The 139,198-nt window shown below is 52.2% G+C and overlaps 42 non-coding genes across 42 annotated transcripts; 22 read left to right on the plus strand and 20 right to left on the minus strand.

Moving 5' to 3' along the window:
- Positions 1–4,302: 4,302 nt before the first annotated feature.
- TRNAG-GCC (transfer RNA glycine (anticodon GCC)) lies at positions 4,303–4,373 on the minus strand. Its single transcript has one exon. It is a non-coding gene; the product is annotated as a tRNA-Gly (tRNA).
- A 1,706-nt stretch (positions 4,374–6,079) lies between these two features.
- On the plus strand, positions 6,080–6,153 carry TRNAN-GUU (transfer RNA asparagine (anticodon GUU)). Its single transcript has one exon. It is a non-coding gene; the product is annotated as a tRNA-Asn (tRNA).
- Positions 6,154–8,472: 2,319 nt separating this feature from the next.
- On the plus strand, positions 8,473–8,546 carry TRNAN-GUU (transfer RNA asparagine (anticodon GUU)). The gene has a single exon. It is a non-coding gene; the product is annotated as a tRNA-Asn (tRNA).
- A 6,957-nt stretch (positions 8,547–15,503) lies between these two features.
- Positions 15,504–15,577, plus strand: TRNAN-GUU (transfer RNA asparagine (anticodon GUU)). Its single transcript has one exon. It is a non-coding gene; the product is annotated as a tRNA-Asn (tRNA).
- A 5,309-nt stretch (positions 15,578–20,886) lies between these two features.
- On the minus strand, positions 20,887–20,957 carry TRNAG-GCC (transfer RNA glycine (anticodon GCC)). The gene has a single exon. It is a non-coding gene; the product is annotated as a tRNA-Gly (tRNA).
- Positions 20,958–22,662: 1,705 nt separating this feature from the next.
- Positions 22,663–22,736, plus strand: TRNAN-GUU (transfer RNA asparagine (anticodon GUU)). Its single transcript has one exon. It is a non-coding gene; the product is annotated as a tRNA-Asn (tRNA).
- Positions 22,737–23,276: 540 nt separating this feature from the next.
- On the minus strand, positions 23,277–23,347 carry TRNAG-GCC (transfer RNA glycine (anticodon GCC)). Its single transcript has one exon. It is a non-coding gene; the product is annotated as a tRNA-Gly (tRNA).
- A 1,706-nt stretch (positions 23,348–25,053) lies between these two features.
- TRNAN-GUU (transfer RNA asparagine (anticodon GUU)) lies at positions 25,054–25,127 on the plus strand. Its single transcript has one exon. It is a non-coding gene; the product is annotated as a tRNA-Asn (tRNA).
- Positions 25,128–27,446: 2,319 nt separating this feature from the next.
- TRNAN-GUU (transfer RNA asparagine (anticodon GUU)) lies at positions 27,447–27,520 on the plus strand. The gene has a single exon. It is a non-coding gene; the product is annotated as a tRNA-Asn (tRNA).
- A 396-nt stretch (positions 27,521–27,916) lies between these two features.
- On the minus strand, positions 27,917–27,987 carry TRNAG-GCC (transfer RNA glycine (anticodon GCC)). The gene has a single exon. It is a non-coding gene; the product is annotated as a tRNA-Gly (tRNA).
- Positions 27,988–34,477: 6,490 nt separating this feature from the next.
- On the plus strand, positions 34,478–34,551 carry TRNAN-GUU (transfer RNA asparagine (anticodon GUU)). The gene has a single exon. It is a non-coding gene; the product is annotated as a tRNA-Asn (tRNA).
- A 2,302-nt stretch (positions 34,552–36,853) lies between these two features.
- On the plus strand, positions 36,854–36,927 carry TRNAN-GUU (transfer RNA asparagine (anticodon GUU)). Its single transcript has one exon. It is a non-coding gene; the product is annotated as a tRNA-Asn (tRNA).
- Positions 36,928–37,323: 396 nt separating this feature from the next.
- Positions 37,324–37,394, minus strand: TRNAG-GCC (transfer RNA glycine (anticodon GCC)). The gene has a single exon. It is a non-coding gene; the product is annotated as a tRNA-Gly (tRNA).
- Positions 37,395–43,884: 6,490 nt separating this feature from the next.
- TRNAN-GUU (transfer RNA asparagine (anticodon GUU)) lies at positions 43,885–43,958 on the plus strand. The gene has a single exon. It is a non-coding gene; the product is annotated as a tRNA-Asn (tRNA).
- A 2,917-nt stretch (positions 43,959–46,875) lies between these two features.
- On the minus strand, positions 46,876–46,946 carry TRNAG-GCC (transfer RNA glycine (anticodon GCC)). The gene has a single exon. It is a non-coding gene; the product is annotated as a tRNA-Gly (tRNA).
- Positions 46,947–49,267: 2,321 nt separating this feature from the next.
- On the minus strand, positions 49,268–49,338 carry TRNAG-GCC (transfer RNA glycine (anticodon GCC)). Its single transcript has one exon. It is a non-coding gene; the product is annotated as a tRNA-Gly (tRNA).
- Positions 49,339–51,043: 1,705 nt separating this feature from the next.
- On the plus strand, positions 51,044–51,117 carry TRNAN-GUU (transfer RNA asparagine (anticodon GUU)). The gene has a single exon. It is a non-coding gene; the product is annotated as a tRNA-Asn (tRNA).
- Positions 51,118–51,657: 540 nt separating this feature from the next.
- TRNAG-GCC (transfer RNA glycine (anticodon GCC)) lies at positions 51,658–51,728 on the minus strand. The gene has a single exon. It is a non-coding gene; the product is annotated as a tRNA-Gly (tRNA).
- A 6,342-nt stretch (positions 51,729–58,070) lies between these two features.
- Positions 58,071–58,144, plus strand: TRNAN-GUU (transfer RNA asparagine (anticodon GUU)). The gene has a single exon. It is a non-coding gene; the product is annotated as a tRNA-Asn (tRNA).
- Positions 58,145–58,542: 398 nt separating this feature from the next.
- On the plus strand, positions 58,543–58,614 carry TRNAW-CCA (transfer RNA tryptophan (anticodon CCA)). Its single transcript has one exon. It is a non-coding gene; the product is annotated as a tRNA-Trp (tRNA).
- Positions 58,615–58,685: 71 nt separating this feature from the next.
- TRNAG-GCC (transfer RNA glycine (anticodon GCC)) lies at positions 58,686–58,756 on the minus strand. The gene has a single exon. It is a non-coding gene; the product is annotated as a tRNA-Gly (tRNA).
- Positions 58,757–60,459: 1,703 nt separating this feature from the next.
- On the plus strand, positions 60,460–60,533 carry TRNAN-GUU (transfer RNA asparagine (anticodon GUU)). The gene has a single exon. It is a non-coding gene; the product is annotated as a tRNA-Asn (tRNA).
- Positions 60,534–60,931: 398 nt separating this feature from the next.
- On the plus strand, positions 60,932–61,003 carry TRNAW-CCA (transfer RNA tryptophan (anticodon CCA)). The gene has a single exon. It is a non-coding gene; the product is annotated as a tRNA-Trp (tRNA).
- Positions 61,004–61,074: 71 nt separating this feature from the next.
- On the minus strand, positions 61,075–61,145 carry TRNAG-GCC (transfer RNA glycine (anticodon GCC)). The gene has a single exon. It is a non-coding gene; the product is annotated as a tRNA-Gly (tRNA).
- Positions 61,146–65,715: 4,570 nt separating this feature from the next.
- TRNAW-CCA (transfer RNA tryptophan (anticodon CCA)) lies at positions 65,716–65,787 on the plus strand. Its single transcript has one exon. It is a non-coding gene; the product is annotated as a tRNA-Trp (tRNA).
- Positions 65,788–67,635: 1,848 nt separating this feature from the next.
- TRNAN-GUU (transfer RNA asparagine (anticodon GUU)) lies at positions 67,636–67,709 on the plus strand. The gene has a single exon. It is a non-coding gene; the product is annotated as a tRNA-Asn (tRNA).
- Positions 67,710–70,352: 2,643 nt separating this feature from the next.
- TRNAG-GCC (transfer RNA glycine (anticodon GCC)) lies at positions 70,353–70,423 on the minus strand. The gene has a single exon. It is a non-coding gene; the product is annotated as a tRNA-Gly (tRNA).
- Positions 70,424–81,988: 11,565 nt separating this feature from the next.
- Positions 81,989–82,059, minus strand: TRNAG-GCC (transfer RNA glycine (anticodon GCC)). Its single transcript has one exon. It is a non-coding gene; the product is annotated as a tRNA-Gly (tRNA).
- Positions 82,060–86,469: 4,410 nt separating this feature from the next.
- Positions 86,470–86,541, plus strand: TRNAR-UCU (transfer RNA arginine (anticodon UCU)). The gene has a single exon. It is a non-coding gene; the product is annotated as a tRNA-Arg (tRNA).
- A 2,447-nt stretch (positions 86,542–88,988) lies between these two features.
- TRNAG-GCC (transfer RNA glycine (anticodon GCC)) lies at positions 88,989–89,059 on the minus strand. Its single transcript has one exon. It is a non-coding gene; the product is annotated as a tRNA-Gly (tRNA).
- A 4,554-nt stretch (positions 89,060–93,613) lies between these two features.
- Positions 93,614–93,685, plus strand: TRNAW-CCA (transfer RNA tryptophan (anticodon CCA)). The gene has a single exon. It is a non-coding gene; the product is annotated as a tRNA-Trp (tRNA).
- Positions 93,686–96,003: 2,318 nt separating this feature from the next.
- TRNAG-GCC (transfer RNA glycine (anticodon GCC)) lies at positions 96,004–96,074 on the minus strand. The gene has a single exon. It is a non-coding gene; the product is annotated as a tRNA-Gly (tRNA).
- A 9,450-nt stretch (positions 96,075–105,524) lies between these two features.
- Positions 105,525–105,595, minus strand: TRNAG-GCC (transfer RNA glycine (anticodon GCC)). Its single transcript has one exon. It is a non-coding gene; the product is annotated as a tRNA-Gly (tRNA).
- Positions 105,596–109,545: 3,950 nt separating this feature from the next.
- TRNAN-GUU (transfer RNA asparagine (anticodon GUU)) lies at positions 109,546–109,619 on the plus strand. Its single transcript has one exon. It is a non-coding gene; the product is annotated as a tRNA-Asn (tRNA).
- Positions 109,620–110,160: 541 nt separating this feature from the next.
- TRNAG-GCC (transfer RNA glycine (anticodon GCC)) lies at positions 110,161–110,231 on the minus strand. Its single transcript has one exon. It is a non-coding gene; the product is annotated as a tRNA-Gly (tRNA).
- Positions 110,232–114,783: 4,552 nt separating this feature from the next.
- TRNAG-GCC (transfer RNA glycine (anticodon GCC)) lies at positions 114,784–114,854 on the minus strand. The gene has a single exon. It is a non-coding gene; the product is annotated as a tRNA-Gly (tRNA).
- Positions 114,855–116,560: 1,706 nt separating this feature from the next.
- Positions 116,561–116,634, plus strand: TRNAN-GUU (transfer RNA asparagine (anticodon GUU)). The gene has a single exon. It is a non-coding gene; the product is annotated as a tRNA-Asn (tRNA).
- A 5,164-nt stretch (positions 116,635–121,798) lies between these two features.
- Positions 121,799–121,869, minus strand: TRNAG-GCC (transfer RNA glycine (anticodon GCC)). The gene has a single exon. It is a non-coding gene; the product is annotated as a tRNA-Gly (tRNA).
- An 8,867-nt stretch (positions 121,870–130,736) lies between these two features.
- Positions 130,737–130,810, plus strand: TRNAN-GUU (transfer RNA asparagine (anticodon GUU)). Its single transcript has one exon. It is a non-coding gene; the product is annotated as a tRNA-Asn (tRNA).
- Positions 130,811–131,206: 396 nt separating this feature from the next.
- TRNAG-GCC (transfer RNA glycine (anticodon GCC)) lies at positions 131,207–131,277 on the minus strand. The gene has a single exon. It is a non-coding gene; the product is annotated as a tRNA-Gly (tRNA).
- A 6,491-nt stretch (positions 131,278–137,768) lies between these two features.
- On the plus strand, positions 137,769–137,842 carry TRNAN-GUU (transfer RNA asparagine (anticodon GUU)). The gene has a single exon. It is a non-coding gene; the product is annotated as a tRNA-Asn (tRNA).
- A 396-nt stretch (positions 137,843–138,238) lies between these two features.
- On the minus strand, positions 138,239–138,309 carry TRNAG-GCC (transfer RNA glycine (anticodon GCC)). Its single transcript has one exon. It is a non-coding gene; the product is annotated as a tRNA-Gly (tRNA).
- Positions 138,310–139,198: the final 889 nt, after the last annotated feature.

A 139,198-nucleotide genomic window follows, 5' to 3' on the forward strand; every position in this document is an offset into this window, starting at 1 on the left:
GGGAGAAGTGGCTGACAGAAAGCACCCTCCAGACCACCAGCAATCTTGTGTTTCACAACATGCCACTGTCACTGGACTTTCCTTCTGGGAAAGCCTAGTCACTGACCTGGCCAGATTCCCTGTCCTCCCCAAAATCCTGGGGAGAAACGGGCAGAGTTCTGCGCCCTGCGCCCTCTTTCGCGTCCCTAACGCGCTCCCAACGCACCCTACAGCCCTGGTCGGGCACAGCCCTGGTCGGGCTCATACCACTGGGGCCTCTACCGAGGAAGAGCCCCGGAAGCCTAGGGCCAGGCCTATTGCACAGGCATCTTAGACTAGGCCATTCCGGGATTGCTGTGTTTCACGTCCTGCCCTTCAACACTCCTGGGAGGGCTTTCCCTGAGAACCCTCATGTCTCTGCCCTCCCAGGAGGCTATGGTTCTATGCAAAATAGGGGGTGCACCACGGGCCGTCCCCTTTCCTCTCTCTCGCCAATATCTTTCACCAAAGCTGAGCCCTGCAGGTAAATGTATCTATCTGGCTGAGGGGCCAGGGAGGGCCTTTGCCTGCAGTCTTACAAGCCAGAGTGCAGAGAAGGCAGCAACTCTTGGACCGGGACTCTGCTCAAAGACATATCTAACATGCCACAGTGGAGCTGAGATGGGCAAGACACGTGTCTCACAGGCTGGCAGCACACCAAAACAGTGGCAGGAAACTATGCTAACAAGGAAAGAGAAAAGTCATGTGTCTCGTGGCCTTCCCACCATTAGACAGTAGTCTGCGCAAGAAAACATCCAACAGTGACAGGACAACCAAGCAAATAACAAACGCCGTGCTGAATAAAGTCATCTTACATGACATTTCGTACAAAGGCCCAGATCATGGGGATGATCGCGCAGCAGAAGCAGCAAGTATCAGAGCCACCGAACCTGGGGTGAGTTACACGAGGAGAAAGGGCGACATGGGGACAGGGGCTATGGGCTCAGGGAACAGCTAACACAATGCAACCTCGGGTGTGGGGATGCCACTCATTGCGGGTACTGCCCTGGGATTTCCTTTTAGAAAGAATCGCTGGTTAAAGTGTAGAGCACAAAAAACCCAACTCCTCGATTACACTATTAGATAACATCCTTTAACTGCCCCACCCACCCTGTGTGAGTCTCACCCACTTCCCGCCTGCTCCCTCTAGTCTGAGAGTTGTATCTCCACAAAAAACACACAGTGGGGCTCAATGAGCTGCTCATGTCTGACATGGACACCTAAGCAGTGCTGGATTCACAACCTGAAAGCCTGCAAAGGAAAGTGTGCCCGGCAGAAGATAAGCTGCCTGGCAACTCAGAACCTTCTTCTAAGAGAAGTAAGACATGTCACAATGGAGTCTAAGCCTACCTGTCTTATGCCAGGACCTTAGAGCTGTAGGCAGGAGCACAAAGGTAAAAACATATATTGAGTCCCAACACGCTCACTGCGGTGGTTGGTCTCTGTGGCGCAATCGGTTAGCGCGTTCGGCTGTTAACCGAAAGGTTGGTGGTTTAAGCCCACCCAGGGACGTATGCTTTTGCATACATCAAGTCCTGAATTAAAACACAGCTGTCTGGCTTTGCTCTTAGAGCTCTCGCTTTGCCTGCGTGACATGCTCTATCTCAACATTTCTATCTTCTCTCATCTCTTCACCTCTAGTCATTTCCACCAATAGGACTGGAAACGGGACACCAAGCCTTCTACTTTAACCACAGGCGTACTGAGGGCCAATAAAAGGCACAGAAGCATTTCTTGATCCGGGGCTGAGAACTGCATGCACAGGGACCTCGTGGCGCAATGGTAGCGCGTCTGACTTCAGATCAGAAGGTTGTGTGTTCAAATCACGTCGGGGTCACACTTTGACATTTTTTTCCCCACCAAGTCTATATCTCTGACTTCTAAAGCAAAGCCAAAAGAAGGGCGCTTTGCATTGGCCAGGAATCGAACCCGGGCATCCCGCGTGGCAAGCGAGAATTATACCACTGAACCACCAATGCTTCACTTACATAGGCTGAGCAGAGAGCCCTGCCGTAGACAGTAGTGACGAGGCCCATGCATTCGCATGGGACACCTATGAACAAAGTTTGCATGGCAAGCCTTGGACTGCCAAACGTTCACATGCTGATGGCAGGAATCAGATACAGGAGACTGAAACTATGAATGTTTCTGCTTTTGCTAAGGACAGTGGTTTGGGGCCAGTGTTGTGCTTGACAGAGCACGACATCAGCCTGCTCTCTGGCTGCTCCCGGGAGAAGTGGCTGACAGAAAGCACCCTCCAGACCACCAGCAATCTTGTGTTTCACAACATGCCACTGTCACTGGACTTTCCTTCTGGGAAAGCCTAGTCACTGACCTGGCCTGATTCCCTGTCCTCCCCAAAATCCTGGGGAGAAACGGGCAGAGTTCTGCGCCCTGCGCCCTCTTTCGCGTCCCTAACGCGCTCCCAACGCACCCTACAGCCCTGGTCGGGCTCATACCACTGGGGCCTCTGCCGAGGAAGAGCCCCGGAAGCCTAGGGCCAGGCCTATTGCACAGGCATCTTAGACCAGGCCATTCCGGGATTGCTGTGTTTCACGTCCTGCCCTTCAACACTCCTGGGAGGGCTTTCCCTGAGAACCCTCATGTCTCTGCCCTCCCAGGAGGCTGTGGTTCTATGCAAAATATGGGGTGCACCACGGGCCGTCCCCTTTCGTCTCTCTCGCCAATATCTTTCACCAAAGCTGAGCCCTGCAGGTAAATGTATCTATCTGGCTGAGGGGCCAGGGAGGGCCTTTGCCTGCAGTCTTACAAGCCAGAGTGCAGAGAAGGCAGCAGCTCTGGGACCGGGACTCTGCTCAAAGACATATCTAACATGCCACAGTGGAGCTGAGATGGGCAAGACACGTGTCTCACAGGCTGGCAGCACACCAAGACAGTGGCAGGAAACTATGCTAACAAGGAAAGAGAAAAGTCACGTGTCTCGTGGCCTTCCCACCATTAGACAGTAGTCTGCGCAAGAAAACATCCAACAGTGACAGGACAACCAATCAAATGACAAACGCCGTGCTGAATAAAGTCATCTTACATGACATTTCGTACAAAGGCCCAGATCATGGGGATGATCGCGCAGCAGAAGCAGCAAGTATCAGAGCCACCGAACCTGGGGTGAGTTACACGAGGAGAAAGGGCGACATGGGGACAGGGGCTATGGGCTCAGGGAACAGCTACCACAATGCAACCTCGGGTGTGGGGATGCCACTCATTGCGGGTACTGCCCTGGGATTTCCTTTTAGAAAGAATCGCTGGTTAAAGTGTAGTGCACAAAAAAACCAACTCCTCGATTACACTATTAGATAACATCCTTTAACTGCCCCACCCACCCTGTGTGAGTCTCACCCACTTCCCGCCTGCTCCCTCTAGTCTGAGAGTTGTATCTCCACAAAAAACACACAGTGGGGCTCAATGAGCTGCTCATGTCTGACATGGACACCTAAGCAGTGCTGGATTCACAACCTGAAAGCCTGCAAAGGAAAGTGTGCCCGGCAGAAGATAAGCTGCCTGGCAACTCAGAACCTTCTTCTAAGAGAAGTAAGACATGTCACAATGGAATCTAAGCCTACCTGTCTTATGCCAGGACCTTAGAGCTGCAGGCAGGAGCACAAAGGTAAAAACATATATTGAGTCCCAACACGCTCACTGTGGTGGTTGGTCTCTGTGGCGCAATCGGTTAGCGTGTTTGGCTGTTAACCGAAAAGTTGGTGGTTCAAGCCCACCCAGGGACGTATGCTTTTGCCTACATCAAGTCCTGAATTAAAACACAGCTGTCTGGCTTTGCTCTTAGAGCTCTCACTTTGCCTGCGTGACATGCTCTATCTCAACATTTCTATCTTCTCTCATCTCTTCACCTCTAGTCATTTCCACCAATAGGACTGGAAACGGGACATCAAGTCCTGAATTAAAACACAGCTGTCTGGCTTTGCTCTTAGAGCTCTCGCTTTGCCTGCGTGACATGCTCTATCTCAACATTTCTATCTTCTCTCATCTCTTCACCTCTAGTCATTTCCACCAATAGGACTGGAAACGGGACACCAAGCCTTCTACTTTAACCACAGGCGTACTGAGGGCCAATAAAAGGCACAGAAGCATTTCTTGATCCGGGGCTGAAAACTGCATGCACAGTGACCTCGTGGCGCAACGGTAGCGCGTCTGACTCCAGATCAGAAGGTTGCGTGTTCAACTCACGTCGGGGTCACTCTTTGACATTTTTTTCCCCACCAAGTCTATATCTCTGCCTTCTAAAGCAAAGCCAAAAGAAGGGCGCTTTGCATTGGCCGGGAATCGAACCCGGGCCTCCCGCGTGGCAGGCGAGAATTCTACCACTGAACCACCAATGCTTCACTTACATAAGCTGAGCAGAGAGCCCTGCCGTAGACAGTAGTGATGAGGCCCATGCATTCGCATGGGACACCTATGAACAAAGTTTGCATGGCAAGCCTTGGACTGCCAAACGTTCACATGCTGATGGCAGGAATCAGATGCAGGAGACTGAAACTATGAATGTTTCTGCTTTTGCTAAGGACAGTGGTTTGGGGCCAGTGTTGTGCTTGACAGAGCACGACATCAGCCTGCTCTCTGGCTGCTCCCGGGAGAAGTGGCTGACAGAAAGCACCCTCCAGACCACCAGCAATCTTGTGTTTCACAACATGCCACTGTCACTGGACTTTCCTTCTGGGAAAGCCTAGTCACTGACCTGGCCAGATTCCCTGTCCTCCCCAAAATCCTGGGGAGAAATGGGCAGAGTTCTGCGCCCTGCGCCCTCTTTCGCATCCCTAACGCGCTCCCAACGCGCCCTACAGCCCTGGTCGGGCACAGCCCTGGTCGGGCTCATACCACTGGGGCCTCTGCCGAGGAAGAGCCCCGGAAGCCTAGGGCCAGGCCTATTGCACAGGCATCTTAGACCAGGCCATTCCGGGATTGCTGTGTTTCACGTCCTGCCCTTCAACACTCCTGGGAGGGCTTTCCCTGAGAACCCTCATGTCTCTGCCCTCCCAGGAGGCTGTGGTTCTATGCAAAATAGGGGGTGCACCACGGGCCGTCCCCTTTCCTCTCTCTCGCCAATATCTTTCACCAAAGCTGAGCCCTGCAGGTAAATGTATCTATCTGGCTGAGGGGCCAGGGAGGGCCTTTGCCTGCAGTCTTACAAGCCAGAGTGCAGAGAAGGCAGCAACTCTGGGACCGGGACTCTGCTCAAAGGCATATCTAACATGCCACAGTGGAGCTGAGATGGGCAAGACACGTGTCTCACAGGCTGGCAGCACACCAAGACAGTGGCAGGAAACTATGCTAACAAGGAAAGAGAAAAGTCACGTGTCTCGTGGCCTTCCCACCATTAGACAGTAGTCTGCGCAAGAAAACATCCAACAGTGACAGGACAACCAAGCAAATGACAAACGCCGTGCTGAATAAAGTCATCTTACATGACATTTCGTACAAAGGCCCAGATCATGGGGATGATCGCGCAGCAGAAGCAGCAAGTATCAGAGCCACCGAACCTGGGGTGAGTTACACGAGGAGAAAGGGCGACATGGGGACAGGGGCTATGGGCTTAGGGAACAGCTACCACAATGCAACCTCGGGTGTGGGGATGCCACTCATTGCGGGTACTGCCCTGGGATTTCCTTTTAGAAAGAATCGCTGGTTAAAGTGTAGTGCACAAAAAACCCAACTCCTCGATTACACTATTAGATAACATCCTTTAACTGCCCCACCCACCCTGTGTGAGTCTCACCCACTTCCCGCCTGCTCCCTCTAGTCTGAGAGTTGTATCTCCACAAAAAACACACAGTGGGGCTCAATGAGCTGCTCATGTCTGGCATGGACACCTAAGCAGTGCTGGATTCACAACCTGAAAGCCTGCAAAGGAAAGTGTGCCCGGCAGAAGATAAGCTGCCTGGCAACTCAGAACCTTCTTCTAAGAGAAGTAAGACATGTCACAATGGAGTCTAAGCCTACCTGTCTTATGCCAGGACCTTAGAGCTGCAGGCAGGAGCACAAAGGTAAAAACATATATTGAGTCCCAACACGCTCACTGCGGTGGTTGGTCTCTGTGGCGCAATCGGTTAGCGCGTTCGGCTGTTAACCGAAAGGTTGGTGGTTCAAGCCCACCCAGGGACGTATGCTTTTGCCTACATCAAGTCCTGAATTAAAACACAGCTGTCTGGCTTTGCTCTTAGAGCTCTCGCTTTGCCTGCGTGACATGCTCTATCTCAACATTTCTATCTTCTCTCATCTCTTCACCTCTAGTCATTTCCACCAATAGGACTGGAAACGGGACATCAAGTCCTGAATTAAAACACAGCTGTCTGGCTTTGCTCTTAGAGCTCTCGCTTTGCCTGCGTGACATGCTCTATCTCAACATTTCTATCTTCTCTCATCTCTTCACCTCTAGTCATTTCCACCAATAGGACTGGAAACGGGACACCAAGCCTTCTACTTTAACCACAGGCGTACTGAGGGCCAATAACAGGCACAGAAGCATTTCTTGATCCGGGGCTGAGAACTGCATGCACAGGGACCTCGTGGCGCAACGGTAGCGCGTCTGACTCCAGATCAGAAGGTTGTGTGTTCAAATCACGTCGGGGTCACTCTTTGATATTTTTTTCCCCACCAAGTCTATATCTCTGACTTCTAAAGCAAAGCCAAAAGAAGGGCGCTTTGCATTGGCCGGGAATCGAACCCGGGCCTCGCGCGTGGCAGGCGAGAATTCTACCACTGAACCACCAATGCTTCACTTACATATCCTGAGCAGAGAGCCCTGCCGTAGACAGTAGTGACGAGGCCCATGCATTCGCATGGGACACCTATGAACAAAGTTTGCATGGCAAGCCTTGGACTGCCAAACGTTCACATGCTGATGGCAGGAATCAGATGCAGGAGACTGAAACTATGAATGTTTCTGCTTTTGCTAAGGACAGTGGTTTGGGGCCAGTATTGTGCTTGACAGAGCATGACATCAGCCTGCTCTCTGGCTGCTCCCGGGAGAAGTGGCTGACAGAAAGCACCCTCCAGACCACCAGCAATCTTGTGTTTCACAACATGCCACTGTCACTGGACTTTCCTTCTGGGAAAGCCTAGTCACTGACCTGGCCAGATTCCCTGTCCTCCCCAAAATCCTGGGGAGAAACGGTCAGAGTTCTGCGTCCTGCGCCCTCTTTCGCGTCCCTAACGCGCTCCCAACGCGCCCTACAGCCCTGGTCGGGCACAGCCCTGGTCGGGCTCATACCACTGGGGCCTCTGCCGAGGAAGAGCCCCGGAAGCCTAGGGCCAGGCCTATTGCACAGGCATCTTAGACCAGGCCATTCCGGGATTGCTGTGTTATACGTCCTGCCCTTCAACACTCCTGGGAGGGCTTTCCCTGAGAACCCTCATGTCTCTGCCTATTCCAGGAGGCTGTGGTTCTATGCAAAATAGGGGGTGCACCACGGGCCGTCCCCTTTCCTCTCTCTCGCCAATATCTTTCACCAAAGCTGAGCCCTGCAGGTAAATGTATCTATCTGGCTGAGGGGCCAGGGAGGGCCTTTGCCTGCAGTCTTATAAGCCAGAGTGCAGAGAAGGCAGCAGCTCTGGGACCGGGACTCTGCTCAAAGACATATCTAACATGCCACAGTGGAGCTGAGATGGGCAAGACACGTGTCTCACAGGCTGGCAGCACACCAAGACAGTGGCAGGAAACTATGCTAACAAGGAAAGAGAAAAGTCACGTGTCTCGTGGCCTTCCCACCATTAGACAGTAGTCTGCGCAAGAAAACATCCAACAGTGACAGGACAACCAAGCAAATGACAAACGGCGTGCTGAATAAAGTCATCTTACATGACATTTCGTACAAAGGCCCAGATCATGGGGATGATCGCGCAGCAGAAGCAGCAAGTATCAGAGCCACCGAACCTGGGGTGAGTTACACGAGGAGAAAGGGCGACATGGGGACAGGGGCTATGGGCTCAGGGAACAGCTACCACAATGCAACCTCGGGTGTGGGGATGCCACTCATTGCGGGTACTGCCCTGGGATTTCCTTTTAGAAAGAATCGCTGGTTAAAGTGTAGTGCACAAAAAAAACAACTCCTCGATTACACTATTAGATAACATCCTTTAACTGCCCCACCCACGCTGTGTGAGTCTCACCCACTTCCCGCCTGCTCCCTCTAGTCTGAGAGTTGTATCTCCACAAAAAACACACAGTGGGGCTCAATGAGCTGCTCATGTCTGACATGGACACCTAAGCAGTGCTGGATTCACAACCTGAAAGCCTGCAAAGGAAAGTGTGCCCGGCAGAAGATAAGCTGCCTGGCAACTCAGAACCTTCTTCTAAGAGAAGTAAGACATGTCACAATGGAGTCTAAGCCTACCTGTCTTATGCCAGGACCTTAGAGCTGCAGGCAGGAGCACAAAGGTAAAAACATATATTGAGTCCCAACACGCTCACTGCGGTGGTTGGTCTCTGTGGCGCAATCGGTTAGCGTGTTCGGCTGTTAACCGAAAGGTTGGTGGTTCAAGCCCACCCAGGGACGTATGCTTTTGCCTACATCAAGTCCTGAATTAAAACACAGCTGTCTGGCTTTGCTCTTAGAGCTCTCGCTTTGCCTGCGTGACATGCTCTATCTCAACATTTCTATCTTCTCTCATCTCTTCACCTCTAGTCATTTCCACCAATAGGACTGGAAACGGGACACCAAGCCTTCTACTTTAACCACAGGCGTACTGAGGGCCAATAAAAGGCACAGAAGCATTTCTTGATCCGGGGCTGAGAACTGCATGCACAGGGACCTCGTGGCGCAACGGTAGCGCGTCTGACTCCAGATCAGAAGTTTGCGTGTTCAAATCACGTCGGGGTCACTCTTTGACATTTTTTTCCCCACCAAGTCTATATCTCTGACTTCTAAAGCAAAGCCAAAAGAAGGGCGCTTTGCATTGGCCGGGAATCGAACCCGGGCCTCCCGCGTGGCAGGCGAGAATTCTACCACTGAACAACCAATGCTTCACTTACATAGGCTGAGCAGAGAGCCCTGCCGTAGACAGTAGTGATGAGGCCCATGCATTCGCATGGGACACCTATGAACAAAGTTTGCATGGCAAGCCTTGGACTGCCAAACGTTCACATGCTGATGGCAGGAATCAGATGCAGGAGACTGAAACTATGAATGTTTCTGCTTTTGCTAAGGACAGTGGTTTGGGGCCAGTGTTGTGCTTGACAGAGCACGACATCAGCCTGCTCTCTGGCTGCTCCCGGGAGAAGTGGCTGACAGAAAGCACCCTCCAGACCACCAGCAATCTTGTGTTTCACAACATGCCACTGTCACTGGACTTTCCTTCTGGGAAAGCCTAGTCACTGACCTGGCCAGATTCCCTGTCCTCCCCAAAATCCTGGGGAGAAACGGGCAGAGTTCTGCGCCCTGCGCCCTCTTTCGCGTCCCTAACGCGCTCCCAATGCGCCCTACAGCCCTGGTCGGGCACAGCCCTGGTCGGGCTCATACCACTGGGGCCTCTGCCGAGGAAGAGCCCCGGAAGCCTAGGGCCAGGCCTATTGCACAGGCATCTTAGACCAGGCCATTCCGGGATTGCTGTGTTTCACGTCCTGCCCTTCAACACTCCTGGGAGGGCTTTCCCTGAGAACCCTCATGTCTCTGCCCTCCCAGGAGGCTGTGGTTCTATGCAAAATAGGGGGTGCACCACGGGCCGTCCCCTTTCCTCTCTCTCACCAATATCTTTCACCAAAGCTGAGCCCTGCAGGTAAATGTATCTATCTGGCTGAGGGGCCAGGGAGGGCCTTTGCCTGCAGTCTTACAAGCCAGAGTGCAGAGAAGGCAGCAACTCTGGGACCGGGACTCTGCTCAAAGGCATATCTAACATGCCACAGTGGAGCTGAGATGGGCAAGACACGTGTCTCACAGGCTGGCAGCACACCAAGACAGTGGCAGGAAACTATGCAAACAAGGAAAGAGAAAAGTCACGTGTCTCGTGGCCTTCCCACCATTAGACAGTAGTCTGCGCAAGAAAACATCCAACAGTGACAGGACAACCAAGCAAATGACAAACGCCGTGCTGAATAAAGTCATCTTACATGACATTTCGTACAAAGGCCCAGATCATGGGGATGATCGCGCAGCAGAAGCAGCAAGTATCAGAGCCACCGAACCTGGGGTGAGTTATACGAGGAGAAAGGGCGACATGGGGACAGGGGCTATGGGCTCAGGGAACAGCTACCACAATGCAACCTCGGGTGTGGGGATGCCACTCATTGCGGGTACTGCCCTGGGATTTCCTTTTAGAAAGAATCGCTGGTTAAAGTGTAGAGCACAAAAAAACCTACTCCTCGATTACACTATTAGATAACATCCTTTAACTGCCCCACCCACCCTGTGTGAGTCTCACCCACTTCCCGCCTGCTCCCTCTAGTCTGAGAGTTGTATCTCCACAAAAAACACACAATGGGGCTCAATGAGCTGCTCATGTCTGACATGGACACCTAAGCAGTGCTGGATTCACAACCTGAAAGCCTGCAAAGGAAAGTGTGCCCGGCAGAAGATAAGCTGCCTGGCAACTCAGAACCTTCTTCTAAGAGAAGTAAGACATGTCACAATGGAGTCTAAGCCTACCTGTCTTATGCCAGGACCTTAGAGCTGCAGGCAGGAGCACAAAGGTAAAAACATATATTGAGTCCCAACACACTCACTCCGGTGGTTGGTCTCTGTGGCGCAATCGGTTAGCACGTTCGGCTGTTAACTGAAAAGCTGGTGGTTCAAGCCCACCCAGGGACGTATGCTTGTGCCTACATCAAGTCCTGAATTAAAACACAGCTGTCTGGCTTTGCTCTTAGAGCTCTCGCTTTGCCTGCGTGACATGCTCTATCTCAACATTTCTATCTTCTCTCATCTCTTCACCTCTAGTCATTTCCACCAATAGGACTAGAAACGGGACATCAAGTCCTGAATTAAAACACAGCTGTCTGGCTTTGCTCTTAGAGCTCTCGCTTTGCCTGCGTGACATGCTCTATCTCAACATTTCTATCTTCTCTCATCTCTTCACCTCTAGTCATTTCCACCAATAGGACTGGAAACGGGCCACCAAGCCTTCTACTTTAACCACAGGCGTACTGAGGGCCAATAAAAGGCACAGAAGCATTTCTTGATCCGGGGCTGAGAACTGCATGCACAGGGACCTCGTGGCGCAACGGTAGCGCGTCTGACTCCAGATCAGAAGTTTGCGTGTTCAAATCACGTCGGGGTCACTCTTTGACATTTTTTTCCCCACCAAGTCTATATCTCTGACTTCTAAAGCAAAGCCAAAAGAAGGGCGCTTTGCATTGGCCGGGAACCGAACCCGGGCCTCCCGCGTGGCCGGCGAGAATTCTACCACTGAACCACCAATGCTTCACTTACATAGCCTGAGCAGAGAGCCCTGCCGTAGACAGTAGTGATGAGGCCCATGCATTCGCATGGGACACCTATGAACAAAGTTTGCATGGCAAGCCTTGGACTGCCAAACGTTCACATGCTGATGGCAGGAATCAGATGCAGGAGACTGAAACTATGAATGTTTCTGCTTTTGCTAAGGACAGTGGTTTGGGGCCAGTGTTGTGCTTGACAGAGCACGACATCAGCCTGCTCTCTGGCTGCTCCCGGGAGAAGTGGCTGACAGAAAGCACCCTCCAGACCACCAGCAATCTTGTGTTTCACCACATGCCACTGTCACTGGACTTTCCTTCTGGGAAAGCGTAGTCACTGACCTGGCCAGATTCCCTGTCCTCCCCAACATCCTGGGGAGAAACGGGCAGAGTTTGGCGCCCTGCGCCCTCTTTCGCGTCCCTAACGCGCTCCCAACGCGCCCTACAGCCCTGGTCGGGCACAGCCCTGGTCGGGCTCATACCACTGGGGCCTCTGCCGAGGAAGAGCCCCGGAAGCCTAGGGCCAGGCCTATTGCACAGGCATCTTAGACCAGGCCATTCCGGGATTGCTGTGTTTCACGTCCTGCCCTTCAACACTCCTGGGAGGGCTTTCCCTGAGAACCCTCATGTCTCTGCCCTCCCAGGAGGCTGTGGTTCTATGCAAAATAGGGGGTGCACCACGGGCCGTCCCCTTTCCTCTCTCTCGCCAATATCTTTCACCAAAGCTGAGCCCTGCAGGTAAATGTATCTATCTGGCTGAGGGGCCAGGGAGGGCCTTTGCCTGCAGTCTTACAAGCCAGAGTGCAGAGAAGGCAGCAACTCTGGGACCGGGACTCTGCTCAAAGACATATCTAACATGCCACAGTGGAGCTGAGATGGGCAAGACACGTGTCCCACAGGCTGGCAGCACACCAAGACAGTGGCAGGAAACTATGCTAACAAGGAAAGAGAAAAGTCACGTGTCTCGTGGCCTTCCCACCATTAGACAGTAGTCTGCACAAGAAAACATCCAACAGTGACAGGACAACCAAGCAAATGACAAACGCCGTGCTGAATAAAGTCATCTTACATGACATTTCGTACAAAGGCCCAGATCATGGGGATGATCGCGCAGCAGAAGCAGCAAGTATCAGAGCCACCGAACCTGGGGTGAGTTACACGAGGAGAAAGGGCGACATGGGGACAGGGGCTATGGGCTCAGGGAACAGCTACCACAATGCAACCTCGGGTTTGGGGATGCCACTCAATGCGGGTACTGCCCTGGGATTTCCTTTTAGAAAGAATCGCTGGTTAAAGTGTAGAGCACAAAAAACCCTACTCCTCGATTACACTATTAGATAACATCCTTTAACTGCCCCACCACCCCTGTGTGAGTCTCACCCACTTCCCGCCTGCTCCCTCTAGTCTGAGAGTTGTATCTCCACAAAAAACACACAATGGGGCTCAATGAGCTGCTCATGTCTGACATGGACACCTAAGCAGTGCTGGATTCACAACCTGAAAGCCTGCAAAGGAAAGTGTGCCCGGCAGAAGATAAGCTGCCTGGCAACTCAGATCCTTCTTCTAAGAGAAGTAAGACATGTCACAATGGAGTCTAAGCCTACCTGTCTTATGCCAGGACCTTAGAGCTGCAGGCAGGAGCACAAAGGTAAAAACATATATTGAGTCCCAACACGCTCACTGCGGTGGTTGGTCTCTGTGGCGCAATCGGTTAGCGCGTTCGGCTGTTAACTGAAAGGTTGGTGGTTCAAGCCCACCCAGGGACGTATGCTTTTGCCTACATCAAGTCCTGAATTAAAACACAGCTGTCTGGCTTTGCTCTTAGAGCTCTCGCTTTGCCTGCGTGACATGCTCTATCTCAACATTTCTATCTTCTCTCATCTCTTCACCTCTAGTCATTTCCACCAATAGGACTGGAAACGGGACATCAAGTCCTGAATTAAAACACAGCTGTCTGGCTTTGCTCTTAGAGCTCTCGCTTTGCCTGCGTGACATGCTCTATCTCAACATTTCTATCTTCTCTCATCTCTTCACCTCTAGTCATTTCCACCAATAGGACTGGAAACGGGACACCAAGCCTTCTACTTTAACCACAGGCGTACTGAGGGCCAATAAAAGGCACAGAAGCATTTCTTGATCCGGGGCTGAGAACTGCATGCACAGGGACCTCGTGGCTCAACGGTAGCGCGGCTGACTCCAGATCAGAAGGTTGCGTGTTCAAATCACGTCGGGGTCACTCTTTGACATTTTTTTCCCCACCAAGTCTATATCTCTGACTTCTAAAGCAAAGCCAAGAGAAGGGTGCTTTGCATTGGCCGGGAATCGAACCCGGGCCTCCCGCGTGGCAGGCGAGAATTCTACCACTGAACTACCAATGCTTCACTTACATAGGCTGAGCAGAGAGCCCTGCCGTAGACAGTAGTGATGAGGCCCATGCATTCGCATGGGACACCTATGAACAAAGTTTGCATGGCAAGCCTTGGACTGCCAAACGTTCACATGCTGATGGCAGGAATCAGATGCAGGAGACTGAAACTATGAATGTTTCTGCTTTTGCTAAGGACAGTGGTTTGGGGCCAGTGTTGTGCTTGACAGAGCACGACATCAGCCTGCTCTCTGGCTGCTCCCGGGAGAAGTGGCTGACAGAAAGCACCCTCCAGACCACCAGCAATCTTGTGTTTCACAACATGCCACTGTCACTGGACTTTCCTTCTGGGAAAGCCTAGTCACTGACCTGGCCAGATTCCCTGTCCTCCCCAAAATCCTGGGGAGAAACGGGCAGAGTTCTGCGCCCTGCGCCCTCTTTCGCGTCCCTAACGCGCTCCCAATGCGCCCTACAGCCCTGGTCGGGCACAGCCCTGGTCGGGCTCATACCACTGGGGCCTCTGCCGAGGAAGAGCCCCGGAAGCCTAGGGCCAGGCCTATTGCACAGGCATCTTAGACCAGGCCATTCCGGGATTGCTGTGTTTCACGTCCTGCCCTTCAACACTCCTGGGAGGGCTTTCCCTGAGAACCCTCATGTCTCTGCCCTCCCAGGAGGCTATGGTTCTATGCAAAATAGGGGGTGCACCACGGGCCGTCCCCTTTCCTCTCTCTCGCCAATATCTTTCACCAAAGCTGAGCCCTGCAGGTAAATGTATCTATCTGGCTGAGGGGCCAGGGAGGGCCTTTGCCTGCAGTCTTACAAGCCAGAGTGCAGAGAAGGCAGCAACTCTGGGACCGGGACTCTGCTCAAAGACATATCTAACATGCCACAGTGGAGCTGAGATGGGCAAGACACGTGTCTCAACGGCTGGCAGCACACCAAGACAGTGGCAGGAAACTATGCTAACAAGGAAAGAGAAAAGTCACGTGTCTCATGGCCTTCCCACCATTAGACAGTAGTCTGCGCAAGAAAACATCCAACAGTGACAGGACAACCAAGCAAATGACAAACGCCGTGCTGAATAAAGTCATCTTACATGACATTTCGTACAAAGTCCCAGATCATGGGGATGATCGCGCAGCAGAAGCAGCAAGTATCAGAGCCACCGAACCTGGGGTGAGTTACACGAGGAGAAAGGGCGACATGGGGACAGGGGCTATGGGCTCAGGGAACAGCTACCACAATGCAACCTCGGGTGTGGGGATGCCACTCATTGCGGGTACTGCCCTGGGATTTCCTTTTATAAAGAATCGCTGGTTAAAGTGTAGAGCACAAAAAACCCAACTCCTCGATTACACTATTAGATAACATCCTTTAACTGCCCCACCCACCCTGTGTGAGTCTCACCCACGTCCCGCCTGCTCCCTCTAGTCTGAGAGTTGTATCTCCACAAAAAACACACAGTGGGGCTCAATGAGCTGCTCATGTCTGACATGGACACCTAAGCAGTGCTGGATTCACAACCTGAAAGCCTGCAAAGGAAAGTGTGCCCGGCAGAAGATAAGCTGCCTGGCAACTCAGAACCTTCTTCTAAGAGAAGTAAGACATGTCACAATGGAGTCTAAGCCTACCTGTCTTATGCCAGGACCTTAGAGCTGTAGGCAGGAGCACAAAGGTAAAAACATATATTGAGTCCCAACACGCTCACTGCGGTGGTTGGTCTCTGTGGCGCAATCGGTTAGCGCGTTCGGCTGTTAACCGAAAGGTTGGTGGTTCAAGCCCACCCAGGGACGTATGCTTTTGCCTACATCAAGTCCTGAATTAAAACACAGCTGTCTGGCTTTGCTCTTAGAGCTCTCGCTTTGCCTGCGTGACATGCTCTATCTCAACATTTCTATCTTCTCTCATCTCTTCACCTCTAGTCATTTCCACCAATAGGACTGGAAACGGGACATCAAGTCCTGAATTAAAACACAGCTGTCTGGCTTTGCTCTTAGAGCTCTCGCTTTGCCTGCGTGACATGCTCTATCTCAACATTTCTATCTTCTCTCATCTCTTCACCTCTAGTCATTTCCACCAATAGGACTGGAAACGGGACACCAAGCCTTCTACTTTAACCACAGGCGTACTGAGGGCCAATAAAAGGCACAGAAGCATTTCTTGATCCGGGGCTGAGAACTGCATGCACAGGGACCTCGTGGCGCAATGGTAGCGCGTCTGACTCCAGATCAGAAGGTTGTGTGTTCAAATCACGTCGGGGTCACTCTTTGACATTTTTTTCCCCACCAAGTCTATATCTCTGACTTCTAAAGCAAAGCCAAAAGAAGGGCGCTTTGCATTGGCCAGGAATCGAACCCGCGCCTCCCGCGTGGCAGGCGAGAATTCTACCACTGAACCACCAATGCTTCACTTACATAGGCTGAGCAGAGAGCCCTGCAGTAGACAGTAGTGACGAGGCCCATGCATTCGCATGGGACACCTATGAACAAAGTTTGCATGGCAAGCCTTGGACTGCCAAACGTTCACATGCTGATGGCAGGAATCAGATGCAGGAGACTGAAACTATGAATGTTTCTGCTTTTGCTAAGGACAGTGGTTTGGGGCCAGTGTTGTGCTTGACAGAGCACGACATCAGCCTGCTCTCTGGCTGCTCCCGGGAGAAGTGGCTGACAGAAAGCACCCTCCAGACCACCAGCAATCTTGTGTTTCACAACATGCCACGGTCACTGGACTTTCCTTCTGGGAAAGCCTAGTCACTGACCTGGCCAGATTCCCTGTCCTCCCCAAAATCCTGGGGAGAAACGGGCAGAGTTCTGCGCCCTGCGCCCTCTTTCGCGTCCCTAACGCGCTCCCAACGCGCCCTACAGCCCTGGTCGGGCTCATACCACTGGGGCCTCTGCCGAGGAAGAGCCCCGGAAGCCTAGGGCCAGGCCTATTGCACAGGCATCTTAGACCAGGCCATTCCGGGATTGCTGTGTTTCACGTCCTGCCTTTCAACACTCCTGGGAGGGCTTTCCCTGAGAACCCTCATGTCTCTGCCCTCCCAGGAGGCTGTGGTTCTATGCAAAATAGGGGGTGCACCACGGGCCGTCCCCTTTCCTCTCTCTCGCCAATATCTTTCACCAAAGCTGAGCCCTGCAGGTAAATGTATCTATCTGGCTGAGGGGCCAGGGAGGGCCTTTGCCTGCAGTCTTACAAGCCAGAGTGCAGAGAAGGCAGCAGCTCTGGGACCGGGACTCTGCTCAAAGACATATCTAACATGCCACAGTGGAGCTGAGATGGGCAAGACACGTGTCTCACAGGCTGGCAGCACACCAAGACAGTGGCAGGAAACTATGCTAACAAGGAAAGAGAAAAGTCACGTGTCTCGTGGCCTTCCCACCATTAGACAGTAGTCTGCGCAAGAAAACATCCAACAGTGACAGGACAACCAAGCAAATGACAAACGCCGTGCTGAATAAAGTCATCTTACATGACATTTCGTACAAAGCCCCAGATCATGGGGATGATCGCGCAGCAGAAGCAGCAAGTATCAGAGCCACCGAACTTGGGGTGAGTTACACGAGGAGAAAGGGCGACATGGGGACAGGGGCTATGGGCTCAGGGAACAGCTACCACACTGCAACCTCGGGTGTGGGGATGCCACTCATTGCGGGTACTGCCCTGGGATTTCCTTTTAGAAAGAATCGCTGGTTAAAGTGTAGTGCACAAAAAAACCAACTCCTCGATTACACTATTAGATAACATCCTTTAACTGCCCCACCCACCCTGTGTGAGTCTCACCCACTTCCCGCCTGCTCCCTCTAGTCTGAGAGTTGTATCTCCACAAAAAACACACAGTGGGGCTCAATGAGCTGCTCATGTCTGACATGGACACCTAAGCAGTGCTGGATTCACAACCTGAAAGCCTGCAAAGGAAAGTGTGCCCGGCAGAAGATAAGCTGCCTGGCAACTCAGAACCTTCTTCTAAGAGAAGTAAGACATGTCACAATGGAGTCTAAGCCTACCTGTCTTATGCCAGGACCTTAGAGCTGCAGGCAGGAGCACAAAGGTAAAAACATATATTGAGTCCCAACACGCTCACTGTGGTGGTTGGTCTCTGTGGCGCAATCGGTTAGCGTGTTTGGCTGTTAACCGAAAAGTTGGTGGTTCAAGCCCACCCAGGGACGTATGCTTTTGCCTACATCAAGTCTTGAATTAAAACACAGCTGTCTGGCTTTGCTCTTAGAGCTCTCGCTTTGCCTGCGTGACATGCTCTATCTCAACATTTCTATCTTCTCTCATCTCTTCACCTCTTGTCATTTCCACCAATAGGACTGGAAACGGGACATCAAGTCCTGAATTAAAACACAGCTGTCTGGCTTTGCTCTTAGAGCTCTCGCTTTGCCTGCGTGACATGCTCTATCTCAACATTTCTATCTTCTCTCATCTCTTCACCTCTAGTCATTTCCACCAATAGGACTGGAAACGGGACACCAAGCCTTCTACTTTAACCACAGGCGTACTGAGGGCCAATAAAAGGCACAGAAGCATTTCTTGATCCGGGGCTGAGAACTGCATTCACAGGGACCTCGTGGCGCAACGGTAGCGCGGCTGACTCCAGATCAGAAGGTTGCGTGTTAAAATCACGTCGGGGTCACTCTTTGACATTTTTTTCCCCACCAAGTCTATATCTCTGACTTCTAAAGCAAAGCCAAAAGAAGGGCGCTTTGCATTGGCCGGGAATCGAACCCGGGCCTCCCGCGTGGCAGGCGAGAATTCTACCACTGAACCACCAATGTTTCACTTACATAGGCTGAGCAGAGAGCCCTGCCGTAGACAGTAGTGATGAGGCCCATGCATTCGCATGGGACACCTATGAACAAAGTTTGCATGGCAAGCCTTGGACTGCCAAACGTTCACATGCTGATGGCAGGAATCAGATGCAGGAGACTGAAACTATGAATGTTTCTGCTTTTGCTAAGGACAGTGGTTTGGGGCCAGTGTTGTGCTTGACAGAGCACGACATCAGCCTGCTCTCTGGCTGCTCCCGGGAGAAGTGGCTGACAGAAAGCACCCTCCAGACCACCAGCAATCTTGTGTTTCACAACATGCCACTGTCACTGGACTTTCCTTCTGGGAAAGCCTAGTCACTGACCTGGCCAGATTCCCTGTCCTCCCCAAAATCCTGGGGAGAAACGGGCAGAGTTCTGCGCCCTGCGCCCTCTTTCGCGTCCCTAACGCGCTCCCAATGCGCCCTACAGCCCTGGTCGGGCACAGCCCTGGTCGGGATCATACCACTGGGGCCTCTGCCGAGGAAGAGCCCCGGAAGCCTAGGGCCAGGCCTATTGCACAGGCATCTTAGACCAGGCCATTCCGGGATTGCTGTGTTTCACGTCCTGCCCTTCAACACTCCTGGCAGGGATTTCCCTGAGAACCCTCATGTCTCTGCCCTCCCAGGAGGCTGTGGTTCTATGCAAAATAGGGGGTGCACCACGGGCCGTCCCCTTTCCTCTCTCTCGCCAATATCTTTCACCAAAGCTGAGCCCTGCAGGTAAATGTATCTATCTGGCTGAGGGGCCAGGGAGGGCCTTTGCCTGCAGTCTTACAAGCCAGAGTGCAGAGAAGGCAGCAACTCTGGGACCGGGACTCTGCTCAAAGACATATCTAACATGCCACAGTGGAGCTGAGATGGGCAAGACACGTGTCTCACAGGCTGGCAGCACACCAAGACAGTGGCAGGAAACTATGCTAACAAGGAAAGAGAAAAGTCACGTGTCTCGTGGCCTTCCCACCATTAGACAGTAGTCTGCACAAGAAAACATCCAACAGTGACAGGACAACCAAGCAAATGACAAACGCCGTGCTGAATAAAGTCATCTTACATGACATTTCGTACAAAGGCCCAGATCATGGGGATGATCGCGCAGCAGAAGCAGCAAGTATCAGAGCCACCGAACCTGGGGTGAGTTACACGAGGAGAAAGGGCGACATGGGGACAGGGGCTATGGGCTCAGGGAACAGCTACCACAATGCAACCTCGGGTGTGGGGATGCCACTCATTGCGGGTACTGCCCTGGGATTTCCTTTTAGAAAGAATCGCTGGTTAAAGTGTAGAGCACAAAAAACCCTACTCCTCGATTACACTATTAGATAACATCCTTTAACTGCCCCACCCACCCTGTGTGAGTCTCACCCACTTCCCGCCTGCTCCCTCTAGTCTGAGAGTTGTATCTCCACAAAAAACACACAATGGGGCTCAATGAGCTGCTCATGTCTGACATGGACACCTAAGCAGTGCTGGATTCACAACCTGAAAGCCTGCAAAGGAAAGTGTGCCCGGCAGAAGATAAGTTGCCTGGCAACTCAGAACCTTCTTCTAAGAGAAGTAAGACATGTCACAATGGAGTCTAAGCCTACCTGTCTTATGCCAGGACCTTAGAGCTGCAGGCAGGAGCACAAAGGTAAAAACATATATTGAGTCCCAACACGCTCACTGCGGTGGTTGGTCTCTGTGGCGCAATCGGTTAGCGCGTTCGGCTCTTAACTGAAAGGTTGGTGGTTCAAGCCCACCCAAGGGCGTAGGCTTTTGCCTACATCATGTCCTGAATTAAAACACAGCTGTCTGGCTTTGCTCTTAGAGCTCTCGCTTTGCCTGCGTGACATGCTCTATCTCAACATTTCTATCTTCTCTCATCTCTTCACCTCTAGTCATTTCCACCAATAGGACTGGAAACGGGACATCAAGTCCTGAATTAAAACACAGCTGTCTGGCTTTGCTCTTAGAGCTCTCGCTTTGCCTGCGTGACATGCTCTATCTCAACATTTCTATCTTCTCTCATCTCTTCACCGCTAGTCATTTCCACCAATAGGACTGGAAACGGGCCACCAAGCCTTCTACTTTAACCACAGGCGTACTGAGGGCCAATAAAAGGCACAGAAGCATTTCTTGATCCGGGGCTGAGAACTGCATGCACAGGGACCTCGTGGCTCAACGGTAGCGCGGCTGACTCCAGATCAGAAGGTTGCGTGTTCAAATCACGTCGGGGTCACTCTTTGACATTTTTTTCCCCACCAAGTCTATATGTCTGACTTCTAAAGCAAAGCCAAGAGAAGGGCACTTTGCATTGGCCGGGAATCGAACCCGGGCCTCCCGCGTGGCAGGCGAGAATTCTACCACTGAACCACCAATGCTTCACTTACATAGGCTGAGCAGAGAGCCCTGCTGTAGACAGTAGTGATGAGGCCCATGCATTCGCATGGGACACCTATGAACAAAGTTTGCATGGCAAGCCTTGGACTGCCAAACGTTCACATGCTGATGGCAGGAATCAGATGCAGGAGACTGAAACTATGAATGTTTCTGCTTTTGCTAAGGACAGTGGTTTGGGGCCAGTGTTGTGCTTGACAGAGCACGACATCAGCCTGCTCTCTGGCTGCTCCCGGGAGAAGTGGCTGACAGAAAGCACCCTCCAGACCACCAGCAATCTTGTGTTTCACAACATGCCACTGTCACTGGACTTTCCTTCTGGGAAAGCCTAGTCACTGACCTGGCCAGATTCCCTGTCCTCCCCAAAATCCTGGGGAGAAACGGGCAGAGTTCTGCGCCCTGCGCCCTCTTTCGCGTCCCTAACGCGCTCCCAACGCGCCCTACAGCCTGGTCGGGCACAGCCCTGGTCGGGCTCATACCACTGGGGCCTCTGCCGAGGAAGAGCCCCGGAAGCCTAGGGCCAGGCCTATTGCACAGGCATCTTAGACCAGGCCATTCCGGGATTGCTGTGTTTCACGTCCTGCCCTTCAACACTCCTGGGAGGGCTTTCCCTGAGAACCCTCATGTCTCTGCCCTCCCAGGAGGCTATGGTTCTATGCAAAATAGGGGGTGCACCACGGGCCGTCCCCTTTCCTCTCTCTCGCCAATATCTTTCACCAAAGCTGAGCCCTGCAGGTAAATGTATCTATCTGGCTGAGGGGCCAGGGAGGGCCTTTGCCTGCAGTCTTACAAGCCAGAGTGCAGAGAAGGCAGCAACTCTGGGACCGGGACTCTGCTCAAAGACATATCTAACATGCCACAGTGGAGCTGAGATGGGCAAGACACGTGTCTCACAGGCTGGCAGCACACCAAGACAGTGGCAGGAAACTATGCTAACAAAGAAAGAGAAAAGTCACGTGTCTCGTGGCCTTCCCACCATTAGACAGTAGTCTGCGCAAGAAAACATCCAACAGTGACAGGACAACCAAGCAAATGACAAACGCCGTGCTGAATAAAGTCATCTTACATGACATTTCGTACAAAGGCCCAGATCATGGGGATGATCGCGCAGCAGAAGCAGCAAGTATCAGAGCCACCGAACCTGGGGTGAGTTACACGAGGAGAAAGGGCGACATGGGGACAGGGGCTATGGGCTCAGGGAACAGCTACCACAATGCAACCTCGGGTGTGGGGATGCCACTCATTGCGGGTACTGCCCTGGGATTTCCTTTTAGAAAGAATCGCTGGTTAAAGTGTAGAGCACAAAAAACCCAACTCCTCGATTACACTATTAGATAACATCCTTTAACTGCCCCACCCACCCTGTGTGAGTCTCACCCACTTCCCGCCTGCTCCCTCTAGTCTGAGATTTGTATCTCCACAAAAAACACACAGTGGGGCTCAATGAGCTGCTCATGTCTGACATGGACACCTAAGCAGTGCTGGATTCACAACCTGAAAGCCTGCAAAGGAAAGTGTGCCCGGCAGAAGATAAGCTGCCTGGCAACTCAGAACCTTCTTCTAAGAGAAGTAAGACATGTCACAATGGAGTCTAAGCCTACCTGTCTTATGCCAGGATCTTAGAGCTGTAGGCAGCAGCACAAAGGTAAAAACATATATTGAGTCCCAACACGCTCACTGTGGTGGTTGGTCTCTGTGGCGCAATCGGTTAGCGTGTTCGGCTGTTAACCGAAAGGTTGGTGGTTCAAGCCCACCCAGGGACGTATGCTTTTGCCTACATCAAGTCCTGAATTAAAACACAGCTGTCTGGCTTTGCTCTTAGAGCTCTCGCTTTGCCTGCGTGACATGCTCTATCTCAACATTTCTATCTTCTCTCATCTCTTCACCTCTAGTCATTTCCACCAATAGGACTGGAAACGGGACATCAAGTCCTGAATTAAAACACAGCTGTCTGGCTTTGCTCTTAGAGCTCTCGCTTTGCCTGCGTGACATGCTCTATCTCAACATTTCTATCTTCTCTCATCTCTTCACCTCTAGTCATTTCCACCAATTGGACTGGAAACGGGACACCAAGCCTTCTACTTTAACCACAGGCGTACTGAGGGCCAATAAAAGGCACAGAAGCATTTCTTGTCCGGGGCTGAGACCTGCATGCACAGGGACCTCGTGGCGCAATGGTAGCGCGTCTGACTCCAGATCAGAAGGTTGTGTGTTCAAATCACGTCGGCGTCACTCTTTGACATTTTTTTCCCCACCAAGTCTATATCTCTGACTTCAAAAGCAAAGCCAAAAGAAGGGTGCTTTGCATTGGCCGGGAATCGAACCCGGGCCTCCCGCGTGGCAGGCGAGAATTCTACCACTGAACCACCAATGCTTCACTTACATAACCTGAGCAGAGAGCCCTGCCGTAGACAGTAGTGATGAGGCCCATGCATTCGCATGGGACACCTATGAACAAAGTTTGCATGGCAAGCCTTGGACTGCCAAACGTTCACATGCTGATGGCAGGAATCAGATGCAGGAGACTGAAACTATGAATGTTTCTGCTTTTGCTAAGGACAGTGGTTTGGGGCCAGTGTTGTGCTTGACAGAGCACGACATCAGCCTGCTCTCTGGCTGCTCCCGGGAGAAGTGGCTGACAGAAAGCACCCTCCAGACCACCAGCAATCTTGTGTTTCACAACATGCCACTGTCACTGGACTTTCCTTCTGGGAAAGCCTAGTCACTGACCTGGCCAGATTCCCTGTCCTCCCCAAAATCCTGGGGAGAAACGGGCAGAGTTCTGCGCCCTGCGCCCTCTTTCGCGTCCCTAACGCGCTCCCAACGCGCCCTACAGCCCTGGTCGGGCACAGCCCTGGTCGGGCTCATACCACTGGGGCCTCTGCCGAGGAAGAGCCCCGGAAGCCTAGGGCCAGGCCTATTGCACAGGCATCTTAGACCAGGCCATTCCGGGATTGCTGTGTTTCACGTCCTGCCCTTCAACACTCCTGGGAGGGCTTTCCCTGAGAACCCTCATGTCTCTGCCCTCCCAGGAGGCTATGGTTCTATGCAAAATAGGGGGTGCACCACGGGCCGTCCCCTTTCCTCTCTCTCGCCAATATCTTTCACCAAAGCTGAGCCCTGCAGGTAAATGTATCTATCTGGCTGAGGGGCCAGGGAGGGCCTTTGCCTGCAGTCTTACAAGCCAGAGTGCAGAGAAGGCAGCAACTCTGGGACCGGGACTCTGCTCAAAGACATATCTAACATGCCACAGTGGAGCTGAGATGGGCAAGACACGTGTCTCAACGGCTGGCAGCACACCAAGACAGTGGCAGGAAACTATGCTAACAAGGAAAGAGAAAAGTCACGTGTCTCATGGCCTTCCCACCATTAGACAGTAGTCTGCGCAAGAAAACATCCAACAGTGACAGGACAACCAAGCAAATGACAAACGCCGTGCTGAATAAAGTCATCTTACATGACATTTCGTACAAAGTCCCAGATCATGGGGATGATCGCGCAGCAGAAGCAGCAAGTATCAGAGCCACCGAACCTGGGGTGAGTTACACGAGGAGAAAGGGCGACATGGGGACAGGGGCTATGGGCTCAGGGAACAGCTACCACAATGCAACCTCGGGTGTGGGGATGCCACTCATTGCGGGTACTGCCCTGGGATTTCCTTTTATAAAGAATCGCTGGTTAAAGTGTAGAGCACAAAAAACCCAACTCCTCGATTACACTATTAGATAACATCCTTTAACTGCCCCACCCACCCTGTGTGAGTCTCACCCACGTCCCGCCTGCTCCCTCTAGTCTGAGAGTTGTATCTCCACAAAAAACACACAGTGGGGCTCAATGAGCTGCTCATGTCTGACATGGACACCTAAGCAGTGCTGGATTCACAACCTGAAAGCCTGCAAAGGAAAGTGTGCCCGGCAGAAGATAAGCTGCCTGGCAACTCAGAACCTTCTTCTAAGAGAAGTAAGACATGTCACAATGGAGTCTAAGCCTACCTGTCTTATGCCAGGACCTTAGAGCTGTAGGCAGGAGCACAAAGGTAAAAACATATATTGAGTCCCAACACGCTCACTGCGGTGGTTGGTCTCTGTGGCGCAATCGGTTAGCGCGTTCGGCTGTTAACCGAAAGGTTGGTGGTTCAAGCCCACCCAGGGACGTATGCTTTTGCCTACATCAAGTCCTGAATTAAAACACAGCTGTCTGGCTTTGCTCTTAGAGCTCTCGCTTTGCCTGCGTGACATGCTCTATCTCAACATTTCTATCTTCTCTCATCTCTTCACCTCTAGTCATTTCCACCAATAGGACTGGAAACGGGACATCAAGTCCTGAATTAAAACACAGCTGTCTGGCTTTGCTCTTAGAGCTCTCGCTTTGCCTGCGTGACATGCTCTATCTCAACATTTCTATCTTCTCTCATCTCTTCACCTCTAGTCATTTCCACCAATAGGACTGGAAACGGGACACCAAGCCTTCTACTTTAACCACAGGCGTACTGAGGGCCAATAAAAGGCACAGAAGCATTTCTTTATCCGGGGCTGAGAACTGCATGCACAGGGACCTCGTGGCGCAATGGTAGCGCGTCTGACTCCAGATCAGAAGGTTGTGTGTTCAAATCACGTCGGGGTCACTCTTTGACATTTTTTTCCCCACCAAGTCTATATCTCTGACTTCTAAAGCAAAGCCAAAAGAAGGGCGCTTTGCATTGGCCGGGAATCGAACCCGGGCCTCGCGCGTGGCAGGCGAGAATTCTACCACTGAACCACCAATGCTTCACTTACATATCCTGAGCAGAGAGCCCTGCCGTAGACAGTAGTGACGAGGCCCATGCATTCGCATGGGACACCTATGAACAAAGTTTGCATGGCAAGCCTTGGACTGCCAAACGTTCACATGCTGATGGCAGGAATCAGATGCAGGAGACTGAAACTATGAATGTTTCTGCTTTTGCTAAGGACAGTGGTTTGGGGCCAGTATTGTGCTTGACAGAGCATGACATCAGCCTGCTCTCTGGCTGCTCCCGGGAGAAGTGGCTGACAGAAAGCACCCTCCAGACCACCAGCAATCTTGTGTTTCACAACATGCCACTGTCACTGGACTTTCCTTCTGGGAAAGCCTAGTCACTGACCTGGCCAGATTCCCTGTCCTCCCCAAAATCCTGGGGAGAAACGGTCAGAGTTCTGCGTCCTGCGCCCTCTTTCGCGTCCCTAACGCGCTCCCAACGCGCCCTACAGCCCTGGTCGGGCACAGCCCTGGTCGGGCTCATACCACTGGGGCCTCTGCCGAGGAAGAGCCCCGGAAGCCTAGGGCCAGGCCTATTGCACAGGCATCTTAGACCAGGCCATTCCGGGATTGCTGTGTTATACGTCCTGCCCTTCAACACTCCTGGGAGGGCTTTCCCTGAGAACCCTCATGTCTCTGCCTATTCCAGGAGGCTGTGGTTCTATGCAAAATAGGGGGTGCACCACGGGCCGTCCCCTTTCCTCTCTCTCGCCAATATCTTTCACCAAAGCTGAGCCCTGCAGGTAAATGTATCTATCTGGCTGAGGGGCCAGGGAGGGCCTTTGCCTGCAGTCTTATAAGCCAGAGTGCAGAGAAGGCAGCAGCTCTGGGACCGGGACTCTGCTCAAAGACATATCTAACATGCCACAGTGGAGCTGAGATGGGCAAGACACGTGTCTCACAGGCTGGCAGCACACCAAGACAGTGGCAGGAAACTATGCTAACAAGGAAAGAGAAAAGTCACGTGTCTCGTGGCCTTCCCACCATTAGACAGTAGTCTGCGCAAGAAAACATCCAACAGTGACAGGACAACCAAGCAAATGACAAACGGCGTGCTGAATAAAGTCATCTTACATGACATTTCGTACAAAGGCCCAGATCATGGGGATGATCGCGCAGCAGAAGCAGCAAGTATCAGAGCCACCGAACCTGGGGTGAGTTACACGAGGAGAAAGGGCGACATGGGGACAGGGGCTATGGGCTCAGGGAACAGCTACCACAATGCAACCTCGGGTGTGGGGATGCCACTCATTGCGGGTACTGCCCTGGGATTTCCTTTTAGAAAGAATCGCTGGTTAAAGTGTAGTGCACAAAAAAAACAACTCCTCGATTACACTATTAGATAACATCCTTTAACTGCCCCACCCACGCTGTGTGAGTCTCACCCACTTCCCGCCTGCTCCCTCTAGTCTGAGAGTTGTATCTCCACAAAAAACACACAGTGGGGCTCAATGAGCTGCTCATGTCTGACATGGACACCTAAGCAGTGCTGGATTCACAACCTGAAAGCCTGCAAAGGAAAGTGTGCCCGGCAGAAGATAAGCTGCCTGGCAACTCAGAACCTTCTTCTAAGAGAAGTAAGACATGTCACAATGGAGTCTAAGCCTACCTGTCTTATGCCAGGACCTTAGAGCTGCAGGCAGGAGCACAAAGGTAAAAACATATATTGAGTCCCAACACGCTCACTGCGGTGGTTGGTCTCTGTGGCGCAATCGGTTAGCGTGTTCGGCTGTTAACCGAAAGGTTGGTGGTTCAAGCCCACCCAGGGACGTATGCTTTTGCCTACATCAAGTCCTGAATTAAAACACAGCTGTCTGGCTTTGCTCTTAGAGCTCTCGCTTTGCCTGCGTGACATGCTCTATCTCAACATTTCTATCTTCTCTCATCTCTTCACCTCTAGTCATTTCCACCAATAGGACTGGAAACGGGACACCAAGCCTTCTACTTTAACCACAGGCGTACTGAGGGCCAATAAAAGGCACAGAAGCATTTCTTGATGCGGGGCTGAGAACTGCATGCACAGGGACCTCGTGGCGCAACGGTAGCGCGTCTGACTCCAGATCAGAAGTTTGCGTGTTCAAATCACGTCGGGGTCACTCTTTGACATTTTTTTCCCCACCAAGTCTATATCTCTGACTTCTAAAGCAAAGCCAAAAGAAGGGCGCTTTGCATTGGCCGGGAATCGAACCCGGGCCTCCCGCGTGGCAGGCGAGAATTCTACCACTGAACCACCAATGCTTCACTTACATAGGCTGAGCAGAGAGCCCTGCCGTAGACAGTAGTGATGAGGCCCATGCATTCGCATGGGACACCTATGAACAAAGTTTGCATGGCAAGCCTTGGACTGCCAAACGTTCACATGCTGATGGCAGGAATCAGATGCAGGAGACTGAAACTATGAATGTTTCTGCTTTTGCTAAGGACAGTGGTTTGGGGCCAGTGTTGTGCTTGACAGAGCACGACATCAGCCTGCTCTCTGGCTGCTCCCGGGAGAAGTGGCTGACAGAAAGCACCCTCCAGACCACCAGCAATCTTGTGTTTCACAACATGCCACTGTCACTGGACTTTCCTTCTGGGAAAGCCTAGTCACTGACCTGGCCAGATTCCCTGTCCTCCCCAAAATCCTGGGGAGAAACGGGCAGAGTTCTGCGCCCTGCGCCCTCTTTCGCGTCCCTAACGCGCTCCCAATGCGCCCTACAGCCCTGGTCGGGCACAGCCCTGGTCGGGCTCATACCACTGGGGCCTCTGCCGAGGAAGAGCCCCGGAAGCCTAGGGCCAGGCCTATTGCACAGGCATCTTAGACCAGGCCATTCCGGGATTGCTGTGTTTCACGTCCTGCCCTTCAACACTCCTGGGAGGGCTTTCCCTGAGAACCCTCATGTCTCTGCCCTCCCAGGAGGCTGTGGTTCTATGCAAAATAGGGGGTGCACCACGGGCCGTCCCCTTTCCTCTCTCTCACCAATATCTTTCACCAAAGCTGAGCCCTGCAGGTAAATGTATCTATCTGGCTGAGGGGCCAGGGAGGGCCTTTGCCTGCAGTCTTACAAGCCAGAGTGCAGAGAAGGCAGCAACTCTGGGACCGGGACTCTGCTCAAAGGCATATCTAACATGCCACAGTGGAGCTGAGATGGGCAAGACACGTGTCTCACAGGCTGGCAGCACACCAAGACAGTGGCAGGAAACTATGCTAACAAGGAAAGAGAAAAGTCACGTGTCTCGTGGCCTTCCCACCATTAGACAGTAGTCTGCGCAAGAAAACATCCAACAGTGACAGGACAACCAAGCAAATGACAAACGCCGTGCTGAATAAAGTCATCTTACATGACATTTCGTACAAAGGCCCAGATCATGGGGATGATCGCGCAGCAGAAGCAGCAAGTATCAGAGCCACCGAACCTGGGGTGAGTTATACGAGGAGAAAGGGCGACATGGGGACAGGGGCTATGGGCTCAGGGAACAGCTACCACAATGCAACCTCGGGTGTGGGGATGCCACTCATTGCGGGTACTGCCCTGGGATTTCCTTTTAGAAAGAATCGCTGGTTAAAGTGTAGAGCACAAAAAAACCTACTCCTCGATTACACTATTAGATAACATCCTTTAACTGCCCCACCCACCCTGTGTGAGTCTCACCCACTTCCCGCCTGCTCCCTCTAGTCTGAGAGTTGTATCTCCACAAAAAACACACAATGGGGCTCAATGAGCTGCTCATGTCTGACATGGACACCTAAGCAGTGCTGGATTCACAACCTGAAAGCCTGCAAAGGAAAGTGTGCCCGGCAGAAGATAAGCTGCCTGGCAACTCAGAACCTTCTTCTAAGAGAAGTAAGACATGTCACAATGGAGTCTAAGCCTACCTGTCTTATGCCAGGACCTTAGAGCTGCAGGCAGGAGCACAAAGGTAAAAACATATATTGAGTCCCAACACACTCACTCCGGTGGTTGGTCTCTGTGGCGCAATCGGTTAGCACGTTCGGCTGTTAACTGAAAAGCTGGAGGTTCAAGCCCACCCAGGGACGTATGCTTTTGCCTACATCAAGTCCTGAATTAAAACACAGCTGTCTGGCTTTGCTCTTAGAGCTCTCGCTTTGCCTGCGTGACATGCTCTATCTCAACATTTCTATCTTCTCTCATCTCTTCACCTCTAGTCATTTCCACCAATAGGACTGGAAACGGGACATCAAGTCCTGAATTAAAACACAGCTGTCTGGCTTTGCTCTTAGAGCTCTCGCTTTGCCTGCGTGACATGCTCTATCTCAACATTTCTATCTTCTCTCATCTCTTCACCTCTAGTCATTTCCACCAATAGGACTGGAAACGGGCCACCAAGCCTTCTACTTTAACCACAGGCGTACTGAGGGCCAATAAAAGGCACAGAAGCATTTCTTGATCCGGGGCTGAGAACTGCATGCACAGGGACCTCGTGGCGCAACGGTAGCGCGTCTGACTCCAGATCAGAAGTTTGCGTGTTCAAATCACGTCGGGGTCACTCTTTGACATTTTTTTCCCCACCAAGTCTATATCTCTGACTTCTAAAGCAAAGCCAAAAGAAGGGCGCTTTGCATTGGCCGGGAACCGAACCCGGGCCTCCCGCGTGGCCGGCGAGAATTCTACCACTGAACCACCAATGCTTCACTTACATAGCCTGAGCAGAGAGCCCTGCCGTAGACAGTAGTGATGAGGCCCATGCATTCGCATGGGACACCTATGAACAAAGTTTGCATGGCAAGCCTTGGACTGCCAAACGTTCACATGCTGATGGCAGGAATCAGATGCAGGAGACTGAAACTATGAATGTTTCTGCTTTTGCTAAGGACAGTGGTTTGGGGCCAGTGTTGTGCTTGACAGAGCACGACATCAGCCTGCTCTCTGGCTGCTCCCGGGAGAAGTGGCTGACAGAAAGCACCCTCCAGACCACCAGCAATCTTGTGTTTCACCACATGCCACTGTCACTGGACTTTCCTTCTGGGAAAGCGTAGTCACTGACCTGGCCAGATTCCCTGTCCTCCCCAACATCCTGGGGAGAAACGGGCAGAGTTTGGCGCCCTGCGCCCTCTTTCGCGTCCCTAACGCGCTCCCAACGCGCCCTACAGCCCTGGTCGGGCACAGCCCTGGTCGGGCTCATACCACTGGGGCCTCTGCCGAGGAAGAGCCCCGGAAGCCTAGGGCCAGGCCTATTGCACAGGCATCTTAGACCAGGCCATTCCGGGATTGCTGTGTTTCACGTCCTGCCCTTCAACACTCCTGGGAGGGCTTTCCCTGAGAACCCTCATGTCTCTGCCCTCCCAGGAGGCTGTGGTTCTATGCAAAATAGGGGGTGCACCACGGGCCGTCCCCTTTCCTCTCTCTCGCCAATATCTTTCACCAAAGCTGAGCCCTGCAGGTAAATGTATCTATCTGGCTGAGGGGCCAGGGAGGGCCTTTGCCTGCAGTCTTACAAGCCAGAGTGCAGAGAAGGCAGCAACTCTGGGACCGGGACTCTGCTCAAAGACATATCTAACATGCCACAGTGGAGCTGAGATGGGCAAGACACGTGTCCCACAGGCTGGCAGCACACCAAGACAGTGGCAGGAAACTATGCTAACAAGGAAAGAGAAAAGTCACGTGTCTCGTGGCCTTCCCACCATTAGACAGTAGTCTGCACAAGAAAACATCCAACAGTGACAGGACAACCAAGCAAATGACAAACGCCGTGCTGAATAAAGTCATCTTACATGACATTTCGTACAAAGGCCCAGATCATGGGGATGATCGCGCAGCAGAAGCAGCAAGTATCAGAGCCACCGAACCTGGGGTGAGTTACACGAGGAGAAAGGGCGACATGGGGACAGGGGCTATGGGCTCAGGGAACAGCTACCACAATGCAACCTCGGGTGTGGGGATGCCACTCAATGCGGGTACTGCCCTGGGATTTCCTTTTAGAAAGAATCGCTGGTTAAAGTGTAGAGCACAAAAAACCCTACTCCTCGATTACACTATTAGATAACATCCTTTAACTGCCCCACCACCCCTGTGTGAGTCTCACCCACTTCCCGCCTGCTCCCTCTAGTCTGAGAGTTGTATCTCCACAAAAAACACACAATGGGGCTCAATGAGCTGCTCATGTCTGACATGGACACCTAAGCAGTGCTGGATTCACAACCTGAAAGCCTGCAAAGGAAAGTGTGCCCGGCAGAAGATAAGCTGCCTGGCAACTCAGATCCTTCTTCTAAGAGAAGTAAGACATGTCACAATGGAGTCTAAGCCTACCTGTCTTATGCCAGGACCTTAGAGCTGCAGGCAGGAGCACAAAGGTAAAAACATATATTGAGTCCCAACACGCTCACTGCGGTGGTTGGTCTCTGTGGCGCAATCGGTTAGCGCGTTCGGCTGTTAACTGAAAGGTTGGTGGTTCAAGCCCACCCAGGGACGTATGCTTTTGCCTACATCAAGTCCTGAATTAAAACACAGCTGTCTGGCTTTGCTCTTAGAGCTCTCGCTTTGCCTGCGTGACATGCTCTATCTCAACATTTCTATCTTCTCTCATCTCTTCACCTCTAGTCATTTCCACCAATAGGACTGGAAACGGGACATCAAGTCCTGAATTAAAACACAGCTGTCTGGCTTTGCTCTTAGAGCTCTCGCTTTGCCTGCGTGACATGCTCTATCTCAACATTTCTATCTTCTCTCATCTCTTCACCTCTAGTCATTTCCACCAATAGGACTGGAAACGGGACACCAAGCCTTCTACTTTAACCACAGGCGTACTGAGGGCCAATAAAAGGCACAGAAGCATTTCTTGATCCGGGGCTGAGAACTGCATGCACAGGGACCTCGTGGCTCAACGGTAGCGCGGCTGACTCCAGATCAGAAGGTTGCGTGTTCAAATCACGTCGGGGTCACTCTTTGACATTTTTTTCCCCACCAAGTCTATATCTCTGACTTCTAAAGCAAAGCCAAGAGAAGGGTGCTTTGCATTGGCCGGGAATCGAACCCGGGCCTCCCGCGTGGCAGGCGAGAATTCTACCACTGAACTACCAATGCTTCACTTACATAGGCTGAGCAGAGAGCCCTGCCGTAGACAGTAGTGATGAGGCCCATGCATTCGCATGGGACACCTATGAACAAAGTTTGCATGGCAAGCCTTGGACTGCCAAACGTTCACATGCTGATGGCAGGAATCAGATGCAGGAGACTGAAACTATGAATGTTTCTGCTTTTGCTAAGGACAGTGGTTTGGGGCCAGTGTTGTGCTTGACAGAGCACGACATCAGCCTACTCTCTGGCTGCTCCCGGGAGAAGTGGCTGACAGAAAGCACCCTCCAGACCACCAGCAATCTTGTGTTTCACAACATGCCACTGTCACTGGACTTTCCTTCTGGGAAAGCCTAGTCACTGACCTGGCCAGATTCCCTGTCCTCCCCAAAATCCTGGGGAGAAACGGGCAGAGTTCTGCGCCCTGCGCCCTCTTTCGCGTCCCTAACGCGCTCCCAACGCGCCCTACAGCCCTGGTCGGGCACAGCCCTGGTCGGGCTCATACCACTGGGGCCTCTGCCGAGGAAGAGCCCCGGAAGCCTAGGGCCAGGCCTATTGCACAGGCATCTTAGACCAGGCCATTCCGGGATTGCTGTGTTTCACGTCCTGCCCTTCAACACTCCTGGGAGGGCTTTCCCTGAGAACCCTCATGTCTCTGCCCTCCCAGGAGGCTATGGTTCTATGCAAAATAGGGGGTGCACCACGGGCCGTCCCCTTTCCTCTCTCTCGCCAATATCTTTCACCAAAGCTGAGCCCTGCAGGTAAATGTATCTATCTGGCTGAGGGGCCAGGGAGGGCCTTTGCCTGCAGTCTTACAAGCCAGAGTGCAGAGAAGGCAGCAACTCTGGGACCGGGACTCTGCTCAAAGACATATCTAACATGCCACAGTGGAGCTGAGATGGGCAAGACACGTGTCTCAACGGCTGGCAGCACACCAAGACAGTGGCAGGAAACTATGCTAACAAGGAAAGAGAAAAGTCACGTGTCTCATGGCCTTCCCACCATTAGACAGTAGTCTGCGCAAGAAAACATCCAACAGTGACAGGACAACCAAGCAAATGACAAACGCCGTGCTGAATAAAGTCATCTTACATGACATTTCGTACAAAGTCCCAGATCATGGGGATGATCGCGCAGCAGAAGCAGCAAGTATCAGAGCCACCGAACCTGGGGTGAGTTACACGAGGAGAAAGGGCGACATGGGGACAGGGGCTATGGGCTCAGGGAACAGCTACCACAATGCAACCTCGGGTGTGGGGATGCCACTCATTGCGGGTACTGCCCTGGGATTTCCTTTTATAAAGAATCGCTGGTTAAAGTGTAGAGCACAAAAAACCCAACTCCTCGATTACACTATTAGATAACATCCTTTAACTGCCCCACCCACCCTGTGTGAGTCTCACCCACGTCCCGCCTGCTCCCTCTAGTCTGAGAGTTGTATCTCCACAAAAAACACACAGTGGGGCTCAATGAGCTGCTCATGTCTGACATGGACACCTAAGCAGTGCTGGATTCACAACCTGAAAGCCTGCAAAGGAAAGTGTGCCCGGCAGAAGATAAGCTGCCTGGCAACTCAGAACCTTCTTCTAAGAGAAGTAAGACATGTCACAATGGAGTCTAAGCCTACCTGTCTTATGCCAGGACCTTAGAGCTGTAGGCAGGAGCACAAAGGTAAAAACATATATTGAGTCCCAACACGCTCACTGCGGTGGTTGGTCTCTGTGGCGCAATCGGTTAGCGCGTTCGGCTGTTAACCGAAAGGTTGGTGGTTCAAGCCCACCCAGGGACGTATGCTTTTGCCTACATCAAGTCCTGAATTAAAACACAGCTGTCTGGCTTTGCTCTTAGAGCTCTCGCTTTGCCTGCGTGACATGCTCTATCTCAACATTTCTATCTTCTCTCATCTCTTCACCTCTAGTCATTTCCACCAATAGGACTGGAAACGGGACATCAAGTCCTGAATTAAAACACAGCTGTCTGGCTTTGCTCTTAGAGCTCTCGCTTTGCCTGCGTGACATGCTCTATCTCAACATTTCTATCTTCTCTCATCTCTTCACCTCTAGTCATTTCCACCAATAGGACTGGAAACGGGACACCAAGCCTTCTACTTTAACCACAGGCGTACTGAGGGCCAATAAAAGGCACAGAAGCATTTCTTGATCCGGGGCTGAGAACTGCATGCACAGGGACCTCGTGGCGCAATGGTAGCGCGTCTGACTCCAGATCAGAAGGTTGTGTGTTCAAATCACGTCGGGGTCACTCTTTGACATTTTTTTCCCCACCAAGTCTATATCTCTGACTTCTAAAGCAAAGCCAAAAGAAGGGCGCTTTGCATTGGCCAGGAATCGAACCCGCGCCTCCCGCGTGGCAGGCGAGAATTCTACCACTGAACCACCAATGCTTCACTTACATAGGCTGAGCAGAGAGCCCTGCAGTAGACAGTAGTGACGAGGCCCATGCATTCGCATGGGACACCTATGAACAAAGTTTGCATGGCAAGCCTTGGACTGCCAAACGTTCACATGCTGATGGCAGGAATCAGATGCAGGAGACTGAAACTATGAATGTTTCTGCTTTTGCTAAGGACAGTGGTTTGGGGCCAGTGTTGTGCTTGACAGAGCACGACATCAGCCTGCTCTCTGGCTGCTCCCGGGAGAAGTGGCTGACAGAAAGCACCCTCCAGACCACCAGCAATCTTGTGTTTCACAACATGCCACGGTCACTGGACTTTCCTTCTGGGAAAGCCTAGTCACTGACCTGGCCAGATTCCCTGTCCTCCCCAAAATCCTGGGGAGAAACGGGCAGAGTTCTGCGCCCTGCGCCCTCTTTCGCGTCCCTAACGCGCTCCCAACGCGCCCTACAGCCCTGGTCGGGCTCATACCACTGGGGCCTCTGCCGAGGAAGAGCCCCGGAAGCCTAGGGCCAGGCCTATTGCACAGGCATCTTAGACCAGGCCATTCCGGGATTGCTGTGTTTCACGTCCTGCCCTTCAACACTCCTGGGAGGGCTTTCCCTGAGAACCCTCATGTCTCTGCCCTCCCAGGAGGCTGTGGTTCTATGCAAAATAGGGGGTGCACCACGGGCCGTCCCCTTTCCTCTCTCTCGCCAATATCTTTCACCAAAGCTGAGCCCTGCAGGTAAATGTATCTATCTGGCTGAGGGGCCAGGGAGGGCCTTTGCCTGCAGTCTTATAAGCCAGAGTGCAGAGAAGGCAGCAGCTCTGGGACCGGGACTCTGCTCAAAGACATATCTAACATGCCACAGTGGAGCTGAGATGGGCAAGACACGTGTCTCACAGGCTGGCAGCACACCAAGACAGTGGCAGGAAACTATGCTAACAAGGAAAGAGAAAAGTCACGTGTCTCGTGGCCTTCCCACCATTAGACAGTAGTCTGCGCAAGAAAACATCCAACAGTGACAGGACAACCAAGCAAATGACAAACGGCGTGCTGAATAAAGTCATCTTACATGACATTTCGTACAAAGGCCCAGATCATGGGGATGATCGCGCAGCAGAAGCAGCAAGTATCAGAGCCACCGAACCTGGGGTGAGTTACACGAGGAGAAAGGGCGACATGGGGACAGGGGCTATGGGCTCAGGGAACAGCTACCACAATGCAACCTCGGGTGTGGGGATGCCACTCATTGCGGGTACTGCCCTGGGATTTCCTTTTAGAAAGAATCGCTGGTTAAAGTGTAGTGCACAAAAAAAACAACTCCTCGATTACACTATTAGATAACATCCTTTAACTGCCCCACCCACGCTGTGTGAGTCTCACCCACTTCCCGCCTGCTCCCTCTAGTCTGAGAGTTGTATCTCCACAAAAAACACACAGTGGGGCTCAATGAGCTGCTCATGTCTGACATGGACACCTAAGCAGTGCTGGATTCACAACCTGAAAGCCTGCAAAGGAAAGTGTGCCCGGCAGAAGATAAGCTGCCTGGCAACTCAGAACCTTCTTCTAAGAGAAGTAAGACATGTCACAATGGAGTCTAAGCCTACCTGTCTTATGCCAGGACCTTAGAGCTGCAGGCAGGAGCACAAAGGTAAAAACATATATTGAGTCCCAACACGCTCACTGCGGTGGTTGGTCTCTGTGGCGCAATCGGTTAGCGTGTTCGGCTGTTAACCGAAAGGTTGGTGGTTCAAGCCCACCCAGGGACGTATGCTTTTGCCTACATCAAGTCCTGAATTAAAACACAGCTGTCTGGCTTTGCTCTTAGAGCTCTCGCTTTGCCTGCGTGACATGCTCTATCTCAACATTTCTATCTTCTCTCATCTCTTCACCTCTAGTCATTTCCACCAATAGGACTGGAAACGGGACACCAAGCCTTCTACTTTAACCACAGGCGTACTGAGGGCCAATAAAAGGCACAGAAGCATTTCTTGATGCGGGGCTGAGAACTGCATGCACAGGGACCTCGTGGCGCAACGGTAGCGCGTCTGACTCCAGATCAGAAGTTTGCGTGTTCAAATCACGTCGGGGTCACTCTTTGACATTTTTTTCCCCACCAAGTCTATATCTCTGACTTCTAAAGCAAAGCCAAAAGAAGGGCGCTTTGCATTGGCCGGGAATCGAACCCGGGCCTCCCGCGTGGCAGGCGAGAATTCTACCACTGAACCACCAATGCTTCACTTACATAGGCTGAGCAGAGAGCCCTGCCGTAGACAGTAGTGATGAGGCCCATGCATTCGCATGGGACACCTATGAACAAAGTTTGCATGGCAAGCCTTGGACTGCCAAACGTTCACATGCTGATGGCAGGAATCAGATGCAGGAGACTGAAACTATGAATGTTTCTGCTTTTGCTAAGGACAGTGGTTTGGGGCCAGTGTTGTGCTTGACAGAGCACGACATCAGCCTGCTCTCTGGCTGCTCCCGGGAGAAGTGGCTGACAGAAAGCACCCTCCAGACCACCAGCAATCTTGTGTTTCACAACATGCCACTGTCACTGGACTTTCCTTCTGGGAAAGCCTAGTCACTGACCTGGCCAGATTCCCTGTCCTCCCCAAAATCCTGGGGAGAAACGGGCAGAGTTCTGCGCCCTGCGCCCTCTTTCGCGTCCCTAACGCGCTCCCAATGCGCCCTACAGCCCTGGTCGGGCACAGCCCTGGTCGGGCTCATACCACTGGGGCCTCTGCCGAGGAAGAGCCCCGGAAGCCTAGGGCCAGGCCTATTGCACAGGCATCTTAGACCAGGCCATTCCGGGATTGCTGTGTTTCACGTCCTGCCCTTCAACACTCCTGGGAGGGCTTTCCCTGAGAACCCTCATGTCTCTGCCCTCCCAGGAGGCTGTGGTTCTATGCAAAATAGGGGGTGCACCACGGGCCGTCCCCTTTCCTCTCTCTCACCAATATCTTTCACCAAAGCTGAGCCCTGCAGGTAAATGTATCTATCTGGCTGAGGGGCCAGGGAGGGCCTTTGCCTGCAGTCTTACAAGCCAGAGTGCAGAGAAGGCAGCAACTCTGGGACCGGGACTCTGCTCAAAGGCATATCTAACATGCCACAGTGGAGCTGAGATGGGCAAGACACGTGTCTCACAGGCTGGCAGCACACCAAGACAGTGGCAGGAAACTATGCTAACAAGGAAAGAGAAAAGTCACGTGTCTCGTGGCCTTCCCACCATTAGACAGTAGTCTGCGCAAGAAAACATCCAACAGTGACAGGACAACCAAGCAAATGACAAACGCCGTGCTGAATAAAGTCATCTTACATGACATTTCGTACAAAGGCCCAGATCATGGGGATGATCGCGCAGCAGAAGCAGCAAGTATCAGAGCCACCGAACCTGGGGTGAGTTATACGAGGAGAAAGGGCGACATGGGGACAGGGGCTATGGGCTCAGGGAACAGCTACCACAATGCAACCTCGGGTGTGGGGATGCCACTCATTGCGGGTACTGCCCTGGGATTTCCTTTTAGAAAGAATCGCTGGTTAAAGTGTAGAGCACAAAAAAACCTACTCCTCGATTACACTATTAGATAACATCCTTTAACTGCCCCACCCACCCTGTGTGAGTCTCACCCACTTCCCGCCTGCTCCCTCTAGTCTGAGAGTTGTATCTCCACAAAAAACACACAATGGGGCTCAATGAGCTGCTCATGTCTGACATGGACACCTAAGCAGTGCTGGATTCACAACCTGAAAGCCTGCAAAGGAAAGTGTGCCCGGCAGAAGATAAGCTGCCTGGCAACTCAGAACCTTCTTCTAAGAGAAGTAAGACATGTCACAATGGAGTCTAAGCCTACCTGTCTTATGCCAGGACCTTAGAGCTGCAGGCAGGAGCACAAAGGTAAAAACATATATTGAGTCCCAACACACTCACTCCGGTGGTTGGTCTCTGTGGCGCAATCGGTTAGCACGTTCGGCTGTTAACTGAAAAGCTGGAGGTTCAAGCCCACCCAGGGACGTATGCTTTTGCCTACATCAAGTCCTGAATTAAAACACAGCTGTCTGGCTTTGCTCTTAGAGCTCTCGCTTTGCCTGCGTGACATGCTCTATCTCAACATTTCTATCTTCTCTCATCTCTTCACCTCTAGTCATTTCCACCAATAGGACTGGAAACGGGACATCAAGTCCTGAATTAAAACACAGCTGTCTGGCTTTGCTCTTAGAGCTCTCGCTTTGCCTGCGTGACATGCTCTATCTCAACATTTCTATCTTCTCTCATCTCTTCACCTCTAGTCATTTCCACCAATAGGACTGGAAACGGGCCACCAAGCCTTCTACTTTAACCACAGGCGTACTGAGGGCCAATAAAAGGCACAGAAGCATTTCTTGATCCGGGGCTGAGAACTGCATGCACAGGGACCTCGTGGCGCAACGGTAGCGCGTCTGACTCCAGATCAGAAGTTTGCGTGTTCAAATCACGTCGGGGTCACTCTTTGACATTTTTTTCCCCACCAAGTCTATATCTCTGACTTCTAAAGCAAAGCCAAAAGAAGGGCGCTTTGCATTGGCCGGGAACCGAACCCGGGCCTCCCGCGTGGCCGGCGAGAATTCTACCACTGAACCACCAATGCTTCACTTACATAGCCTGAGCAGAGAGCCCTGCCGTAGACAGTAGTGATGAGGCCCATGCATTCGCATGGGACACCTATGAACAAAGTTTGCATGGCAAGCCTTGGACTGCCAAACGTTCACATGCTGATGGCAGGAATCAGATGCAGGAGACTGAAACTATGAATGTTTCTGCTTTTGCTAAGGACAGTGGTTTGGGGCCAGTGTTGTGCTTGACAGAGCACGACATCAGCCTGCTCTCTGGCTGCTCCCGGGAGAAGTGGCTGACAGAAAGCACCCTCCAGACCACCAGCAATCTTGTGTTTCACCACATGCCACTGTCACTGGACTTTCCTTCTGGGAAAGCGTAGTCACTGACCTGGCCAGATTCCCTGTCCTCCCCAACATCCTGGGGAGAAACGGGCAGAGTTTGGCGCCCTGCGCCCTCTTTCGCGTCCCTAACGCGCTCCCAACGCGCCCTACAGCCCTGGTCGGGCACAGCCCTGGTCGGGCTCATACCACTGGGGCCTCTGCCGAGGAAGAGCCCCGGAAGCCTAGGGCCAGGCCTATTGCACAGGCATCTTAGACCAGGCCATTCCGGGATTGCTGTGTTTCACGTCCTGCCCTTCAACACTCCTGGGAGGGCTTTCCCTGAGAACCCTCATGTCTCTGCCCTCCCAGGAGGCTGTGGTTCTATGCAAAATAGGGGGTGCACCACGGGCCGTCCCCTTTCCTCTCTCTCGCCAATATCTTTCACCAAAGCTGAGCCCTGCAGGTAAATGTATCTATCTGGCTGAGGGGCCAGGGAGGGCCTTTGCCTGCAGTCTTACAAGCCAGAGTGCAGAGAAGGCAGCAACTCTGGGACCGGGACTCTGCTCAAAGACATATCTAACATGCCACAGTGGAGCTGAGATGGGCAAGACACGTGTCCCACAGGCTGGCAGCACACCAAGACAGTGGCAGGAAACTATGCTAACAAGGAAAGAGAAAAGTCACGTGTCTCGTGGCCTTCCCACCATTAGACAGTAGTCTGCACAAGAAAACATCCAACAGTGACAGGACAACCAAGCAAATGACAAACGCCGTGCTGAATAAAGTCATCTTACATGACATTTCGTACAAAGGCCCAGATCATGGGGATGATCGCGCAGCAGAAGCAGCAAGTATCAGAGCCACCGAACCTGGGGTGAGTTACACGAGGAGAAAGGGCGACATGGGGACAGGGGCTATGGGCTCAGGGAACAGCTACCACAATGCAACCTCGGGTGTGGGGATGCCACTCAATGCGGGTACTGCCCTGGGATTTCCTTTTAGAAAGAATCGCTGGTTAAAGTGTAGAGCACAAAAAACCCTACTCCTCGATTACACTATTAGATAACATCCTTTAACTGCCCCACCACCCCTGTGTGAGTCTCACCCACTTCCCGCCTGCTCCCTCTAGTCTGAGAGTTGTATCTCCACAAAAAACACACAATGGGGCTCAATGAGCTGCTCATGTCTGACATGGACACCTAAGCAGTGCTGGATTCACAACCTGAAAGCCTGCAAAGGAAAGTGTGCCCGGCAGAAGATAAGCTGCCTGGCAACTCAGATCCTTCTTCTAAGAGAAGTAAGACATGTCACAATGGAGTCTAAGCCTACCTGTCTTATGCCAGGACCTTAGAGCTGCAGGCAGGAGCACAAAGGTAAAAACATATATTGAGTCCCAACACGCTCACTGCGGTGGTTGGTCTCTGTGGCGCAATCGGTTAGCGCGTTCGGCTGTTAACTGAAAGGTTGGTGGTTCAAGCCCACCCAGGGACGTATGCTTTTGCCTACATCAAGTCCTGAATTAAAACACAGCTGTCTGGCTTTGCTCTTAGAGCTCTCGCTTTGCCTGCGTGACATGCTCTATCTCAACATTTCTATCTTCTCTCATCTCTTCACCTCTAGTCATTTCCACCAATAGGACTGGAAACGGGACATCAAGTCCTGAATTAAAACACAGCTGTCTGGCTTTGCTCTTAGAGCTCTCGCTTTGCCTGCGTGACATGCTCTATCTCAACATTTCTATCTTCTCTCATCTCTTCACCTCTAGTCATTTCCACCAATAGGACTGGAAACGGGACACCAAGCCTTCTACTTTAACCACAGGCGTACTGAGGGCCAATAAAAGGCACAGAAGCATTTCTTGATCCGGGGCTGAGAACTGCATGCACAGGGACCTCGTGGCTCAACGGTAGCGCGGCTGACTCCAGATCAGAAGGTTGCGTGTTCAAATCACGTCGGGGTCACTCTTTGACATTTTTTTCCCCACCAAGTCTATATCTCTGACTTCTAAAGCAAAGCCAAGAGAAGGGTGCTTTGCATTGGCCGGGAATCGAACCCGGGCCTCCCGCGTGGCAGGCGAGAATTCTACCACTGAACTACCAATGCTTCACTTACATAGGCTGAGCAGAGAGCCCTGCCGTAGACAGTAGTGATGAGGCCCATGCATTCGCATGGGACACCTATGAACAAAGTTTGCATGGCAAGCCTTGGACTGCCAAACGTTCACATGCTGATGGCAGGAATCAGATGCAGGAGACTGAAACTATGAATGTTTCTGCTTTTGCTAAGGACAGTGGTTTGGGGCCAGTGTTGTGCTTGACAGAGCACGACATCAGCCTACTCTCTGGCTGCTCCCGGGAGAAGTGGCTGACAGAAAGCACCCTCCAGACCACCAGCAATCTTGTGTTTCACAACATGCCACTGTCACTGGACTTTCCTTCTGGGAAAGCCTAGTCACTGACCTGGCCAGATTCCCTGTCCTCCCCAAAATCCTGGGGAGAAACGGGCAGAGTTCTGCGCCCTGCGCCCTCTTTCGCGTCCCTAACGCGCTCCCAACGCGCCCTACAGCCCTGGTCGGGCACAGCCCTGGTCGGGCTCATACCACTGGGGCCTCTGCCGAGGAAGAGCCCCGGAAGCCTAGGGCCAGGCCTATTGCACAGGCATCTTAGACCAGGCCATTCCGGGATTGCTGTGTTTCACGTCCTGCCCTTCAACACTCCTGGGAGGGCTTTCCCTGAGAACCCTCATGTCTCTGCCCTCCCAGGAGGCTATGGTTCTATGCAAAATAGGGGGTGCACCACGGGCCGTCCCCTTTCCTCTCTCTCGCCAATATCTTTCACCAAAGCTGAGCCCTGCAGGTAAATGTATCTATCTGGCTGAGGGGCCAGGGAGGGCCTTTGCCTGCAGTCTTACAAGCCAGAGTGCAGAGAAGGCAGCAACTCTGGGACCGGGACTCTGCTCAAAGACATATCTAACATGCCACAGTGGAGCTGAGATGGGCAAGACACGTGTCTCAACGGCTGGCAGCACACCAAGACAGTGGCAGGAAACTATGCTAACAAGGAAAGAGAAAAGTCACGTGTCTCATGGCCTTCCCACCATTAGACAGTAGTCTGCGCAAGAAAACATCCAACAGTGACAGGACAACCAAGCAAATGACAAACGCCGTGCTGAATAAAGTCATCTTACATGACATTTCGTACAAAGTCCCAGATCATGGGGATGATCGCGCAGCAGAAGCAGCAAGTATCAGAGCCACCGAACCTGGGGTGAGTTACACGAGGAGAAAGGGCGACATGGGGACAGGGGCTATGGGCTCAGGGAACAGCTACCACAATGCAACCTCGGGTGTGGGGATGCCACTCATTGCGGGTACTGCCCTGGGATTTCCTTTTATAAAGAATCGCTGGTTAAAGTGTAGAGCACAAAAAACCCAACTCCTCGATTACACTATTAGATAACATCCTTTAACTGCCCCACCCACCCTGTGTGAGTCTCACCCACGTCCCGCCTGCTCCCTCTAGTCTGAGAGTTGTATCTCCACAAAAAACACACAGTGGGGCTCAATGAGCTGCTCATGTCTGACATGGACACCTAAGCAGTGCTGGATTCACAACCTGAAAGCCTGCAAAGGAAAGTGTGCCCGGCAGAAGATAAGCTGCCTGGCAACTCAGAACCTTCTTCTAAGAGAAGTAAGACATGTCACAATGGAGTCTAAGCCTACCTGTCTTATGCCAGGACCTTAGAGCTGTAGGCAGGAGCACAAAGGTAAAAACATATATTGAGTCCCAACACGCTCACTGCGGTGGTTGGTCTCTGTGGCGCAATCGGTTAGCGCGTTCGGCTGTTAACCGAAAGGTTGGTGGTTCAAGCCCACCCAGGGACGTATGCTTTTGCCTACATCAAGTCCTGAATTAAAACACAGCTGTCTGGCTTTGCTCTTAGAGCTCTCGCTTTGCCTGCGTGACATGCTCTATCTCAACATTTCTATCTTCTCTCATCTCTTCACCTCTAGTCATTTCCACCAATAGGACTGGAAACGGGACATCAAGTCCTGAATTAAAACACAGCTGTCTGGCTTTGCTCTTAGAGCTCTCGCTTTGCCTGCGTGACATGCTCTATCTCAACATTTCTATCTTCTCTCATCTCTTCACCTCTAGTCATTTCCACCAATAGGACTGGAAACGGGACACCAAGCCTTCTACTTTAACCACAGGCGTACTGAGGGCCAATAAAAGGCACAGAAGCATTTCTTGATCCGGGGCTGAGAACTGCATGCACAGGGACCTCGTGGCGCAATGGTAGCGCGTCTGACTCCAGATCAGAAGGTTGTGTGTTCAAATCACGTCGGGGTCACTCTTTGACATTTTTTTCCCCACCAAGTCTATATCTCTGACTTCTAAAGCAAAGCCAAAAGAAGGGCGCTTTGCATTGGCCAGGAATCGAACCCGCGCCTCCCGCGTGGCAGGCGAGAATTCTACCACTGAACCACCAATGCTTCACTTACATAGGCTGAGCAGAGAGCCCTGCAGTAGACAGTAGTGACGAGGCCCATGCATTCGCATGGGACACCTATGAACAAAGTTTGCATGGCAAGCCTTGGACTGCCAAACGTTCACATGCTGATGGCAGGAATCAGATGCAGGAGACTGAAACTATGAATGTTTCTGCTTTTGCTAAGGACAGTGGTTTGGGGCCAGTGTTGTGCTTGACAGAGCACGACATCAGCCTGCTCTCTGGCTGCTCCCGGGAGAAGTGGCTGACAGAAAGCACCCTCCAGACCACCAGCAATCTTGTGTTTCACAACATGCCACGGTCACTGGACTTTCCTTCTGGGAAAGCCTAGTCACTGACCTGGCCAGATTCCCTGTCCTCCCCAAAATCCTGGGGAGAAACGGGCAGAGTTCTGCGCCCTGCGCCCTCTTTCGCGTCCCTAACGCGCTCCCAACGCGCCCTACAGCCCTGGTCGGGCACATACCACTGGGGCCTCTGCCGAGGAAGAGCCCCGGAAGCCTAGGGCCAGGCCTATTGCACAGGCATCTTAGACCAGGCCATTCCGGGATTGCTGTGTTTCACGTCCTGCCCTTCAACACTCCTGGGAGGGCTTTCCCTGAGAACCCTCATGTCTCTGCCCTCCCAGGAGGCTGTGGTTCTATGCAAAATAGGGGGTGCACCACGGGCCGTCCCCTTTCCTCTCTCTCGCCAATATCTTTCACCAAAGCTGAGCCCTGCAGGTAAATGTATCTATCTGGCTGAGGGGCCAGGGAGGGCCTTTGCCTGCAGTCTTACAAGCCAGAGTGCAGAGAAGGCAGCAGCTCTGGGACCGGGACTCTGCTCAAAGACATATCTAACATGCCACAGTGGAGCTGAGATGGGCAAGACACGTGTCTCACAGGCTGGCAGCACACCAAGACAGTGGCAGGAAACTATGCTAACAAGGAAAGAGAAAAGTCACGTGTCTCGTGGCCTTCCCACCATTAGACAGTAGTCTGCGCAAGAAAACATCCAACAGTGACAGGACAACCAAGCAAATGACAAACGCCGTGCTGAATAAAGTCATCTTACATGACATTTCGTACAAAGCCCCAGATCATGGGGATGATCGCGCAGCAGAAGCAGCAAGTATCAGAGCCACCGAACTTGGGGTGAGTTACACGAGGAGAAAGGGCGACATGGGGACAGGGGCTATGGGCTCAGGGAACAGCTACCACACTGCAACCTCGGGTGTGGGGATGCCACTCATTGCGGGTACTGCCCTGGGATTTCCTTTTAGAAAGAATCGCTGGTTAAAGTGTAGTGCACAAAAAAACCAACTCCTCGATTACACTATTAGATAACATCCTTTAACTGCCCCACCCACCCTGTGTGAGTCTCACCCACTTCCCGCCTGCTCCCTCTAGTCTGAGAGTTGTATCTCCACAAAAAACACACAGTGGGGCTCAATGAGCTGCTCATGTCTGACATGGACACCTAAGCAGTGCTGGATTCACAACCTGAAAGCCTGCAAAGGAAAGTGTGCCCGGCAGAAGATAAGCTGCCTGGCAACTCAGAACCTTCTTCTAAGAGAAGTAAGACATGTCACAATGGAGTCTAAGCCTACCTGTCTTATGCCAGGACCTTAGAGCTGCAGGCAGGAGCACAAAGGTAAAAACATATATTGAGTCCCAACACGCTCACTGTGGTGGTTGGTCTCTGTGGCGCAATCGGTTAGCGTGTTTGGCTGTTAACCGAAAAGTTGGTGGTTCAAGCCCACCCAGGGACGTATGCTTTTGCCTACATCAAGTCTTGAATTAAAACACAGCTGTCTGGCTTTGCTCTTAGAGCTCTCGCTTTGCCTGCGTGACATGCTCTATCTCAACATTTCTATCTTCTCTCATCTCTTCACCTCTTGTCATTTCCACCAATAGGACTGGAAACGGGACATCAAGTCCTGAATTAAAACACAGCTGTCTGGCTTTGCTCTTAGAGCTCTCGCTTTGCCTGCGTGACATGCTCTATCTCAACATTTCTATCTTCTCTCATCTCTTCACCTCTAGTCATTTCCACCAATAGGACTGGAAACGGGACACCAAGCCTTCTACTTTAACCACAGGCGTACTGAGGGCCAATAAAAGGCACAGAAGCATTTCTTGATCCGGGGCTGAGAACTGCATTCACAGGGACCTCGTGGCGCAACGGTAGCGCGGCTGACTCCAGATCAGAAGGTTGCGTGTTAAAATCACGTCGGGGTCACTCTTTGACATTTTTTTCCCCACCAAGTCTATATCTCTGACTTCTAAAGCAAAGCCAAAAGAAGGGCGCTTTGCATTGGCCGGGAATCGAACCCGGGCCTCCCGCGTGGCAGGCGAGAATTCTACCACTGAACCACCAATGCTTCACTTACATAGGCTGAGCAGAGAGCCCTGCCGTAGACAGTAGTGATGAGGCCCATGCATTTGCATGGGACACCTATGAACAAAGTTTGCATGGCAAGCCTTGGACTGCCAAACGTTCACATGCTGATGGCAGGAATCAGATGCAGGAGACTGAAACTATGAATGTTTCTGCTTTTGCTAAGGACAGTGGTTTGGGGCCAGTGTTGTGCTTGACAGAGCACGACATCAGCCTGCTCTCTGGCTGCTCCCGGGAGAAGTGGCTGACAGAAAGCACCCTCCAGACCACCAGCAATCTTGTGTTTCACAACATGCCACTGTCACTGGACTTTCCTTCTGGGAAAGCCTAGTCACTGACCTGGCCAGATTCCCTGTCCTCCCCAAAATCCTGGGGAGAAACGGGCAGAGTTCTGCGCCCTGCGCCCTCTTTCGCGTCCCTAACGCGCTCCCAATGCGCCCTACAGCCCTGGTCGGGCACAGCCCTGGTCGGGCTCATACCACTGGGGCCTCTGCCGAGGAAGAGCCCCGGAAGCCTAGGGCCAGGCCTATTGCACAGGCATCTTAGACCAGGCCATTCCGGGATTGCTGTGTTTCACGTCCTGCCCTTCAACACTCCTGGCAGGGATTTCCCTGAGAACCCTCATGTCTCTGCCCTCCCAGGAGGCTGTGGTTCTATGCAAAATAGGGGGTGCACCACGGGCCGTCCCCTTTCCTCTCTCTCGCCAATATCTTTCACCAAAGCTGAGCCCTGCAGGTAAATGTATCTATCTGGCTGAGGGGCCAGGGAGGGCCTTTGCCTGCAGTCTTACAAGCCAGAGTGCAGAGAAGGCAGCAACTCTGGGACCGGGACTCTGCTCAAAGACATATCTAACATGCCACAGTGGAGCTGAGATGGGCAAGACACGTGTCTCACAGGCTGGCAGCACACCAAGACAGTGGCAGGAAACTATGCTAACAAGGAAAGAGAAAAGTCACGTGTCTCGTGGCCTTCCCACCATTAGACAGTAGTCTGCACAAGAAAACATCCAACAGTGACAGGACAACCAAGCAAATGACAAACGCCGTGCTGAATAAAGTCATCTTACATGACATTTCGTACAAAGGCCCAGATCATGGGGATGATCGCGCAGCAGAAGCAGCAAGTATCAGAGCCACCGAACCTGGGGTGAGTTACACGAGGAGAAAGGGCGACATGGGGACAGGGGCTATGGGCTCAGGGAACAGCTACCACAATGCAACCTCGGGTGTGGGGATGCCACTCATTGCGGGTACTGCCCTGGGATTTCCTTTTAGAAAGAATCGCTGGTTAAAGTGTAGAGCACAAAAAACCCTACTCCTCGATTACACTATTAGATAACATCCTTTAACTGCCCCACCCACCCTGTGTGAGTCTCACCCACTTCCCGCCTGCTCCCTCTAGTCTGAGAGTTGTATCTCCACAAAAAACACACAATGGGGCTCAATGAGCTGCTCATGTCTGACATGGACACCTAAGCAGTGCTGGATTCACAACCTGAAAGCCTGCAAAGGAAAGTGTGCCCGGCAGAAGATAAGTTGCCTGGCAACTCAGAACCTTCTTCTAAGAGAAGTAAGACATGTCACAATGGAGTCTAAGCCTACCTGTCTTATGCCAGGACCTTAGAGCTGCAGGCAGGAGCACAAAGGTAAAAACATATATTGAGTCCCAACACGCTCACTGCGGTGGTTGGTCTCTGTGGCGCAATCGGTTAGCGCGTTCGGCTCTTAACTGAAAGGTTGGTGGTTCAAGCCCACCCAAGGGCGTAGGCTTTTGCCTACATCATGTCCTGAATTAAAACACAGCTGTCTGGCTTTGCTCTTAGAGCTCTCGCTTTGCCTGCGTGACATGCTCTATCTCAACATTTCTATCTTCTCTCATCTCTTCACCTCTAGTCATTTCCACCAATAGGACTGGAAACGGGACATCAAGTCCTGAATTAAAACACAGCTGTCTGGCTTTGCTCTTAGAGCTCTCGCTTTGCCTGCGTGACATGCTCTATCTCAACATTTCTATCTTCTCTCATCTCTTCACCGCTAGTCATTTCCACCAATAGGACTGGAAACGGGCCACCAAGCCTTCTACTTTAACCACAGGCGTACTGAGGGCCAATAAAAGGCACAGAAGCATTTCTTGATCCGGGGCTGAGAACTGCATGCACAGGGACCTCGTGGCTCAACGGTAGCGCGGCTGACTCCAGATCAGAAGGTTGCGTGTTCAAATCACGTCGGGGTCACTCTTTGACATTTTTTTCCCCACCAAGTCTATATGTCTGACTTCTAAAGCAAAGCCAAGAGAAGGGCACTTTGCATTGGCCGGGAATCGAACCCGGGCCTCCCGCGTGGCAGGCGAGAATTCTACCACTGAACCACCAATGCTTCACTTACATAGGCTGAGCAGAGAGCCCTGCCGTAGACAGTAGTGATGAGGCCCATGCATTCGCATGGGACACCTATGAACAAAGTTTGCATGGCAAGCCTTGGACTGCCAAACGTTCACATGCTGATGGCAGGAATCAGATGCAGGAGACTGAAACTATGAATGTTTCTGCTTTTGCTAAGGACAGTGGTTTGGGGCCAGTGTTGTGCTTGACAGAGCACGACATCAGCCTGCTCTCTGGCTGCTCCCGGGAGAAGTGGCTGACAGAAAGCACCCTCCAGACCACCAGCAATCTTGTGTTTCACAACATGCCACTGTCACTGGACTTTCCTTCTGGGAAAGCCTAGTCACTGACCTGGCCAGATTCCCTGTCCTCCCCAAAATCCTGGGGAGAAACGGGCAGAGTTCTGCGCCCTGCGCCCTCTTTCGCGTCCCTAACGCGCTCCCAACGCGCCCTACAGCCTGGTCGGGCACAGCCCTGGTCGGGCTCATACCACTGGGGCCTCTGCCGAGGAAGAGCCCCGGAAGCCTAGGGCCAGGCCTATTGCACAGGCATCTTAGACCAGGCCATTCCAGGATTGCTGTGTTTCACGTCCTGCCCTTCAACACTCCTGGGAGGGCTTTCCCTGAGAACCCTCATGTCTCTGCCCTCCCAGGAGGCTATGGTTCTATGCAAAATAGGGGGTGCACCACGGGCCGTCCCCTTTCCTCTCTCTCGCCAATATCTTTCACCAAAGCTGAGCCCTGCAGGTAAATGTATCTATCTGGCTGAGGGGCCAGGGAGGGCCTTTGCCTGCAGTCTTACAAGCCAGAGTGCAGAGAAGGCAGCAACTCTGGGACCGGGACTCTGCTCAAAGACATATCTAACATGCCACAGTGGAGCTGAGATGGGCAAGACACGTGTCTCACAGGCTGGCAGCACACCAAGACAGTGGCAGGAAACTATGCTAACAAAGAAAGAGAAAAGTCACGTGTCTCGTGGCCTTCCCACCATTAGACAGTAGTCTGCGCAAGAAAACATCCAACAGTGACAGGACAACCAAGCAAATGACAAACGCCGTGCTGAATAAAGTCATCTTACATGACATTTCGTACAAAGGCCCAGATCATGGGGATGATCGCGCAGCAGAAGCAGCAAGTATCAGAGCCACCGAACCTGGGGTGAGTTACACGAGGAGAAAGGGCGACATGGGGACAGGGGCTATGGGCTCAGGGAACAGCTACCACAATGCAACCTCGGGTGTGGGGATGCCACTCATTGCGGGTACTGCCCTGGGATTTCCTTTTAGAAAGAATCGCTGGTTAAAGTGTAGAGCACAAAAAACCCAACTCCTCGATTACACTATTAGATAACATCCTTTAACTGCCCCACCCACCCTGTGTGAGTCTCACCCACTTCCCGCCTGCTCCCTCTAGTCTGAGATTTGTATCTCCACAAAAAACACACAGTGGGGCTCAATGAGCTGCTCATGTCTGACATGGACACCTAAGCAGTGCTGGATTCACAACCTGAAAGCCTGCAAAGGAAAGTGTGCCCGGCAGAAGATAAGCTGCCTGGCAACTCAGAACCTTCTTCTAAGAGAAGTAAGACATGTCACAATGGAGTCTAAGCCTACCTGTCTTATGCCAGGACCTTAGAGCTGTAGGCAGCAGCACAAAGGTAAAAACATATATTGAGTCCCAACACGCTCACTGTGGTGGTTGGTCTCTGTGGCGCAATCGGTTAGCGTGTTCGGCTGTTAACCGAAAGGTTGGTGGTTCAAGCCCACCCAGGGACGTATGCTTTTGCCTACATCAAGTCCTGAATTAAAACACAGCTGTCTGGCTTTGCTCTTAGAGCTCTCGCTTTGCCTGCGTGACATGCTCTATCTCAACATTTCTATCTTCTCTCATCTCTTCACCTCTAGTCATTTCCACCAATAGGACTGGAAACGGGACATCAAGTCCTGAATTAAAACACAGCTGTCTGGCTTTGCTCTTAGAGCTCTCGCTTTGCCTGCGTGACATGCTCTATCTCAACATTTCTATCTTCTCTCATCTCTTCACCTCTAGTCATTTCCACCAATTGGACTGGAAACGGGACACCAAGCCTTCTACTTTAACCACAGGCGTACTGAGGGCCAATAAAAGGCACAGAAGCATTTCTTGTCCGGGGCTGTGACCTGCATGCACAGGGACCTCGTGGCGCAATGGTAGCGCGTCTGACTCCAGATCAGAAGGTTGTGTGTTCAAATCACGTCGGGGTCACTCTTTGACATTTTTTTCCCCACCAAGTCTATATCTCTGACTTCAAAAGCAAAGCCAAAAGAAGGGTGCTTTGCATTGGCCGGGAATCGAACCCGGGCCTCCCGCGTGGCAGGCGAGAATTCTACCACTGAACCACCAATGCTTCACTTACATAGGCTGAGCAGAGAGCCCTGCCGTAGACAGTAGTGACGAGGCCCATGCATTCGCATGGGACACCTATGAACAAAGTTTGCATGGCAAGCCTTGGACTGCCAAACGTTCACATGCTGATGGCAGGAATCAGATGCAGGAGACTGAAACTATGAATGTTTCTGCTTTTGCTAAGGACAGTGGTTTGGGGCCAGTGTTGTGCTTGACAGAGCACGACATCAGCCTGCTCTCTGGCTGCTCCCGGGAGAAGTGGCTGACAGAAAGCACCCTCCAGACCACCAGCAATCTTGTGTTTCACAACATGCCACTGTCACTGGACTTTCCTTCTGGGAAAGCCTAGTCACTGACCTGGCCAGATTCCCTGTCCTCCCCAAAATCCTGGGGAGAAACGGGCAGAGTTCTGCGCCCTGCGCCCTCTTTCGTGTCCATAACGCGCTCCCAACGCGCCCTACAGCCCTGGTCGGGCACAGCCCTGGTCGGGCTCATACCACTGGGGCCTCTGCCGAGGAAGAGCCCCGGAAGCCTAGGGCCAGGCCTATTGCACAGGCATCTTAGACCAGGCCATTCCGGGATTGCTGTGTTTCACGTCCTGCCCTTCAACACTCCTGGGAGGGCTTTCCCTGAGAACCCTCATGTCTCTGCCCTCCCAGGAGGCTATGGTTCTATGCAAAATAGGGGGTGCACCACGGGCCGTCCCCTTTCCTCTCTCTCGCCAATATCTTTCACCAAAGCTGAGCCCTGCAGGTAAATGTATCTATCTGGCTGAGGGGCCAGGGAGGGCCTTTGCCTGCAGTCTTATAAGCCAGAGTGCAGAGAAGGCAGCAGCTCTGGGACCGGGACTCTGCTCAAAGACATATCTAACATGCCACAGTGGAGCTGAGATGGGCAAGACACGTGTCTCACAGGCTGGCAGCACACCAAGACAGTGGCAGGAAACTATGCTAACAAGGAAAGAGAAAAGTCACGTGTCTCGTGGCCTTCCCACCATTAGACAGTAGTCTGCGCAAGAAAACATCCAACAGTGACAGGACAACCAAGCAAATGACAAACGCCGTGCTGAATAAAGTCATCTTACATGACATTTCGTACAAAGGCCCAGATCATGGGGATGATCGCGCAGCAGAAGCAGCAAGTATCAGAGCCACCGAACCTGGGGTGAGTTACACGAGGAGAAAGGGCGACATGGGGACAGGGGCTATGGGCTCAGGGAACAGCTACCACAATGCAACCTCGGGTGTGGGGATGCCACTCATTGCGGGTACTGCCCTTGGATTTCCTTTTAGAAAGAATCGCTGGTTAAAGTGTAGTGCACAAAAAACCCAACTCCTCGATTACACTATTAGATAACATCCTTTAACTGCCCCACCCACCCTGTGTGAGTCTCACCCACTTCCCGCCTGCTCCCTCTAGTCTGAGAGTTGTATCTCCACAAAAAACACACAGTGGGGCTCAATGAGCTGCTCATGTCTGGCATGGACACCTAAGCAGTGCTGGATTCACAACCTGAAAGCCTGCAAAGGAAAGTGTGCCCGGCAGAAGATAAGCTGCCTGGCAACTCAGAACCTTCTTCTAAGAGAAGTAAGACATGTCACAATGGAGTCTAAGCCTACCTGTCTTATGCCAGGACCTTAGAGCTGCAGGCAGGAGCACAAAGGTAAAAACATATATTGAGTCCCAACACGCTCACTGCGGTGGTTGGTCTCTGTGGCGCAATCGGTTAGCGCGTTCAGCTGTTAATCGAAAGGTTGGTGGTTCAAGCCCACCCAGGGACGTATGCTTTTGCCTACATCAAGTCCTGAATTAAAACACAGCTGTCTGGCTTTGCTCTTAGAGCTCTCGCTTTGCCTGCGTGACATTCTCTATCTCAACATTTCTATCTTCTCTCATCTCTTCACCTCTAGTCATTTCCACCAATAGGACTGGAAACGGGACATCAAGTCCTGAATTAAAACACAGCTGTCTGGCTTTGCTCTTAGAGCTCTCGCTTTGCCTGCGTGACATGCTCTATCTCAACATTTCTATCTTCTCTCATCTCTTCACCTCTAGTCATTTCCACCAATAGGACTGGAAACGGGCCACCAAGCCTTCTACTTTAACCACAGGCGTACTGAGGGCCAATAAAAGGCACAGAAGCATTTCTTGATCCAGGGCTGAGAACTGCATGCACAGGGACCTCGTGGCGCAACGGTAGCGCGTCTGACTCCAGATCAGAAGGTTGTGTGTTCAAATCACGTCGGGGTCACTCTTTGACATTTTTTTCCCCACCAAGTCTATATCTCTGACTTCTAAAGCAAAGCCAAAAGAAGGGCGCTTTGCATTGGCCGGGAATCGAACCCGGGCCTCCCGCGTGGCAGGCAAGAATTCTACCACTGAACCACCAATGCTTCACTTACATAGCCTGAGCAGAGAGCCCTGCCGTAGACAGTAGTGACGAGGCCCATGCATTCGCATGGGACACCTATGAACAAAGTTTGCATGGCAAGCCTTGGACTGCCAAACGTTCACATGCTGATGGCAGGAATCAGATGCAGGAGACTGAAACTATGAATGTTTCTGCTTTTGCTAAGGACAGTGGTTTGGGGCCAGTATTGTGCTTGACAGAGCATGACATCAGCCTGCTCTCTGGCTGCTCCCGGGAGAAGTGGCTGACAGAAAGCACCCTCCAGACCACCAGCAATCTTGTGTTTCACAACATGCCACTGTCACTGGACTTTCCTTCTGGGAAAGCCTAGTCACTGACCTGGCCAGATTCCCTGTCCTCCCCAAAATCCTGGGGAGAAACGGGCAGAGTTCTGCGCCCTGCGCCCTCTTTCGCGTCCCTAACGCGCTCCCAACGCGCCCTACAGCCCTGGTCGGGCACAGCCCTGGTCGGGCTCATACCACTGGGGCCTCTGCCGAGGAAGAGCCCCGGAAGCCTAGGGCCAGGCCTATTGCACAGGCATCTTAGACCAGGCCATTCCGGGATTGCTGTGTTTCACGTCCTGCCCTTCAACACTCCTGGGAGGGCTTTCCCTGAGAACCCTCATGTCTCTGCCCTCCCAGGAGGCTGTGGTTCTATGCAAAATAGGGGGTGCACCACGGGCCGTCCCCTTTCCTCTCTCTCGCCAATATCTTTCACCAAAGCTGAGCCCTGCAGGTAAATGTATCTATCTGGCTGAGGGGCCAGGGAGGGCCTTTGCCTGCAGTCTTATAAGCCAGAGTGCAGAGAAGGCAGCAGCTCTGGGACCGGGACTCTGCTCAAAGACATATCTAACATGCCACAGTGGAGCTGAGATGGGCAAGACACGTGTGTCACAGGCTGGCAGCACACCAAGACAGTGGCAGGAAACTATGCTAACAAGGAAAGAGAAAAGTCACGTGTCTCGTGGCCTTCCCACCATTAGACAGTAGTCTGCGCAAGAAAACATCCAACAGTGACAGGACAACCAAGCAAATGACAAACGCCGTGCTGAATAAAGTCATCTTACATGACATTTCGTACAAAGGCCCAGATCATGGGGATGATCGCGCAGCAGAAGCAGCAAGTATCAGAGCCACCGAACCTGGGGTGAGTTACACGAGGAGAAAGGGCGACATGGGGACAGGGGCTATGGGCTCAGGGAACAGCTACCACAATGCAACCTCGGGTGTGGGGATGCCACTCATTGCGGGTACTGCCCTGGGATTTCCTTTTAGAAAGAATCGCTGGATAAAGTGTAGTGCACAAAAAAACCAACTCCTCGATTACACTATTAGATAACATCCTTTAACTGCCCCACCCACCCTGTGTGAGTCTCACCCACTTCCCGCCTGCTCCCTCTAGTCTGAGAGTTGTATCTCCACAAAAAACACACAGTGGGGCTCAATGAGCTGCTCATGTCTGACATGGACACCTAAGCAGTGCTGGATTCACAACCTGAAAGCCTGCAAAGGAAAGTGTGCCCGGCAGAAGATAAGCTGCCTGGCAACTCAGAACCTTCTTCTAAGAGAAGTAAGACATGTCACAATGGAGTCTAAGCCTACCTGTCTTATGCCAGGACCTTAGAGCTGCAGGCAGGAGCACAAAGGTAAAAACATATATTGAGTCCCAACACGCTCAATGCAGTGGTTGGTCTCTGTGGCGCAATCGGTTAGCGTGCTCGGCTGTTAACCAAAAGGTTGGTGGTTCAAGCCCACCCAGGAATGTATGCTTTTGCCTACATCAAGTCCTGAATTAAAACACAGCTGTCTGGCTTTGCTCTTAGAGCTCTCGCTTTGCCTGCGTGACATGCTCTATCTCAACATTTCTATCTTCTCTCATCTCTTCACCTCTAGTCATTTCCACCAATAGGACTGGAAACGGGACACCAAGCCTTCTACTTTAACCACAGGCGTACTGAGGGCCAATAAAAGGCACAGAAGCATTTCTTGATCCGGGGCTGAGAACTGCATGCACAGGGACCTCATGGCGCAACGGTAGCGCGTCTGACTCCAGATCAGAAGTTTGCGTGTTCAAATCACGTCGGGGTCACTCTTTGACATTTTTTTCCCCACCAAGTCTATATCTCTGACTTCTAAAGCAAAGCCAAAAGAAGGGCGCTTTGCATTGGCCGGGAATCGAACCAGGGCCTCCCGCGTGGCAGGCGAGAATTCTACCACTGAACCACCAATGCTTCACTTACATAGGCTGAGCAGAGAGCCCTGCCGTAGACAGTAGTGATGAGGCCCATGCATTCGCATGGGACACCTATGAACAAAGTTTGCATGGCAAGCCTTGGACTGCCAAACGTTCACATGCTGATGGCAGGAATCAGATGCAGGAGACTGAAACTATGAATGTTTCTGCTTTTGCTAAGGACAGTGGTTTGGGGCCAGTGTTGTGCTTGACAGAGCACGACATCAGCCTGCTCTCTGGCTGCTCCCGGGAGAAGTGGCTGACAGAAAGCACCCTCCAGACCACCAGCAATCTTGTGTTTCACAACATGCCACTGTCACTGGACTTTCCTTCTGGGAAAGCCTAGTCACTGACCTGGCCAGATTCCCTGTCCTCCCCAAAATCCTGGGGAGAAACGGGCAGAGTTCTGCGCCCTGCGCCCTCTTTCGCGTCCCTAACGCGCTCCCAACGCGCCCTACAGCCCTGGTCGGGCACAGCCCTGGTCGGGCTCATACCACTGGGGCCTCTGCCGAGGAAGAGCCCCGGAAGCCTAGGGCCAGGCCTATTGCACAGGCATCTTAGACCAGGCCATTCCGGGATTGCTGTGTTTCACGTCCTGCCCTTCAACACTCCTGGGAGGGCTTTCCCTGAGAACCCTCATGTCTCTGCCCTCCCAGGAGGCTATGGTTCTATGCAAAATAGGGGGTGCACCACGGGCCGTCCCCTTTCCTCTCTCTCGCCAATATCTTTCACCAAAGCTGAGCCCTGCAGGTAAATGTATCTATCTGGCTGAGGGGCCAGGGAGGGCCTTTGCCTGCAGTCTTATAAGCCAGAGTGCAGAGAAGGCAGCAGCTCTGGGACCGGGACTCTGCTCAAAGACATATCTAACATGCCACAGTGGAGCTGAGATGGGCAAGACACGTGTCTCACAGGCTGGCAGCACACCAAGACAGTGGCAGGAAACTATGCTAACAAGGAAAGAGAAAAGTCACGTGTCTCGTGGCCTTCCCACCATTAGACAGTAGTCTGCGCAAGAAAACATCCAACAGTGACAGGACAACCAAGCAAATGACAAACGCCGTGCTGAATAAAGTCATCTTACATGACATTTCGTACAAAGGCCCAGATCATGGGGATGATCGCGCAGCAGAAGCAGCAAGTATCAGAGCCACCGAACCTGGGGTGAGTTACACGAGGAGAAAGGGCGACATGGGGACAGGGGCTATGGGCTCAGGGAACAGCTACCACAATGCAACCTCGGGTGTGGGGATGCCACTCATTGCGGGTACTGCCCTGGGATTTCCTTTTAGAAAGAATCGCTGGTTAAAGTGTAGTGCACAAAAAAACCAACTCCTCGATTACACTATTAGATATCCTTTAACTGCCCCACCCACCCTGTGTGAGTCTCACCCACTTCCCGCCTGCTCCCTCTAGTCTGAGAGTTGTATCTCCACAAAAAACACACAGTGGGGCTCAATGAGCTGCTCATGTCTGACATGGACACCTAAGCAGTGCTGGATTCACAACCTGAAAGCCTGCAAAGGAAAGTGTGCTCGGCAGAAGATAAGCTGCCTGGCAACTCAGAACCTTCTTCTAAGTGAAGTAAGACATGTCACAATGGAGTCTAAGCCTACCTGTCTTATGCCAGGACCTTAGAGCTGCAGGCAGGAGCACAAAGGTAAAAACATATATTGAGTCCCAACACGCTCACTGCGGTGGTTGGTCTCTGTGGCGCAATCGGTTAGCGCGTTCGGCTGTTAACCGAAAGGTTGGTGGTTCAAGCCCACCCAGGGACGTATGCTTTTGCCTACATCAAGTCCTGAATTAAAACACAGCTGTCTGGCTTTGCTCTTAGAGCTCTCGCTTTGCCTGCGTGACATGCTCTATCTCAACATTTCTATCTTCTCTCATCTCTTCACCTCTAGTCATTTCCACCAATAGGACTGGAAACGGGACATCAAGTCCTGAAATAAAACACAGCTGTCTGGCTTTGCTCTTAGAGCTCTCGCTTTGCCTGCGTGACATGCTCTATCTCAACATTTCTATCTTCTCTCATCTCTTCACCTCTAGTCATTTCCACCAATAGGACTAGAAACGGGCCACCAAGCCTTCTACTTTAACCACAGGCGTACTGAGGGCCAATAAAATGCACAAAAGCATTTCTTGATCCGGGGCTGAGAACTGCATGCACAGGGACCTCGTGGCGCAACGGTAGCGCGTCTGACTCCAGATCAGAAGGTTGCGTGTTCAAATCACGTCGGGGTCACTCTTTGACATTTTTTTCCCCACCAAGTCTATATCTCTGACTTCTAAAGCAAAGCCAAAAGAAGGGCGCTTTGCATTGGCCGGGAATCGAACCCGGGCCTCCCGCGTGGCAGGCGAGAATTCTACCACTGAACCACCAATGCTTCACTTACATAGGCTGAGCAGAGAGCCCTGCCGTAGACAGTAGTGACGAGGCTCATGCATTCGCATGGGACACCTATGAACAAAGTTTGCATGGCAAGCCTTGGACTGCCAAACGTTCACATGCTGATGGCAGGAATCAGATGCAGGAGACTGAAACTATGAATGTTTCTGCTTTTGCTAAGGACAGTGGTTTGGGGCCAGTGTTGTGCTTGACAGAGCACGACATCAGCCTGCTCTCTGGCTGCTCCCGGGAGAAGTGGCTGACAGAAAGCACCCTCCAGACCACCAGCAATCTTGTGTTTCACAACATGCCACTGTCACTGGACTTTCCTTCTGGGAAAGCCTAGTCACTGACCTGGCCAGATTCCCTGTCCTCCCCAAAATCCTGGGGAGAAACGGGCAGAGTTCTGCGCCCTGCGCCCTCTTTCGCGTCCCTAACGCGCTCCCAACGCGCCCTACAGCCCTGGTCGGGCACAGCCCTGGTCGGGCTCATACCACTGGGGCCTCTGCCGAGGAAGAGCCCCGGAAGCCTAGGGCCAGGCCTATTGCACAGGCATCTTAGACCAGGCCATTCCGGGATTGCTGTGTTTCACGTCCTGCCCTTCAACACTCCTGGGAGGGCTTTCCCTGAGAACCCTCATGTCTCTGCCCTCCCAGGAGGCTGTGGTTCTTTGCAAAATAGGGGGTGCACCACGGGCCGTCCCCTTTCCTCTCTCTCGCCAATATCTTTCACCAAAGCTGAGCCCTGCAGGTAAATGTATCTATCTGGCTGAGGGGCCAGGGAGGGCCTTTGCCTGCAGTCTTACAAGCCAGAGTGCAGAGAAGGCAGCAGCTCTGGGACCGGGACTCTGCTCAAAGACATATCTAACATGCCACAGTGGAGCTGAGATGGGCAAGACACGTGTCTCACAGGCAGGCAGCACAACAAGACAGTGGCAGGAAACTATGCTAACAAGGAAAGAGAAAAGTCACGTGTCTCGTGGCCTTCCCACCATTAGACAGTAGTCTGCGCAAGAAAACATCCAACAGTGACAGGACAACCAAGCAAATGACAAACGCTGTGCTGAATAAAGTCATCTTACATGACATTTCGTACAAAGGCCCAGATCATGGGGATGATCGCGCAGAAGCAGCAAGTATCAGAGCCACCGAACCTGAGGTGAGTTACACGAGGAGAAAGGGCGACATGGGGACAGGGGCTAGGGGCTCAGGGAACAGCTACCACAATGCAGCCTCGGGTGTGGGGATGCCACTCATTGCGGGTACTGCCCTGGGATTTCCTTTTAGAAAGAATCGCTGGTTAAAGTGTAGTGCACAAAAAACCCAACTCCTCGATTACACTATTAGATAACATCCTTTAACTGCCCCACCCACCCTGTGTGAGTCTCACCCACTTCCCGCCTGCTCCCTCTAGTCTGAGAGTTGTATCTCCACAAAAAACACACAGTGGAGCTCAATGAGCTGCTCATGTCTGACATGGACACCTAAGCAGTGCTGGATTCACAACCTGAAAGCCTGCAAAGGAAAGTGTGCCCGGCAGAAGATAAGCTGCCTGGCAACTCAGAACCTTCTTCTAAGAGAAGTAAGACATGTCACAATGGAGTCTAAGCCTACCTGTCTTATGCCAGGACCTTAGAGCTGCAGGCAGGAGCACAAAGGTAAAAACATATATTGAGTCCCAACACGCTTACTGCGGTGGTTGGTCTCTGTGGCGCAATCGGTTAGCGCGTTCGGCTGTTAACCGAAAGGTTGGTGGTTCAAGCCCACCCAGGGACGTATGCTTTTGCCTACATCAAGTCCTGAATTAAAACACAGCTGTCTGGCTTTGCTCTTAGAGCTCTCGCTTTGCCTGCGTGACATGCTCTATCTCAACATTTCTATCTTCTCTCATCTCTTCACCTCTAGTCATTTCCACCAATAGGACTGGAAACGGGACATCAAGTCCTGAAATAAAACACAGCTGTCTGGCTTTGCTCTTAGAGCTCTCGCTTTGCCTGCGTGACATGCTCTATCTCAACATTTCTATCTTCTCTCATCTCTTCACCTCTAGTCATTTCCACCAATAGGACTAGAAACGGGCCACCAAGCCTTCTACTTTAACCACAGGCGTACTGAGGGCCAATAAAATGCACAAAAGCATTTCTTGATCCGGGGCTGAGAACTGCATGCACAGGGACCTCGTGGCGCAACGGTAGCGCGTCTGACTCCAGATCAGAAGGTTGCGTGTTCAAATCACGTCGGGGTCACTCTTTGACATTTTTTTCCCCACCAAGTCTATATCTCTGACTTCTAAAGCAAAGCCAAAAGAAGGGCGCTTTGCATTGGCCGGGAATCGAACCCGGGCCTCCCGCGTGGCAGGCGAGAATTCTACCACTGAACCACCAATGCTTCACTTACATAGGCTGAGCAGAGAGCCCTGCCGTAGACAGTAGTGACGAGGCTCATGCATTCGCATGGGACACCTATGAACAAAGTTTGCATGGCAAGCCTTGGACTGCCAAACGTTCACATGCTGATGGCAGGAATCAGATGCAGGAGACTGAAACTATGAATGTTTCTGCTTTTGCTAAGGACAGTGGTTTGGGGCCAGTGTTGTGCTTGACAGAGCACGACATCAGCCTGCTCTCTGGCTGCTCCCGGGAGAAGTGGCTGACAGAAAGCACCCTCCAGACCACCAGCAATCTTGTGTTTCACAACATGCCACTGTCACTGGACTTTCCTTCTGGGAAAGCCTAGTCACTGACCTGGCCAGATTCCCTGTCCTCCCCAAAATCCTGGGGAGAAACGGGCAGAGTTCTGCGCCCTGCGCCCTCTTTCGCGTCCCTAACGCGCTCCCAACGCGCCCTACAGCCGTGGTCGGGCACAGCGCTGGTCGGGCTCATACCACTGGGGCCTCTGCCGAGGAAGAGCCCCGGAAGCCTAGGGCCAGGCCTATTGCACAGGCATCTTAGACCAGGCCATTCCGGGATTGCTGTGTTTCACGTCCTGCCCTTCAACACTCCTGGGAGGGCTTTCCCTGAGAACCCTCATGTCTCTGCCCTCCCAGGAGGCTGTGGTTCTATGCAAAATAGGGGGTGCACCACGGGCCGTCCCCTTTCCTCTCTCTCGCCAATATCTTTCACCAAAGCTGAGCCCTGCAGGTAAATGTATCTATCTGGCTGAGGGGCCAGGGAGGGCCTTTGCCTGCAGTCTTACAAGCCAGAGTGCAGAGAAGGCAGCAACTCTGGGACCGGGACTCTGCTCAAAGACATATCTAACATGCCACAGTGGAGCTGAGATGGGCAAGACACGTGTCTCACAGGCTGGCAGCACACCAAGACAGTGGCAGGAAACTATGCTAACAAGGAAAGAGAAAAGTCACGTGTCTCGTGGCCTTCCCACCATTAGACAGTAGTCTGCGCAAGAAAACATCCAACAGTGACAGGACAACCAAGCAAATGACAAACGCCGTGCTGAATAAAGTCATCTTACATGACATTTCGTACAAAGGCCCAGATCATGGGGATGATCGCGCAGCAGAAGCAGCAAGTATCAGAGCCACCGAACCTGGGGTGAGTTACACGAGGAGAAAGGGCGACATGGGGACAGGGGCTATGGGCTCAGGGAACAGCTACCACAATGCAACCTCGGGTGTGGGGATGCCACTCATTGCGGGTACTGCCCTGGGATTTCCTTTTAGAAAGAATCGCTGGTTAAAGTGTAGAGCACAAAAAACCCAACTCCTCGATTACACTATTAGATAACATCCTTTAACTGCCCCACCCACCCTGTGTGAGTCTCACCCACTTCCCGCCTGCTCCCTCTAGTCTGAGAGTTGTATCTCCACAAAAAACACACAGTGGGGCTCAATGAGCTGCTCATGTCTGACATGGACACCTAAGCAGTGCTGGATTCACAACCTGAAAGCCTGCAAAGGAAAGTGTGCCCGGCAGAAGATAAGCTGCCTGGCAACTCAGAACCTTCTTCTAAGAGAAGTAAGACATGTCACAATGGAGTCTAAGCCTACCTGTCTTATGCCAGGACCTTAGAGCTGCAGGCAGGAGCACAAAGGTAAAAACATATATTGAGTCCCAACACGCTCACTGCGGTGGTTGGTCTCTGTGGCGCAATCGGTTAGCACGTTCGGCTGTTAACCGAAAGGTTGGTGGTTCAAGCCCACCCAGGGACGTATGCTTTTGCCTACATCAAGTCCTGAATTAAAACACAGCTGTCTGGCTTTGCTCTTAGAGCTCTCGCTTTGCCTGCGTGACATGCTCTATCTCAACATTTCTATCTTCTCTCATCTCTTCACCTCTAGTCATTTCCACCAATAGGACTGGAAACGGGACATCAAGTCCTGAATTAAAACACAGCTGTCTGGCTTTGCTCTTAGAGCTCTCGCTTTGCCTGCGTGACATGCTCTATCTCAACATTTCTATTTTCTCTCATCTCTTCACCTCTAGTCATTTCCACCAATAGGACTGGAAACGGGACACCAAGCCTTCTACTTTAACCACAGGCGTACTGAGGGCCAATAAAAGGCACAGAAGCATTTCTTGATCCGGGGCTGAGAACTGCATGCACAGGGACCTCGTGGCGCAACGGTAGCGCGTCTGACTCCAGATCAGAAGGTTGTGTGTTCAAATCACGTCGGGGTCACTCTTTGACATTTTTTCCCCCACCAAGTCTATATCTCTGACTTCTAAAGCAAAGCCAAAAGAAGGGCGCTTTGCATTGGCTGGGAATCGAACCCGGGCCTTCCGCGTGGCAGGCGAGAATTCTACCACTGAAACACCAATGCTTCACTTACATAGCCTGAGCAGAGAGCCCTGCCGTAGACAGTAGTGACGAGGCCCATGCATTCGCATGGGACACCTATGAACAAAGTTTGCATGGCAAGCCTTGGACTGCCAAACGTTCACATGCTGATGGCAGGAATCAGATGCAGGAGACTGAAACTATGAATGTTTCTGCTTTTGCTAAGGACAGTGGTTTGGGGCCAGTGTTGTGCTTGACAGAGCACGACATCAGCCTGCTCTCTGGCTGCTCCCGGGAGAAGTGGCTGACAGAAAGCACCCTCCAGACCACCAGCAATCTTGTGTTTCACAACATGCCACTGTCACTGGACTTTCCTTCTGGGAAAGCCTAGTCACTGACCTGGCCAGATTCCCTGTCCTCCCCAAAATCCTGGGGAGAAACGGGCAGAGTTCTGCGCCCTGCGCCCTCTTTCGCGTCCCTAACGCGCTCCCAACACGCCCTACAGCCCTGGTCGGGCACAGCGCTGGTCGGGCTCATACCACTGGGGCCTCTGCCGAGGAAGAGCCCCGGAAGCCTAGGGCCAGGCCTATTGCACAGGCATCTTAGACCAGGCCATTCCGGGATTGCTGTGTTTCACGTCCTGCCCTTCAACACTCCTGGGAGGGCTTTCCCTGAGAACCCTCATGTCTCTGCCCTCCCAGGAGGCTGTGGTTCTATGCAAAATAGGGGGTGCACCACGGGCCGTCCCCTTTCCTCTCTCTCGCCAATATCTTTCACCAAAGCTGAGCCCTGCAGGTAAATGTATCTATCTGGCTGAGGGGCCAGGGAGGGCCTTTGCCTGCAGTCTTACAAGCCAGAGTGCAGAGAAGGCAGCAACTCTGGGACCGGGACTCTGCTCAAAGACATATCTAACATGCCACAGTGGAGCTGAGATGGGCAAGACACGTGTCTCACAGGCTGGCAGCACACCAAGACAGTGGCAGGAAACTATGCTAACAAGGAAAGAGAAAAGTCACGTGTCTCGTGGCCTTCCCACCATTAGACAGTAGTCTGCGCAAGAAAACATCCAACAGTGACAGGACAACCAAGCAAATGACAAACGCCGTGCTGAATAAAGTCATCTTACATGACATTTCGTACAAAGGCCCAGATCATGGGGATGATCGCGCAGCAGAAGCAGCAAGTATCAGAGCCACCGAACCTGGGGTGAGTTACACGAGGAGAAAGGGCGACATGGGGACAGGGGCTATGGGCTCAGGGAACAGCTACCACAATGCAACCTCGGGTGTGGGGATGCCACTCATTGCGGGTACTGCCCTCGGATTTCCTTTTAGAAAGAATCGTTGGTTAAAGTGTAGTGCACAAAAAAACCAACTCCTCGATTACACTATTAGATAACATCCTTTAACTGCCCCACCCACCCTGTGTGAGTCTCACCCACTTCCCGCCTGCTCCCTCTAGTCTGAGAGTTGTATCTCCACAAAAAACACACAGTGGGGCTCAATGAGCTGCTCATGTCTGACATGGACACCTAAGCAGTGCTGGATTCACAACCTGAAAGCCTGCAAAGGAAAGTGTGCCCGGCAGAAGATAAGCTGCCTGGCAACTCAGAACCTTCTTCTAAGAGAAGTAAGATATGTCACAATGGAGTCTAAGCCTACCTGTCTTATGCCAGGACCTTAGAGCTGCAGGCAGGAGCACAAAGGTAAAAACATATATTGAGTCCCAACACGCTCACTGTGGTGGTTGGTCTCTGTGGCGCTATCGGTTAGCGTGTTCGGCTGTTAACCGAAAAGTTGGTGGTTCAAGCCCACCCAGGGACGTATGCTTTTGCCTACATCAAGTCCTGAATTAAAACACAGCTGTCTGGCTTTGCTCTTAGAGCTCTCGCTTTGCCTGCGTGACATGCTCTATCTCAACATTTCTATCTTCTCTCATCTCTTCACCTCTAGTCATTTCCACCAATAGGACTGGAAACGGGACATCAAGTCCTGAATTAAAACACAGCTGTCTGGCTTTGCTCTTAGAGCTCTCGCTTTGCCTGCGTGACATGCTCTATCTCAACATTTCTATCTTCTCTCATCTCTTCACCTCTAGTCATTTCCACCAATAGGACTGGAAACGGGACACCAAGCCTTCTACTTTAACCACAGGCGTACTGAGGGCCAATAAAAGGCACAGAAGCATTTCTTGATCCGGGGCTGAGAACTGCATGCACAGGGACCTCGTGGCGCAACGGTAGCGCGTCTGACTCCAGATCAGAAGGTTGCGTGTTCAAATCACGTCGGGGTCACTCTTTGACATTTTTTTCCCCACCAAGTCTATATCTCTGACTTCTAAAGCAAAGCCAAAAGAAGGGCGCTTTGCATTGGCCGGGAATCGAACCCGGGCCTCCCGCGTGGCCGGCGAGAATTCTACCACTGAACCACCAATGCTTCTCTTACATAGCCTGAGCAGAGAGCCCTGCCGTAGACAGTAGTGATGAGGCCCATGCATTCGCATGGGACACCTATGAACAAAGTTTGCATGGCAAGCCTTGGACTGCCAAACGTTCACATGCTGATGGCAGGAATCAGATGCAGGAGACTGAAACTATGAATGTTTCTGCTTTTGCTAAGGACAGTGGTTTGGGGCCAGTGTTGTGCTTGACAGAGCACGACATCAGCCTGCTCTCTGGCTGCTCCCGGGAGAAGTGGCTGACAGAAAGCACCCTCCAGACCACCAGCAATCTTGTGTTTCACAACATGCCACTGTCACTGGACTTTCCTTCTGGGAAAGCCTAGTCACTGACCTGGCCAGATTCCCTGTCCTCCCCAAAATCCTGGGGAGAAACGGGCAGAGTTCTGCGCCCTGCGCCCTCTTTCGCGTCCCTAACGCGCTCCCAACGCGCCCTACAGCCCTGGTCGGGCACAGCCCTGGTCGGGCTCATACCACTGGGGCCTCTGCCGAGGAAGAGCCCCGGAAGCCTAGGGCCAGGCCTATTGCACAGGCATCTTAGACCAGGCCATTCCGGGATTGCTGTGTTTCACGTCCTGCCCTTCAACACTCCTGGGAGGGCTTTCCCTGAGAACCCTCATGTCTCTGCCCTCCCAGGAGGCTGTGGTTCTATGCAAAATAGGGGGTGCACCACGGGCCGTCCCCTTTCCTCTCTCTCGCCAATATCTTTCACCAAAGCTGAGCCCTGCAGGTAAATGTATCTATCTGGCTGAGGGGCCAAGGAGGGCCTTTGCCTGCAGTCTTATAAGCCAGAGTGCAGAGAAGGCAGCAGCTCTGGGACCGGGACTCTGCTCAAAGACATATCTAACATGCCACAGTGGAGCTGAGATGGGCAAGACACGTGTGTCACAGGCTGGCAGCACACCAAGACAGTGGCAGGAAACTATGCTAACAAGGAAAGAGAAAAGTCACGTGTCTCGTGGCCTTCCCACCATTAGACAGTAGTCTGCGCAAGAAAACATCCAACAGTGACAGGACAACCAAGCAAATGACAAACGGCGTGCTGAATAAAGTCATCTTACATGACATTTCGTACAAAGGCCCAGATCATGGGGATGATCGCGCAGCAGAAGCAGCAAGTATCAGAGCCACCGAACCTGGGGTGAGTTACACGAGGAGAAAGGGCGACATGGGGACAGGGGCTATGGGCTCAGGGAACAGCTACCACAATGCAACCTCGGGTGTGGGGATGCCACTCATTGCGGGTACTGCCCTGGGATTTCCTTTTAGAAAGAATCGCTGGTTAAAGTGTAGTGCACAAAAAAAACAACTCCTCGATTACACTATTAGATAACATCCTTTAACTGCCCCACCCATGCTGTGTGAGTCTCACCCACTTCCCGCCTGCTCCCTCTAGTCTGAGAGTTGTATCTCCACAAAAAACACACAGTGGGGCTCAATGAGCTGCTCATGTCTGACATGGACACCTAAGCAGTGCTGGATTCACAACCTGAAAGCCTGCAAAGGAAAGTGTGCCCGGCAGAAGATAAGCTGCCTGGCAACTCAGAACCTTCTTCTAAGAGAAGTAAGACATGTCACAATGGAGTCTAAGCCTACCTGTCTTATGCCAGGACCTTAGAGCTGCAGGCAGGAGCACAAAGGTAAAAACATATATTGAGTCCCAACACGCTCACTGCGGTGGTTGGTCTCTGTGGCGCAATCGGTTAGCGTGTTCGGCTGTTAACCGAAAGGTTGGTGGTTCAAGCCCACCCAGGGACGTATGCTTTTGCCTACATCAAGTCCTGAATTAAAACACAGCTGTCTGGCTTTGCTCTTAGAGCTCTCGCTTTGCCTGCGTGACATGCTCTATCTCAACATTTCTATCTTCTCTCATCTCTTCACCTCTAGTCATTTCCACCAATAGGACTGGAAACGGGACACCAAGCCTTCTACTTTAACCACAGGCGTACTGAGGGCCAATAAAAGGCACAGAAGCATTTCTTGATCCGGGGCTGAGAACTGCATGCACAGGGACCTCGTGGCGCAACGGTAGCGCGTCTGACTCCAGATCAGAAGTTTGCGTGTTCAAATCACTTCGGGGTCACTCTTTGACATTTTTTTCCCCACCAAGTCTATATCTCTGACTTCTAAAGCAAAGCCAAAAGAAGGGCGCTTTGCATTGGCCGGGAATCGAACCCGGGCCTCCCGCGTGGCAGGCGAGAATTATACCACTGAACCACCAATGCTTCACTTACATAGGCTGAGCAGAGAGCCCTGCCGTAGACAGTAGTGATGAGGCCCATGCATTCGCATGGGACACCTATGAACAAAGTTTGCATGGCAAGCCTTGGACTGCCAAACGTTCACATGCTGATGGCAGGAATCAGATGCAGGAGACTGAAACTATGAATGTTTCTGCTTTTGCTAAGGACAGTGGTTTGGGGCCAGTGTTGTGCTTGACAGAGCACGACATCAGCCTGCTCTCTGGCTGCTCCCGGGAGAAGTGGCTGACAGAAAGCACCCTCCAGACCACCAGCAATCTTGTGTTTCACAACATGCCACTGTCACTGGACTTTCCTTCTGGGAAAGCCTAGTCACTGACCTGGCCAGATTCCCTGTCCTCCCCAAAATCCTGGGGAGAAACGGGCAGAGTTCTGCGCCCTGCGCCCTCTTTCGCGTCCCTAACGCGCTCCCAACGCGCCCTACAGCCCTGGTCGGGCACAGCCCTGGTCGGGCTCATACCACTGGGGCCTCTGCCGAGGAAGAGCCCCGGAAGCCTAGGGCCAGGCCTATTGCACAGGCATCTTAGACCAGGCCATTCCGGGATTGCTGTGTTTCACGTCCTGCCCTTCAACACTCCTGGGAGGGCTTTCCCTGAGAACCCTCATGTCTCTGCCCTCCCAGGAGGCTGTGGTTCTATGCAAAATAGGGGGTGCACCACGGGCCGTCCCCTTTCCTCTCTCTCGCCAATATCTTTCACCAAAGCTGAGCCCTGCAGGTAAATGTATCTATCTGGCTGAGGGGCCAGGGAGGGCCTTTGCCTGCAGCCTTACAAGCCAGAGTGCAGAGAAGGCAGCAACTCTGGGACCGGGACTCTGCTCAAAGGCATATCTAACATGCCACAGTGGAGCTGAGATGGGCAAGACACGTGTCTCACAGGCTGGCAGCACACCAAGACAGTGGCAGGAAACTATGCTAACAAGGAAAGAGAAAAGTCACGTGTCTCGTGGCCTTCCCACCATTAGACAGTAGTCTGCGAAAGAAAACATCCAACAGTGACAGGACAACCAAGCAAATGACAAACGCCGTGCTGAATAAAGTCATCTTACATGACATTTCGTACAAAGGCCCAGATCATGGGGATGATCGCGCAGCAGAAGCAGCAAGTATCAGAGCCACCGAACCTGGGGTGAGTTACACGAGGAGAAAGGGCGACATGGGGACAGGGGCTATGGGCTCAGGGAACAGCTACCACAATGCAACCTCGGGTGTGGGGATGCCACTCATTGCGGGTACTGCCCTGGGATTTCCTTTTAGAAAGAATCGCTGGTTAAAGTGTAGAGCACAAAAAAACCTACTCCTCGATTACACTATTAGATAACATCCTTTAACTGCCCCACCCACCCTGTGTGAGTCTCACCCACTTCCCGCCTGCTCCCTCTAGTCTGAGAGTTGTATCTCCACAAAAAACACACAATGGGGCTCAATGAGCTGCTCATGTCTGACATGGACACCTAAGCAGTGCTGGATTCACAACCTGAAAGCCTGCAAAGGAAAGTGTGCCCGGCAGAAGATAAGCTGCCTGGCAACTCAGAACCTTCTTCTAAGAGAAGTAAGACATGTCACAATGGAGTCTAAGCCTACCTGTCTTATGCCAGGACCTTAGAGCTGCAGGCAGGAGCACAAAGGTAAAAACATATATTGAGTCCCAACACACTCACTGCGGTGGTTGGTCTCTGTGGCGCAATCGGTTAGCACGTTCGGCTGTTAACTGAAAAGCTGGTGGTTCAAGCCCACCCAGGGACGTATGCTTTTGCCTACATCAAGTCCTGAATTAAAACACAGCTGTCTGGCTTTGCTCTTAGAGCTCTCGCTTTGCCTGCGTGACATGCTCTATCTCAACATTTCTATCTTCTCTCATCTCTTCACCTCTAGTCATTTCCACCAATAGGACTGGAAACGGGCCACACAGCCTTCTACTTTAACCACAGGCGTACTGAGGGCCAATAAAAGGCACAGAAGCATTTCTTGATCCGGGGCTGAGAACTGCATGCACAGGGACCTCGTGGCTCAACGGTAGCGCGGCTGACTCCAGATCAGAAGGTTGCGTGTTCAAATCACGTCGGGGTCACTCTTTGACATTTTTTTCCCCACCAAGTCTATATCTCTGACTTCTAAAGCAAAGCCAAGAGAAGGGCGCTTTGCATTGGCCGGGAATCGAACCCGGGCCTCCCGCGTGGCAGGCGAGAATTCTACCACTGAACCACCAATGCTTCACTTACATAGGCTGAGCAGAGAGCCCTGCCGTAGACAGTAGTGATGAGGCCCATGCATTCGCATGGGACACCTATGAACAAAGTTTGCATGGCAAGCCTTGGACTGCCAAACGTTCACATGCTGATGGCAGGAATCAGATGCAGGAGACTGAAACTATGAATGTTTCTGCTTTTGCTAAGGACAGTGGTTTGGGGTCAGTGTTGTGCTTGACAGAGCACGACATCAGCCTGCTCTCTGGCTGCTCCCGGGAGAAGTGGCTGACAGAAAGCACCCTCCAGACCACCAGCAATCTTGTGTTTCACAACATGCCACTGTCACTGGACTTTCCTTCTGGGAAAGCCTAGTCACTGACCTGGCCAGATTCCCTGTCCTCCCCAAAATCCTGGGGAGAAACGGGCAGAGTTCTGCGCCCTGCGCCCTCTTTCGCGTCCCTAACGCGCTCCCAACGCGCCCTACAGCCCTGGTCGGGCTCATACCACTGGGGCCTCTGCCGAGGAAGAGCCCCGGAAGCCTAGGGCCAGGCCTATTGCACAGGCATCTTAGACCAGGCCATTCCGGGATTGCTGTGTTTCACGTCCTGCCCTTCAACACTCCTGGGAGGGCTTTCCCTGAGAACCCTCATGTCTCTGCCCTCCCAGGAGGCTGTGGTTCTATGCAAAATATGGGGTGCACCACGGGCCGTCCCCTTTCCTCTCTCTCGCCAATATCTTTCACCAAAGCTGAGCCCTGCAGGTAAATGTATCTATCTGGCTGAGGGGCCAGGGAGGGCCTTTGCCTGCAGTCTTACAAGCCAGAGTGCAGAGAAGGCAGCAGCTCTGGGACCGGGACTCTGCTCAAAGACATATCTAACATGCCACAGTGGAGCTGAGATGGGCAAGACACGTGTCTCACAGGCTGGCAGCACACCAAGACAGTGGCAGGAAACTATGCTAACAAGGAAAGAGAAAAGTCACGTGTCTCGTGGCCTTCCCACCATTAGACAGTAGTCTGCGCAAGAAAACATCCAACAGTGACAGGACAACCAAGCAAATGACAAACGCCGTGCTGAATAAAGTCATCTTACATGACATTTCGTACAAAGGCCCAGATCATGGGGATGATCGCGCAGCAGAAGCAGCAAGTATCAGAGCCACCGAACCTGGGGTGAGTTACACGAGGAGAAAGGGCGACATGGGGACAGGGGCTATGGGCTCAGGGAACAGCTACCACAATGCAACCTCGGGTGTGGGGATGCCACTCATTGCGGGTACTGCCCTGGGATTTCCTTTTAGAAAGAATCGCTGGTTAAAGTGTAGAGCACAAAAAACCCAACTCCTCGATTACACTATTAGATAACATCCTTTAACTGCCCCACCCACCCTGTGTGAGTCTCACCCACTTCCCGCCTGCTCCCTCTAGTCTGAGAGTTGTATCTCCACAAAAAACACACAGTGGGGCTCAATGAGCTGCTCATGTCTGACATGGACACGTAAGCAGTGCTGGATTCACAACCTGAAAGCCTGCAAAGGAAAGTGTGCCCGGCAGAAGATAAGCTGCCTGGCAACTCAGAACCTTCTTCTAAGAGAAGTAAGACATGTCACAATGGAGTCTAAGCCTACCTGTCTTATGCCAGGACCTTAGAGCTGTAGGCAGGAGCACAAAGGTAAAAACATATATTGAGTCCCAACACGCTCACTGCGGTGGTTGGTCTCTGTGGCGCAATCGGTTAGCGCGTTCGGCTGTTAACCGAAAGGTTGGTGGTTTAAGCCCACCCAGGGACGTATGCTTTTGCATACATCAAGTCCTGAATTAAAACACAGCTGTCTGGCTTTGCTCTTAGAGCTCTCGCTTTGCCTGCGTGACATGCTCTATCTCAACATTTCTATCTTCTCTCATCTCTTCACCTCTAGTCATTTCCACCAATAGGACTGGAAACGGGACACCAAGCCTTCTACTTTAACCACAGGCGTACTGAGGGCCAATAAAAGGCACAGAAGCATTTCTTGATCCGGGGCTGAGAACTGCATACACAGGGACCTCGTGGCGCAACGGTAGCGCGTCTGACTCCAGATCAGAAGGTTGCGTGTTCAAATCACGTCGGGTCACTCTTTGACATTTTTTTCCCCACCAAGTCTATATCTCTGACTTCTAAAGCAAAGCTAAAAGAAGGGCGCTTTGCATTGGCCGGGAATCAAACACGGGCCTCCCGCGTGGCAGGCGAGAATTCTACCACTGAACCACCAATGCTTCACTTACATAGGCTGAGCAGAGAGCCCTGCCGTAGACAGTAGTGATGAGGCCCATGCATTCGCATGGGACACCTATGAACAAAGTTTGCATGGCAAGCCTTGGACTGCCAAACGTTCACATGCTGATGGCAGGAATCAGATGCAGGAGACTGAAACTATGAATGTTTCTGCTTTTGCTAAGGACAGTGGTTTGGGGCCAGTGTTGTGCTTGACAGAGCACGACATCAGCCTGCTCTCTGGCTGCTCCCGGGAGAAGTGGCTGACAGAAAGCACCCTCCAGACCACCAGCAATCTTGTGTTTCACAACATGCCACTGTCACTGGACTTTCCTTCTGGGAAAGCCTAGTCACTGACCTGGCCAGATTCCCTGTCCTCCCCAAAATCCTGGGGAGAAACGGGCAGAGTTCTGCGCCCTGCGCCCTCTTTCGCGTCCCTAACGCGCTCCCAACGCGCCCTACAGCCCTGGTCGGGCACAGCCCTGGTCGGGCTCATACCACTGGGGCCTCTGCCGAGGAAGAGCCCCGGAAGCCTAGGGCCAGGCCTATTGCACAGGCATCTTAGACCAGGCCATTCCGGGATTGCTGTGTTTCACGTCCTGCCCTTCAACACTCCTGGGAGGGCTTTCCCTGAGAACCCTCATGTCTCTGCCCTCCCAGGAGGCTGTGGTTCTATGCAAAATAGGGGGTGCACCACGGGCCGTCCCCTTTCCTCTCTCTCGCCAATATCTTTCACCAAAGCTGAGCCCTGCAGGTAAATGTATCTATCTGGCTGAGGGGCCAGGGAGGGCCTTTGCCTGCAGTCTTACAAGCCAGAGTGCAGAGAAGGCAGCAACTCTGGGACCGGGACTCTGCTCAAAGGCATATCTAACATGCCACAGTGGAGCTGAGATGGGCAAGACACGTGTCTCACAGGCTGGCAGCACACCAAGACAGTGGCAGGAAACTATGCTTACAAGGAAAGAGAAAAGTCACGTGTCTCGTGGCCTTCCCACCATTAGACAGTAGTCTGCGCAAGAAAACATCCAACAGTGACAGGACAACCAAGCAAATGACAAACGCCGTGCTGAATAAAGTCATCTTACATGACATTTCGTACAAAGGCCCAGATCATGGGGATGATCGCGCAGCAGAAGCAGCAAGTATCAGAGCCACCGAACCTGGGGTGAGTTACACGAGGAGAAAGGGCGACATGGGGACAGGGGCTATGGGCTCAGGGAACAGCTACCACAATGCAACCTCGGGTGTGGGGATGCCACTCATTGCGGGTACTGCCCTGGGATTTCCTTTTAGAAAGAATCGCTGGTTAAAGTGTAGAGCACAAAAAACCCAACTCCTCGATTACACTATTAGATAACATCCTTTAACTGCCCCACCCACCCTGTGTGAGTCTCACCCACTTCCCGCCTGCTCCCTCTAGTCTGAGAGTTGTATCTCCACAAAAAACACACAGTGGGGCTCAATGAGCTGCTCATGTCTGACATGGACACGTAAGCAGTGCTGGATTCACAACCTGAAAGCCTGCAAAGGAAAGTGTGCCCGGCAGAAGATAAGCTGCCTGGCAACTCAGAACCTTCTTCTAAGAGAAGTAAGACATGTCACAATGGAGTCTAAGCCTACCTGTCTTATGCCAGGACCTTAGAGCTGTAGGCAGGAGCACAAAGGTAAAAACATATATTGAGTCCCAACACGCTCACTGCGGTGGTTGGTCTCTGTGGCGCAATCGGTTAGCGCGTTCGGCTGTTAACCGAAAGGTTGGTGGTTTAAGCCCACCCAGGGACGTATGCTTTTGCATACATCAAGTCCTGAATTAAAACACAGCTGTCTGGCTTTGCTCTTAGAGCTCTCGCTTTGCCTGCGTGACATGCTCTATCTCAACATTTCTATCTTCTCTCATCTCTTCACCTCTAGTCATTTCCACCAATAGGACTGGAAACGGGACACCAAGCCTTCTACTTTAACCACAGGCGTACTGAGGGCCAATAAAAGGCACAGAAGCATTTCTTGATCCGGGGCTGAGAACTGCATGCACAGGGACCTCGTGGCGCAACGGTAGCGCGTCTGACTCCAGATCAGAAGGTTGCGTGTTCAAATCACGTCGGGTCACTCTTTGACATTTTTTTCCCCACCAAGTCTATATCTCTGACTTCTAAAGCAAAGCTAAAAGAAGGGCGCTTTGCATTGGCCGGGAATCAAACACGGGCCTCCCGCGTGGCAGGCGAGAATTCTACCACTGAACCACCAATGCTTCACTTACATAGGCTGAGCAGAGAGCCCTGCCGTAGACAGTAGTGATGAGGCCCATGCATTCGCATGGGACACCTATGAACAAAGTTTGCATGGCAAGCCTTGGACTGCCAAACGTTCACATGCTGATGGCAGGAATCAGATGCAGGAGACTGAAACTATGAATGTTTCTGCTTTTGCTAAGGACAGTGGTTTGGGGCCAGTGTTGTGCTTGACAGAGCACGACATCAGCCTGCTCTCTGGCTGCTCCCGGGAGAAGTGGCTGACAGAAAGCACCCTCCAGACCACCAGCAATCTTGTGTTTCACAACATGCCACTGTCACTGGACTTTCCTTCTGGGAAAGCCTAGTCACTGACCTGGCCAGATTCCCTGTCCTCCCCAAAATCCTGGGGAGAAACGGGCAGAGTTCTGCGCCCTGCGCCCTCTTTCGCGTCCCTAACGCGCTCCCAACGCGCCCTACAGCCCTGGTCGGGCACAGCCCTGGTCGGGCTCATACCACTGGGGCCTCTGCCGAGGAAGAGCCCCGGAAGCCTAGGGCCAGGCCTATTGCACAGGCATCTTAGACCAGGCCATTCCGGGATTGCTGTGTTTCACGTCCTGCCCTTCAACACTCCTGGGAGGGCTTTCCCTGAGAACCCTCATGTCTCTGCCCTCCCAGGAGGCTGTGGTTCTATGCAAAATAGGGGGTGCACCACGGGCCGTCCCCTTTCCTCTCTCTCGCCAATATCTTTCACCAAAGCTGAGCCCTGCAGGTAAATGTATCTATCTGGCTGAGGGGCCAGGGAGGGCCTTTGCCTGCAGTCTTACAAGCCAGAGTGCAGAGAAGGCAGCAACTCTGGGACCGGGACTCTGCTCAAAGGCATATCTAACATGCCACAGTGGAGCTGAGATGGGCAAGACACGTGTCTCACAGGCTGGCAGCACACCAAGACAGTGGCAGGAAACTATGCTTACAAGGAAAGAGAAAAGTCACGTGTCTCGTGGCCTTCCCACCATTAGACAGTAGTCTGCGCAAGAAAACATCCAACAGTGACAGGACAACCAAGCAAATGACAAACGCCGTGCTGAATAAAGTCATCTTACATGACATTTCGTACAAAGGCCCAGATCATGGGGATGATCGCGCAGCAGAAGCAGCAAGTATCAGAGCCACCGAACCTGGGGTGAGTTACACGAGGAGAAAGGGCGACATGGGGACAGGGGCTATGGGCTCAGGGAACAGCTACCACAATGCAACCTCGGGTGTGGGGATGCCACTCATTGCGGGTACTGCCCTGGGATTTCCTTTTAGAAAGAATCGCTGGTTAAAGTGTAGAGCACAAAAAACCCAACTCCTCGATTACACTATTAGATAACATCCTTTAACTGCCCCACCCACCCTGTGTGAGTCTCACCCACTTCCCGCCTGCTCCCTCTAGTCTGAGAGTTGTATCTCCACAAAAAACACACAGTGGGGCTCAATGAGCTGCTCATGTCTGACATGGACACCTAAGCAGTGCTGGATTCACAACCTGAAAGCCTGCAAAGGAAAGTGTGCCCGGCAGAAGATAAGCTGCCTGGCAACTCAGAACCTTCTTCTAAGAGAAGTAAGACATGTCACAATGGAGTCTAAGCCTACCTGTCTTATGCCAGGACCTTAGAGCTGTAGGCAGGAGCACAAAGGTAAAAACATATATTGAGTCCCAACACGCTCACTGCGGTGGTTGGTCTCTGTGGCGCAATCGGTTAGCGCGTTCGGCTGTTAACCGAAAGGTTGGTGGTTTAAGCCCACCCAGGGACGTATGCTTTTGCCTACATCAAGTCCTGAATTAAAACACAGCTGTCTGGCTTTGCTCTTAGAGCTCTCGCTTTCCCTGCGTGACATGCTCTATCTCAACATTTCTATCTTCTCTCATCTCTTCACCTCTAGTCATTTCCACCAATAGGACTGGAAACGGGACATCAAGTCCTGAATTAAAACACAGCTGTCTGGCTTTGCTCTTAGAGCTCTCGCTTTGCCTGCGTGACATGCTCTATCTCAACATTTCTATCTTCTCTCATCTCTTCACCTCTAGTCATTTCCACCAATAGGACTGGAAACGGGACACCAAGCCTTCTACTTTAACCACAGGCGTACTGAGGGCCAATAAAAGGCACAGAAGCATTTCTTGATCCGGGGCTGAGAACTGCATGCACAGGGACCTCGTGGCGCAATGGTAGCGCGTCTGACTCCAGATCAGAAGGTTGTGTGTTCAAATCACGTCGGGGTCACACTTTGACATTTTTTTCCCCACCAAGTCTATATCTCTGACTTCTAAAGCAAAGCCAAAAGAAGGGCGCTTTGCATTGGCCGGGAATCGAACCCGGGCCTCCCGCGTGGCAGGCGAGAATTATACCACTGAACCACCAATGCTTCACTTACATAGGCTGAGCAGAGAGCCCTGCCGTAGACAGTAGTGACGAGGCCCATGCATTCGCATGGGACACCTATGAACAAAGTTTGCATGGCAAGCCTTGGACTGCCAAACGTTCACATGCTGATGGCAGGAATCAGATGCAGGAGACTGAAACTATGAATGTTTCTGCTTTTGCTAAGGACAGTGGTTTGGGGCCAGTGTTGTGCTTGACAGAGCACAACATCAGCCTGCTCTCTGGCTGCTCCCGGGAGAAGTGGCTGACAGAAAGCACCCTCCAGACCACCAGCAATCTTGTGTTTCACAACATGCCACTGTCACTGGACTTTCCTTCTGGGAAAGCCTAGTCACTGACCTGGCCAGATTCCCTGTCCTCCCCAAAATCCTGGGGAGAAACGGGCAGAGTTCTGCGCCCTGCGCCCTCTTTCGCGTCCCTAACGCGCTCCCAACGCGCCCTACAGCCCTGGTCGGGCTCATACCACTGGGGCCTCTGCCGAGGAAGAGCACCGGAAGCCTAGGGCCAGGCCTATTGCACAGGCATCTTAGACCAGGCCATTCCGGGATTGCTGTGTTTCACGTCCTGCCCTTCAACACTCCTGGGAGGGCTTTCCCTGAGAACCCTCATGTCTCTGCCCTCCCAGGAGGCTGTGGTTCTATGCAAAATATGGGGTGCACCACGGGCCGTCCCCTTTCCTCTCTCTCGCCAATATCTTTCACCAAAGCTGAGCCCTGCAGGTAAATGTATCTATCTGGCTGAGGGGCCAGGGAGGGCCTTTGCCTGCAGTCTTACAAGCCAGAGTGCAGAGAAGGCAGCAGCTCTGGGACCGGGACTCTGCTCAAAGACATATCTAACATGCCACAGTGGAGCTGAGATGGGCAAGACACGTGTCTCACAGGCTGGCAGCACACCAAGACAGTGGCAGGAAACTATGCTAACAAGGAAAGAGAAAAGTCACGTGTCTCGTGGCCTTCCCACCATTAGACAGTAGTCTGCGCAAGAAAACATCCAACAGTGACAGGACAACCAAGCAAATGACAAACGCCGTGCTGAATAAAGTCATCTTACATGACATTTCGTACAAAGGCCCAGATCATGGGGATGATCGCGCAGCAGAAGCAGCAAGTATCAGAGCCACCGAACCTGGGGTGAGTTACACGAGGAGAAAGGGCGACATGGGGACAGGGGCTATGGGCTCAGGGAACAGCTACCACAATGCAACCTCGGGTGTGGGGATGCCACTCATTGCGGGTACTGCCCTGGGATTTCCTTTTAGAAAGAATCGCTGGTTAAAGTGTAGTGCACAAAAAAACCAACTCCTCGATTACACTATTAGATAACATCCTTTAACTGCCCCACCCACCCTGTGTGAGTCTCACCCACTTCCCGCCTGCTCCCTCTAGTCTGAGAGTTGTATCTCCACAAAAAACACACAGTGGGGCTCAATGAGCTGCTCATGTCTGACATGGACACCTAAGCAGTGCTGGATTCACAACCTGAAAGCCTGCAAAGGAAAGTGTGCCCGGCAGAAGATAAGCTGCCTGGCAACTCAGAACCTTCTTCTAAGAGAAGTAAGATATGTCACAATGGAGTCTAAGCCTACCTGTCTTATGCCAGGACCTTAGAGCTGCAGGCAGGAGCACAAAGGTAAAAACATATATTGAGTCCCAACACGCTCACTGTGGTGGTTGGTCTCTGTGGCGCAATCGGTTAGCGTGTTCGGCTGTTAACCAAAAAGTTGGTGGTTCAAGCCCACCCAGGGACGTATGCTTTTGCCTACATCAAGTCCTGAATTAAAACACAGCTGTCTGGCTTTGCTCTTAGAGCTCTCGCTTTGCCTGCGTGACATGCTCTATCTCAACATTTCTATCTTCTCTCATCTCTTCACCTCTAGTCATTTCCACCAATAGGACTGGAAACGGGACATCAAGTCCTGAATTAAAACACAGCTGTCTGGCTTTGCTCTTAGAGCTCTCGCTTTGCCTGCGTGACATGCTCTATCTCAACATTTCTATCTTCTCTCATCTCTTCACCTCTAGTCATTTCCACCAATAGGACTGGAAACGGGACACCAAGCCTTCTACTTTAACCACAGGCGTACTGAGGGCCAATAAAAGGCACAGAAGCATTTCTTGATCCGGGGCTGAGAACTGCATGCATAGGGACCTCGTGGAGCAACGGTAGCGCGTCTGACTCCAGATCAGAAGGTTGCGTGTTCAAATCACGTCGGGGTCACTCTTTGACATTTTTTTCCCCACCAAGTCTATATCTCTGACTTCTAAAGTAAAGCCAAAAGAAGGGCGCTTTTCATTGGCCGGGAATCGAACACGGGCCTCCCACGTGGCAGGCGAGAATTCTACCACTGAACCACCAATGCTTCACTTACATAGGCTGAGCAGAGAGCCCTGCCGTAGACAGTAGTGATGAGGCCCATGCATTCGCATGGGACACCTATGAACAAAGTTTGCATGGCAAGCCTTGGACTGCCAAACGTTCACATGCTGATGGCAGGAATCAGATGCAGGAGACTGAAACTATGAATGTTTCTGCTTTTGCTAAGGACAGTGGTTTGGGGCCAGTGTTGTGCTTGACAGAGCACGACATCAGCCTGCTCTCTGGCTGCTCCCGGGAGAAGTGGCTGACAGAAAGCACCCTCCAGACCACCAGCAATCTTGTGTTTCACAACATGCCACTGTCACTGGACTTTCCTTCTGGGAAAGCCTAGTCACTGACCTGGCCAGATTCCCTGTCCTCCCCAAAATCCTGGGGAGAAACGGACAGAGTTCTGCGCCCTGCGCCCTCTTTCGCGTCCCTAACGCGCTCCCAACGCGCCCTACAGCCCTGGTCGGGCACAGCCCTGGTCGGGCTCATACCACTGGGGCCTCTGCCGAGGAAGAGCCCCGGAAGCCTAGGGCCAGGCCTATTGCACAGGCATCTTAGACCAGGCCATTCCGGGATTGCTGTGTTTCACGTCCTGCCCTTCAACACTCCTGGGAGGGCTTTCCCTGAGAACCCTCATGTCTCTGCCCTCCCAGGAGGCTGTGGTTCTATGCAAAATAGGGGGTGCACCACGGGCCGTCCCCTTTCCTCTCTCTCGCCAATATCTTTCACCAAAGCTGAGCCCTGCAGGTAAATGTATCTATCTGGCTGAGGGGCCAGGGAGGGCCTTTGCCTGCAGTCTTACAAGCCAGAGTGCAGAGAAGGCAGCAACTCTGGGACCGGGACTCTGCTCAAAGGCATATCTAACATGCCACAGTGGAGCTGAGATGGGCAAGACACGTGTCTCACAGGCTGGCAGCACACCAAGACAGTGGCAGGAAACTATGCTAACAAGGAAAGAGAAAAGTCACGTGTCTCGTGGCCTTCCCACCATTAGACAGTAGTCTGCGCAAGAAAACATCCAACAGTGACAGGACAACCAAGCAAATGACAAACGCCGTGCTGAATAAAGTCATCTTACATGACATTTCGTACAAAGGCCCAGATCATGGGGATGATCGCGCAGCAGAAGCAGCAAGTATCAGAGCCACCGAACCTGGGGTGAGTTACACGAGGAGAAAGGGCGACATGGGGACAGGGGCTATGGGCTCAGGGAACAGCTACCACAATGCAACCTCGGGTGTGGGGATGCCACTCATTGCGGGTACTGCCCTGGGATTTCCTTTTAGAAAGAATCGCTGGTTAAAGTGTAGAGCACAAAAAAACCTACTCCTCGATTACACTATTAGATAACATCCTTTAACTGCCCCACCCACCCTGTGTGAGTCTCACCCACTTCCCGCCTGCTCCCTCTAGTCTGAGAGTTGTATCTCCACAAAAAACACACAATGGGGCTCAATGAGCTGCTCATGTCTGACATGGACACCTAAGCAGTGCTGGATTCACAACCTGAAAGCCTGCAAAGGAAAGTGTGCCCGGCAGAAGATAAGCTGCCTGGGAACTCAGAACCTTCTTCTAAGAGAAGTAAGACATGTCACAATGGAGTCTAAGCCTACCTGTCTTATGCCAGGACCTTAGAGCTGCAGGCAGGAGCACAAAGGTAAAAACATATATTGAGTCCCAACACACTCACTGCGGTGGTTGGTCTCTGTGGCGCAATCGGTTAGCACGTTCGGCTGTTAACTGAAAGGCTGGTGGTTCAAGCCCACCCAGGGACGTATGCTTTTGCCTACATCAAGTCCTGAATTAAAACACAGCTGTCTGGCTTTGCTCTTAGAGCTCTCGCTTTGCCTGCGTGACATGCTCTATCTCAACATTTCTATCTTCTCTCATCTCTTCACCTCTAGTCATTTCCACCAATAGGACTGGAAACGGGACATCAAGTCCTGAATTAAAAAACAGCTGTCTGGCTTTGCTCTTAGAGCTCTCGCTTTGCCTGCGTGACATGCTCTATCTCAACATTTCTATCTTCTCTCATCTCTTCACCTCTAGTCATTTCCACCAATAGGACTGGAAACGGGCCACCAAGCCTTCTACTTTAACCACAGGCGTACTGAGGGCCAATAAAAGGCACAGAAGCATTTCTTGATCCGGGGCTGAGAACTGCATGCACAGGGACCTCGTGGCGCAACGGTAGCGCGTCTGACTCCAGATCAGAAGTTTGCGTGTTCAAATCACGTCGGGGTCACTCTTTGACATTTTTTTCCCCACCAAGTCTATATCTCTGACTTCTAAAGCAAGTCCAAAAGAAGGGCGCTTTGCATTGGCCGGGAATCGAACCCGGGCCTCCCGCGTGGCAGGCGAGAATTCTACCACTGAACCACCAATGCTTCACTTACATAGGCTGAGCAGAGAGCCCTGCCGTAGACAGTAGTGATGAGGCCCATGCATTCGCATGGGACACCTATGAACAAAGTTTGCATGGCAAGCCTTGGACTGCCAAACGTTCACATGCTGATGGCAGGAATCAGATGCAGGAGACTGAAACTATGAATGTTTCTGCTTTTGCTAAGGACAGTGGTTTGGGGCCAGTGTTGTGCTTGACAGAGCACGACATCAGCCTGCTCTCTGGCTGCTCCCGGGAGAAGTGGCTGACAGAAAGCACCCTCCAGACCACCAGCAATCTTGTGTTTCACAACATGCCACTGTCACTGGACTTTCCTTCTGGGAAAGCCTAGTCACTGACCTGGCCAGATTCCCTGTCCTCCCCAAAATCCTGGGGAGAAACGGGCAGAGTTCTGCGCCCTGCGCCCTCTTTCGCGTCCCTAACGCGCTCCCAACGCGCCCTACAGCCCTGGTCGGGCACAGCCCTGGTCGGGCTCATACCACTGGGGCCTCTGCCGAGGAAGAGCCCCGGAAGCCTAGGGCCAGGCCTATTGCACAGGCATCTTAGACCAGGCCATTCCGGGATTGCTGTGTTTCACGTCCTGCCCTTCAACACTCCTGGGAGGGCTTTCCCTGAGAACCCTCATGTCTCTGCCCTCCCAGGAGGCTGTGGTTCTATGCAAAATAGGGGGTGCACCACGGGCCGTCCCCTTTCCTCTCTCTCGCCAATATCTTTCACCAAAGCTGAGCCCTGCAGGTAAATGTATCTATCTGGCTGAGGGGCCAGGGAGGGCCTTTGCCTGCAGTCTTATAAGCCAGAGTGCAGAGAAGGCAGCAGCTCTGGGACCGGGACTCTGCTCAAAGACATATCTAACATGCCACAGTGGAGCTGAGATGGGCAAGACACGTGTCTCACAGGCTGGCAGCACACCAAGACAGTGGCAGGAAACTATGCTAACAAGGAAAGAGAAAAGTCACGTGTCTCGTGGCCTTCCCACCATTAGACAGTAGTCTGCGCAAGAAAACATCCAACAGTGACAGGACAACCAAGCAAATGACAAACGCCGTGCTGAATAAAGTCATCTTACATGACATTTCGTACAAAGGCCCAGATCATGGGGATGATCGCGCAGCAGAAGCAGCAAGTATCAGAGCCACCGAACCTGGGGTGAGTTACACGAGGAGAAAGGGCGACATGGGGACAGGGGCTATGGGCTTAGGGAACAGCTACCACAATGCAACCTCGGGTGTGGGGATGCCACTCATTGCGGGTACTGCCCTGGGATTTCCTTTTAGAAAGAATCGCTGGTTAAAGTGTAGTGCACAAAAAAAAACAACTCCTCGATTACACTATTAGATAACATCCTTTAACTGCCCCACCCACCCTGTGTGAGTCTCACCCACTTCCCGCCTGCTCCCTCTAGTCTGAGAGTTGTATCTCCACAAAAAACACACAGTGGGGCTCAATGAGCTGCTCATGTCTGACATGGACACCTAAGCAGTGCTGGATTCACAACCTGAAAGCCTGCAAAGGAAAGTGTGCCCGGCAGAAGATAAGCTGCCTGGCAACTCAGAACCTTCTTCTAAGAGAAGTAAGACATGTCACAATGGAGTCTAAGCCTACCTGTCTTATGCCAGGACCTTAGAGCTGCAGGCAGGAGCACAAAGGTAAAAACATATATTGAGTCCCAGCACGCTCACTGCGGTGGTTGGTCTCTGTGGCGCAATCGGTTAGCGTGTTCAGCTGTTAACCGAAAGGTTGGTGGTTCAAGCCCACCCAGGGACGTATGCTTTTGCCTACATCAAGTCCTGAATTAAAACACAGCTGTCTGGCTTTGCTCTTAGAGCTCTCGCTTTGCCTGCGTGACATGCTCTATCTCAACATTTCTATCTTCTCTCATCTCTTCACCTCTAGTCATTTCCACCAATAGGACTGGAAACGGGACATCAAGTCCTGAATTAAAACACAGCTGTCTGGCTTTGCTCTTAGAGCTCTCGCTTTGCCTGCGTGACATGCTCTATCTCAACATTTCTATCTTCTCTCATCTCTTCACCTCTAGTCATTTCCACCAATAGGACTGGAAACGGGACACCAAGCCTTCTACTTTAACCACAGGCGTACTGAGGGCCAATAAAAGGCACAGAAGCATTTCTTGATCCGGGGCTGAGAACTGCATGCACAGGGACCTCGTGTCGCAACGGTAGCGCGTCTGACTCCAGATCAGAAGGTTGTGTGTTCAAATCACGTCGGGGTCACTCTTTGACATTTTTTTCCCCACCAAGTCTATATCTCTGACTTCTAAAGCAAAGCCAAAAGAAGGGCGCTTTGCATTGGCCAGGAATCGAACCCGGGCCTCCCGCGTGGCAGGCGAGAATTCTACCACTGAACCACCAATGCTTCACTTACATAGGCTGAGCAGAGAGCCCTGCCGTAGACAGTAGTGATGAGGCCCATGCATTCGCATTGGACACCTATGAACAAAGTTTGCATGGCAAGCCTTGGACTGCCAAACGTTCACATGCTGATGGCAGGAATCAGATGCAGGAGACTGAAACTATGAATGTTTCTGCTTTTGCTAAGGACAGTGGTTTGGGGCCAGTGTTGTGCTTGACAGAGCACAACATCAGCCTGCTCTCTGGCTGCTCCCGGGAGAAGTGGCTGACAGAAAGCACCCTCCAGACCACCAGCAATCTTGTGTTTCACAACATGCCACTGTCACTGGACTTTCCTTCTGGGACAGCCTAGTCACTGACCTGGCCAGATTCCCTGTCCTCCCCAAAATCCTGGGGAGAAACGGGCAGAGTTCTGCGCCCTGCGCCCTCTTTCGCGTCCCTAACGCGCTCCCAACGCGCCCTACAGCCCTGGTCGGGCTCATACCACTGGGGCCTCTGCCGAGGAAGAGCCCCGGAAGCCTAGGGCCAGGCCTATTGCACAGGCATCTTAGACCAGGCCATTCCGGGATTGCTGTGTTTCACGTCCTGCCCTTCAACACTCCTGGGAGGGCTTTCCCTGAGAAACCTCATGTCTCTGCCCTCCCAGGAGGCTGTGGTTCTATGCAAAATAGGGGGTGCACCACGGGCCGTCCCCTTTCCTCTCTCTCGCCAATATCTTTCACCAAAGCTGAGCCCTGCAGGTAAATGTATCTATCTGGCTGAGGGGCCAGGGAGGGCCTTTGCCTGCAGTCTTACAAGCCAGAGTGCAGAGAAGGCAGCAACTCTGGGACCGGGACTCTGCTCAAAGGCATATCTAACATGCCACAGTGGAGCTGAGATGGGCAAGACACGTGTCTCACAGGCTGGCAGCACACCAAGACAGTGGCAGGAAACTATGCTAACAAGGAAAGAGAAAAGTCACGTGTCTCGTGGCCTTCCCACCATTAGACAGTAGTCTGCGCAAGAAAACATCCAACAGTGACAGGACAACCAAGCAAATGACAAACGCCGTGCTGAATAAAGTCATCTTACATGACATTTCGTACAAAGGCCCAGATCATGGGGATGATCGCGCAGCAGAAGCAGCAAGTATCAGAGCCACCGAACCTGGGGTGAGTTACACGAGGAGAAAGGGCGACATGGGGACAGGGGCTATGGGCTCAGGGAACAGCTACCACAATGCAACCTCGGGTGTGGGGATGCCACTCATTGCGGGTACTGCCCTGGGATTTCCTTTTAGAAAGAATCGCTGGTTAAAGTGTAGAGCACAAAAAACCCAACTCCTCGATTACACTATTAGATAACATCCTTTAACTGCCCCACCCACCCTGTGTGAGTCTCACCCACTTCCCGCCTGCTCCCTCTAGTCTGAGAGTTGTATCTCCACAAAAAACACACAGTGGGGCTCAATGAGCTGCTCATGTCTGACATGGACACCTAAGCAGTGCTGGATTCACAACCTGAAAGCCTGCAAAGGAAAGTGTGCCCGGCAGAAGATAAGCTGCCTGGCAACTCAGAACCTTCTTCTAAGAGAAGTAAGACATGTCACAATGGAGTCTAAGCCTACCTGTCTTATGCCAGGACCTTAGAGCTGTAGGCAGGAGCACAAAGGTAAAAACATATATTGAGTCCCAACACGCTCACTGCGGTGGTTGGTCTCTGTGGCGCAATCGGTTAGCGCGTTCGGCTGTTAACCGAAAGGTTGGTGGTTTAAGCCCACCCAGGGACGTATGCTTTTGCATACATCAAGTCCTGAATTAAAATACAGCTGTCTGGCTTTGCTCTTAGAGCTCTCGCTTTGCCTGCGTGACATGCTCTATCTCAACATTTCTATCTTCTCTCATCTCTTCACCTCTAGTCATTTCCACCAATAGGACTGGAAACGGGACACCAAGCCTTCTACTTTAACCACAGGCGTACTGAGGGCCAATAAAAGGCACAGAAGCATTTCTTGATCCGGGGCTGAGAACTGCATGCACAGCGACCTCGTGGCGCAATGGTAGCGCGTCTGACTTCTGATCAGAAGGTTGTGTGTTCAAATCACGTCGGGGTCACACTTTGACATTTTTTTCCCCACCAAGTCTATATCTCTGACTTCTAAAGCAAAGCCAAAAGAAGGGCGCTTTGCATTGGCCAGGAATCGAACCCGGGCATCCCGCGTGGCAGGCGAGAATTATACCACTGAACCACCAATGCTTCACTTACATAGGCTGAGCAGAGAGCCCTGCCGTAGGCAGTAGTGACGAGGCCCATGCATTTGCATGGGACACCTATGAACAAAGTTTGCATGGCAAGCCTTGGACTGCCAAACGTTCACATGCTGATGGCAGGAATCAGATGCAGGAGACTGAAACTATGAATGTTTCTGCTTTTGCTAAGGACAGTGGTTTGGGGCCAGTGTTGTGCTTGACAGAGCACGACATCAGCCTGCTCTCTGGCTGCTCCCGGGAGAAGTGGCTGACAGAAAGCACCCTCCAGACCACCAGCAATCTTGTGTTTCACAACATGCCACTGTCACTGGAGTTTCCTTCTGGGAAAGCCTAGTCACTGACCTGGCCAGATTCCCTGTCCTCCCCAAAATCCTGGGGAGAAACGGGCAGAGTTCTGCGCCCTGCGCCCTCTTTCGCGTCCCTAACGCGCTCCCAACGCGCCCTACAGCCCTGGTCGGGCTCATACCACTGGGGCCTCTGCCGAGGAAGAGCCCCGGAAGCCTAGGGCCAGGCCTATTGCACAGGCATCTTAGACCAGGCCATTCCGGGATTGCTGTGTTTCACGTCCTGCCCTTCAACACTCCTGGGAGGGCTTTCCCTGAAAACCCTCATGTCTCTGCCCTCCCAGGAGGCTGTGGTTCTATGCAAAATATGGGGTGCACCACGGGCCGTCCCCTTTCCTCTCTCTCGCCAATATCTTTCACCAAAGCTGAGCCCTGCAGGTAAATGTATCTATCTGGCTGAGGGGCCAGGGAGGGCCTTTGCCTGCAGTCTTACAAGCCAGAGTGCAGAGAAGGCAGCAGCTCTGGGACCGGGACTCTGCTCAAAGACATATCTAACATGCCACAGTGGAGCTGAGATGGGCAAGACACGTGTCTCACAGGCTGGCAGCACACCAAGACAGTGGCAGGAAACTATGCTAACAAGGAAAGAGAAAAGTCACGTGTCTCGTGGCCTTCCCACCATTAGACAGTAGTCTGCGCAAGAAAACATCCAACAGTGACAGGACAACCAAGCAAATGACAAACGCCGTGCTGAATAAAGTCATCTTACATGACATTTCGTACAAAGGCCCAGATCATGGGGATGATCGCGCAGCAGAAGCAGCAAGTATCAGAGCCACCGAACCTGGGGTGAGTTACACGAGGAGAAAGGGCGACATGGGGACAGGGGCTATGGGCTCAGGGAACAGCTACCACAATGCAACCTCGGGTGTGGGGATGCCACTCATTGCGGGTACTGCCCTGGGATTTCCTTTTAGAAAGAATCGCTGGTTAAAGTGTAGTGCACAAAAAACCCAACTCCTCGATTACACTATTAGATAACATCCTTTAACTGCCCCACCCACCCTGTGTGAGTCTCACCCACTTCCCGCCTGCTCCCTCTAGTCTGAGAGTTGTATCTCCACAAAAAACACACAGTGGGGCTCAATGAGCTGCTCATGTCTGACATGGACACCTAAGCAGTGCTGGATTCACAACCTGAAAGCCTGCAAAGGAAAGTGTGCCCGGCAGAAGATAAGCTGCCTGGCAACTCAGAACCTTCTTCTAAGAGAAGTAAGACATGTCACAATGGAGTCTAAGCCTACCTGTCTTATGCCAGGACCTTAGAGCTGTAGGCAGGAGCACAAAGGTAAAAACATATATTGAGTCCCAACACGCTCACTGGGGTGGTTGGTCTCTGTGGCGCAATCGGTTAGCGTGTTTGGCTGTTAACCGAAAAGTTGATGGTTCAAGCCCACCCAGGGACGTATGCTTTTGCCTACATCAAGTCCTGAATTAAAACACAGCTGTCTGGCTTTGCTCTTAGAGCTCTCACTTTGCCTGCGTGACATGCTCTATCTCAACATTTCTATCTTCTCTCATCTCTTCACCTCTAGTCATTTCCACCAATAGGACTGGAAACGGGACATCAAGTCCTGAATTAAAACACAGCTGTCTGGCTTTGCTCTTAGAGCTCTCGCTTTGCCTGCGTGACATGCTCTATCTCAACATTTCTATCTTCTCTCATCTCTTCACCTCTAGTCATTTCCACCAATAGGACTGGAAACGGGACACCAAGCCTTCTACTTTAACCACAGGCGTACTGAGGGCCAATAAAAGGCACAGAAGCATTTCTTGATCCGGGGCTGAGAACTGCATGCACAGGGACCTCGTGGCGCAACGGTAGCGCGTCTGACTCCAGATCAGAAGGTTGTGTGTTCAAATCACGTTGGGGTCACTCTTTGACATTTTTTTCCCCACCAAGTCTATATCTCTGACTTCTAAAGCAAAGCCAAAAGAAGGGCGCTTTGCATTGGCCGGGAATCGAACCCGGGCCTCCCGCGTGGCAGGCGAGAATTCTACCACTGAACCACCAATGCTTCACTTACATAGCCTGAGCAGAGAGCCCTGCCTTAGACAGTAGTGACGAGGCCCATGCATTCGCATGGGACACCTATGAACAAAGTTTGCATGGCAAGCCTTGGACTGCCAAACGTTCACATGCTGATGGCAGGAATCAGATGCAGGAGACTGAAACTATGAATGTTTCTGCTTTTGCTAAGGACAGTGGTTTGGGGCCAGTGTTGTGCTTGACAGAGCACGACATCAGCCTGCTCTCTGGCTGCTCCCGGGAGAAGTGGCTGACAGAAAGCACCCTCCAGACCACCAGCAATCTTGTGTTTCACAACATGCCACTGTCACTGGACTTTCCTTCTGGGAAAGCCTAGTCACTGACCTGGCCAGATTCCCTGTCCTCCCCAAAATCCTGGGGAGAAACGGGCAGAGTTCTGCGCCCTGCGCCCTCTTTCACGTCCCTAACGCGCTCCCAACGCGCCCTACAGCCCTGGTCGGGCACAGCCCTGGTCGGGCTCATACCACTGGGGCCTCTGCCGAGGAAGTGCCCCGGAAGCCTAGGGCCAGGCCTATTCCACAGGCATCTTAGACCAGGCCATTCCGGGTTTGCTGTGTTTCACGTCCTGCCCTTCAACACTCCTGGGAGGGCTTTCCCTGAGAACCCTCATGTCTCTGCCCTCCCAGGAGGCTATGGTTCTATGCAAAATAGGGGGTGCACCACGGGCCGTCCCCTTTCCTCTCTCTCGCCAATATCTTTCACCAAAGCTGAGCCCTGCAGGTAAATGTATCTATCTGGCTGAGGGGCCAGGGAGGGCCTTTGCCTGCAGTCTTATAAGCCAGAGTGCAGAGAAGGCAGCAGCTCTGGGACCGGGACTCTGCTCAAAGACATATCTAACATGCCACAGTGGATCTGAGATGGGCAAGACACGTGTCTCACAGGCTGGCAGCACACCAAGACAGTGGCAGGAAACTATGCTAACAAGGAAAGAGAAAAGTCACGTGTCTCGTGGCCTTCCCACCATTAGACAGTAGTCTGCGCAAGAAAACATCCAACAGTGACAGGACAACCAAGCAAATGACAAACGCCGTGCTGAATAAAGTCATCTTACATGACATTTCGTACAAAGGCCCAGATCATGGGGATGATCGCGCAGCAGAAGCAGCAAGTATCAGAGCCACCGAACCTGGGGTGAGTTACACGAGGAGAAAGGGCGACATGGGGATAGGGGCTATGGGCTCAGGGAACAGCTACCACAATGCAACCTCGGGTGTGGGGATGCCACTCATTGCGGGTACTGCCCTGGGATTTCCTTTTAGAAAGAATCGCTGGTTAAAGTGTAGAGCACAAAAAACCCAACTCCTCGATTACACTATTAGATAACATCCTTTAACTGCCCCACCCACCCTGTGTGAGTCTCACCTACTTCCCGCCTGCTCCCTCTAGTCTGAGAGTTGTATCTCCACAAAAAACACACAATGGGGCTCAATGAGCTGCTCATGTCTGACATGGACACCTAAGCAGTGCTGGATTCACAACCTGAAAGCCTGCAAAGGAAAGTGTGCCCGGCAGAAGATAAGCTGCCTGGCAACTCAGAACCTTCTTCTAAGAGAAGTAAGACATGTCACAATGGAGTCTAAGCCTACCTGTCTTATGCCAGGACCTTAGAGCTGCAGGCAGGAGCACATAGGTAAAAACATATATTGAGTCCCAACACGCTCACTGCGGTGGTTGGTCTCTGTGGCGCAATCAGTTAGCGCGTTTGGCTGTTAACTGAAAGGTTGGTGGCTCAAGCCCACCCAGGGACGTATGCTTTTGCCTACATCAAGTCCTGAATTAAAACACAGCTGTCTGGCTTTGCTCTTAGAGCTCTCGCTTTGCCTGCGTGACATGCTCTATCTCAACATTTCTATCTTCTCTCATCTCTTCACCTCTAGTCATTTCCACCAATAGGACTGGAAACGGGACATCAAGTCCTGAATTAAAACACAGCTGTCTGGCTTTGCTCTTAGAGCTCTCGCTTTGCCTGCGTGACATGCTCTATCTCAACATTTCTATCTTCTCTCATCTCTTCACCTCTAGTCATTTCCACCAATAGGACTGGAAACGGGACACCAAGCCTTCTACTTTAACCACAGGCGTACTGAGGGCCAATAAAAGGCACAGAAGCATTTCTTGATCCGGGGCTGAGAACTGCATGCACAGGGACCTCGTGGCGCAATGGTAGCGCGTCTGACTCCAGATCAGAAGGTTGTGTGTTCAAATCACGTCGGGGTCACACTTTGACATTTTTTTCCCCACCAAGTCTATATCTCTGACTTCTAAAGCAAAGCCAAAAGAAGGGCGCTTTGCATTGGCCGGGAATCGAACCCGGGCCTCCCGCGTGGCAGGCGAGAATTATACCACTGAACCACCAATGCTTCACTTACATAGGCTGAGCAGAGAGCCCTGCCGTAGACAGTAGTGACGAGGCCCATGCATTCGCATGGGACACCTATGAACAAAGTTTGCATGGCAAGCCTTGGACTGCCAAACGTTCACATGCTGATGGCAGGAATCAGATGCAGGAGACTGAAACTATGAATGTTTCTGCTTTTGCTAAGGACAGTGGTTTGGGGCCAGTGTTGTGCTTGACAGAGCACGACATCAGCCTGCTCTCTGGCTGCTCCCGGGAGAAGTGGCTGACAGAAAGCACCCTCCAGACCACCAGCAATCTTGTGTTTCACAACATGCCACTGTCACTGGACTTTCCTTCTGGGAAAGCCTAGTCACTGACCTGGCCAGATTCCCTGTCCTCCCCAAAATCCTGGGGAGAAACGGGCAGAGTTCTGCGCCCTGCGCCCTCTTTCGCGTCCCTAACGCGCTCCCAACGCGCCCTACAGCCCTGGTCGGGCTCATACCACTGGGGCCTCTGCCGAGGAAGAGCCCCGGAAGCCTAGGGCCAGGCCTATTGCACAGGCATCTTAGACCAGGCCATTCCGGGATTGCTGTGTTTCACGTCCTGCCCTTCAACACTCCTGGGAGGGCTTTCCCTGAGAACCCTCATGTCTCTGCCCTCCCAGGAGGCTGTGGTTCTATGCAAAATATGGGGTGCACCACGGGCCGTCCCCTTTCCTCTCTCTCGCCAATATCTTTCACCAAAGCTGAGCCCTGCAGGTAAATGTATCTATCTGGCTGAGGGGCCAGGGAGGGCCTTTGCCTGCAGTCTTACAAGCCAGAGTGCAGAGAAGGCAGCAGCTCTGGGACCGGGACTCTGCTCAAAGACATATCTAACATGCCACAGTGGAGCTGAGATGGGCAAGACACGTGTCTCACAGGCTGGCAGCACACCAAGACAGTGGCAGGAAACTATGCTAACAAGGAAAGAGAAAAGTCACGTGTCTCGTGGCCTTCCCACCATTAGACAGTAGTCTGCGCAAGAAAACATCCAACAGTGACAGGACAACCAAGCAAATGACAAACGCCGTGCTGAATAAAGTCATCTTACATGACATTTCGTACAAAGGCCCAGATCATGGGGATGATCGCGCAGCAGAAGCAGCAAGTATCAGAGCCACCGAACCTGGGGTGAGTTACACGAGGAGAAAGGGCGACATGGGGACAGGGGCTATGGGCTCAGGGAACAGCTACCACAATGCAACCTCGGGTGTGGGGATGCCACTCATTGCGGGTACTGCCCTCGGATTTCCTTTTAGAAAGAATCGTTGGTTAAAGTGTAGTGCACAAAAAAACCAACTCCTCGATTACACTATTAGATAACATCCTTTAACTGCCCCACCCACCCTGTGTGAGTCTCACCCACTTCCCGCCTGCTCCCTCTAGTCTGAGAGTTGTATCTCCACAAAAAACACACAGTGGGGCTCAATGAGCTGCTCATGTCTGACATGGACACCTAAGCAGTGCTGGATTCACAACCTGAAAGCCTGCAAAGGAAAGTGTGCCCGGCAGAAGATAAGCTGCCTGGCAACTCAGAACCTTCTTCTAAGAGAAGTAAGATATGTCACAATGGAGTCTAAGCCTACCTGTCTTATGCCAGGACCTTAGAGCTGCAGGCAGGAGCACAAAGGTAAAAACATATATTGAGTCCCAACACGCTCACTGTGGTGGTTGGTCTCTGTGGCGCTATCGGTTAGCGTGTTCGGCTGTTAACCGAAAAGTTGGTGGTTCAAGCCCACCCAGGGACGTATGCTTTTGCCTACATCAAGTCCTGAATTAAAACACAGCTGTCTGGCTTTGCTCTTAGAGCTCTCGCTTTGCCTGCGTGACATGCTCTATCTCAACATTTCTATCTTCTCTCATCTCTTCACCTCTAGTCATTTCCACCAATAGGACTGGAAACGGGACATCAAGTCCTGAATTAAAACACAGCTGTCTGGCTTTGCTCTTAGAGCTCTCGCTTTGCCTGCGTGACATGCTCTATCTCAACATTTCTATCTTCTCTCATCTCTTCACCTCTAGTCATTTCCACCAATAGGACTGGAAACGGGACACCAAGCCTTCTACTTTAACCACAGGCGTACTGAGGGCCAATAAAAGGCACAGAAGCATTTCTTGATCCGGGGCTGAGAACTGCATGCACAGGGACCTCGTGGCGCAACGGTAGCGCGTCTGACTCCAGATCAGAAGGTTGCGTGTTCAAATCACGTCGGGGTCACTCTTTGACATTTTTTTCCCCACCAAGTCTATATCTCTGACTTCTAAAGCAAAGCCAAAAGAAGGGCGCTTTGCATTGGCCGGGAATCGAACCCGGGCCGCCCGCGTGGCCGGCGAGAATTCTACCACTGAACCACCAATGCTTCTCTTACATAGCCTGAGCAGAGAGCCCTGCCGTAGACAGTAGTGATGAGGCCCATGCATTCGCATGGGACACCTATGAACAAAGTTTGCATGGCAAGCCTTGGACTGCCAAACGTTCACATGCTGATGGCAGGAATCAGATGCAGGAGACTGAAACTATGAATGTTTCTGCTTTTGCTAAGGACAGTGGTTTGGGGCCAGTGTTGTGCTTGACAGAGCACGACATCAGCCTGCTCTCTGGCTGCTCCCGGGAGAAGTGGCTGACAGAAAGCACCCTCCAGACCACCAGCAATCTTGTGTTTCACAACATGCCACTGTCACTGGACTTTCCTTCTGGGAAAGCCTAGTCACTGACCTGGCCAGATTCCCTGTCCTCCCCAAAATCCTGGGGAGAAACGGGCAGAGTTCTGCGCCCTGCGCCCTCTTTCGCGTCCCTAACGCGCTCCCAACGCGCCCTACAGCCCTGGTCGGGCACAGCCCTGGTCGGGCTCATACCACTGGGGCCTCTGCCGAGGAAGAGCCCCGGAAGCCTAGGGCCAGGCCTATTGCACAGGCATCTTAGACCAGGCCATTCCGGGATTGCTGTGTTTCACGTCCTGCCCTTCAACACTCCTGGGAGGGCTTTCCCTGAGAACCCTCATGTCTCTGCCCTCCCAGGAGGCTGTGGTTCTATGCAAAATAGGGGGTGCACCACGGGCCGTCCCCTTTCCTCTCTCTCGCCAATATCTTTCACCAAAGCTGAGCCCTGCAGGTAAATGTATCTATCTGGCTGAGGGGCCAAGGAGGGCCTTTGCCTGCAGTCTTATAAGCCAGAGTGCAGAGAAGGCAGCAACTCTGGGACCGGGACTCTGCTCAAAGGCATATCTAACATGCCACAGTGGAGCTGAGATGGGCAAGACACGTGTCTCACAGGCTGGCAGCACACCAAGACAGTGGCAGGAAACTATGCTAACAAGGAAAGAGAAAAGTCACGTGTCTCGTGGCCTTCCCACCATTAGACAGTAGTCTGCGAAAGAAAACATCCAACAGTGACAGGACAACCAAGCAAATGACAAACGCCGTGCTGAATAAAGTCATCTTACATGACATTTCGTACAAAGGCCCAGATCATGGGGATGATCGCGCAGCAGAAGCAGCAAGTATCAGAGCCACCGAACCTGGGGTGAGTTACACGAGGAGAAAGGGCGACATGGGGACAGGGGCTATGGGCTCAGGGAACAGCTACCACAATGCAACCTCGGGTGTGGGGATGCCACTCATTGCGGGTACTGCCCTGGGATTTCCTTTTAGAAAGAATCGCTGGTTAAAGTGTAGAGCACAAAAAAACCTACTCCTCGATTACACTATTAGATAACATCCTTTAACTGCCCCACCCACCCTGTGTGAGTCTCACCCACTTCCCGCCTGCTCCCTCTAGTCTGAGAGTTGTATCTCCACAAAAAACACACAATGGGGCTCAATGAGCTGCTCATGTCTGACATGGACACCTAAGCAGTGCTGGATTCACAACCTGAAAGCCTGCAAAGGAAAGTGTGCCCGGCAGAAGATAAGCTGCCTGGCAACTCAGAACCTTCTTCTAAGAGAAGTAAGACATGTCACAATGGAGTCTAAGCCTACCTGTCTTATGCCAGGACCTTAGAGCTGCAGGCAGGAGCACAAAGGTAAAAACATATATTGAGTCCCAACACACTCACTGCGGTGGTTGGTCTCTGTGGCGCAATCGGTTAGCACGTTCGGCTGTTAACTGAAAAGCTGGTGGTTCAAGCCCACCCAGGGACGTATGCTTTTGCCTACATCAAGTCCTGAATTAAAACACAGCTGTCTGGCTTTGCTCTTAGAGCTCTCGCTTTGCCTGCGTGACATGCTCTATCTCAACATTTCTATCTTCTCTCATCTCTTCACCTCTAGTCATTTCCACCAATAGGACTGGAAACGGGCCACACAGCCTTCTACTTTAACCACAGGCGTACTGAGGGCCAATAAAAGGCACAGAAGCATTTCTTGATCCGGGGCTGAGAACTGCATGCACAGGGACCTCGTGGCTCAACGGTAGCGCGGCTGACTCCAGATCAGAAGGTTGCGTGTTCAAATCACGTCGGGGTCACTCTTTGACATTTTTTTCCCCACCAAGTCTATATCTCTGACTTCTAAAGCAAAGCCAAGAGAAGGGCGCTTTGCATTGGCCGGGAATCGAACCCGGGCCTCCCGCGTGGCAGGCGAGAATTCTACCACTGAACCACCAATGCTTCACTTACATAGGCTGAGCAGAGAGCCCTGCCGTAGACAGTAGTGATGAGGCCCATGCATTCGCATGGGACACCTATGAACAAAGTTTGCATGGCAAGCCTTGGACTGCCAAACGTTCACATGCTGATGGCAGGAATCAGATGCAGGAGACTGAAACTATGAATGTTTCTGCTTTTGCTAAGGACAGTGGTTTGGGGTCAGTGTTGTGCTTGACAGAGCACGACATCAGCCTGCTCTCTGGCTGCTCCCGGGAGAAGTGGCTGACAGAAAGCACCCTCCAGACCACCAGCAATCTTGTGTTTCACAACATGCCACTGTCACTGGACTTTCCTTCTGGGAAAGCCTAGTCACTGACCTGGCCAGATTCCCTGTCCTCCCCAAAATCCTGGGGAGAAACGGGCAGAGTTCTGCGCCCTGCGCCCTCTTTCGCGTCCCTAACGCGCTCCCAACGCGCCCTACAGCCCTGGTCGGGCTCATACCACTGGGGCCTCTGCCGAGGAAGAGCCCCGGAAGCCTAGGGCCAGGCCTATTGCACAGGCATCTTAGACCAGGCCATTCCGGGATTGCTGTGTTTCACGTCCTGCCCTTCAACACTCCTGGGAGGGCTTTCCCTGAGAACCCTCATGTCTCTGCCCTCCCAGGAGGCTGTGGTTCTATGCAAAATATGGGGTGCACCACGGGCCGTCCCCTTTCCTCTCTCTCGCCAATATCTTTCACCAAAGCTGAGCCCTGCAGGTAAATGTATCTATCTGGCTGAGGGGCCAGGGAGGGCCTTTGCCTGCAGTCTTACAAGCCAGAGTGCAGAGAAGGCAGCAGCTCTGGGACCGGGACTCTGCTCAAAGACATATCTAACATGCCACAGTGGAGCTGAGATGGGCAAGACACGTGTCTCACAGGCTGGCAGCACACCAAGACAGTGGCAGGAAACTATGCTAACAAGGAAAGAGAAAAGTCACGTGTCTCGTGGCCTTCCCACCATTAGACAGTAGTCTGCGCAAGAAAACATCCAACAGTGACAGGACAACCAAGCAAATGACAAACGCCGTGCTGAATAAAGTCATCTTACATGACATTTCGTACAAAGGCCCAGATCATGGGGATGATCGCGCAGCAGAAGCAGCAAGTATCAGAGCCACCGAACCTGGGGTGAGTTACACGAGGAGAAAGGGCGACATGGGGACAGGGGCTATGGGCTCAGGGAACAGCTACCACAATGCAACCTCGGGTGTGGGGATGCCACTCATTGCGGGTACTGCCCTGGGATTTCCTTTTAGAAAGAATCGCTGGTTAAAGTGTAGAGCACAAAAAACCCAACTCCTCGATTACACTATTAGATAACATCCTTTAACTGCCCCACCCACCCTGTGTGAGTCTCACCCACTTCCCGCCTGCTCCCTCTAGTCTGAGAGTTGTATCTCCACAAAAAACACACAGTGGGGCTCAATGAGCTGCTCATGTCTGACATGGACACGTAAGCAGTGCTGGATTCACAACCTGAAAGCCTGCAAAGGAAAGTGTGCCCGGCAGAAGATAAGCTGCCTGGCAACTCAGAACCTTCTTCTAAGAGAAGTAAGACATGTCACAATGGAGTCTAAGCCTACCTGTCTTATGCCAGGACCTTAGAGCTGTAGGCAGGAGCACAAAGGTAAAAACATATATTGAGTCCCAACACGCTCACTGCGGTGGTTGGTCTCTGTGGCGCAATCGGTTAGCGCGTTCGGCTGTTAACCGAAAGGTTGGTGGTTTAAGCCCACCCAGGGACGTATGCTTTTGCCTACATCAAGTCCTGAATTAAAACACAGCTGTCTGGCTTTGCTCTTAGAGCTCTCGCTTTCCCTGCGTGACATGCTCTATCTCAACATTTCTATCTTCTCTCATCTCTTCACCTCTAGTCATTTCCACCAATAGGACTGGAAACGGGACATCAAGTCCTGAATTAAAACACAGCTGTCTGGCTTTGCTCTTAGAGCTCTCGCTTTGCCTGCGTGACATGCTCTATCTCAACATTTCTATCTTCTCTCATCTCTTCACCTCTAGTCATTTCCACCAATAGGACTGGAAACGGGACACCAAGCCTTCTACTTTAACCACAGGCGTACTGAGGGCCAATAAAAGGCACAGAAGCATTTCTTGATCCGGGGCTGAGAACTGCATGCACAGGGACCTCGTGGCGCAATGGTAGCGCGTCTGACTCCAGATCAGAAGGTTGTGTGTTCAAATCACGTCGGGGTCACACTTTGACATTTTTTTCCCCACCAAGTCTATATCTCTGACTTCTAAAGCAAAGCCAAAAGAAGGGCGCTTTGCATTGGCCGGGAATCGAACCCGGGCCTCCCGCGTGGCAGGCGAGAATTATACCACTGAACCACCAATGCTTCACTTACATAGGCTGAGCAGAGAGCCCTGCCGTAGACAGTAGTGACGAGGCCCATGCATTCGCATGGGACACCTATGAACAAAGTTTGCATGGCAAGCCTTGGACTGCCAAACGTTCACATGCTGATGGCAGGAATCAGATGCAGGAGACTGAAACTATGAATGTTTCTGCTTTTGCTAAGGACAGTGGTTTGGGGCCAGTGTTGTGCTTGACAGAGCACAACATCAGCCTGCTCTCTGGCTGCTCCCGGGAGAAGTGGCTGACAGAAAGCACCCTCCAGACCACCAGCAATCTTGTGTTTCACAACATGCCACTGTCACTGGACTTTCCTTCTGGGAAAGCCTAGTCACTGACCTGGCCAGATTCCCTGTCCTCCCCAAAATCCTGGGGAGAAACGGGCAGAGTTCTGCGCCCTGCGCCCTCTTTCGCGTCCCTAACGCGCTCCCAACGCGCCCTACAGCCCTGGTCGGGCTCATACCACTGGGGCCTCTGCCGAGGAAGAGCACCGGAAGCCTAGGGCCAGGCCTATTGCACAGGCATCTTAGACCAGGCCATTCCGGGATTGCTGTGTTTCACGTCCTGCCCTTCAACACTCCTGGGAGGGCTTTCCCTGAGAACCCTCATGTCTCTGCCCTCCCAGGAGGCTGTGGTTCTATGCAAAATATGGGGTGCACCACGGGCCGTCCCCTTTCCTCTCTCTCGCCAATATCTTTCACCAAAGCTGAGCCCTGCAGGTAAATGTATCTATCTGGCTGAGGGGCCAGGGAGGGCCTTTGCCTGCAGTCTTACAAGCCAGAGTGCAGAGAAGGCAGCAGCTCTGGGACCGGGACTCTGCTCAAAGACATATCTAACATGCCACAGTGGAGCTGAGATGGGCAAGACACGTGTCTCACAGGCTGGCAGCACACCAAGACAGTGGCAGGAAACTATGCTAACAAGGAAAGAGAAAAGTCACGTGTCTCGTGGCCTTCCCACCATTAGACAGTAGTCTGCGCAAGAAAACATCCAACAGTGACAGGACAACCAAGCAAATGACAAACGCCGTGCTGAATAAAGTCATCTTACATGACATTTCGTACAAAGGCCCAGATCATGGGGATGATCGCGCAGCAGAAGCAGCAAGTATCAGAGCCACCGAACCTGGGGTGAGTTACACGAGGAGAAAGGGCGACATGGGGACAGGGGCTATGGGCTCAGGGAACAGCTACCACAATGCAACCTCGGGTGTGGGGATGCCACTCATTGCGGGTACTGCCCTGGGATTTCCTTTTAGAAAGAATCGCTGGTTAAAGTGTAGTGCACAAAAAAACCAACTCCTCGATTACACTATTAGATAACATCCTTTAACTGCCCCACCCACCCTGTGTGAGTCTCACCCACTTCCCGCCTGCTCCCTCTAGTCTGAGAGTTGTATCTCCACAAAAAACACACAGTGGGGCTCAATGAGCTGCTCATGTCTGACATGGACACCTAAGCAGTGCTGGATTCACAACCTGAAAGCCTGCAAAGGAAAGTGTGCCCGGCAGAAGATAAGCTGCCTGGCAACTCAGAACCTTCTTCTAAGAGAAGTAAGATATGTCACAATGGAGTCTAAGCCTACCTGTCTTATGCCAGGACCTTAGAGCTGCAGGCAGGAGCACAAAGGTAAAAACATATATTGAGTCCCAACACGCTCACTGTGGTGGTTGGTCTCTGTGGCGCAATCGGTTAGCGTGTTAGGCTGTTAACCGAAAAGTTGGTGGTTCAAGCCCACCCAGGGACGTATGCTTTTGCCTACATCAAGTCCTGAATTAAAACACAGCTGTCTGGCTTTGCTCTTAGAGCTCTCGCTTTGCCTGCGTGACATGCTCTATCTCAACATTTCTATCTTCTCTCATCTCTTCACCTCTAGTCATTTCCACCAATAGGACTGGAAACGGGACATCAAGTCCTGAATTAAAACACAGCTGTCTGGCTTTGCTCTTAGAGCTCTCGCTTTGCCTGCGTGACATGCTCTATCTCAACATTTCTATCTTCTCTCATCTCTTCACCTCTAGTCATTTCCACCAATAGGACTGGAAACGGGACACCAAGCCTTCTACTTTAACCACAGGCGTACTGAGGGCCAATAAAAGGCACAGAAGCATTTCTTGATCCGGGGCTGAGAACTGCATGCATAGGGACCTCGTGGAGCAACGGTAGCGCGTCTGACTCCAGATCAGAAGGTTGCGTGTTCAAATCACGTCGGGGTCACTCTTTGACATTTTTTTCCCCACCAAGTCTATATCTCTGACTTCTAAAGTAAAGCCAAAAGAAGGGCGCTTTTCATTGGCCGGGAATCGAACACGGGCCTCCCGCGTGGCAGGCGAGAATTCTACCACTGAACCACCAATGCTTCACTTACATAGGCTGAGCAGAGAGCCCTGCCGTAGACAGTAGTGATGAGGCCCATGCATTCGCATGGGACACCTATGAACAAAGTTTGCATGGCAAGCCTTGGACTGCCAAACGTTCACATGCTGATGGCAGGAATCAGATGCAGGAGACTGAAACTATGAATGTTTCTGCTTTTGCTAAGGACAGTGGTTTGGGGCCAGTGTTGTGCTTGACAGAGCACGACATCAGCCTGCTCTCTGGCTGCTCCCGGGAGAAGTGGCTGACAGAAAGCACCCTCCAGACCACCAGCAATCTTGTGTTTCACAACATGCCACTGTCACTGGACTTTCCTTCTGGGAAAGCCTAGTCACTGACCTGGCCAGATTCCCTGTCCTCCCCAAAATCCTGGGGAGAAACGGACAGAGTTCTGCGCCCTGCGCCCTCTTTCGCGTCCCTAACGCGCTCCCAACGCGCCCTACAGCCCTGGTCGGGCACAGCCCTGGTCGGGCTCATACCACTGGGGCCTCTGCCGAGGAAGAGCCCCGGAAGCCTAGGGCCAGGCCTATTGCACAGGCATCTTAGACCAGGCCATTCCGGGATTGCTGTGTTTCACGTCCTGCCCTTCAACACTCCTGGGAGGGCTTTCCTTGAGAACCCTCATGTCTCTGCCCTCCCAGGAGGCTGTGGTTCTATGCAAAATAGGGGGTGCACCACGGGCCGTCCCCTTTCCTCTCTCTCGCCAATATCTTTCACCAAAGCTGAGCCCTGCAGGTAAATGTATCTATCTGGCTGAGGGGCCAGGGAGGGCCTTTGCCTGCAGTCTTATAAGCCAGAGTGCAGAGAAGGCAGCAGCTCTGGGACCGGGACTCTGCTCAAAGACATATCTAACATGCCACAGTGGAGCTGAGATGGGCAAGACACGTGTCTCACAGGCTGGCAGCACACCAAGACAGTGGCAGGAAACTATGCTAACAAGGAAAGAGAAAAGTCACGTGTCTCGTGGCCTTCCCACCATTAGACAGTAGTCTGCGCAAGAAAACATCCAACAGTGACAGGACAACCAAGCAAATGACAAACGCCGTGCTGAATAAAGTCATCTTACATGACATTTCGTACAAAGGCCCAGATCATGGGGATGATCGCGCAGCAGAAGCAGCAAGTATCAGAGCCACCGAACCTGGGGTGAGTTACACGAGGAGAAAGGGCGACATGGGGACAGGGGCTATGGGCTTAGGGAACAGCTACCACAATGCAACCTCGGGTGTGGGGATGCCACTCATTGCGGGTACTGCCCTGGGATTTCCTTTTAGAGAGAATCGCTGGTTAAAGTGTAGTGCACAAAAAAAAACAACTCCTCGATTACACTATTAGATAACATCCTTTAACTGCCCCACCCACCCTGTGTGAGTCTCACCCACTTCCCGCCTGCTCCCTCTAGTCTGAGAGTTGTATCTCCACAAAAAACACACAGTGGGGCTCAATGAGCTGCTCATGTCTGACATGGACACCTAAGCAGTGCTGGATTCACAACCTGAAAGCCTGCAAAGGAAAGTGTGCCCGGCAGAAGATAAGCTGCCTGGCAACTCAGAACCTTCTTCTAAGAGAAGTAAGACATGTCACAATGGAGTCTAAGCCTACCTGTCTTATGCCAGGACCTTAGAGCTGCAGGCAGGAGCACAAAGGTAAAAACATATATTGAGTCCCAGCACGCTCACTGCGGTGGTTGGTCTCTGTGGCGCAATCGGTTAGCGTGTTCAGCTGTTAACCGAAAGGTTGGTGGTTCAAGCCCACCCAGGGACGTATGCTTTTGCCTACATCAAGTCCTGAATTAAAACACAGCTGTCTGGCTTTGCTCTTAGAGCTCTCGCTTTGCCTGCGTGACATGCTCTATCTCAACATTTCTATCTTCTCTCATCTCTTCACCTCTAGTCATTTCCACCAATAGGACTGGAAACGGGACATCAAGTCCTGAATTAAAACACAGCTGTCTGGCTTTGCTCTTAGAGCTCTCGCTTTGCCTGCGTGACATGCTCTATCTCAACATTTCTATCTTCTCTCATCTCTTCACCTCTAGTCATTTCCACCAATAGGACTGGAAACGGGACACCAAGCCTTCTACTTTAACCACAGGCGTACTGAGGGCCAATAAAAGGCACAGAAGCATTTCTTGATCCGGGGCTGAGAACTGCATGCACAGGGACCTCGTGTCGCAACGGTAGCGCGTCTGACTCCAGATCAGAAGGTTGTGTGTTCAAATCACGTCGGGGTCACTCTTTGACATTTTTTTCCCCACCAAGTCTATATCTCTGACTTCTAAAGCAAAGCCAAAAGAAGGGCGCTTTGCATTGGCCAGGAATCGAACCCGGGCCTCCCGCGTGGCAGGCGAGAATTCTACCACTGAACCACCAATGCTTCACTTACATAGGCTGAGCAGAGAGCCCTGCCGTAGACAGTAGTGATGAGGCCCATGCATTCGCATTGGACACCTATGAACAAAGTTTGCATGGCAAGCCTTGGACTGCCAAACGTTCACATGCTGATGGCAGGAATCAGATGCAGGAGACTGAAACTATGAATGTTTCTGCTTTTGCTAAGGACAGTGGTTTGGGGCCAGTGTTGTGCTTGACAGAGCACAACATCAGCCTGCTCTCTGGCTGCTCCCGGGAGAAGTGGCTGACAGAAAGCACCCTCCAGACCACCAGCAATCTTGTGTTTCACAACATGCCACTGTCACTGGACTTTCCTTCTGGGACAGCCTAGTCACTGACCTGGCCAGATTCCCTGTCCTCCCCAAAATCCTGGGGAGAAACGGGCAGAGTTCTGCGCCCTGCGCCCTCTTTCGCGTCCCTAACGCGCTCCCAACGCGCCCTACAGCCCTGGTCGGGCTCATACCACTGGGGCCTCTGCCGAGGAAGAGCCCCGGAAGCCTAGGGCCAGGCCTATTGCACAGGCATCTTAGACCAGGCCATTCCGGGATTGCTGTGTTTCACGTCCTGCCCTTCAACACTCCTGGGAGGGCTTTCCCTGAGAAACCTCATGTCTCTGCCCTCCCAGGAGGCTGTGGTTCTATGCAAAATAGGGGGTGCACCACGGGCCGTCCCCTTTCCTCTCTCTCGCCAATATCTTTCACCAAAGCTGAGCCCTGCAGGTAAATGTATCTATCTGGCTGAGGGGCCAGGGAGGGCCTTTGCCTGCAGTCTTACAAGCCAGAGTGCAGAGAAGGCAGCAACTCTGGGACCGGGACTCTGCTCAAAGGCATATCTAACATGCCACAGTGGAGCTGAGATGGGCAAGACACGTGTCTCACAGGCTGGCAGCACACCAAGACAGTGGCAGGAAACTATGCTAACAAGGAAAGAGAAAAGTCACGTGTCTCGTGGCCTTCCCACCATTAGACAGTAGTCTGCGCAAGAAAACATCCAACAGTGACAGGACAACCAAGCAAATGACAAACGCCGTGCTGAATAAAGTCATCTTACATGACATTTCGTACAAAGGCCCAGATCATGGGGATGATCGCGCAGCAGAAGCAGCAAGTATCAGAGCCACCGAACCTGGGGTGAGTTACACGAGGAGAAAGGGCGACATGGGGACAGGGGCTATGGGCTCAGGGAACAGCTACCACAATGCAACCTCGGGTGTGGGGATGCCACTCATTGCGGGTACTGCCCTGGGATTTCCTTTTAGAAAGAATCGCTGGTTAAAGTGTAGAGCACAAAAAAACCTACTCCTCGATTACACTATTAGATAACATCCTTTAACTGCCCCACCCACCCTGTGTGAGTCTCACCCACTTCCCGCCTGCTCCCTCTAGTCTGAGAGTTGTATCTCCACAAAAAACACACAATGGGGCTCAATGAGCTGCTCATGTCTGACATGGACACCTAAGCAGTGCTGGATTCACAACCTGAAAGCCTGCAAAGGAAAGTGTGCCCGGCAGAAGATAAGCTGCCTGGCAACTCAGAACCTTCTTCTAAGAGAAGTAAGACATGTCACAATGGAGTCTAAGCCTACCTGTCTTATGCCAGGACCTTAGAGCTGCAGGCAGGAGCACAAAGGTAAAAACATATATTGAGTCCCAACACACTCACTGCGGTGGTTGGTCTCTGTGGCGCAATCGGTTAGCACGTTCGGCTGTTAACTGAAAGGCTGGTGGTTCAAGCCCACCCAGGGACGTATGCTTTTGCCTACATCAAGTCCTGAATTAAAACACAGCTGTCTGGCTTTGCTCTTAGAGCTCTCGCTTTGCCTGCGTGACATGCTCTATCTCAACATTTCTATCTTCTCTCATCTCTTCACCTCTAGTCATTTCCACCAATAGGACTGGAAACGGGACATCAAGTCCTGAATTAAAACACAGCTGTCTGGCTTTGCTCTTAGAGCTCTCGCTTTGCCTGCGTGACATGCTCTATCTCAACATTTCTATCTTCTCTCATCTCTTCACCTCTAGTCATTTCCACCAATAGGACTGGAAACGGGACACCAAGCCTTCTACTTTAACCACAGGCGTACTGAGGGCCAATAAAAGGCACAGAAGCATTTCTTGATCCGGGGCTGAGAACTGCATGCACAGGGACCTCGTGGCGCAACGGTAGCGCGTCTGACTCCAGATCAGAAGTTTGCGTGTTCAAATCACGTCGGGGTCACTCTTTGACATTTTTTTCCCCACCAAGTCTATATCTCTGACTTCTAAAGCAAAGCCAAAAGAAGGGCGCTTTGCATTGGCCGGGAATCGAACCCGGGCCTCCCGCGTGGCAGGCGAGAATTCTACCACTGAACCACCAATGCTTCACTTACATAGGCTGAGCAGAGAGCCCTGCCGTAGACAGTAGTGATGAGGCCCATGCATTCGCATGGGACACCTATGAACAAAGTTTGCATGGCAAGCCTTGGACTGCCAAACGTTCACATGCTGATGGCAGGAATCAGATGCAGGAGACTGAAACTATGAATGTTTCTGCTTTTGCTAAGGACAGTGGTTTGGGGCCAGTGTTGTGCTTGACAGAGCACGACATCAGCCTGCTCTCTGGCTGCTCCCGGGAGAAGTGGCTGACAGAAAGCACCCTCCAGACCACCAGCAATCTTGTGTTTCACAACATGCCACTGTCACTGGACTTTCCTTCTGGGAAAGCCTAGTCACTGACCTGGCCAGATTCCCTGTCCTCCCCAAAATCCTGGGGAGAAACGGGCAGAGTTCTGCGCCCTGCGCCCTCTTTCGCGTCCCTAACGCGCTCCCAACGCGCCCTACAGCCCTGGTCGGGCACAGCCCTGGTCGGGCTCATACCACTGGGGCCTCTGCCGAGGAAGAGCCCCGGAAGCCTAGGGCCAGGCCTATTGCACAGGCATCTTAGACCAGGCCATTCCGGGATTGCTGTGTTTCACGTCCTGCCCTTCAACACTCCTGGGAGGGCTTTCCCTGAGAACCCTCATGTCTCTGCCCTCCCAGGAGGCTGTGGTTCTATGCAAAATAGGGGGTGCACCACGGGCCGTCCCCTTTCCTCTCTCTCGCCAATATCTTTCACCAAAGCTGAGCCCTGCAGGTAAATGTATCTATCTGGCTGAGGGGCCAGGGAGGGCCTTTGCCTGCAGTCTTATAAGCCAGAGTGCAGAGAAGGCAGCAGCTCTGGGACCGGGACTCTGCTCAAAGACATATCTAACATGCCACAGTGGAGCTGAGATGGGCAAGACACGTGTCTCACAGGCTGGCAGCACACCAAGACAGTGGCAGGAAACTATGCTAACAAGGAAAGAGAAAAGTCACGTGTCTCGTGGCCTTCCCACTAGACAGTAGTCTGCGCAAGAAAACATCCAACAGTGACAGGACAACCAAGCAAATGACAAACGCCGTGCTGAATAAAGTCATCTTACATGACATTTCGTACAAAGGCCCAGATCATGGGGATGATCGCGCAGCAGAAGCAGCAAGTATCAGAGCCACCGAACCTGGGGTGAGTTACACGAGGAGAAAGGGCGACATGGGGACAGGGGCTATGGGCTTAGGGAACAGCTACCACAATGCAACCTCGGGTGTGGGGATGCCACTCATTGCGGGTACTGCCCTGGGATTTCCTTTTAGAAAGAATCGCTGGTTAAAGTGTAGTGCACAAAAAAAACAACTCCTCGATTACACTATTAGATAACATCCTTTAACTGCCCCACCCACCCTGTGTGAGTCTCACCCACTTCCCGCCTGCTCCCTCTAGTCTGAGAGTTGTATCTCCACAAAAAACACACAGTGGGGCTCAATGAGCTGCTCATGTCTGACATGGACACCTAAGCAGTGCTGGATTCACAACCTGAAAGCCTGCAAAGGAAAGTGTGCCCGGCAGAAGATAAGCTGCCTGGCAACTCAGAACCTTCTTCTAAGAGAAGTAAGACATGTCACAATGGAGTCTAAGCCTACCTGTCTTATGCCAGGACCTTAGAGCTGCAGGCAGGAGCACAAAGGTAAAAACATATATTGAGTCCCAACACACTCACTGCGGTGGTTGGTCTCTGTGGTGCAATCGGTTAGCGTGTTCGGCTGTTAACCGAAAGGTTGGTGGTTCAAGCCCACCCAGGGACGTATGCTTTTGCCTACATCAAGTCCTGAATTAAAACACAGCTGTCTGGCTTTGCTCTTAGAGCTCTCGCTTTGCCTGCGTGACATGCTCTATCTCAACATTTCTATCTTCTCTCATCTCTTCACCTCTAGTCATTTCCACCAATAGGACTGGAAACGGGACACCAAGCCTTCTACTTTAACCACAGGCGTACTGAGGGCCAATAAAAGGCACAGAAGCATTTCTTGATCCGGGGCTGAGAACTGCATGCACAGGGACCTCGTGGCGCAACGGTAGAGCGTCTGACTCCAGATCAGAAGGTTGCGTGTTCAAATCACGTCGGGGTCACTCTTTGACATTTTTTTCCCCACCAAGTCTATATCTCTGACTTCTAAAGCAAAGCCAAAAGAAGGGCGCTTTGCATTGGCCGGGAATCGAACCCGGGCCTCCCGCATGGCAGGCGAGAATTCTACCACTGAACCATCAATGCTTCACTTACATAGGCTGAGCAGAGAGCCCTGCCGTAGACAGTAGTGATGAGGCCCATGCATTCGCATGGGACACCTATGAACAAAGTTTGCATGGCAAGCCTTGGACTGCCAAACGTTCACATGCTGATGGCAGGAATCAGATGCAGGAGACTGAAACTATGAATGTTTCTGCTTTTGCTAAGGACAGTGGTTTGGGGCCAGTGTTGTGCTTGACAGAACACGACATCAGCCTGCTCTCTGGCTGCTCCCGGGAGAAGTGGCTGACAGAAAGCACCCTCCAGACCACCAGCAATCTTGTGTTTCACAACATGCCACTGTCACTGGACTTTCCTTCTGGGAAAGCGTAGTCACTGACCTGGCCAGATTCCCTGTCCTCCCCAACATCCTGGGGAGAAACGGGCAGAGTTCTGCGCCCTGCGCCCTCTTTCGCGTCCCTAACGCGCTCCCAACGCGCCCTACAGCCCTGGTCGGGCACAGCCCTGGTCGGGCTCATACCACTGGGGCCTCTGCCGAGGAAGAGCCCCGGAAGCCTAGGGCCAGGCCTATTGCACAGGCATCTTAGACCAGGCCATTCCGGGATTGCTGTGTTTCACGTCCTGCCCTTCAACACTCCTGGGAGGGCTTTCCCTGAGAACCCTCATGTCTCTGCCCTCCCAGGAGGCTGTGGTTCTATGCAAAATAGGGGGTGCACCACGGGCCGTCCCCTTTCCTCTCTCTCGCCAATATCTTTCACCAAAGCTGAGCCCTGCAGGTAAATGTATCTATCTGGCTGAGGGGCCAGGGAGGGCCTTTGCCTGCAGTCTTACAAGCCAGAGTGCAGAGAAGGCAGCAACTCTGGGACCGGGACTCTGCTCAAAGACATATCTAACATGCCACAGTGGAGCTGAGATGGGCAAGACACGTGTCTCACAGGCTGGCAGCACACCAAGACAGTGGCAGGAAACTATGCTAACAAGGAAAGAGAAAAGTCACGTGTCTCGTGGCCTTCCCACCATTAGACAGTAGTCTGCACAAGAAAACATCCAACAGTGACAGGACAACCAAGCAAATGACAAACGCCGTGCTGAATAAAGTCATCTTACATGACATTTCGTACAAAGGCCCAGATCATGGGGATGATCGCGCAGCAGAAGCAGCAAGTATCAGAGCCACCGAACCTGGGGTGAGTTACACGAGGAGAAAGGGCGACATGGGGACAGGGGCTATGGGCTCAGGGAACAGCTACCACAATGCAACCTCGGGTGTGGGGATGCCACTCATTGCGGGTACTGCCCTGGGATTTCCTTTTAGAAAGAATCGCTGGTTAAAGTGTAGAGCACAAAAAACCCTACTCCTCGATTACACTATTAGATAACATCCTTTAACTGCCCCACCCACCCTGTGTGAGTCTCACCCACTTCCCGCCTGCTCCCTCTAGTCTGAGAGTTGTATCTCCACAAAAAATACACAATGGGGCTCAATGAGCTGCTCATGTCTGACATGGACACCTAAGCAGTGCTGGATTCACAACCTGAAAGCCTGCAAAGGAAAGTGTGCCCGGCAGAAGATAAGCTGCCTGGCAACTCAGAACCTTCTTCTAAGAGAAGTAAGACATGTCACAATGGAGTCTAAGCCTACCTGTCTTATGCCAGGACCTTAGAGCTGCAGGCAGGAGCACAAAGATAAAAACATATATTGAGTCCCAACACGCTCACTGCGGTGGTTGGTCTCTGTGGCGCAATCGGTTAGCGCGTTCGGCTGTTAACCGAAAGGTTGGTGGTTCAAGCCCACCCAGGGACGTATGCTTTTGCCTACATCAAGTCCTGAATTAAAACACAGCTGTCTGGCTTTGCTCTTAGAGCTCTCGCTTTGCCTGCGTGACATGCTCTATCTCAACATTTCTATCTTCTCTCATCTCTTCACCTCTAGTCATTTCCACCAATAGGACTGGAAACGGGACATCAAGTCCTGAATTAAAACACAGCTGTCTGGCTTTGCTCTTAGAGCTCTCGCTTTGCCTGCGTGACATGCTCTATCTCAACATTTCTATCTTCTCTCATCTCTTCACCTCTAGTCATTTCCACCAATAGGACTGGAAACGGGCCACACAGCCTTCTACTTTAACCACAGGCGTACTGAGGGCCAATAAAAGGCACAGAAGCATTTCTTGATCCGGGGCTGAGAACTGCATGCACAGGGACCTCGTGGATCAACGGTAGCGCGGCTGACTCCAGATCAGAAGGTTGCGTGTTCAAATCACGTCGGGGTCACTCTTTGACATTTTTTTCCCCACCAAGTCTATATCTCTGACTTCTAAAGCAAAGCCAAGAGAAGGGCGCTTTGCATTGGCCGGGAATCGAACCCGGGCCTCCCGCGTGGCAGGCGAGAATTCTACCACTGAACCACCAATGCTTCACTTACATAGGCTGAGCAGAGAGCCCTGCCGTAGACAGTAGTGATGAGGCCCATGCATTCGCATGGGACACCTATGAACAAAGTTTGCATGGCAAGCCTTGGACTGCCAAACGTTCACATGCTGATGGCAGGAATCAGATGCAGGAGACTGAAACTATGAATGTTTCTGCTTTTGCTAAGGACAGTGGTTTGGGGTCAGTGTTGTGCTTGACAGAGCACGACATCAGCCTGCTCTCTGGCTGCTCCCGGGAGAAGTGGCTGACAGAAAGCACCCTCCAGACCACCAGCAATCTTGTGTTTCACAACATGCCACTGTCACTGGACTTTCCTTCTGGGAAAGCCTAGTCACTGACCTGGCCAGATTCCCTGTCCTCCCCAAAATCCTGGGGAGAAACGGGCAGAGTTCTGCGCCCTGCGCCCTCTTTCGCGTCCCTAACGCGCTCCCAACGCACCCTACAGCCCTGGTCGGGCACAGCCCTGGTCGGGCTCATACCACTGGGGCCTCTGCCGAGGAAGAGCCCCGGAAGCCTAGGGCCAGGCCTATTGCACAGGCATCTTAGACTAGGCCATTCCGGGATTGCTGTGTTTCACGTCCTGCCCTTCAACACTCCTGGGAGGGCTTTCCCTGAGAACCCTCATGTCTCTGCCCTCCCAGGAGGCTATGGTTCTATGCAAAATAGGGGGTGCACCACGGGCCGTCCCCTTTCCTCTCTCTCGCCAATATCTTTCACCAAAGCTGAGCCCTGCAGGTAAATGTATCTATCTGGCTGAGGGGCCAGGGAGGGCCTTTGCCTGCAGTCTTACAAGCCAGAGTGCAGAGAAGGCAGCAACTCTTGGACCGGGACTCTGCTCAAAGACATATTTAACATGCCACAGTGGAGCTGAGATGGGCAAGACACGTGTCTCACAGGCTGGCAGCACACCAAGACAGTGGCAGGAAACTATGCTAACAAGGAAAGAGAAAAGTCACGTGTCTCGTGGCCTTCCCACCATTAGACAGTAGTCTGCGCAAGAAAACATCCAACAGTGACAGGACAACCAAGCAAATGACAAACGCCGTGCTGAATAAAGTCATCTTACATGACATTTCGTACAAAGGCCCAGATCATGGGGATGATCGCGCAGCAGAAGCAGCAAGTATCAGAGCCACCGAACCTGGGGTGAGTTACACGAGGAGAAAGGGCGACATGGGGACAGGGGCTATGGGCTCAGGGAACAGCTACCACAATGCAACCTCGGGTGTGGGGATGCCACTCATTGCGGGTACTGCCCTGGGATTTCCTTTTAGAAAGAATCGCTGGTTAAAGTGTAGAGCACAAAAAACCCAACTCCTCGATTACACTATTAGATAACATCCTTTAACTGCCCCACCCACCCTGTGTGAGTCTCACCCACTTCCCGCCTGCTCCCTCTAGTCTGAGAGTTGTATCTCCACAAAAAACACACAGTGGGGCTCAATGAGCTGCTCATGTCTGACATGGACACCTAAGCAGTGCTGGATTCACAACCTGAAAGCCTGCAAAGGAAAGTGTGCCCGGCAGAAGATAAGCTGCCTGGCAACTCAGAACCTTCTTCTAAGAGAAGTAAGACATGTCACAATGGAGTCTAAGCCTACCTGTCTTATGCCAGGACCTTAGAGCTGTAGGCAGGAGCACAAAGGTAAAAACATATATTGAGTCCCAACACGCTCACTGCGGTGGTTGGTCTCTGTGGCGCAATCGGTTAGCGCGTTCGGCTGTTAACCGAAAGGTTGGTGGTTTAAGCCCACCCAGGGACGTATGCTTTTGCATACATCAAGTCCTGAATTAAAACACAGCTGTCTGGCTTTGCTCTTAGAGCTCTCGCTTTGCCTGCGTGACATGCTCTATCTCAACATTTCTATCTTCTCTCATCTCTTCACCTCTAGTCATTTCCACCAATAGGACTGGAAACGGGACACCAAGCCTTCTACTTTAACCACAGGCGTACTGAGGGCCAATAAAAGGCACAGAAGCATTTCTTGATCCGGGGCTGAGAACTGCATGCACAGGGACCTCGTGGCGCAATAGTAGCGCGTCTGACTCCAGATCAGAAGATTGTGTGTTCAAATCACGTCGGGGTCACACTTTGACATTTTTTTCCCCACCAAGTCTATATCTCTGACTTCTAAAGCAAAGCCAAAAGAAGGGCGCTTTGCATTGGCCAGGAATCGAACCCGGGCATCCCGCGTGGCAGGCGAGAATTATACCACTGAACCACCAATGCTTCACTTACATAGGCTGAGCAGAGAGCCCTGCCGTAGACAGTAGTGACGAGGCCCATGCATTCGCATGGGACACCTATGAACAAAGTTTGCATGGCAAGCCTTGGACTGCCAAACGTTCACATGCTGATGGCAGGAATCAGATGCAGGAGACTGAAACTATGAATGTTTCTGCTTTTGCTAAGGACAGTGGTTTGGGGCCAGTGTTGTGCTTGACAGAGCACGACATCAGCCTGCTCTCTGGCTGCTCCCGGGAGAAGTGGCTGACAGAAAGCACCCTCCAGACCACCAGCAATCTTGTGTTTCACAACATGCCACTGTCACTGGACTTTCCTTCTGGGAAAGCCTAGTCACTGACCTGGCCAGATTCCCTGTCCTCCCCAAAATCCTGGGGAGAAACGGGCAGAGTTCTGCGCCCTGCGCCCTCTTTCGCGTCCCTAACGCGCTCCCAACGCGCCCTACAGCCCTGGTCGGGCTCATACCACTGGGGCCTCTGCCGAGGAAGAGCCCCGGAAGCCTAGGGCCAGGCCTATTGCACAGGCATCTTAGACCAGGCCATTCCGGGATTGCTGTGTTTCACGTCCTGCCCTTCAACACTCCTGGGAGGGCTTTCCCTGAGAACCCTCATGTCTCTGCCCTCCCAGGAGGCTGTGGTTCTATGCAAAATATGGGGTGCACCACGGGCCGTCCCCTTTCCTCTCTCTCGCCAATATCTTTCACCAAAGCTGAGCCCTGCAGGTAAATGTATCTATCTGGCTGAGGGGCCAGGGAGGGCCTTTGCCTGCAGTCTTACAAGCCAGAGTGCAGAGAAGGCAGCAGCTCTGGGACCGGGACTCTGCTCAAAGACATATCTAACATGCCACAGTGGAGCTGAGATGGGCAAGACACGTGTCTCACAGGCTGGCAGCACACCAAGACAGTGGCAGGAAACTATGCTAACAAGGAAAGAGAAAAGTCACGTGTCTCGTGGCCTTCCCACCATTAGACAGTAGTCTGCGCAAGAAAACATCCAACAGTGACAGGACAACCAAGCAAATGACAAACGCCGTGCTGAATAAAGTCATCTTACATGACATTTCGTACAAAGGCCCAGATCATGGGGATGATCGCGCAGCAGAAGCAGCAAGTATCAGAGCCACCGAACCTGGGGTGAGTTACACGAGGAGAAAGGGCGACATGGGGACAGGGGCTATGGGCTCAGGGAACAGCTACCACAATGCAACCTCGGGTGTGGGGATGCCACTCATTGCGGGTACTGCCCTGGGATTTCCTTTTAGAAAGAATCGCTGGTTAAAGTGTAGAGCACAAAAAAACCTACTCCTCGATTACACTATTAGATAACATCCTTTAACTGCCCCACCCACCCTGTGTGAGTCTCACCCACTTCCCGCCTGCTCCCTCGAGTCTGAGAGTTGTATCTCCACAAAAAACACACAATGGGGCTCAATGAGCTGCTCATGTCTGACATGGACACCTAAGCAGTGCTGGATTCACAACCTGAAAGCCTGCAAAGGAAAGTGTGCCCGGCAGAAGATAAGCTGCCTGGCAACTCAGAACCTTCTTCTAAGAGAAGTAAGACATGTCACAATGGAGTCTAAGCCTACCTGTCTTATGCCAGGACCTTAGAGCTGCAGGCAGGAGCACAAAGGTAAAAACATATATTGAGTCCCAACACACTCACTGCGGTGGTTGGTCTCTGTGGCGCAATCGGTTAGCACGTTCGGCTGTTAACTGAAAGGCTGGTGGTTCAAGCCCACCCAGGGACGTATGCTTTTGCCTACATCAAGTCCTGAATTAAAACACAGCTGTCTGGCTTTGCTCTTAGAGCTCTCGCTTTGCCTGCGTGACATGCTCTATCTCAACATTTCTATCTTCTCTCATCTCTTCACCTCTAGTCATTTCCACCAATAGGACTGGAAACGGGACATCAAGTCCTGAATTAAAACACAGCTGTCTGGCTTTGCTCTTAGAGCTCTCGCTTTGCCTGCGTGACATGCTCTATCTCAACATTTCTATCTTCTCTCATCTCTTCACCTCTAGTCATTTCCACCAATAGGACTGGAAACGGGCCACCAAGCCTTCTACTTTAACCACAGGCGTACTGAGGGCCAATAAAAGGCACAGAAGCATTTCTTGATCCGGGGCTGAGAACTGCATGCACAGGGACCTCGTGGCGCAACGGTAGCGCGTCTGATTCCAGATCAGAAGTTTGCGTGTTCAAATCACGTCGGGGTCACTCTTTGACATTTTTTTCCCCACCAAGTCTATATCTCTGACTTCTAAAGCAAAGCCAAAAGAAGGGCGCTTTGCATTGGCCGGGAATCGAACCCGGGCCTCCCGCGTGGCAGGCGAGAATTCTACCACTGAACCACCAATGCTTCACTTACATAGGCTGAGCAGAGAGCCCTGCCGTAGACAGTAGTGATGAGGCCCATGCATTCGCATGGGACACCTATGAACAAAGTTTGCATGGCAAGCCTTGGACTGCCAAACGTTCACATGCTGATGGCAGGAATCAGATGCAGGAGACTGAAACTATGAATGTTTCTGCTTTTGCTAAGGACAGTGGTTTGGGGCCAGTGTTGTGCTTGACAGAACACGACATCAGCCTGCTCTCTGGCTGCTCCCGGGAGAAGTGGCTGACAGAAAGCACCCTCCAGACCACCAGCAATCTTGTGTTTCACAACATGCCACTGTCACTGGACTTTCCTTCTGGGAAAGCGTAGTCACTGACCTGGCCAGATTCCCTGTCCTCCCCAACATCCTGGGGAGAAACGGGCAGAGTTCTGCGCCCTGCGCCCTCTTTCGCGTCCCTAACGCGCTCCCAACGCGCCCTACAGCCCTGGTCGGGCACAGCCCTGGTCGGGCTCATACCACTGGGGCCTCTGCCGAGGAAGAGCCCCGGAAGCCTAGGGCCAGGCCTATTGCACAGGCATCTTAGACCAGGCCATTCCGGGATTGCTGTGTTTCACGTCCTGCCCTTCAACACTCCTGGGAGGGCTTTCCCTGAGAACCCTCATGTCTCTGCCCTCCCAGGAGGCTGTGGTTCTATGCAAAATAGGGGGTGCACCACGGGCCGTCCCCTTTCCTCTCTCTCGCCAATATCTTTCACCAAAGCTGAGCCCTGCAGGTAAATGTATCTATCTGGCTGAGGGGCCAGGGAGGGCCTTTGCCTGCAGTCTTACAAGCCAGAGTGCAGAGAAGGCAGCAACTCTGGGACCGGGACTCTGCTCAAAGACATATCTAACATGCCACAGTGGAGCTGAGATGGGCAAGACACGTGTCTCACAGGCTGGCAGCACACCAAGACAGTGGCAGGAAACTATGCTAACAAGGAAAGAGAAAAGTCACGTGTCTCGTGGCCTTCCCACCATTAGACAGTAGTCTGCACAAGAAAACATCCAACAGTGACAGGACAACCAAGCAAATGACAAACGCCGTGCTGAATAAAGTCATCTTACATGACATTTCGTACAAAGGCCCAGATCATGGGGATGATCGCGCAGCAGAAGCAGCAAGTATCAGAGCCACCGAACCTGGGGTGAGTTACACGAGGAGAAAGGGCGACATGGGGACAGGGGCTATGGGCTCAGGGAACAGCTACCACAATGCAACCTCGGGTGTGGGGATGCCACTCATTGCGGGTACTGCCCTGGGATTTCCTTTTAGAAAGAATCGCTGGTTAAAGTGTAGAGCACAAAAAACCCTACTCCTCGATTACACTATTAGATAACATCCTTTAACTGCCCCACCCACCCTGTGTGAGTCTCACCCACTTCCCGCCTGCTCCCTCTAGTCTGAGAGTTGTATCTCCACAAAAAATACACAATGGGGCTCAATGAGCTGCTCATGTCTGACATGGACACCTAAGCAGTGCTGGATTCACAACCTGAAAGCCTGCAAAGGAAAGTGTGCCCGGCAGAAGATAAGCTGCCTGGCAACTCAGAACCTTCTTCTAAGAGAAGTAAGACATGTCACAATGGAGTCTAAGCCTACCTGTCTTATGCCAGGACCTTAGAGCTGCAGGCAGGAGCACAAAGATAAAAACATATATTGAGTCCCAACACGCTCACTGCGGTGGTTGGTCTCTGTGGCGCAATCGGTTAGCGCGTTCGGCTGTTAACCGAAAGGTTGGTGGTTCAAGCCCACCCAGGGACGTATGCTTTTGCCTACATCAAGTCCTGAATTAAAACACAGCTGTCTGGCTTTGCTCTTAGAGCTCTCGCTTTGCCTGCGTGACATGCTCTATCTCAACATTTCTATCTTCTCTCATCTCTTCACCTCTAGTCATTTCCACCAATAGGACTGGAAACGGGACATCAAGTCCTGAATTAAAACACAGCTGTCTGGCTTTGCTCTTAGAGCTCTCGCTTTGCCTGCGTGACATGCTCTATCTCAACATTTCTATCTTCTCTCATCTCTTCACCTCTAGTCATTTCCACCAATAGGACTGGAAACGGGCCACACAGCCTTCTACTTTAACCACAGGCGTACTGAGGGCCAATAAAAGGCACAGAAGCATTTCTTGATCCGGGGCTGAGAACTGCATGCACAGGGACCTCGTGGATCAACGGTAGCGCGGCTGACTCCAGATCAGAAGGTTGCGTGTTCAAATCACGTCGGGGTCACTCTTTGACATTTTTTTCCCCACCAAGTCTATATCTCTGACTTCTAAAGCAAAGCCAAGAGAAGGGCGCTTTGCATTGGCCGGGAATCAAACCCGGGCCTCCCGCGTGGCAGGCGAGAATTCTACCACTGAACCACCAATGCTTCACTTACATAGGCTGAGCAGAGAGCCCTGCCGTAGACAGTAGTGATGAGGCCCATGCATTCGCATGGGACACCTATGAACAAAGTTTGCATGGCAAGCCTTGGACTGCCAAACGTTCACATGCTGATGGCAGGAATCAGATGCAGGAGACTGAAACTATGAATGTTTCTGCTTTTGCTAAGGACAGTGGTTTGGGGTCAGTGTTGTGCTTGACAGAGCACGACATCAGCCTGCTCTCTGGCTGCTCCCGGGAGAAGTGGCTGACAGAAAGCACCCTCCAGACCACCAGCAATCTTGTGTTTCACAACATGCCACTGTCACTGGACTTTCCTTCTGGGAAAGCCTAGTCACTGACCTGGCCAGATTCCCTGTCCTCCCCAAAATCCTGGGGAGAAACGGGCAGAGTTCTGCGCCCTGCGCCCTCTTTCGCGTCCCTAACGCGCTCCCAACGCACCCTACAGCCCTGGTCGGGCACAGCCCTGGTCGGGCTCATACCACTGGGGCCTCTGCCGAGGAAGAGCCCCGGAAGCCTAGGGCCAGGCCTATTGCACAGGCATCTTAGACTAGGCCATTCCGGGATTGCTGTGTTTCACGTCCTGCCCTTCAACACTCCTGGGAGGGCTTTCCCTGAGAACCCTCATGTCTCTGCCCTCCCAGGAGGCTATGGTTCTATGCAAAATAGGGGGTGCACCACGGGCCGTCCCCTTTCCTCTCTCTCGCCAATATCTTTCACCAAAGCTGAGCCCTGCAGGTAAATGTATCTATCTGGCTGAGGGGCCAGGGAGGGCCTTTGCCTGCAGTCTTACAAGCCAGAGTGCAGAGAAGGCAGCAACTCTTGGACCGGGACTCTGCTCAAAGACATATTTAACATGCCACAGTGGAGCTGAGATGGGCAAGACACGTGTCTCACAGGCTGGCAGCACACCAAGACAGTGGCAGGAAACTATGCTAACAAGGAAAGAGAAAAGTCACGTGTCTCGTGGCCTTCCCACCATTAGACAGTAGTCTGCGCAAGAAAACATCCAACAGTGACAGGACAACCAAGCAAATGACAAACGCCGTGCTGAATAAAGTCATCTTACATGACATTTCGTACAAAGGCCCAGATCATGGGGATGATCGCGCAGCAGAAGCAGCAAGTATCAGAGCCACCGAACCTGGGGTGAGTTACACGAGGAGAAAGGGCGACATGGGGACAGGGGCTATGGGCTCAGGGAACAGCTACCACAATGCAACCTCGGGTGTGGGGATGCCACTCATTGCGGGTACTGCCCTGGGATTTCCTTTTAGAAAGAATCGCTGGTTAAAGTGTAGAGCACAAAAAACCCAACTCCTCGATTACACTATTAGATAACATCCTTTAACTGCCCCACCCACCCTGTGTGAGTCTCACCCACTTCCCGCCTGCTCCCTCTAGTCTGAGAGTTGTATCTCCACAAAAAACACACAGTGGGGCTCAATGAGCTGCTCATGTCTGACATGGACACCTAAGCAGTGCTGGATTCACAACCTGAAAGCCTGCAAAGGAAAGTGTGCCCGGCAGAAGATAAGCTGCCTGGCAACTCAGAACCTTCTTCTAAGAGAAGTAAGACATGTCACAATGGAGTCTAAGCCTACCTGTCTTATGCCAGGACCTTAGAGCTGTAGGCAGGAGCACAAAGGTAAAAACATATATTGAGTCCCAACACGCTCACTGCGGTGGTTGGTCTCTGTGGCGCAATCGGTTAGCGCGTTCGGCTGTTAACCGAAAGGTTGGTGGTTTAAGCCCACCCAGGGACGTATGCTTTTGCATACATCAAGTCCTGAATTAAAACACAGCTGTCTGGCTTTGCTCTTAGAGCTCTCGCTTTGCCTGCGTGACATGCTCTATCTCAACATTTCTATCTTCTCTCATCTCTTCACCTCTAGTCATTTCCACCAATAGGACTGGAAACGGGACACCAAGCCTTCTACTTTAACCACAGGCGTACTGAGGGCCAATAAAAGGCACAGAAGCATTTCTTGATCCGGGGCTGAGAACTGCATGCACAGGGACCTCGTGGCGCAATAGTAGCGCGTCTGACTCCAGATCAGAAGATTGTGTGTTCAAATCACGTCGGGGTCACACTTTGACATTTTTTTCCCCACCAAGTCTATATCTCTGACTTCTAAAGCAAAGCCAAAAGAAGGGCGCTTTGCATTGGCCAGGAATCGAACCCGGGCATCCCGCGTGGCAGGCGAGAATTATACCACTGAACCACCAATGCTTCACTTACATAGGCTGAGCAGAGAGCCCTGCCGTAGACAGTAGTGACGAGGCCCATGCATTCGCATGGGACACCTATGAACAAAGTTTGCATGGCAAGCCTTGGACTGCCAAACGTTCACATGCTGATGGCAGGAATCAGATGCAGGAGACTGAAACTATGAATGTTTCTGCTTTTGCTAAGGACAGTGGTTTGGGGCCAGTGTTGTGCTTGACAGAGCACGACATCAGCCTGCTCTCTGGCTGCTCCCGGGAGAAGTGGCTGACAGAAAGCACCCTCCAGACCACCAGCAATCTTGTGTTTCACAACATGCCACTGTCACTGGACTTTCCTTCTGGGAAAGCCTAGTCACTGACCTGGCCAGATTCCCTGTCCTCCCCAAAATCCTGGGGAGAAACGGGCAGAGTTCTGCGCCCTGCGCCCTCTTTCGCGTCCCTAACGCGCTCCCAACGCGCCCTACAGCCCTGGTCGGGCTCATACCACTGGGGCCTCTGCCGAGGAAGAGCCCCGGAAGCCTAGGGCCAGGCCTATTGCACAGGCATCTTAGACCAGGCCATTCCGGGATTGCTGTGTTTCACGTCCTGCCCTTCAACACTCCTGGGAGGGCTTTCCCTGAGAACCCTCATGTCTCTGCCCTCCCAGGAGGCTGTGGTTCTATGCAAAATATGGGGTGCACCACGGGCCGTCCCCTTTCCTCTCTCTCGCCAATATCTTTCACCAAAGCTGAGCCCTGCAGGTAAATGTATCTATCTGGCTGAGGGGCCAGGGAGGGCCTTTGCCTGCAGTCTTACAAGCCAGAGTGCAGAGAAGGCAGCAGCTCTGGGACCGGGACTCTGCTCAAAGACATATCTAACATGCCACAGTGGAGCTGAGATGGGCAAGACACGTGTCTCACAGGCTGGCAGCACACCAAGACAGTGGCAGGAAACTATGCTAACAAGGAAAGAGAAAAGTCACGTGTCTCGTGGCCTTCCCACCATTAGACAGTAGTCTGCGCAAGAAAACATCCAACAGTGACAGGACAACCAAGCAAATGACAAACGCCGTGCTGAATAAAGTCATCTTACATGACATTTCGTACAAAGGCCCAGATCATGGGGATGATCGCGCAGCAGAAGCAGCAAGTATCAGAGCCACCGAACCTGGGGTGAGTTACACGAGGAGAAAGGGCGACATGGGGACAGGGGCTATGGGCTCAGGGAACAGCTACCACAATGCAACCTCGGGTGTGGGGATGCCACTCATTGCGGGTACTGCCCTGGGATTTCCTTTTAGAAAGAATCGCTGGTTAAAGTGTAGAGCACAAAAAAACCTACTCCTCGATTACACTATTAGATAACATCCTTTAACTGCCCCACCCACCCTGTGTGAGTCTCACCCACTTCCCGCCTGCTCCCTCGAGTCTGAGAGTTGTATCTCCACAAAAAACACACAATGGGGCTCAATGAGCTGCTCATGTCTGACATGGACACCTAAGCAGTGCTGGATTCACAACCTGAAAGCCTGCAAAGGAAAGTGTGCCCGGCAGAAGATAAGCTGCCTGGCAACTCAGAACCTTCTTCTAAGAGAAGTAAGACATGTCACAATGGAGTCTAAGCCTACCTGTCTTATGCCAGGACCTTAGAGCTGCAGGCAGGAGCACAAAGGTAAAAACATATATTGAGTCCCAACACACTCACTGCGGTGGTTGGTCTCTGTGGCGCAATCGGTTAGCACGTTCGGCTGTTAACTGAAAGGCTGGTGGTTCAAGCCCACCCAGGGACGTATGCTTTTGCCTACATCAAGTCCTGAATTAAAACACAGCTGTCTGGCTTTGCTCTTAGAGCTCTCGCTTTGCCTGCGTGACATGCTCTATCTCAACATTTCTATCTTCTCTCATCTCTTCACCTCTAGTCATTTCCACCAATAGGACTGGAAACGGGACATCAAGTCCTGAATTAAAACACAGCTGTCTGGCTTTGCTCTTAGAGCTCTCGCTTTGCCTGCGTGACATGCTCTATCTCAACATTTCTATCTTCTCTCATCTCTTCACCTCTAGTCATTTCCACCAATAGGACTGGAAACGGGCCACCAAGCCTTCTACTTTAACCACAGGCGTACTGAGGGCCAATAAAAGGCACAGAAGCATTTCTTGATCCGGGGCTGAGAACTGCATGCACAGGGACCTCGTGGCGCAACGGTAGCGCGTCTGATTCCAGATCAGAAGTTTGCGTGTTCAAATCACGTCGGGGTCACTCTTTGACATTTTTTTCCCCACCAAGTCTATATCTCTGACTTCTAAAGCAAAGCCAAAAGAAGGGCGCTTTGCATTGGCCGGGAATCGAACCCGGGCCTCCCGCGTGGCAGGCGAGAATTCTACCACTGAACCACCAATGCTTCACTTACATAGGCTGAGCAGAGAGCCCTGCCGTAGACAGTAGTGATGAGGCCCATGCATTCGCATGGGACACCTATGAACAAAGTTTGCATGGCAAGCCTTGGACTGCCAAACGTTCACATGCTGATGGCAGGAATCAGATGCAGGAGACTGAAACTATGAATGTTTCTGCTTTTGCTAAGGACAGTGGTTTGGGGCCAGTGTTGTGCTTGACAGAACACGACATCAGCCTGCTCTCTGGCTGCTCCCGGGAGAAGTGGCTGACAGAAAGCACCCTCCAGACCACCAGCAATCTTGTGTTTCACAACATGCCACTGTCACTGGACTTTCCTTCTGGGAAAGCGTAGTCACTGACCTGGCCAGATTCCCTGTCCTCCCCAACATCCTGGGGAGAAACGGGCAGAGTTCTGCGCCCTGCGCCCTCTTTCGCGTCCCTAACGCGCTCCCAACGCGCCCTACAGCCCTGGTCGGGCACAGCCCTGGTCGGGCTCATACCACTGGGGCCTCTGCCGAGGAAGAGCCCCGGAAGCCTAGGGCCAGGCCTATTGCACAGGCATCTTAGACCAGGCCATTCCGGGATTGCTGTGTTTCACGTCCTGCCCTTCAACACTCCTGGGAGGGCTTTCCCTGAGAACCCTCATGTCTCTGCCCTCCCAGGAGGCTGTGGTTCTATGCAAAATAGGGGGTGCACCACGGGCCGTCCCCTTTCCTCTCTCTCGCCAATATCTTTCACCAAAGCTGAGCCCTGCAGGTAAATGTATCTATCTGGCTGAGGGGCCAGGGAGGGCCTTTGCCTGCAGTCTTACAAGCCAGAGTGCAGAGAAGGCAGCAACTCTGGGACCGGGACTCTGCTCAAAGACATATCTAACATGCCACAGTGGAGCTGAGATGGGCAAGACACGTGTCTCACAGGCTGGCAGCACACCAAGACAGTGGCAGGAAACTATGCTAACAAGGAAAGAGAAAAGTCACGTGTCTCGTGGCCTTCCCACCATTAGACAGTAGTCTGCACAAGAAAACATCCAACAGTGACAGGACAACCAAGCAAATGACAAACGCCGTGCTGAATAAAGTCATCTTACATGACATTTCGTACAAAGGCCCAGATCATGGGGATGATCGCGCAGCAGAAGCAGCAAGTATCAGAGCCACCGAACCTGGGGTGAGTTACACGAGGAGAAAGGGCGACATGGGGACAGGGGCTATGGGCTCAGGGAACAGCTACCACAATGCAACCTCGGGTGTGGGGATGCCACTCATTGCGGGTACTGCCCTGGGATTTCCTTTTAGAAAGAATCGCTGGTTAAAGTGTAGAGCACAAAAAACCCTACTCCTCGATTACACTATTAGATAACATCCTTTAACTGCCCCACCCACCCTGTGTGAGTCTCACCCACTTCCCGCCTGCTCCCTCTAGTCTGAGAGTTGTATCTCCACAAAAAATACACAATGGGGCTCAATGAGCTGCTCATGTCTGACATGGACACCTAAGCAGTGCTGGATTCACAACCTGAAAGCCTGCAAAGGAAAGTGTGCCCGGCAGAAGATAAGCTGCCTGGCAACTCAGAACCTTCTTCTAAGAGAAGTAAGACATGTCACAATGGAGTCTAAGCCTACCTGTCTTATGCCAGGACCTTAGAGCTGCAGGCAGGAGCTCAAAGATAAAAACATATATTGAGTCCCAACACGCTCACTGCGGTGGTTGGTCTCTGTGGCGCAATCGGTTAGCGCGTTCGGCTGTTAACTGAAAGGTTGGTGGTTCAAGCCCACCCAGGGACGTATGCTTTTGCCTACATCAAGTCCTGAATTAAAACACAGCTGTCTGGCTTTGCTCTTAGAGCTCTCGCTTTGCCTGCGTGACATGCTCTATCTCAACATTTCTATCTTCTCTCATCTCTTCACCTCTAGTCATTTCCACCAATAGGACTGGAAACGGGACATCAAGTCCTGAATTAAAACACAGCTGTCTGGCTTTGCTCTTAGAGCTCTCGCTTTGCCTGCGTGACATGCTCTATCTCAACATTTCTATCTTCTCTCATCTCTTCACCTCTAGTCATTTCCACCAATAGGACTGGAAACGGGACACCAAGCCTTCTACTTTAACCACAGGCGTACTGAGGGCCAATAAAAGGCACAGAAGCATTTCTTGATCCGGGGCTGAGAACTGCATGCACAGGGACCTCGTGGCGCAATGGTAGCGCGTCTGACTTCAGATCAGAAGGTTGTGTGTTCAAATCACGTCGGGGTCACACTTTGACATTTTTTTCCCCACCAAGTCTATATCTCTGACTTCTAAAGCAAAGCCAAAAGAAGGGCGCTTTGCATTGGCCAGGAATCGAACCCGGGCATCCCGCGTGGCAGGCGAGAATTATACCACTGAACCACCAATGCTTCACTTACATAGGCTGAGCAGAGAGCCCTGCCGTAGACAGTAGTGACGAGGCCCATGCATTCGCATGGGACACCTATGAACAAAGTTTGCATGGCAAGCCTTGGACTGCCAAACGTTCACATGCTGATGGCAGGAATCAGATGCAGGAGACTGAAACTATGAATGTTTCTGCTTTTGCTAAGGACAGTGGTTTGGGGCCAGTGTTGTGCTTGACAGAGCACGACATCAGCCTGCTCTCTGGCTGCTCCCGGGAGAAGTGGCTGACAGAAAGCACCCTCCAGACCACCAGCAATCTTGTGTTTCACAACATGCCACTGTCACTGGACTTTCCTTCTGGGAAAGCCTAGTCACTGACCTGGCCTGATTCCCTGTCCTCCCCAAAATCCTGGGGAGAAACGGGCAGAGTTCTGCGCCCTGCGCCCTCTTTCGCGTCCCTAACGCGCTCCCAACGCGCCCTACAGCCCTGGTCGGGCTCATACCACTGGGGCCTCTGCCGAGGAAGAGCCCCGGAAGCCTAGGGCCAGGCCTATTGCACAGGCATCTTAGACCAGGCCATTCCGGGATTGCTGTGTTTCACGTCCTGCCCTTCAACACTCCTGGGAGGGCTTTCCCTGAGAACCCTTATGTCTCTGCCCTCCCAGGAGGCTGTGGTTCTATGCAAAATATGGGGTGCACCACGGGCCGTCCCCTTTCCTCTCTCTCGCCAATATCTTTCACCAAAGCTGAGCCCTGCAGGTAAATGTATCTATCTGGCTGAGGGGCCAGGGAGGGCCTTTGCCTGCAGTCTTACAAGCCAGAGTGCAGAGAAGGCAGCAGCTCTGGGACCGGGACTCTGCTCAAAGACATATCTAACATGCCACAGTGGAGCTGAGATGGGCAAGACACGTGTCTCACAGGCTGGCAGCACACCAAGACAGTGGCAGGAAACTATGCTAACAAGGAAAGAGAAAAGTCACGTGTCTCGTGGCCTTCCCACCATTAGACAGTAGTCTGCGCAAGAAAACATCCAACAGTGACAGGACAACCAAGCAAATGACAAACGCCGTGCTGAATAAAGTCATCTTACATGACATTTCGTACAAAGGCCCAGATCATGGGGATGATCGCGCAGCAGAAGCAGCAAGTATCAGAGCCACCGAACCTGGGGTGAGTTACACGAGGAGAAAGGGCGACATGGGGACAGGGGCTATGGGCTCAGGGAACAGCTACCACAATGCAACCTCGGGTGTGGGGATGCCACTCATTGCGGGTACTGCCCTGGGATTTCCTTTTAGAAAGAATCGCTGGTTAAAGTGTAGTGCACAAAAAAACCAACTCCTCGATTACACTATTAGATAACATCCTTTAACTGCCCCACCCACCCTGTGTGAGTCTCACCCACTTCCCGCCTGCTCCCTCTAGTCTGAGAGTTGTATCTCCACAAAAAACACACAGTTGGGCTCAATGAGCTGCTCATGTCTGACATGGACACCTAAGCAGTGCTGGATTCACAACCTGAAAGCCTGCAAAGGAAAGTGTGCCCGGCAGAAGATAAGCTGCCTGGCAACTCAGAACCTTCTTCTAAGAGAAGTAAGACATGTCACAATGGAGTCTAAGCCTACCTGTCTTATGCCAGGACCTTAGAGCTGCAGGCAGGAGCACAAAGGTAAAAACATATATTGAGTCCCAACACGCTCACTGTGGTGGTTGGTCTCTGTGGCGCAATCGGTTAGCGTGTTTGGCTGTTAACCGAAAAGTTGGTGGTTCAAGCCCACCCAGGGACATATGCTTTTGCCTACATCAAGTCCTGAATTAAAACACAGCTGTCTGGCTTTGCTCTTAGAGCTCTCACTTTGCCTGCGTGACATGCTCTATCTCAACATTTCTATCTTCTCTCATCTCTTCACCTCTAGTCATTTCCACCAATAGGACTGGAAACGGGACATCAAGTCCTGAATTAAAACACAGCTGTCTGGCTTTGCTCTTAGAGCTCTCGCTTTGCCTGCGTGACATGCTCTATCTCAACATTTCTATCTTCTCTCATCTCTTCACCTCTAGTCATTTCCACCAATAGGACTGGAAACGGGACACCAAGCCTTCTACTTTAACCACAGGCGTACTGAGGGCCAATAAAAGGCACAGAAGCATTTCTTGATCCGGGGCTGAGAACTGCATGCACAGGGACCTCGTGGCGCAACGGTAGCGCGTCTGACTCCAGATCAGAAGGTTGCGTGTTCAACTCACGTCGGGGTCACTCTTTGACATTTTTTTCCCCACCAAGTCTATATCTCTGCCTTCTAAAGCAAAGCCAAAAGAAGGGCGCTTTGCATTGGCCAGGAATCGAACCCGGGCCTCCCGCGTGGCAGGCGAGAATTCTACCACTGAACCACCAATGCTTCACTTACATAGGCTGAGCAGAGAGCCCTGCCGTAGACAGTAGTGATGAGGCCCATGCATTCGCATGGGACACCTATGAACAAAGTTTGCATGGCAAGCCTTGGACTGCCAAACGTTCACATGCTGATGGCAGGAATCAGATGCAGGAGACTGAAACTATGAATGTTTCTGCTTTTGCTAAGGACAGTGGTTTGGGGCCAGTGTTGTGCTTGACAGAGCACGACATCAGCCTGCTCTCTGGCTGCTCCCGGGAGAAGTGGCTGACAGAAAGCACCCTCCAGACCACCAGCAATCTTGTGTTTCACAACATGCCACTGTCACTGGACTTTCCTTCTGGGAAAGCCTAGTCACTGACCTGGCCAGATTCCCTGTCCTCCCCAAAATCCTGGGGAGAAACGGGCAGAGTTCTGCGCCCTGCGCCCTCTTTCGCGTCCCTAACGCGCTCCCAACGCGCCCTACAGCCCTGGTCGGGCACAGCCCTGGTCGGGCTCATACCACTGGGGCCTCTGCCGAGGAAGAGCCCCGGAAGCCTAGGGCCAGGCCTATTGCACAGGCATCTTAGACCAGGCCATTCCGGGATTGCTGTGTTTCACGTCCTGCCCTTCAACACTCCTGGGAGGGCTTTCCCTGAGAACCCTCATGTCTCTGCCCTCCCAGGAGGCTGTGGTTCTATGCAAAATAGGGGGTGCACCACGGGCCGTCCCCTTTCCTCTCTCTCGCCAATATCTTTCACCAAAGCTGAGCCCTGCAGGTAAATGTATCTATCTGGCTGAGGGGCCAGGGAGGGCCTTTGCCTGCAGTCTTACAAGCCAGAGTGCAGAGAAGGCAGCAACTCTGGGACCGGGACTCTGCTCAAAGGCATATCTAACATGCCACAGTGGAGCTGAGATGGGCAAGACACGTGTCTCACAGGCTGGCAGCACACCAAGACAGTGGCAGGAAACTATGCTAACAAGGAAAGAGAAAAGTCACGTATCTCGTGGCCTTCCCACCATTAGACAGTAGTCTGCGCAAGAAAACATCCAACAGTGACAGGACAACCAAGCAAATGACAAACGCCGTGCTGAATAAAGTCATCTTACATGACATTTCGTACAAAGGCCCAGATCATGGGGATGATCGCGCAGCAGAAGCAGCAAGTATCAGAGCCACCGAACCTGGGGTGAGTTACACGAGGAGAAAGGGCGACATGGGGACAGGGGCTATGGGCTTAGGGAACAGCTACCACAATGCAACCTCGGGTGTGGGGATGCCACTCATTGCGGGTACTGCCCTGGGATTTCCTTTTAGAAAGAATCGCTGGTTAAAGTGTAGTGCACAAAAAACCCAACTCCTCGATTACACTATTAGATAACATCCTTTAACTGCCCCACCCACCCTGTGTGAGTCTCACCCACTTCCCGCCTGCTCCCTCTAGTCTGAGAGTTGTATCTCCACAAAAAACACACAGTGGGGCTCAATGAGCTGCTCATGTCTGGCATGGACACCTAAGCAGTGCTGGATTCACAACCTGAAAGCCTGCAAAGGAAAGTGTGCCCGGCAGAAGATAAGCTGCCTGGCAACTCAGAACCTTCTTCTAAGAGAAGTAAGACATGTCACAATGGAGTCTAAGCCTACCTGTCTTATGCCAGGACCTTAGAGCTGCAGGCAGGAGCACAAAGGTAAAAACATATATTGAGTCCCAACACACTCACTGCGGTGGTTGGTCTCTGTGGCGCAATCGGTTAGCGCGTTCGGCTGTTAACCGTAAGGTTGGTGGTTCAAGCCCACCCAGGGACGTATGCTTTTGCCTACATCAAGTCCTGAATTAAAACACAGCTGTCTGGCTTTGCTCTTAGAGCTCTCGCTTTGCCTGCGTGACATGCTCTATCTCAACATTTCTATCTTCTCTCATCTCTTCACCTCTAGTCATTTCCACCAATAGGACTGGAAACGGGACATCAAGTCCTGAATTAAAACACAGCTGTCTGGCTTTGCTCTTAGAGCTCTCGCTTTGCCTGCGTGACATGCTCTATCTCAACATTTCTATCTTCTCTCATCTCTTCACCTCTAGTCATTTCCACCAATAGGACTGGAAACGGGACACCAAGCCTTCTACTTTAACCACAGGCGTACTGAGGGCCAATAACAGGCACAGAAGCATTTCTTGATCCGGGGCTGAGAACTGCATGCACAGGGACCTCGTGGCGCAACGGTAGCGCGTCTGACTCCAGATCAGAAGGTTGTGTGTTCAAATCACGTCGGGGTCACTCTTTGACATTTTTTTCCCCACCAAGTCTATATCTCTGACTTCTAAAGCAAAGCCAAAAGAAGGGCGCTTTGCATTGGCCGGGAATCGAACCCGGGCCTCGCGCGTGGCAGGCGAGAATTCTACCACTGAACCACCAATGCTTCACTTACGTATCCTGAGCAGAGAGCCCTGCCGTAGACAGTAGTGACGAGGCCCATGCATTCGCATGGGACACCTATGAACAAAGTTTGCATGGCAAGCCTTGGACTGCCAAACGTTCACATGCTGATGGCAGGAATCAGATGCAGGAGACTGAAACTATGAATGTTTCTGCTTTTGCTAAGGACAGTGGTTTGGGGCCAGTATTGTGCTTGACAGAGCACAACATCAGCCTGCTCTCTGGCTGCTCCCCGGAGAAGTGGCTGACAGAAAGCACCCTCCAGACCACCAGCAATCTTGTGTTTCACAACATGCCACTGTCACTGGACTTTCCTTCTGGGAAAGCCTAGTCACTGACCTGGCCAGATTCCCTGTCCTCCCCAAAATCCTGGGGAGAAACGGTCAGAGTTCTGCGTCCTGCGCCCTCTTTCGCGTCCCTAACACGCTCCCAACGCGCCCTACAGCCCTGGTCGGGCACAGCCCTGGTCGGGCTCATACCACTGGGGCCTCTGCCGAGGAAGAGCCCCGGAAGCCTAGGGCCAGGCCTATTGCACAGGCATCTTAGACCAGGCCATTCCGGGATTGCTGTGTTATACGTCCTGCCCTTCAACACTCCTGGGAGGGCTTTCCCTGAGAACCCTCATGTCTCTGCCTATTCCAGGAGGCTGTGGTTCTATGCAAAATAGGGGGTGCACCACGGGCCGTCCCCTTTCCTCTCTCTCGCCAATATCTTTCACCAAAGCTGAGCCCTGCAGGTAAATGTATCTATCTGGCTGAGGGGCCAGGGAGGGCCTTTGCCTGCAGTCTTATAAGCCAGAGTGCAGAGAAGGCAGCAGCTCTGGGACCGGGACTCTGCTCAAAGACATATCTAACATGCCACAGTGGAGCTGAGATGGGCAAGACACGTGTGTCACAGGCTGGCAGCACACCAAGACAGTGGCAGGAAACTATGCTAACAAGGAAAGAGAAAAGTCACGTGTCTCGTGGCCTTCCCACCATTAGACAGTAGTCTGCGCAAGAAAACATCCAACAGTGACAGGACAACCAAGCAAATGACAAACGGCGTGCTGAATAAAGTCATCTTACATGACATTTCGTACAAAGGCCCAGATCATGGGGATGATCGCGCAGCAGAAGCAGCAAGTATCAGAGCCACCGAACCTGGGGTGAGTTACACGAGGAGAAAGGGCGACATGGGGACAGGGGCTATGGGCTCAGGGAACAGCTACCACAATGCAACCTCGGGTGTGGGGATGCCACTCATTGCGGGTACTGCCCTGGGATTTCCTTTTAGAAAGAATCGCTGGTTAAAGTGTAGTGCACAAAAAAAACAACTCCTCGATTACACTATTAGATAACATCCTTTAACTGCCCCACCCACGCTGTGTGAGTCTCACCCACTTCCCACCTGCTCCCTCTAGTCTGAGAGTTGTATCTCCACAAAAAACACACAGTGGGGCTCAATGAGCTGCTCATGTCTGACATGGACACCTAAGCAGTGCTGGATTCACAACCTGAAAGCCTGCAAAGGAAAGTGTGCCCGGCAGAAGATAAGCTGCCTGGCAACTCAGAACCTTCTTCTAAGAGAAGTAAGACATGTCACAATGGAGTCTAAGCCTACCTGTCTTATGCCAGGACCTTAGAGCTGCAGGCAGGAGCACAAAGGTAAAAACATATATTGAGTCCCAACACGCTCACTGCGGTGGTTGGTCTCTGTGGCGCAATCGGTTAGCGTGTTCGGCTGTTAACCGAAAGGTTGGTGGTTCAAGCCCACCCAGGGACGTATGCTTTTGCCTACATCAAGTCCTGAATTAAAACACAGCTGTCTGGCTTTGCTCTTAGAGCTCTCGCTTTGCCTGCGTGACATGCTCTATCTCAACATTTCTATCTTCTCTCATCTCTTCACCTCTAGTCATTTCCACCAATAGGACTGGAAACGGGACACCAAGCCTTCTACTTTAACCACAGGCGTACTGAGGGCCAATAAAAGGCACAGAAGCATTTCTTGATCCGGGGCTGAGAACTGCATGCACAGGGACCTCGTGGCGCAACGGTAGCGCGTCTGACTCCAGATCAGAAGTTTGCGTGTTCAAATCACGTCGGGGTCACTCTTTGACATTTTTTTCCCCACCAAGTCTATATCTCTGACTTCTAAAGCAAAGCCAAAAGAAGGGCGCTTTGCATTGGCCGGGAATCGAACCCGGGCCTCCCGCGTGGCAGGCGAGAATTCTACCACTGAACCACCAATGCTTCACTTACATAGGCTGAGCAGAGAGCCCTGCCGTAGACAGTAGTGATGAGGCCCATGCATTCGCATGGGACACCTATGAACAAAGTTTGCATGGCAAGCCTTGGACTGCCAAACGTTCACATGCTGATGGCAGGAATCAGATGCAGGAGACTGAAACTATGAATGTTTCTGCTTTTGCTAAGGACAGTGGTTTGGGGCCAGTGTTGTGCTTGACAGAGCACGACATCAGCCTGCTCTCTGGCTGCTCCCGGGAGAAGTGGCTGACAGAAAGCACCCTCCAGACCACCAGCAATCTTGTGTTTCACAACATGCCACTGTCACTGGACTTTCCTTCTGGGAAAGCCTAGTCACTGACCTGGCCAGATTCCCTGTCCTCCCCAAAATCCTGGGGAGAAACGGGCAGAGTTCTGCGCCCTGCGCCCTCTTTCGCGTCCCTAACGCGCTCCCAATGCGCCCTACAGCCCTGGTCGGGCACAGCCCTGGTCGGGCTCATACCACTGGGGCCTCTGCCGAGGAAGAGCCCCGGAAGCCTAGGGCCAGGCCTATTGCACAGGCATCTTAGACCAGGCCATTCCGGGATTGCTGTGTTTCACGTCCTGCCCTTCAACACTCCTGGGAGGGCTTTCCCTGAGAACCCTCATGTCTCTGCCCTCCCAGGAGGCTGTGGTTCTATGCAAAATAGGGGGTGCACCACGGGCCGTCCCCTTTCCTCTCTCTCGCCAATATCTTTCACCAAAGCTGAGCCCTGCAGGTAAATGTATCTATCTGGCTGAGGGGCCAGGGAGGGCCTTTGCCTGCAGTCTTACAAGCCAGAGTGCAGAGAAGGCAGCAACTCTGGGACCGGGACTCTGCTCAAAGGCATATCTAACATGCCACAGTGGAGCTGAGATGGGCAAGACACGTGTCTCACAGGCTGGCAGCACACCAAGACAGTGGCAGGAAACTATGCTAACAAGGAAAGAGAAAAGTCACGTGTCTCGTGGCCTTCCCACCATTAGACAGTAGTCTGCGCAAGAAAACATCCAACAGTGACAGGACAACCAAGCAAATGACAAACGCCGTGCTGAATAAAGTCATCTTACATGACATTTCGTACAAAGGCCCAGATCATGGGGATGATCGCGCAGCAGAAGCAGCAAGTATCAGAGCCACCGAACCTGGGGTGAGTTATACGAGGAGAAAGGGCGACATGGGGACAGGGGCTATGGGCTCAGGGAACAGCTACCACAATGCAACCTCGGGTGTGGGGATGCCACTCATTGCGGGTACTGCCCTGGGATTTCCTTTTAGAAAGAATCGCTGGTTAAAGTGTAGAGCACAAAAAAACCTACTCCTCGATTACACTATTAGATAACATCCTTTAACTGCCCCACCCACCCTGTGTGAGTCTCACCCACTTCCCGCCTGCTCCCTCTAGTCTGAGAGTTGTATCTCCACAAAAAACACACAATGGGGCTCAATGAGCTGCTCATGTCTGACATGGACACCTAAGCAGTGCTGGATTCACAACCTGAAAGCCTGCAAAGGAAAGTGTGCCCGGCAGAAGATAAGCTGCCTGGCAACTCAGAACCTTCTTCTAAGAGAAGTAAGACATGTCACAATGGAGTCTAAGCCTACCTGTCTTATGCCAGGACCTTAGAGCTGCAGGCAGGAGCACAAAGGTAAAAACATATATTGAGTCCCAACACACTCACTGCGGTGGTTGGTCTCTGTGGCGCAATCGGTTAGCACGTTCGGCTGTTAACTGAAAAGCTGGTGGTTCAAGCCCACCCAGGGACGTATGCTTTTGCCTACATCAAGTCCTGAATTAAAACACAGCTGTCTGGCTTTGCTCTTAGAGCTCTCGCTTTGCCTGCGTGACATGCTCTATCTCAACATTTCTATCTTCTCTCATCTCTTCACCTCTAGTCATTTCCACCAATAGGACTGGAAACGGGACATCAAGTCCTGAATTAAAACACAGCTGTCTGGCTTTGCTCTTAGAGCTCTCGCTTTGCCTGCGTGACATGCTCTATCTCAACATTTCTATCTTCTCTCATCTCTTCACCTCTAGTCATTTCCACCAATAGGACTGGAAACGGGCCACCAAGCCTTCTACTTTAACCACAGGCGTACTGAGGGCCAATAAAAGGCACAGAAGCATTTCTTGATCCGGGGCTGAGAACTGCATGCACAGGGACCTCGTGGCGCAACGGTAGCGCGTCTGACTCCAGATCAGAAGTTTGCGTGTTCAAATCACGTCGGGGTCACTCTTTGACATTTTTTTCCCCACCAAGTCTATATCTCTGACTTCTAAAGCAAAGCCAAAAGAAGGGCGCTTTGCATTGGCCGGGAATCGAACCCGGGCCTCCCGCGTGGCCGGCGAGAATTCTACCACTGAACCACCAATGCTTCACTTACATAGCCTGAGCAGAGAGCCCTGCCGTAGACAGTAGTGATGAGGCCCATGCATTCGCATGGGACACCTATGAACAAAGTTTGCATGGCAAGCCTTGGACTGCCAAACGTTCACATGCTGATGGCAGGAATCAGATGCAGGAGACTGAAACTATGAATGTTTCTGCTTTTGCTAAGGACAGTGGTTTGGGGCCAGTGTTGTGCTTGACAGAGCACGACATCAGCCTGCTCTCTGGCTGCTCCCGGGAGAAGTGGCTGACAGAAAGCACCCTCCAGACCACCAGCAATCTTGTGTTTCACAACATGCCACTGTCACTGGACTTTCCTTCTGGGAAAGCGTAGTCACTGACCTGGCCAGATTCCCTGTCCTCCCCAACATCCTGGGGAGAAACGGGCAGAGTTTGGCGCCCTGCGCCCTCTTTCGAGTCCCTAACGCGCTCCCAACGCGCCCTACAGCCCTGGTCGGGCACAGCCCTGGTCGGGCTCATACCACTGGGGCCTCTGCCGAGGAAGAGCCCCGGAAGCCTAGGGCCAGGCCTATTGCACAGGCATCTTAGACCAGGCCATTCCGGGATTGCTGTGTTTCACGTCCTGCCCTTCAACACTCCTGGGAGGGCTTTCCCTGAGAACCCTCATGTCTCTGCCCTCCCAGGAGGCTGTGGTTCTATGCAAAATAGGGGGTGCACCACGGGCCGTCCCCTTTCCTCTCTCTCGCCAATATCTTTCACCAAAGCTGAGCCCTGCAGGTAAATGTATCTATCTGGCTGAGGGGCCAGGGAGGGCCTTTGCCTGCAGTCTTACAAGCCAGAGTGCAGAGAAGGCAGCAACTCTGGGACCGGGACTCTGCTCAAAGGCATATCTAACATGCCACAGTGGAGCTGAGATGGGCAAGACACGTGTCTCACAGGCTGGCAGCACACCAAGACAGTGGCAGGAAACTATGCTAACAAGGAAAGAGAAAAGTCACGTGTCTCGTGGCCTTCCCACCATTAGACAGTAGTCTGCGCAAGAAAACATCCAACAGTGACAGGACAACCAAGCAAATGACAAACGCCGTGCTGAATAAAGTCATCTTACATGACATTTCGTACAAAGGCCCAGATCATGGGGATGATCGCGCAGCAGAAGCAGCAAGTATCAGAGCCACCGAACCTGGGGTGAGTTATACGAGGAGAAAGGGCGACATGGGGACAGGGGCTATGGGCTCAGGGAACAGCTACCACAATGCAACCTCGGGTGTGGGGATGCCACTCATTGCGGGTACTGCCCTGGGATTTCCTTTTAGAAAGAATCGCTGGTTAAAGTGTAGAGCACAAAAAAACCTACTCCTCGATTACACTATTAGATAACATCCTTTAACTGCCCCACCCACCCTGTGTGAGTCTCACCCACTTCCCGCCTGCTCCCTCTAGTCTGAGAGTTGTATCTCCACAAAAAACACACAATGGGGCTCAATGAGCTGCTCATGTCTGACATGGACACCTAAGCAGTGCTGGATTCACAACCTGAAAGCCTGCAAAGGAAAGTGTGCCCGGCAGAAGATAAGCTGCCTGGCAACTCAGAACCTTCTTCTAAGAGAAGTAAGACATGTCACAATGGAGTCTAAGCCTACCTGTCTTATGCCAGGACCTTAGAGCTGCAGGCAGGAGCACAAAGGTAAAAACATATATTGAGTCCCAACACACTCACTGCGGTGGTTGGTCTCTGTGGCGCAATCGGTTAGCACGTTCGGCTGTTAACTGAAAAGCTGGTGGTTCAAGCCCACCCAGGGACGTATGCTTTTGCCTACATCAAGTCCTGAATTAAAACACAGCTGTCTGGCTTTGCTCTTAGAGCTCTCGCTTTGCCTGCGTGACATGCTCTATCTCAACATTTCTATCTTCTCTCATCTCTTCACCTCTAGTCATTTCCACCAATAGGACTGGAAACGGGACATCAAGTCCTGAATTAAAACACAGCTGTCTGGCTTTGCTCTTAGAGCTCTCGCTTTGCCTGCGTGACATGCTCTATCTCAACATTTCTATCTTCTCTCATCTCTTCACCTCTAGTCATTTCCACCAATAGGACTGGAAACGGGCCACCAAGCCTTCTACTTTAACCACAGGCGTACTGAGGGCCAATAAAAGGCACAGAAGCATTTCTTGATCCGGGGCTGAGAACTGCATGCACAGGGACCTCGTGGCGCAACGGTAGCGCGTCTGACTCCAGATCAGAAGTTTGCGTGTTCAAATCACGTCGGGGTCACTCTTTGACATTTTTTTCCCCACCAAGTCTATATCTCTGACTTCTAAAGCAAAGCCAAAAGAAGGGCGCTTTGCATTGGCCGGGAATCGAACCCGGGCCGCCCGCGTGGCCGGCGAGAATTCTACCACTGAACCACCAATGCTTCACTTACATAGCCTGAGCTGAGAGCCCTGCCGTAGACAGTAGTGATGAGGCCCATGCATTCGCATGGGACACCTATGAACAAAGTTTGCATGGCAAGCCTTGGACTGCCAAACGTTCACATGCTGATGGCAGGAATCAGATGCAGGAGACTGAAACTATGAATGTTTCTGCTTTTGCTAAGGACAGTGGTTTGGGGCCAGTGTTGTGCTTGACAGAGCACGACATCAGCCTGCTCTCTGGCTGCTCCCGGGAGAAGTGGCTGACAGAAAGCACCCTCCAGACCACCAGCAATCTTGTGTTTCACAACATGCCACTGTCACTGGACTTTCCTTCTGGGAAAGCGTAGTCACTGACCTGGCCAGATTCCCTGTCCTCCCCAACATCCTGGGGAGAAACGGGCAGAGTTTGGCGCCCTGCGCCCTCTTTCGAGTCCCTAACGCGCTCCCAACGCGCCCTACAGCCCTGGTCGGGCACAGCCCTGGTCGGGCTCATACCACTGGGGCCTCTGCCGAGGAAGAGCCCCGGAAGCCTAGGGCCAGGCCTATTGCACAGGCATCTTAGACCAGGCCATTCCGGGATTGCTGTGTTTCACGTCCTGCCCTTCAACACTCCTGGGAGGGCTTTCCCTGAGAACCCTCATGTCTCTGCCTATTCCAGGAGGCTGTGGTTCTATGCAAAATAGGGGGTGCACCACGGGCCGTCCCCTTTCCTCTCTCTCGCCAATATCTTTCACCAAAGCTGAGCCCTGCAGGTAAATGTATCTATCTGGCTGAGGGGCCAGGGAGGGCCTTTGCCTGCAGTCTTATAAGCCAGAGTGCAGAGAAGGCAGCAGCTCTGGGACCGGGACTCTGCTCAAAGACATATCTAACATGCCACAGTGGAGCTGAGATGGGCAAGACACGTGTGTCACAGGCTGGCAGCACACCAAGACAGTGGCAGGAAACTATGCTAACAAGGAAAGAGAAAAGTCACGTGTCTCGTGGCCTTCCCACCATTAGACAGTAGTCTGCGCAAGAAAACATCCAACAGTGACAGGACAACCAAGCAAATGACAAACGGCGTGCTGAATAAAGTCATCTTACATGACATTTCGTACAAAGGCCCAGATCATGGGGATGATCGCGCAGCAGAAGCAGCAAGTATCAGAGCCACCGAACCTGGGGTGAGTTACACGAGGAGAAAGGGCGACATGGGGACAGGGGCTATGGGCTCAGGGAACAGCTACCACAATGCAACCTCGGGTGTGGGGATGCCACTCATTGCGGGTACTGCCCTGGGATTTCCTTTTAGAAAGAATCGCTGGTTAAAGTGTAGTGCACAAAAAAAACAACTCCTCGATTACACTATTAGATAACATCCTTTAACTGCCCCACCCACGCTGTGTGAGTCTCACCCACTTCCCACCTGCTCCCTCTAGTCTGAGAGTTGTATCTCCACAAAAAACACACAGTGGGGCTCAATGAGCTGCTCATGTCTGACATGGACACCTAAGCAGTGCTGGATTCACAACCTGAAAGCCTGCAAAGGAAAGTGTGCCCGGCAGAAGATAAGCTGCCTGGCAACTCAGAACCTTCTTCTAAGAGAAGTAAGACATGTCACAATGGAGTCTAAGCCTACCTGTCTTATGCCAGGACCTTAGAGCTGCATGCAGGAGCACAAAGGTAAAAACATATATTGAGTCCCAACACGCTCACTGCGGTGGTTGGTCTCTGTGGCGCAATCGGTTAGCGTGTTCGGCTGTTAACCGAAAGGTTGGTGGTTCAAGCCCACCCAGGGACGTATGCTTTTGCCTACATCAAGTCCTGAATTAAAACACAGCTGTCTGGCTTTGCTCTTAGAGCTCTCGCTTTGCCTGCGTGACATGCTCTATCTCAACATTTCTATCTTCTCTCATCTCTTCACCTCTAGTCATTTCCACCAATAGGACTGGAAACGGGACACCAAGCCTTCTACTTTAACCACAGGCGTACTGAGGGCCAATAAAAGGCACAGAAGCATTTCTTGATCCGGGGCTGAGAACTGCATGCACAGGGACCTCGTGGCGCAACGGTAGCGCGTCTGACTCCAGATCAGAAGTTTGCGTGTTCAAATCACGTCGGGGTCACTCTTTGACATTTTTTTCCCCACCAAGTCTATATCTCTGACTTCTAAAGCAAAGCCAAAAGAAGGGCGCTTTGCATTGGCCGGGAATCGAACCCGGGCCTCCCGCGTGGCAGGCGAGAATTCTACCACTGAACCACCAATGCTTCACTTACATAGGCTGAGCAGAGAGCCCTGCCGTAGACAGTAGTGATGAGGCCCATGCATTCGCATGGGACACCTATGAACAAAGTTTGCATGGCAAGCCTTGGACTGCCAAACGTTCACATGCTGATGGCAGGAATCAGATGCAGGAGACTGAAACTATGAATGTTTCTGCTTTTGCTAAGGACAGTGGTTTGGGGCCAGTGTTGTGCTTGACAGAGCACGACATCAGCCTGCTCTCTGGCTGCTCCCGGGAGAAGTGGCTGACAGAAAGCACCCTCCAGACCACCAGCAATCTTGTGTTTCACAACATGCCACTGTCACTGGACTTTCCTTCTGGGAAAGCCTAGTCACTGACCTGGCCAGATTCCCTGTCCTCCCCAAAATCCTGGGGAGAAACGGGCAGAGTTCTGCGCCCTGCGCCCTCTTTCGCGTCCCTAACGCGCTCCCAATGCGCCCTACAGCCCTGGTCGGGCACAGCCCTGGTCGGGCTCATACCACTGGGGCCTCTGCCGAGGAAGAGCCCCGGAAGCCTAGGGCCAGGCCTATTGCACAGGCATCTTAGACCAGGCCATTCCGGGATTGCTGTGTTTCACGTCCTGCCCTTCAACACTCCTGGGAGGGCTTTCCCTGAGAACCCTCATGTCTCTGCCCTCCCAGGAGGCTGTGGTTCTATGCAAAATAGGGGGTGCACCACGGGCCGTCCCCTTTCCTCTCTCTCGCCAATATCTTTCACCAAAGCTGAGCCCTGCAGGTAAATGTATCTATCTGGCTGAGGGGCCAGGGAGGGCCTTTGCCTGCAGTCTTACAAGCCAGAGTGCAGAGAAGGCAGCAACTCTGGGACCGGGACTCTGCTCAAAGGCATATCTAACATGCCACAGTGGAGCTGAG

The sequence above is a fragment of the Pleurodeles waltl genome, unplaced genomic scaffold (genome assembly GCF_031143425.1).
Source record: "Pleurodeles waltl isolate 20211129_DDA unplaced genomic scaffold, aPleWal1.hap1.20221129 scaffold_214, whole genome shotgun sequence".
Taxonomy (NCBI): domain Eukaryota; kingdom Metazoa; phylum Chordata; class Amphibia; order Caudata; family Salamandridae; genus Pleurodeles; species Pleurodeles waltl.